The sequence below is a fragment of the Podarcis filfolensis genome (genome assembly GCF_964270895.1).
Source record: "Podarcis filfolensis genome assembly, chromosome: 3".
Lineage (NCBI taxonomy): Eukaryota > Metazoa > Chordata > Lepidosauria > Squamata > Lacertidae > Podarcis > Podarcis filfolensis.
Window position 1 is genome coordinate 4,068,258 of NC_139606.1, and position 144,179 is coordinate 4,212,436.

The following is a 144,179-nucleotide window of genomic DNA, read 5'->3' on the forward strand; positions in this document are numbered from 1 at the left end:
ACCCACCTTTCCAGGCTAAAAATACCCAGTTCCTTCAACCATTCCTTATAAGTCTTGGCTTCTAGACCTTTGATCATCTTCGTTGCCCTCCTCTGCACATGATCCAACTTCTCAACATCCTTCCTAATTTGTGATGCCCAGAACTGGACACAGTCTTCCAGGTGTGGTCTGACCAAGGCAAAATAGAGTGGTACTATTACTTCACTTGACCTGGACACGTGTTGATTCAGCCTAAAATATTGTTAGGGTTTTTTGATTCTGCAGCATGACCCTGTGGACTCATGTTCAGCTTGTGATCCACCAAGACCCCTAGATCCTTTTCACATGTACTGCAAGTAACCCAGATGTCCCCCATCCTATATTTTTGCATCTGGTTATTCCTGCCTTATATTTAGCTCTATTGAAATTCATGTTGTTACCTTCACCCAGTTTTCTAATCTGTTAAGGTCATTTTGAATTCTGATTCTGTCTTCTGCGGCATTAGCTACCCCTCCCAGTTTGGTGTCATCTGCAAATTTGATGAGCATCCCCTCAATTCCTTCGCCCAAATCATTTATAAAGACGCTGAACAACAACGGACCCAGGACAGAACCCTGCGGCATCCCTTTTTCCCAGGATGATGAGGAATCATGAATGAGCATAGCTGTCAACTTTTCCCTTTTCTTGTGAGGAATCCTATTTGGAATAAGGAAATTTCCCTTTAAAAAAGGGAAACATTGACAGCTATGTGAATGAGTACTCTTTGGGTTCGGTCAGTAAACCAGCTACAAATCCACCTACCAGTTACCTCATTCAATCCACATTTTACCAGCTTCCTCACAAGAATATCATGGGGGACTTTGTCAAAAAACCTTACTGAAATCAAGATACACTATGTCCACAGCATTCCCCTGATCCACCAGCCTTGTAACTCTATAAAAAAAAGAACAGAGATTTTCTGGTATGACTTACTTTTTAGAAATCTATGCTGTGTCTTAGTAATCACAACATCTTTTTCTAAATGCTCACAGACCGACTGTTGAATTATCTGCTCTAGGACTTTTCCTGGTATCGATGTCAAGCTCACTGGTTGGTAGTTATCTGGGTCTTCTTTTTCCCCTTTTTGAAGGTGGGGACAATATTTGCCCGCCTCCAGTCTGCAGGAACCTCACCTGTTCTCCAAGAATTCTCAAAGATCATAGATAAATGCTCTGAAATTACATCTGCAAGCTCCTTTAGTACCCTTGGATGCAGTTCATCAGGCCCTGGAGATTTGAATTCATTTAAAGTAGCTAGGTGTTCCCTTACTACCTCTTTTCCTATATTGGGCTGCAGCTCGTTCACATTATTTATTCTGTTATCACCAGGTTGGGCATCACTTTCCTTTTGGGTGAAGACAGAGGCAAAGTAGGTCTTGAGAAGTTCTGCCTTCTCTCTGACACACAATAGCTTTTCTCTGTCTTTTCCGTGCACAGGACCTACCACTTGCTTATCCTTCCTCTTACTTTGGACATTGCCAAAGAAACCTTTTTTATTTAAAGGTAGACTGACAACATGACTGGACTAATGAGCCATATTTTAGTTTGTAGGTTAGAGGTAAGTAGGCTTTTTTCTTGCAAATGCCACGATTTCCTCTATTTCCCTATTGCAGGTGGTCCATATAGTTGAATCTATGGTTTTCCCAGTAGTGATGTATGGAAGTGAGAGCTGGACCATAAAGAAGGCTGATCGCCGAAGAATTGATGCTTTTGAATTATGGTGCTGGAGGAGACTCTTGAGAGTCCCATGGACTGCAAGAAGATCAAACCTATCCATTCTTAAGGAAATCAGCCCTGAGTACTCACTGGAAGGACAGATCCTGAAGCTGAGGCTCCAATACTTTGGCCACCACATGAGAAGAGAAGACTCCCTGGAAAAGACCCTGATGTTGGAAAAGATGGAGGTTACAAGGAGAAGGGGACGACAGAGGACAAGATGGTTGGACAGTGTTCTTGAAGCTACCAGATGAGTTTGACCAAACTGTGGGAGGCAGTGGAAGGCAGGAGTGCCTGGCGTGCTCTGTACCATGGGTCACGAAGAGTCGGACACGACTAAACGACTAAACAACAACACACAACATGGTGTTTATAATTAGCCATAGCTGAGGTCGCTTACAGTGCAACTGAATTGATTTCTAAATCAACCGCATATGAAGGTCTCTGCTCTCCTATAGCACCAAAACACACATATACACACATTATCGGCCTCGTTTTCCAACACCTCATTATAATATAGCTATGACCATCTGCTGACTTTCTTCTCCACTTCACTATGCAGTCTTGAAGGAGAACACTGCATGTGCTACTGCCCTCTACTGGAATATATAAACCACAACAGTTCACCTATACAGTATTGTCTGCAAGAACATTGCAAGTACACAGGCTCAGAAATAAAAAGGCAAAGGATTGGAACTTTATTTAACTGCATTCAGTGATCTGAAACTGAAGAAGCACATTTAGTTTCTCACAGGGCAGGCAATCCCCTAGCTGAGGCTGCTGAGGTTGCATTTAAAGGCATAGTTTGGCTGTGGCTAGGATGAAATATAAACTGTATGATGAACTATACAGAAAATCTCCAAGCTGCCAGTGGATCCTGCATATATGCTTACCCACACATAAAGAGGAAAAGTGGCTTAAGCACTTCACCTTCTGTTAGTAATTGCAATACGTAACTCTTGTCTTTTTTGTTTTTTTTTGTTTTTGTGTTTCAGAGATAGTTGGATGAAAGTTCGCAAGCCTACTGGTAAAGAACTACCGGTTAACAACTTCTTTTGTTAAAGATCAAAGCAAGTTTGGTAGCTTGTCAAAAACAAAACAAGAAAGCAGGCTTTCCTGCCCCTGTTGCTTTAACACAGGAGTGGGGCACATTGTCCAGTCTGAGGAGCACACTCCCTCACTGGGAACTTTCCGTGGTCTGTGTGCCAGTGGCCAAAGGAAAACACTGGTGGAGAAATGGATGTGACTCTGACCTTTGTATTATATAGACTATATTGCAGGGCTGAGGTTTCTACACAACCATGGGCATAGCCAAGGGGCAGCTGCCCCCCTAAATTAAGCAAATCAATAAAAATACTTAACTGAGGTTCTGCTCCCCCCCCCCCAACATGAAGCCTGCCCCCTAACATAAATCCTGGCTACACCCATGTAAGCAATATAGGGAAGCACAGCACATTTCATTAGAGTGTGTACACAGGGATTTTTGTTTATTTGCTTATTTATTTCAATGTGAAGGAAGTCGGGAGGGGAGAAATCAACAAGACAAATAAATAAGGACAAAATAAAAAAAATTCCTTCCAGTAGCACCTTAGAGACCAACTTAGTTTATTATTGGTATGAGCTTTCGTGTGCCAATCTCCCATTCCCACCACCCTTCTGAGTAATACCCTTCCCCACCCTCTCACTATCTATAAGGGTCTGGTGACTTCTGTTTCTGTGTATCTGAAAAAGTCTGCATGCACACAAAAGCTCATACCAGTAACAAACTTAGTTGGTCTCTAAGGTGCTACTGGAAGGAATTTTTTAATTTTGTTTTGACTACAGCAGACCAACACGGCTACCTACCTGTAACTAGAAATAAGGACAAGGAAGAGGTAAAGAGGCAAAAAGCTAAGATACCAACTACAAGTGGTCAGGGATCCAAAGCAAGATATTCTTTCTTACCAATAAAAAGACCTGTGTCCATGGGCATAGCCAGGATTTATTTTAGGGAGGCAGAAATTATGTTGGGGGGGCAGAACCAAGTTATCTGTGACACAACTGGTCAGTTAGTTAATTATTTTTATTTATTGATGGGGCGGGGAGCTGGCTATGCCCATGCCTGTGCCAGTGTGCCAAGCTGATGAGACACATGGCACATCTGGAGGGTCAAGGGCAGGATGGCTCCTCGCTTGTGCTCCACAAAAGCAGCTCCTGACTGCCACAGATCTTTTCTGCAGAGGATGGCAAGCAGAGATTAGATGAAAACAGTGATGAGACAGAGACAGGTGCAGGCAGAATATAAAGACTGGAATAGATCTGCGGAGGAGGAAGTCTGCTGGAGCCAGTCACCCATTGTCACTTACAGGCACAGGCAGAAGCTACATATCTATTCCAGATCAATTCCAGCCTTTTTATTCTGCCTGCATTTCTCTCTGTCTGCTTCCCTCTATCCCCAGGTTTTTTAAACATTCAGGTTTGTCTGGGCACACCTGGCACACACCCTGCGCACACTTAGGCTATACACAACACACTCATACACACATGTTTCCATCCAGACAAAGAAGACACAATCCAAAGGCATATTCTGTCCAGAGAAAAGCACCCAAGAAATGTGAAGAGCAGGGCTAATGAGGGGTGGGGTCTGGGGAGAGTTCTGAGGACTCTAAGCTCGACTTGATCTGCAGAAGTCAGAAGTAAAGCTTTTGGATGAACAATATCAGTTGCTAATGTCTGCAAATCAAGCTAGTGCAAGCTAGGACATAGCCAAAGGGCAGCAGGGGGCAGCTGCCCCCCTAAATTAAGTAAATACATGACTATTATAGTAGTCTATTATTTAAAGGAAACAAAACAGAATGTGAAGAGTTCATTTGAGGGATATATTGGCAAAAAAAGGCCAAAGTGCAGAAAACATTCCTTTTTTTATCTCCTTTAAACACAAGTTCAAACAGACGTGGACTAGCTTCTTCCTCCATAGTTACAAGGTAACCTTTTAGAAAATGCTTTTCCTTTGTTTTCCCATGTATATATAATAATGTCCCTCATTTTAGGAATATACTAATGATGGAAATGAATCCAAATGAATCCAAAGCACCTTAAAATTTCATTTTGTTTGTTTGTTTGTCTATTGCATGTGCTGTACAGAACACCGCAGAACAAAACATGAGGTCCAAGGCTAACAAAGCAGTGACAACAGTTACTCTTTTTTTAAAAAAAGAATTCCTTTTGATAGTTTATGTTATTTTCCAAAATATTAATATTTTAATGTTTTTTCAGGTATACGAAATAAAGTGAAAAAAGTGCAACATATGCTATTATATATATGACTCTTACATATGCTAATACATATGATTATTAACCTACTATATTCTGTATAAACTCATTCCAAATATCAATATATCTACCCAAACAATGTCTAATCTCTAAGCAGTCTGTTCATATGCTGTGAGTGCTGCCATGTCTCCAGTCCATTGATTAAAGGGGAGTATATCTCTGTTCTTCCAGTTCATCAATCCCAGTCTTTTGACCATCATTAGGGCACATAGAATCCATTATCGCACTGCAGCATAGCTGTCAACTTACAGATTTGAAAATAAGGGACCAGCAGCCTTGAAAATAAGGGACCAGCAGCCAAAATAAGGGACCTGCAGCCTCACCTGTTCCAGGCACTCCAGTCTTCCTGTCCTCCTGCAGTCTGGTCAAACTCATGCTGGTAGCTTCGAGAACACTGTCCAACCAACTTTGTAACCAGAGGTTCAACTGAATAGAATCTGAATCACATGCACCACAAGGCCTATGCAGCATCAACTTAAGATGGCTCCCCGGCCTGGCTTTGCACTGCAAAGTTTGCAGCAGCACATGCAACAAAATGGCGTCCAGCATTCAAAAACCTCCTCAGCTTGCATTAACTAGCCACACACACACAGCCTCCCCCCCCCACGAGATCTCCTTTCCTTTTCCCCCACCATGTGCCCCCACTCCAGACAGACCTTTTCGCCAGCAAGGGTGAGTGGGCCGTCAATTACGTATCATCCGATTCCGATCCGAGCACTCAGCACAGGTATGTTCAACTTCTGAGCCCCTCAGAGCCAAAGGCAGAAAGCCCAGCCAGCAGCCAAACAAAGCCTCAAGGAAAACCACCATCACCTCTCCGCTGCGAAGCGCTGAGCAAAGGCGAGTCCCCAGGGAAGGCAGCCGATTTGATCAGCACAAGGCATGCAAGCTCCACCCCCCAGTCATTCTTAGACTTCTTATTGGGTGAGCAACGCAGCCATGCAACACAGTTGGAGCCTCCCTCCTCCCTGGCCGGCAGGGAGGGAGGGAGAGGAGCTGCTTTAAAATTTAAGGGACATCATTTAAGGGACATTTAAGGGACATCCATCAATAAGGGACAGCAGCAGGACATGGCACTGGAATAAGGGACTGTCCCTTCAAATAAGGGACACTTGACAGCTATGCACTGCAGTTGTCGACTTCCATAGATGATTCAAAAAATAGTTTCCTCTGAAATTTTTATATTTTCCTGTACAGTACAGTCAAGTTTATACAGTTCAACACTTTCTTCCAAAACTTAGTGAGAATAGGACACTGCAAGCATGGGTGTAGCCGGCCGGGGAGGAGGGCAGATGGGGGCAGCTGCCCCCATCAAGTAAATAAATACAAATACTTAAGTAACTGACCAATTGCGTCACAGATATCTCATCTGATGCATCAGAGAAATTATATTTATCTCCTAAAACACTATACGTATAAAATTCATCTTTCTCCCTATCAGTTGATCCAAAGTCAATATGCCGTCTTCCATCCAATTTTTCCAAATTACCATCTTTTTTACAGTTCATAAAATTGGGTTTCCCCACAAAGTCAATTTACCATGCGAAAATGGATCAAACTGGTTTTTATTAGACATTGTATTCCATATCTTTCTGGCTTGTCTCAACAGTCTCCCAAATTTTCAAATATCTTGATCCTAGTATTGTCCAACCAACTAAAGGTGCTGTATATGTATGTTCTAAAGTTGCTGAAGTTGCACAGTTAACACCAGATACAGTGAAACCTCAGCTGTCAAATGCAATCAGTTCGGGAAGACTGTTCGACTTCCAAAATGTTCAACAACCAAGGTGCGGCTTCCGATTGGTTGCAAGAGCTTATTGTACTCAATCAGAAGTTGTGTCGGACATTCAAGTTCTGAAAAACATTCAAAAACTGGATCATTTAATTCCAGGTTTTTTAGCATTCAGGAGCCTAAACGTACCATAACGAAGGCATTCAGGAACCGAGATTTGACTGTAGTAGGTTTCCAATATTTAGTATTTGACAATAAATAAGCAAGATGGTCTACTTCCAAATTCGGAATACCAAATCCACTCCATTAATTTGTACAGTAGTTTCATTTTTTTGCAGGGATATTCTTGGAGTCATGTAAAGCATCCTACTAAAAGAACATATACATTTTTCTCAAGTGTCCATCAAAATTTTTTCTGCTGTCAGGGACCATGCTGAGGAAGGGTGCACTGAGGAAGAATGGTGGGAGCCACCCCCTCCCCCTGATCCTGATCCTGAATTTCTCAGGAGCAGGCAGACAGTATAGATTTGGAACAGTGGTTTGCAGAGGGGCATAGTTCAGAAGGCAGAAGCTGGGAAATACTGGAGGGGGAACAGCTAGGAGAAGAAACACTGGGAGAGAGAGAGAGTTAACAGATTCACAGTCTCTGGACAGCATTCCTCCAGCACCCTCCCCAAGGTCAAGAAGAGCTCAGAAAGTCTCAGAACAGAAAGTGCTGAGATTACAAACTCAGATTGCAAAACGTAGGAGTGACGTAGATTAATAGGGACGGAGGGAGGATGCCTTAATTGGGAGCACCGCCATTCTAGGTAGACTGGTTCTTTGTCTCTCCCTGTGATTATTAAAGAATCTAACTGGTAAGACATTCCTTTTGTTTGATCTCTTCTTATTTACTGCCACAGGGGAGGAAGCCAATTCCCCAAAGCCTAACATCTGCCTAGATTATTTTCTAATACCATTTTTGCTATATCACCAGTATTGTAGCATTGATATTAGTTATGCATCAGATCTTAGTGCAATTATTATTATTTGTAATGCCTAATAAAGGTTTGGTGAAACAAGTAAGCAATTATCTTGAATTGTGTGTTTCATAAATTGGATAAGGCATTGAGAAATTAGTATTTTAATGTTTCCTTATTTAATGATAATGAATTTCTACAACAAATGCGGGCAGAGACCCTACAATATTTTGAATTTAATTTCAAAACATCATCTGCCTGGATATTTGAATGGGAAGCATATAAAACATATACTTGGGGCCAAATAATTGCACACTCATCATATAAAAATAGACTTTAAAATAAGAGGGAAAATATCTTGAGAGATGACTTGAAAGACCTATGGGCGCAAATGGTTAGGAATCCAACTGCTGCATTGTATAATGAAATACAAAAAGGAAATATGAATTAAATAATAGATTATCTCAGCAAATAGAATTTATCTCAGACAGAGATATTGGGAGAATAGTGAACAGCCAGGTAAAATTGTGGCTAATTGATTAAAACAAAAGAAAGATAAGGCAATGAACCGGGGGGTGGGGGGGAGATGAAGTCTATAAAAGCTCAAAAGATATTAATGATCTTTTTTATGTAAAAATGGAATTACCGGTATATACCATACCAAAAGGGGACACGGGTGGCGCTGTGGGTTAAACCACAGAGCCTAGGACTTGCCGATCAGAAGGTCAGCAGTTCAAATCCCTGCGACGGGGTGAGCTCCCATTGTTTGGTCCCAGCTCCTGCCCACCTAGCAGTTTGAAAGCACGTCAAAGTGCAAGTAGATAAATAGGTACTGCTCTGGCGAGAAGGTAAATGGCATTACCGTGCACTGCTCTGGTTCACCAGAAGCAGCTTGGTCATGCTGGCCACATGACCCAGAAGCTGCCTGCGGACAAACGGCAGCTCCCTCGGCCTATAGAGCAAGATGAGCGCCACAACCCCAGAGTCGGTCACGACTGGACCTAATGGTCAGGGGTCCCTTTACCTTTACTTTTTACCATACCAAAAAATGTAGTGGATGATGATATAGAAGCTTTCTAAATTAAATTAATCTACCACATCTTAATAATACACAAAAACAAATGTTAGTATCAGAAGCAGAGATTAAGCAAATAGTTTTTAAAATGACAAGTGGTTTTGAAATAAATAAAAGAATGTCATCAGCAAATAAAATCAATTTATAGTCAACTGAATTGTAAATTACTCTGTACATCTTGCTATGTTGTCTACTAGAACAAGCCAGGGGTTCTAAGCAAATATTTTTAAAAAAAAAAAAGGGTGACAAAGGAAGTTTTCTAAAGCAAGCCAAATTGCCAGAGCACTACACATTTCACACTGTTTCCAGCAAAAGTTTGCTTAAAATACCAGGATCAAGTGCATAAGTTCAAGGTCCCTGAAAATGCAGAAGCCTATCCATTTGTAATCAAATCTACAGAGGGCTAAGCATATGTACAGGTGGAAAGAAGAAACATGAAGGCTTTGAGGAACCTCCCCCACAGCAACCTCCCTCCTCTTTGCTGTTTTGTTTTGTTGATGTTTTTTTGTCAGCTTGCCTCTGTCACTAAAGCACACTAGCTATTTAGGCATTCGGGGAAGGATGCCAGAAAAACATTCCTTTGCTCCCTCTTGAAGACTCAGTCTGATAAGCTTCTTGATTTACTGTCAGCTAGAGAACTATTTGCTGTTAAACGGTCAGAAGAAGCGTTCTGAAAACTTTTACAGTGTAGAGAGGACCTTTTTCTGTGACGCTGACACATTCAGGAAGTCATATTTTTCCTTTTCTATGGTATTTTGCTTACTATTTTTATTAATTTTTGCACTTTCCTATTTTTTCTAATTTTAGGTATTTTCTATTTTTCTTTATTTTTCTTTGGTTTGCTTTTTATTCTTTTAAGGTTCTTTTTTATATTTCTACTTTCCTTTAGTATTTTTTAATATCACATATTCATGCCCCCCTTTTATTGTTGTGGATATAATAATATCCACAATATATATATATATTAGTACTGAATATATATATATTAGTACTGAATTTACACAATAGGCTAAACACCAATAGAAGCCTTATATCTATAAGCAGTGTTTTTTTCTGGGGGGATGCAGGGGTACACATACCCCTAAACATTTTGTGAATCTATGTTTGGCCTCATTGAGGGCAGTTTTTCAATATGAGTAGGAAAATGAGAGTACCCCTAAACATTTTTCTTAGAAAAAAGCACTGTCTGTAGGTGATATCATTAAATCTTTCCTTTTTTGGCCAAATCATTTTTATTAGTTTTCCCAATTTTACCAAATCAGCCACGAATTAAGACAAATTTAATACAATTTCTCCAAAAACTGGTTTCCTGCACTCCATTCTTGATGTGTCCAAACTTTCCTCTTGATGATGCTTTATTTTCCTAGTTGTTTCTAACTGACATTACATTCCTTACAGTTAACATCATATTCCAATAGTTTTTTGTTGTTTTAGATTTTAGTTATCCTTAACCATCCGTCATCTTTGTGCTCTGCTTCTGCCACCAAAGTAGGAGGTTGGATAGAGATGTTGGGTCTTGAACTCTCCGTCGCGGAGACAACAGCCAGCAATAATCCACTCTGTCCCACTGGTATGTCACAGAACTTCCCCAGCTGAAAAGAAAATGGCAAAGAGTGGGCTGTTTTCAAGCAAAGCACGCAGATGATTAAATACTCCTTTTCAGCTCACAAGAGCTCTGTGTTGCCTTTTTCCACACCCCAGAATTTCCTTTGATCTTTACATCTAAGATTTATTCAATTTAAATTACATTCCAAGTCCTCTCAGTCTTCTTCCTTTCCCTCTTGTTTTATAGAAAATGGAGAGTAGGGGATTGGCTCTATATTTCCAACATAGTCCATTCAAAAATCAGTGTTCCCCCCCCTCCCTTGTTGTTGTTGTTGTTTAGTCGTTTAGTCGTGTCCGACTCTTCGTGACCCCCTGGACCAGAGCACGCCAGACACTTCTGTCTTCCACTGCCTCCCGCAGTTTGGTCAAACTCATGCTGGTAGCTTCGAGAACACTATCCAACCATCTCGTCCTCTGTCGTCCCCTTCTCCTTGTGCCCTCCATCTTTCCCAACATCAGGGTCTTTTCCAAGGAGTCTTCTCTTCTCATGAGGTGGCCAAAGTATTGGAGCCTCAGCTTCACCATCTGTCCTTCCAGTGAGCACTCAGGGCTGATTTCCTTAAGAATGGATAGGTTTGATCTTCTTGCAGTCCATGGGACTCTCAAGAGTCTCCTCCAGCACCAGAATTCAAAAGCATCCCCCCCTCCCTACTTCATTTCAAATCACACACAGTCTCCACTGTTGTCATTTGTAATCTCATGTTACCCCCACTTCTTCCATCCTCACTCATATCCCTCTCTCTCTAACTTCCAATCTGCCAAATAATAAATGTAGAGAAGAAACTTGGTGGGCTTTCCTCTCCCCAACCGACTTTCCCACAGAATGAAATCTTATCTCAGTTCAAACCTTAGATCCATGCAGCTGAATGTCCCGCAGTTTGTAATCGCATCTCCTCCAGCACGTGCCTTTACTTTAATTGCCAAATAAAATCCAATTAGTAGGATAACCTCTGCTTCCAGAAACAGAGTCGGGGGGTTGCAGCAGACAAAGTGTTCCTGCACCCAGTGCCTTTGCCTGCTCTCACATTCCATAGGGAAGCAAGTGCCAAAGCACATGCAGGTGAAATTCCATTCCTACCGTGCCCCAAGAAGATTTCAGAGAATGGTTTAGCCCCCACCATTTTCTTTATCTGCGTCTCCCTGCAATGTTGAGGGAGTCATCCATTCCTGGCACAGACCGGAAATGGAAGCCCAAAGATAGTTAGTCGTAATGTGAAATGGCTGTGAGACCCCAAGAAGCAGAATGTAATCCTAGTATATTTAAAGTCATTGAGAGCAAATATTGATTTTCTCCAGGAAATTCAGCTAATGGATCAAGATAAAACAAGTATCAGAATGAGATAAGTATATGTGACAACTCAATAAATACTTAAAAAATAACACCTTTTTTTAGGGGGGGGGTGCTAATAGAGTGACTTTCTTGGTCAGACCATCACTGATTGTTGTTGTTGTTGTTGTTGTTTAGTCGTTTAGTCGTGTCCGACTCTTTGTGACCCCATGGAGCAGAGTACGCCAGGCACTCCTGTCTTCCACTGCCTCCCGCAGTTTGGTCAAACTCATGCTGGTAGCGTCAAGAACACTGTCCAGCCATCTTGTCCTCTGTCGTCCCCTTCTCCTAGTACCCTCAATCTTGCCCAACATCAGGTTCTTTTCCAGGGAGTCTTCTCTTCTCATGAAGTGGCCAACTATTTAATTGTATGTGCTAAAATAGCAGCAAATGTAATGGCTATGGTCAATATTTATGGACCTAATATGTTCTCCTGATATGTTCTATGAATGTTTTAGAAATTTGAATGAGTGCCTCCTTCCCTTCAAATTAAAAAATCTTAGAGCAATCCTGAAAATCACATTTTTGAGTCTCATATATCAGTTGTTGCTGGACCAGTATTAGTTTTGAGTTTTCCACACACACCACAAACTTGAGGGGCAAGGCAGAAACATTGTTAGTCCTCATTTTAAAGTAGGAAAGTGTAAGTAATTTTCCGGGGGGGGGGGTCCTGCGGTTCGGATCCCCTCGATGGGGTTAGCTCCCGTTGCTTGGTCCCAACTCCTGACAACCTAGCAGTTTTGAAAGCATGTCAAAGTGCAAGTAGATAAATAGGTACCACTCCGGCGGGAAGGTAAACGTGCTCTGGTTCGCCAGAAGCGGCTTAGTCATGCTGGCCACATGACCCAGAAAAACTGTCTGCAGACAAACGTCGGCTCCCTCAGCCAGTAAAGCAAGATGAGTGCCCCAACCCCAGAGTCGTTTGTGACTGAACATAACTGTCAGGGGTCCTTTACCTTTACCTTTTTAATGAGGACATATTACTTTCTGACCTCCTTTTTGGGAGTTCTCCAGTGCTCCCTAATGGTAACTTTGCACTGCTTTACAGTATCAACTTCTTTTTAATTAAATTCACAAACTCCTTCTTCTTCTTCTTCTTCTTCTTCTTCTTCTTCTTCTTCTTCTTCTTCTTCTTCTTCTTCTTCTTCTGTGATCACTATTAGCTGAGTAAGATTGTCTTCCATGAACATGGTCTTAACAGTGAGTCCATAAGTGACTGTGGAGGCCAATTCTGGATCCACACATCCTTTGACGGTGGGGACATAGGTTTCCAGGTGGGAGTTGATCACGGTGAGGGTTTGCTAAATGTGCCTTCCTCTTAAGCTCAACTATACTGTAGTCCACAAACTAGAGGTGTGTGGGTGCTATGACTGAGGCTGCTTTCTATTAACATCATCCATGCTCACTTTTTATTCATCACAGAAACTTGGCAGCTGCTGTCTGTTCATATCTGAGAAGCAACTGCTGTAGTAAACTCCCTGGAAATAGGACTTGGATTCTGTAGGCTATGGAAGAGAACCTGCTCCATTCTTCCTGCGCATCTTCAACTGCTGGCTTCCAAATTCGATTCAAGGGACTGCTTAGCATCTCTAAAGCCAAGTGCCTCTTGAGCCGGCACTTCTGACATGGGTTGACCCGAGTGGTAGAAGTTCCAAGTTTTGAAAGCAACCTGGTGTGCAGTGGAAGCTTATGCATGTCTACTCAAAGGTAACTATACTGAGTTCAATAGGACTTGCTCCCAGGTAAGTAGGTATAGAATTTTAGCCAAACAGCACAATCCAATCCATCTCTCCCTCTGCTGCAAAGAAATGGCATGTTTCTGCCTTGTTAAGGGAGGGAAGAGCCCAGTGGTTTTTACAAAAAAAAATTTTTATTTTTTAAAAATTCTTTTTAAAACATTCAGTTAAAAGCACTATCCTACGCATGTCTACCTGGAATGGGGCTTACTCCTAGCTAAGTGGGTATAGGATTTCAGCCTAAGTTCTACACGTTAATTTCTAAGAACATCATTTGAAGTTATCAGACAGGTTCTTTTTCAGAAAGTAGAAGTCTGAGAAAAAAAGAAAGGACAGCTTGTAATTTTTTTAATCATCGGCCATAATCATTTTTCTGCATAAGTTACTTCAAGATTATATGGACTGATTGATTTATTCCACTTACTCATCAGTCAGGCCACTTGCTGCTATTGGTAGGTGCAGATCTGTTGAATTCTGAGTAAATGAGCTCCTAAGAGAGAGGAATGTATGTATAATAGAATTATTTCATTTCCCCTCTTGGAGTTTCTGCTGGCTTTGTGTAAAATGTTTTGCTGTTAAGAATGGGTTTCTGATGTTTTCAGATGATATCAGTTAACTGAAATGACATAAGTCATGAGAAAATTTGACAGCTTGAGCTTGAAAATCAGATCTGCAGCTGAACTTTGTTTTTCATGTGGAAAATGTTAAATATTATTCAAGAATGGAAGCTATAAAGTACACCTTGGACAAAATGCAACAAGGTTGTATTTTAAACTATCAAACAAATAGATCACACAACTATGTGAGAGAGGCCAACTGCCTTATCCTATACATACTTAAACTAAGTCCCACTGCATTCAATGTTCTGAATGAACAGGCCCAGGACTAGATTGTAAACATACTTGCTTGAAAACAAGGCTCAATGACAGCCAGGCCCAGAATACCTTTTCTTAGTGCCAGAATTTAGCAAATCGCACCTATGTGTGAATAATTAAATGAGTGCTTTTGAACATGCACAGAGTGCATTCATTTATTTTTAATTAACAGGATTTACATACCAATTAATAACCAAAGATCTGTAAGTAGTTTACATAAAAAGATATAGGATAGCCAATAAAAATGCCAGGTAAAATCAAGTGTTAAAAACAAGTTAGTTGACCTAAAATTCATCAAAATATAAATAAAATCAGTTTGAAACAAATTTTCATAATACATAATAAAATAAAATTATATGTTGAAATCCCATATCTGGGTGGACTTGCCTAAACAAACAAGGTTGTCAGTTCGAATCCACATGAGGGGGTGAGCTCCTATTGCTCTGCCCCAGCTCCTGCCAACCTAGCAGTTCAAAAGCATACCAGCACAAGTAGATAAACAGGTACCGCTGCAGCGGGAAGGTAAACAGCGTTTCCGTGCTCTCTGACACTTGTCACAGTCCTCTGTGCACCGGAAGTGGTTTAGTCATGCTGATCACATGACCCTGAAAGCTGTCTGCAGACAAACTCCGCCTCCCTTAGCCTGAAAGCAGTGATGAGCACCACACCCCATAACTGAATTTGACTGGACTTAACCATCTGGGGTTCTTTACATTTACCTTGAACTATTAATGGGCAGGGAGTTCCAGAGAACAGGTGCTGCTGCCCCAATGAAGTATTGATTCCTTACAAGTGCAGAATGAAGATTCTTAAATTTCCCAGTTTTGCAGACTGAGGCAATAAAGTGGGCACCTATGGGGTTAGGCGATCCTTCAAGCATAGTAGCTGGGGCCTTATATACTAATGATAATATCTTCAACTGCACACCACTAACAAATCAGCAGCCAGTGCAGATCTCAGAGCAGGCATGTAACATGCTGACAGGACATCTCTCCTGTCAGCCGTCATCCTGTAGCATTCTGCACCAACTGCAGTTTCCAGATCAAGCAAAAGAGAAGCCCCACATAGAGAGCATTGCAGTAATCCAGTCAAAGTTGCCAGTGCCTAGACTACTCTAGTCAAACTCTCCAAGAACAGCTGCTGCTGTTGTGGCAGCTGAAGGTAATAAAAGATGCTTCTAGTCACTGAGGCCACCTGGGCCTCCAAGGACAAATCTGGATTCAGAAGCACCCCAGACTGCATACCTGCTCCTTCCAGAGGAGGCAATTGTCCAGGGCAGGCAATTGTTTGATTTCTCAGACATGGAAATGACTCATCTAAAGTGCTTCTGACTTGCCACGATTCCCTCATCCAGTTCAGCACTGTATCCAAGCCCTGACCCAGGGCTTGCACAGCCTCTTCTGATTCAGATGTTATAGAGAAATTGATCTGAGTCACCTCAGCATACTAATGACTCCTTGGCCCCGGATCTCCGAATGATCATTCCCAATGCCTTCATATAGATATGAAATAGCATTGGGGATAGACAGTGCCCTGTGGCAGCCCATACCCTACATTTCTGGGATGACATAGAAGTGAGGTCTTTTTTGATCCCCAACATCTCTCATTTTAGAAGATAAGGCTTCCTTTGGATGTAAGATGCATTGAAACAAGTGAGACACGGTTCTACAGTAGGAAGTTTGACCATTTTGACCAGTATTGTCTGTTTCTCTAAGGCAGAGTTTTTCAACCTTTTTGAGTCCATGGTTCCCTTATTCAAGTACATTCTTTCTGGAGCACCCCTGTGGGGCTCAGGAGCCCAGTTATGACACCCCTTGCCTGCAGAGCTGGCAGCTCCTCACCCCTTTTTGAAGACCCTCCCTTGTGGAGTGTACAGTGGTACCTCGGGTTAAGTACTTAATTTGTTCCGGAGGTCTGTTCTTAACCTGAAACTGTTCTTAACCTGAAGCACCACTTTAGCTAATGGGGCCTCCTGCTGCTGCCACGCCACCGGAGCACAATTTCTGTTCCCATCCTGAAGCAAAGTTCTTAACCTGAAGCACTATTTCTTGGTTAGCAGAGTCTGTAACCTGAAGCGTATGTAACCCGAAGTACCACTGTACCTTCAGCTTCCTCTCCTCTCCCCTCTCCTTGGGAGTCCTTTGGGCAGCTGCTGCTGCCATCCCTGGTCTCTGAGCTGCCCCCCACCCCAAAGAGAGGTACCTCCCAGAGACAACATTCACAATAAACAGCTGTGCAAGCCTTTGGGAAGCAGAGACAGGAGAAGGCATCAGAGGAGGGAGGGAAGGAAAGACAGACAATGCCAGTGTTGCCCTGACCATCATTCAAGGCATCCCAGGGTCTCAAGGCACACTGGTTGAAAACCATTGCTCTAAGGGTTAGGTTGTGGTTGCAAAATATATACAATCTGTGAGATGATGATAATGGTGATTATGTATTTCTAAGAATCACTAAAAAAATCTGAAAAATGTTGCTAAATAGGATTCAGTTGTAAAGGATTTGTCAGGTGTTGATTCTGAAAGTAATAAAAAACAAAAGAGAGAAATTCAAGGCATACACAAAATTACAGTGGGGAGGCACTAAGTCAGGCATCCCCAGCCTGCGGCCCTCCAGATGTTTTGGCCTACAACTCCCATGATCCCTAGCTAACAGAACCAGTGGTCAGGGATGATGGGAATTGTAGTACAAAACATATGGAGGTCTGAAGGTTGGGGATGCCTGCACAAAGTTTTAAAATTATGGTGCTAACGTTTTATGTGACTACCAGCAGAGGGCGCCGGAATAAATCGTTGAAAAAAGCCAAGAAGACAGCCTAATTCCAACACCTGCCATCCCTCGTTATATAGATACACTTTGGCTTTAGCAGCGCGCGCATGCACGCGCACACAAAGCGTGTGTGTGAGAGACCGAGACTGAGTGACTCAACACAACTGAATGGGTATGCAACATCTCAACGAGACCTTGCAAGAACAAAGTGTTCTACTGGAAACAATATATTTATTTTTTTATTTTTTTAAGGTTTTTTTTTAAAGCTGATGGAGCAGACGACGGTGAGGACGATGTCTGTAGTTGCACTGGCCCCATGAGTATTACGGCTGTGTGTGGACCTACCATCAGCTTTGAGTAAAGCCTTCTTTTAACACTTAATCAACATATAAATGAAAACAAGCTTAAATATCTGTATAATATTTGCAAAAGAAATATGTACGACTCCATAGTTGTTCACTTTATTTTCACTTTGGAATTTCTTTGAAGCGATGCGTGGGACAACTCTTTATAGCTTACTGCTTATTCATCACAAAGGTCCTCATTCTTTTTTTAATAAATTGAAAGGCTAATTTTAATTATACTTGTATCATCACTAAAGGGAAGAGCCGTTTCGCCGCGGCGACCGCAAAATATCAGTGTCCTACAGAGGGCGCTGTTACTCTGCTGAATGATCGTTTTCAGCCTTTCTCTTGCAAGCTTTCCATTAATAAGGGTTTTAGGGTCTCTATAAGCTGTCGGAAGGCAGCTCCCCTCGACTGCAGTTCTTCCAAAATGCTGAATGTTCCTGCTTGGGCAAGTCAGTTAAAATACGTACACGCGATACTAAAACAAAGCTCTCTTATGCGCTAGCCCTAAACACCATTCCTTAATCAGAAGTCTGCAATTTGCCTGGACTCGCTTGCCAAGGCATGGGCTTGAGGCGGGAACTCTTAGGCCTCAAATAACTTGTTCAAATATTTTCCCGTGATATCAAATTTGCGCAATTTGCGAATCAGTCTTGCCCATAAAAGCGCGGTTCTTTCAAAAGGAACCTGCTCATTTGCGGGGCTGCAAAATGTTCAGATCCCTCCACTCGCCAATTAAAGCCTCCATTTCCAAAGTCTCTATAGCTGTAAAGAGAAAAGATGATGGTGATGTTTTACCAGCAATTGCTCTTCTTGCGCTTCTTTAGCTAAAATAATAATAAGGCTTTACAGCTTTCAGCTTATTCAATTCAGCGCCACAAGAACTTCGCCAAGTTCACTTGGTGAGTTGTGCATGAAGAGGAAGACTGTTCCTTGGGTTTGATGAGTAACGCTTGCGGTGGGGCTTTATTTTGACATCGCTAAGCGGGCCAGAAGCTCAGGGTCTTTAGTCGCAAAGGGGGGTTCTTTCCTGCCGCTCAAGAGAACGTGGAAAGCCCTTAAGCTGCAGGCACAGAAGTGAGTGAGTTTGTGCAGATAGGCTTCCTTATATATGGTGAAGCCAACTCTACGGCCAACAAGGGTTTGTTGGTGAATCGACCACCGGCCCCTCTTCCCACGCGTGGCATTTCCATCACATCAGAGCCCAAAGTGGCAGCGCGCAAGAGCGCAGCCGAGAGAGGGCTAGGAGAGGCATCCAGTGGAGTGGAAGCCAGCGGCCAAGCTCCGAGACCCAGAAACGTGGGCGTCAGATCCATCCCAAGCCCGCCGCGGAACTCGCTTCCGAGTCAGAAGGGCCGGCAGTCTTCGGCCCACTTGACTCGGGAGGAGGAGACACCACTGGGCACACAGCGAAAGGGACCTCCGTCGGATTGAGCTGAGGCTCCATTTCTGTGAAAAGCCCCCCCCCCCTTGTCAGATTAAGGAGGAAAGGGTAGGTGGGTGGGTGGAGTGCGCGCGCACCCACACCAATGAATATGCACAGCTCCCAAGAATGCATCCCGTTCTGTTTTGATTTCCCTTCCCTGGGCTCATTCTGCATTCGCTGCTCTGCCTGTGTAGGAAGGCTCCTTCCTAATGCTCTAAGATGCGGCTGCCCTTTCTTCCTCCTCCTCCTCCTCCTCCTCCTTCTCCTCCTCCTCGTATGCCTCTCCCCCTTGTCCTCCTCCACACACACCCCGCCACCATCACCGCGCAGCAACGCATATAAGGCAACCTTTGCTGCGAATTCCTCTTACCAGCCATTCTAACTTCCAAGCAAACGCCAACTTGCCTGACTCCTCTCCTAAGACCAGCCTGCGTTCTGCGCCTTCCCAGGAGGAAGACCCCCGTCTCTCCAGCTCCTGCTGGAAACGGGGGTTAGCGAGGAATGAGGAAGAGGAAAAGTTGGTTGTTCCCCTTTATTTGGTGGCCAAGGAAGCCCAGGGGCAGTTCTCACCTCCCGCCCTGCCTCAGGTCCAAACGATCGATTTATTTCTCGATATTGCAAAGAAACTCTAGGGATATATATACATATTCTCCTACAAGGTCACATGGAGATGTAGACAAACATGCATTGGAGGGGCGGGGGTGCGCTTTTAAAGAGAGCCTGAGATTCTAAGGCAAAGGCCTCCACATCAGAGGTTTTTATAAAATCTTTCCAAGGGGGAGAAAAATCGGTCTTGCCTGTTTGATCAAACTTGCTTTGAAATCCTGATTGCAAAATAATATTGAGCAGGGAAGAGCGAAGTCTTAGCTCAAACGGACAGACCGGCGCAAAAAAAAAGAACCAAAACTATTCACAACCAGGGTATTTTAAAGTGTTTGTTGTATGGTTAATACATCCAAATCGAGATGTTCCTAAATCTTTGGATTGCTTCGGTTTTAGATCCGTGGGGGAGGGGGGCTCGTCTAAAATTGCCGAAATTAAACTCGTATGTTCTAAATGTACATGATCAGGTTTAATATTCTCTAACGTCCTGGTCGCCCTATCTCTGCGTTTATCAATGAATCGGTAGAGGATCTGTAAATCTCTACACGTCCCTCTTCGGGGTGGGAAAACATCTTCCCTCATCTCTCATTACAAATAATTAATACTCCTAAAGGGTAGGTTGGTTGGTGTATTTCCCCCACTTTTATTGAGCCTAGTCTTAAGGAACCTATTCATGCACAAATCTGTGTATATCTGCATATAGCAGCATATATTTCTACTAGTGTATCTATTTTAATAATAGCAGACATGTAAACAAATCAATACCTATTGCTATCTATTTTGCAATGCTTGCTCGTCATGATCAAAAAGTCCACATTAACATTGACTCTCTTATATGCATATACGGATGTGTGGCTGTGTATTTATATATTTATATATTTATATTTATCATGGGTGCGTGCGACTGTGTGTGCCAATATAGAGTTGTGTGTGCATCAGGGGTGTGTAATTATATGCATAATATATGTGTGTTCAATATGTCTATGTGTTCTATATAAACTGTGTAGATGGGAATGATTTTCCTATCCGGCTGAGGTTTACTTCTCCAGCCTATTGTTTCAGACAACAGATATAAGTTGCGATGGGAGAGGAACGTCGGGTTTGGTGTCTGTCCCCCATTTCCAATTATAGATGGATCATTACAGACAGAGAAGTACTGAGAATCCAGACATCTGCTCTTCACATGAATGCACTCACCTCCTAGAGAACAGCCCGCCATCATGCTCTGGAAACTGGTCGAAAATGTCAAGTATGAAGATATCTACGAGGTAAGTATAAAGATAAGAAGCATGTTTTTGGTGAAAAGAAGGAACCTTAGATTTAGAGAAGTGGGGAAGTGCCCGCTTATACGTTTGGATTTATTTCTGAGAGAGATTCTGATGCAGGCGGGCGCCCAGACGCAGACACATGAGCCGCGTTCAGGGGCGAAAGGACTTGGAGAGGCTTGTTTTACGCCCTGTTTGTTGTCAAAGGGAGCTGCCTTTTTTCAAAAGAAGAAGCCGAAAAAGAAGCCGAAGAAGAAGCCGAAGAAGAAGTAGACGAGATTTAGACATCAAAGCACGGAATGATCTGGGGGATGACAGAAAGCAACTTAAACGCTGCAGTTTGTTTAGATCTGGAAGTCGGTGTAATTCGATTAGATGCAGCCTAATGCCGTTCATTACATATATAATAGGATAGGCTTTCATTTTCTTCTTTAGTTTTCATCCCATCTTTTCCGTCCCTCAGTGGGGAGACCACCTAAACTGGCCCCTTCTGTAGGACTCTGCACAAGCCCAGATGCAGAAAGACTCTGGAGAAGAGCAGTGGTGGTGCTGGTGGAAGGTGTTCGCTCAGCTTTGGGGTTTTGTTTTTTTTCTCTCGTGAGAACGGTTCACGAGGAAAAAAAATTTCTTTCATTCTCTTTCTCTCTGTCTCTCCCTCTCCCTCCCTCTTGCGTCTAGAAACATCGGGGATCCCCTCAGCTTCTCTTAAAATCGATGCTTGGCTCTCTTTTCTAGTTATTGCTTTCCATGGGAAGGGGACTGCCCTCTTTCCGAAATATCCGGGCTCCCTCCTAGCTGAGTTCCAGAGCAGGTTAAGGGAGAATTTAGTGGCGCGCTGGTCTCTTTCGCCCCCCCCCCCGCCCCCCGCCAGTGGAAGGAGACGAGGGAAAGAAACCGTCTTTCCCTTTCCGCCGTGGAAGTTTGGGCTGCAAGCGGGGGTTGTGGAGCAGCGTGTCCCCCCTTTCCCGACCCGGGCAGGGTTGCTGGAGTGTGGGCCAGGAGGGCGGGCGAGCAGAGCCGCCGGCCGGTCTGCCGAGTTTCCAACTCGATTAAGAAAGCCAAGAACCGCGTTTTGCCGGCGATGAGTTAATATTTAAAAGTGCAGCCGTCTGCGGAGGAGAAGGGTGGAGGGGAGACGCCAGGGCAGGCGAGGCGGGGGGCTCCTGCCAGATAGGGCGCCGGGGGGATCCCGGTGGGTAGCCTGCGTCCGACGACGAGCAACGTCTTCGGGGCTGTGTAAAGCTCCTGTCGGGGTAATTATCTACTGAGCGACGGCAAAATCCAGCCCGGTGTGGGGATTTGCAGCGCCCTCCTCCTCGGGTCCCGTTTCTCCCTTACAGCTCGCAGAGCTCGGACCTCTCTTGCGCGCCCTACTCTCCCCTTCTCCCCAAAAGCGTTTCCAGTGATTCCCTTCAGGGCGAGCTCAGGGCGCCTGGGGGAACCGAGACCTGCCTCGGAATCTGGCCCCTCTCGAGTGAAAGGGCGGCAGGGTCTCCTCTGTGAAATGGTAACGCCGAGCCTAAGTTGTGGTTCGCAAAGTGGGTACTCGGCTTCTCACTGCGCTTTGACCGCTAGACTCCGGGCAGAAATACACGCCTTGGGAAATTCGTGGCTAGGAATCGAGATCCCAGGATTTGTCTCCGAATCCTGCGGGAAATATGCGATAGACCCGCTCCCAAGGCAGCTATATAGATCTGCGTGGATTTAGACACATATATATATATATCATTTTCTTTCTTAAAATAAAAATAAAAAGCCTAAAAGGTGAAGGAACACACGTCCACCCATTAGATCGGATCGCTTTTGATAACTGTAATATATATATAAAGCGACTTTTCCCCCTCAAAGAGACGCCGCTGCGGAGAAGGCACGGAGCGCAGCGCAGCGCGGCCAAGGGAGAGTGGATTTAGGCAGGAACGTTAAGTTGAACTTTAACTGAAATGGCAGTCAGGCCAGTCGAACGGGTTCTGGGAACATCAAAAAGGTTCTTAATCGCCTCTGGCTTCGCCTAAGAACTATAAATCTAGTATCCTTGCAAATTCATTGCGTAGATTTTACATCTAGGTGGAAATAGAACGCTTTTTTGGCACAGCCAGAGGAAAGCTGTCTATACGTTTGAGATGTGTGTGTGCCTGTGTGTCACACACACAAATAATGACAGGCTAAATAGAAGCCAAGTGCTCTGCACCCTCTCTGTATAGCTTTTCAAAACGAGGGCAGTCTGTAATAACTGGTAGTATTTTAAGTGCTTTAATTACTTCTGTAAACAAACAAATCTCACTGGCTGACTTAAAAAAAAACACTGCAGGATTAGAGAAGCCCTTATATTATTTGCTTTAAAAATTAGAACAAAAGCACCAAGGGCAATCGATTTTCTTTCGTATTTGGAATGTATAATTAAATGTAAAAGAAGGAAATATGATTTCCCCCTCCCCTCTTTAGCCCCTGGCGCGGCTCCAGATCACTTCCTAGCTCCAAATCAGCAGTGCCTCGTTTACACGTCTTCCTCTGCTCGAGTTAATTGAAGTTCTGCCTCTTCCTCGCTCAACTTTTTTTTTCTGTCCCTTCCCTCTCCCCCAACTCTGCCTCCGCCAGCCCCCTCGTCTGATTACATCTAGTAATTCTCCACTGAATGAACGTCATTTACAATACTAGGGGAGCTCTCGAGCTGCCTGCAAAGCCTTCACGCTCCATTTGGTCCTGCATTCTCCCTTTAAAGTAGTCGTGTAATATTAATAGTCATGAATATCAATTATTATGAGGCGTTGTAGGGAAGGAAAAGGAGAAAGGGGCGCCGGAGCAGTCTGAACCTCGCCTTGGGTTGAAGAGGATTGCATTTGGAAGCTCAAAGGGCCGGGAGGGGGGGACAAGAGAGCGGAGCCTTTTAAATACATACACACACACACGCACCCACACGCACGCACACACATACACACACACAGCTTTTGGGGCACTGGCTTTTTTTCCTTCTTCGAATTTTTGTTTTGATGGATAGACTCGGAAATACCTCCAGCGGCTCTCCTGGGTGCTCCGCGTTCCCTTGCAGATCTCCTTGATACGTCCCCTCCCGTTGATACTGTTATTCTATCGCTATTTTGTTTTTAGCTGTTTCCAGACTTTTTCCCCCCTCCAGATGTTAGTCCACACCTATTCCGCCATGGTGAGTTGGCTCTGTGTTGTGATTTAAAATTGCCCTGTTCTCTCTCCCTCTCCCTCTCTCTCTCAGTCCCTCTCGCCCTCTCTCTCTTTCTTCCTCTCTCTCTTTGAACGCCTTTGGCTTGGTAATTTAGCACAATAATCGGAGGAAGCTCGCAGCTGCTTCTTCGGTTTTGCATTGTGTTCTCGGTCTGAGCTAGGGGGGTGAGGAGGGGGGCAGAGTGAGGGGAAACTTTTTATAAAACAAAATTGCTGTCGGGGATTTGAACGACTTTTTTCTGGAATAGATTTTGTGCGTGTATGTGTGTGTGTAAAATCGCCGCTTCACTTCGAATATAGAATCCACGATTCAGAAGAATATTGATTTGGATTGTGACTCTTTTTTAAAAAAAATAATAATGTAAATAATGTCTTGTTTTGTTTTTTACAAAAACTTTTATTCATTATAACGCCAAAACCTTTTTTGTTAATTTTCTTTTTACAGGCGTGAATCAAATATTAGAAAAATATTAATAAATTATATTCTGAAGGCCCCCGCTGCACTGGCTTAATCCTAACTTTTTTCCTCCGATTTTGAGATCGATTTTAATAGGAGAAATGTTGTTTCATATTATTTTCCATACAATCTTCCAGAACGAACCTAGAATCGCATCTTTCCAGTTCTGCCACGGGCAAACGAGCGGGTGGCTTGTTTATTTGTTTTCATCAAAAGCTCTTCCTAAAGCGATACAGTGTTGAATAAATGTATATTTGTTCGTGCTCTTGCGAGATTATTCGTGGGGAAGAACCATGGAATGGGTGGAGAAATTCACCCCAGTCCTTCGTGGTAGAGTTAAGGGGTTTTTAATTCCTCCACTCTCTTTTAAAACCAGACTTTTTATTTCATATTTTTTTTTGCCATTGTCGCTTGCAGTCGAGAAGTTCATGGGAAGTTTTGGAACTTAAGGAAAGGAGACAGGAGTTATTCTTCCGTTTTCCTAATTTGTTGATTTTTCATTCTGCTTTCAATTATACACAAACCATGGGAGAAGCTTTAAGAAACGCCGGGCAGTCTCTTCGCCGCTGAAAACGAGCGGTGCCGAGGGGTGATTAATCTGAACAGGAGCCGTTTTGATAGGCACCTTTTAAACTGTATTTTTTTGAGAATAATAAATTGGGTGTTAAAATCCCTTTCCCAATCTCTCTCTCTCTCTCTCCTCTCTCTTTTCTCCTTCCTCTCCCCTCCCTCCGGTTGTCCACCTTCCAGGACCGCCACGATGGCGTGCCCAGTCACAGCTCTCGGCTGTCCCAGCTGGGCTCGGTCTCGCAGGGACCCTACTCGAGCGCCCCTCCGCTGTCTCACACCCCGTCCTCGGACTTCCAGCCGCCCTACTTCCCGCCGCCCTACCAGCCGCTTCCTTATCACCAGAGCCAGGACCCTTACTCCCATGTCAATGACCCCTACTCCCTGAACCCTCTGCACCAGCCCCAGCAGCACCCTTGGGGGCAGAGACAGAGGCAGGAGGTGGGCTCGGAGACCGGCTCGCTGCTGCCCCAGCCGCGGGCGTCGCTGCCTCAGCTCTCGGGACTGGACCCCAGGCGGGACTACCACTCGGTCAGGCGGCCAGACGTCCTGCTCCACTCGGCTCACCACGGCCTGGACTCCGGCATGGGCGACGCGCTTTCTCTCCACGGCATCGGGCACCCGGGGATGGAGGACGTCCAGGTAATGCGCTCGGGAAGGAGCATGCAGCTCCCACGCACACATGCGGGGGTCGCGGGGGGGGGGGCGTGCGCGGATGCCTTCCAGCGCTGGAGGTTTTGCTGTGCTATAGAACCTTTCCCAGGATCATTGCGAATGTGATCGACCTCTACTCAAGGTCTGTTTTGGAATAGTGCGCCCCCCCCAACCCCAGGAGGCTTGCATGTTTAGCAATCTCTGGGGCTTTTGTTTTCTGGAAGACAGAACACACCCAGACTTTATTCCACTCTTTTCTGTCTCTGGTAACACGTTCCCGGCTGCTTCAAAGGACTTGAATCAAACTCTGTCTTGCAACTTCCCTGTGTTGCTTGGAAGTCAGTGAGTTGTGAGGTGCAGCCATCAATGATCAGCTGAAGGTTGCAGCCCCAAGCTGCCAGACAGCCAGGGGCAGCGAGAGGCAGACTTCTCTGGGATGAAAGTCCCACCGAAATCAATGGAATTTATTTCCGTGTAGACAGCAAGGGGAGCCCCAAGAACTTCGATGGAAGTCATGTGAGTTCCCAGGATACGCACCCCGCCCTTCTCTTTGCAAAAGTTGAAGTGCTAGGCAGAAAGTTGGAAATAAATCCACGCACACAATGCACTGCTCTAGATTTTATTTTATTTTATTTTATTTTATTAATAATACTAAATACTAAACTAAAATACTAAACATGTGTTTCAGAGAACTGGATGACGCGCTAAATTTCTTTTCTCCTCCAGTTGGACAGTCAAACGATCAAGGGCTACTTTTTTGTTTAAGACAAAAGCCTCGCACAGTGTCTTGAAAAGAGGTGGCAGTGGCCTATAGGATTAGTTGTTTGGGGGGCTACATTCTCTTCCGGCGGGTGGGCGTTCTTTTCTGCAGATGTCATCGTTTCTGCTAGTGCATTTATTTTATTTTGCACTGAAGACAAATACTCTGAACGCAGAGTTATCTCTGTCGTGAACCTACGTGATTTCTGAATTTATTCCAAGAGAACGTAACTCCATTTTCCATTATAGTAAATAATGACAGTACAGAAATTGCTCCAGAACGAAGTAATTGTTGGTATATAGATTGAACGACATCCGTTGGGTGTTTCGTTAGGAACTCCCCAATTGCACGAAGGCATGTTGGAACAGAGAGGGTTAAAACGCATCTGATTATTTTGGGCGGTTTGCGTTTATTGCCAGCCTTTATGAACTAAGGCAGAGGGGGCGTCAGATTCCGCGCGCATCAAGCGTTTATGTGCATGACGCAAACGATCCGGAGGAGGAGAGGGACTTGGCAGGCCCGATCCTGCGCTTTTCACTTAAGCGACTCTCCCTCCAAATACGGTCACTGAGGGGGCAGAATGTATTAGTTTGTGTCCAGTGACCAATGGAGAGCGAATTAGAGGATCTGGGCTGAATGGAGAAATTTCATGGCGTGATCCGTATTTAGCTTTGAAAATGGGGTGATGATGGGGGCCAAACATTTGTTTGAAAATGGCTCCTCTGAATTCGAATGCAAAGGAATGGGAACTCGGGGCATATCGCTCAGCTATGTGAAAACAAAGGAAAAATGCAGAGCATCAGTCATAGGAAAGGTTATGGCCCAGGTTTTAGCTGAAGAAAATGTGCTAGGTGTGCGGATTGTTTTGTTCCAAAACAAACCTATTCTAGGCTAGGAACCAGCTCCCTTGAAACCGCCTAAAAGGCAATAGCTATTCTGAGTTATGCATCTTGTGAGTAATGTGCAGTTTTTGGGAGACAGAAAAAGGCAGGTGGAGCAGGAGCAAGCGACCCTGATGGGGAGGAACTTTGTTTTATTTGAAATGCATTTGCTTCTAAGGGAGAGAGAGGGAGGAATTGTCCAGTCTCCTTCCATTATAACTTACTCTTATTTGGGATGGGGGACACACCATAGAATTCATTCTAAACTTTTTAAGAATAATCCAGTTTAACTTGTACACAAATCCAGAAGTTTACAAAAAAATCACGCGCATCGGTTTTATTCAGTTTCTCGAATAACAAGAAAAGGGTTGTGCAGAGGGGAAACGGTGCCTGGTCCCCGCCTCCCAGTTTCTTAAGCTGTCTGGACAGAAATGTGGTTGACTGTAACAGGGGGGAAATAAGGCAAGTAGAGACAGAAAGAAATTAGGGAGAAAATATATAATTATAGAAATACAAACCGAAGCCATGTGTAATCCACTGTTCATGGACAGAATGAAGCGTTTCTTGTAACTGGAGAGTTTTCTGCTGCAGCGCTGTAAACATGTTGCTGTCCTTGGGAGCGTTAAATTCTGCACTTGGTCACGTGCGGCCCGATTCTATGGGTGTTTGCTCTGAAGCAAGTAAATGGTCCTCAAGCGAGGAGCCACGCAAAGGGTAGAGCATGTGGGCGGGCAATTGATGTAGTCCACAACTTTTACATGAACACCTCTCTAGTAAAGGGAGGGAGCGTGCCACCGCCGTCATAAGGAATGACTAACTATATGGGAAGATTTCCAGACTGTCCTTAAAAGTTCAGCCTGCTCATATATTCTGGGAAGTTCTGCTGAAATCAGTAGGGGTTGACTTCCAAGGGGAAGTGTTTAGGATCCAGGGACCAGTGACTGAAGGCAGGGGTGCCAGGGTAGCTGAATAGTGAGTGGATGCTGGTAACCTTTGTCTACTGCAAAGATTTATTTAGGAAGATGGGGGATCCATCAAACTGCGTGGGCGTTCTTCCAAATCCTGGCACAGTTAGGCAGTTTTAAGTCCCTTTGACTTCAGTGCGAGGGGTGAGAGTACATCTTTGCATCAATCCCACTGGAATCAGCAGAAGTTCTGCTTAATTGTAGCTGGATCGTAGGTGTATATATTGTTAAAGGGCGTGCAAGAGTGCTCAATAAATCCATTTCCTCTTAAGTAATCCTATTAGATGTGAATGTTATGGAATAAGTGAAGAATGTTCTGCAAGGTATATTCTTAATGGCATGTTTGGAAAGCTTGCACATCTTAGCGTGCGAGTCTACATGAAATTGATATCTGGCTTATTTGAATTAATGGAATCTACTAGAGCTAGATAGATACGTCTACGAAATTTTGATTCTCCGTTTCCTTGGTGATGCATTTCCTTGATAAATGGCACCATTGAGAAACTATTTCCTCAGGAAAACTTTATGAATTATTAGCAGTCATTATCTATTATTAGAGTGAGGATACTTTCATTTGGTACGTTCTGTGTACATGTGCAATTAATGTGTACCGCAATGTAACTAAGGTATCAGGTGGATGATAAGAAATTTGTTTCTTCTTAATGTCCTTAATAAATTAAGATTAGACAGAGAGATCGATGAATAAATAGTTATGATATATTCACGGCTGTATGCCATTAATATGTCTGCAGTTGCTCCCTATCTTTAATTGAAACTCGAGTATTCGTGATACCAAGTATGATATATTGCAGCGCTTTATTTTTCATCCCCAGTAATATATTACGGGTTAATATTTGATGTAATGTTTTCTTGAAATACCTTATTGTTCTCTCATTAAGCACATCAGTTCAGGTGTTCGCAGGCGAGCAAACTCACAGTCCAGGGAATCCAAAGTATTCGGATTTATGCAGTTTAAACGCTGCTATCGTAAATAAAACAGAAATCAACCAGAATTGCTTACAAAGTCGTGTTAATCAGAACTGGGGGGCTTCGCTTGGAATTGGTGGCTCTAAAGCCTTTTCAGTAAGATTGCTTCGGCTTAACTGGTTTCTATATCAGATTTGCTTCAGGGTTTAAGATTCAAAATTACTCTTCCTCGCAGCAATCCTGAAGGCAATCCTGTATCCTTCTTACGCATCTGTGCGCAGAAGCCAGCCCCTTGAGTTTAGTGGGACTTTTCCAGTAGGCAGAGTTACATGGAAACCGGTCCTATTGTTAATGGACGAGACTGACTTCCGAGGCACGTATTAAAGGCAGATCACGGTCTCGCTGAAATCAATGCGCATTCGTTCCCCGTAAATCCCTTTCGAACTGAAGTGAGACCTGCACTGCTAGGCTTTTCTTCCTTCCCACCCCCTCCATTTATTGCTCTCGGAATGTCAGGCGGCGATTGGAAAGTGTTAGCTTTTTTTTTTATTTAAAATAAATAAATAAATGTGCGCACTTTATAGCGGGGAATGTCCAAGACTGAATTCCACCCCCACCGTCTTTTCTGAGAGGCGCTGGGGATCCAAAGTTAACTTTGCACCCATGCAAAGTAACCCCTGGTATCACTTTTAACTAAAGAAGTCTAGTAATTAAAAGTCTGAGTTGTGTGTGAGTGTGCGTGTGCGTGTTTCCGCATGCAGTCCTAATTAAATCTTTACGATCCTCTCTGTGACTATTAACTGCCAGCATGCTGCGCGAATATCCTGTACAAAAACCCAGCAGGCGGCCGTAATTAGATCGAAAATCAGACAAGACTCTTCTCATTAACTACAACAGCTCAGGCGCGCTGCTGATGAGGAGGCGAGCAGCGGAGGGTGCGCGGAACAGGTTTCCAGGAGGCGCCCCGCCACCGCCATCACCACCGCCACCACCCACCGCGCCTCCCAGGAACTGCGCCCCTAGAGCACAGGCACGCCCTTCGGGGGCACTTAATCCGGATCAACGCCAAGCCCGCCCCTTTACCTGAGCGAAAGAGGATTAGAATCCCCATCCCTTGCAAGAGCTGCAGATGAGCACCGGGGGGTGGGCGCTGCCTCCAATGTTCTGCTCGCGAGCTTCCCAGCGAGACACAAGCATGGCCACTTTTGGGGGGGCGGGGGCGGGTGTGTGTTCTTAGACGTCCAGCCGGGGTTGTTCAGGTGGGGAAGAACCGTTCCAAGATAATTATTTTTTGTTTAGGGATTAGGGGCTTGTGACACCCTTCCCTTGCCCCCAATAAGGACGGAGAACATGCCCCGGCAGGTATTTATTCCCTCTGGTTGCGTCTGTAAGGTGAGAGACGCGGTCCAGCCGCCCGCTCTTTTACTGAGCCATCCTCGACGCGTTTTACTTTGAAGTAAAGGCACTGAACACGAAGCGAGATTTATGCCCGAGTAAGCGTGCGTAGGCTTGCCGCTTGGAAAGGGGGCGAAAGGAAGAAGCAGGACAGGACCCTCTCTCTCCTTTTGTCTAGTGCTCTGCCCTGCGGCTACTTTTGAAGCTGAGGGCTAGCGGACGCTTCTCTGGCAAGCTCTCGGTGCCATGACCATTCGCGAGGACCCTAATTCCAAGCAAACGCGCTTAGCACTAGAGTCAGAGTGGCTGGCAAGAGACCGCTTGACCCAGATACGCAGAAGCCCTTGAATGAAATCCTTCGCTGAGGCCAGAAGAGTCGGAAATGTTTGTTTGTTAGGTCGGTCACTGTTGCTTAGGGATAGAGAGCCCTAGGTTCTGTTCGCTCTAGACACCCTGGCCCAGACTCAACAAGGCCTCATTGGGAGAGCAAGGGAAATCATCGAGTTAGGCAGCTTCAGCTCCGTTGAATTCAATAGGTCATACCTCCGAGTAGACCTTGGCAGGACCACGCTGGTAAAACCTATGGGGAAACACCGACATTTAAAACCAGGCTCTGTGAAGTGGGAGGGTATGCAGGGAGGCAACCTCAGCCCAGTTTTGCTATACATTTTATATGAAATGATGCAAATTTATTTTCTTTCATTTGTCTTGGAAACCTAATGGTTTTTGTTCGTCTGAGTAACGGTGAAGGAGGGGAGGAATCCTCTTCCTTCATAAGGAATTTGAAACGCCTTATAGGACTCCCTTTATTCCACGGACTGACTTGTAGGTGCGCATCGCGGTAGCTGTGATGAGGAGGAACTCCTCTGCTGCTTTGAAGATTATGACAATATTTCCACTTACTAAGACTTACTAAGGTTGGGCAACAGGTGAAATTATCTTCAGTGGGGTGGGGGAATAAAGGCTGCACCTCCATACATGCTAACTGGGAAGGAAATCCCATTAAACTGAGGCCCATCTTTCATAATACAGAGGACCAAGTCGGAGGCCTGGTCGTGTCTTGGACCATACCACTTCAGGCTGCCGGGGGGGGGGTGTGGGGGTGTTCCTATGCTGAAGAGCAATTCCCGCAGATAAATCTGTGCAGTGGAGAAGGATTCCAAGGTAGTCGTCTCCCCTCTGTGCTAGTTTTCTACGTCCGGGGACTTTTTCTAATGAAGGGACATTAACCATGCGGCACACCGCTACCACCTGTTGCCTTAAAGAGGTATGGTCCAAACACGGATTTGGCACTCTTATTCCAGAGAACTAGGCTTCCGAGCAAGCAGTAAGCAAAACCCAACCTTTTCTGCCCTTTGAGCCCTAATCGGATCATGCAGCCACACAATACAAGAGCCTTCTGCAGTACCTCCTTCGTGTCCAACCATGCTCGCTCCTGGGCCAAAATATTGTTTTTTTAGTTGAAGAAAGACGTGTCATGATTACAGGTGTGGCTCCTAGATCATAGCGGGAAGGAGAAGGCTAGAGGGCCATAAAAAAAATTGGCTTCGGTAGACCATCTATTTTAATCGCCTATCAGAGTATCAGTAAGTTGTTCCCCGCCCCATCTTCGTTTCCTGCGAATTGCCCTTCTCCTCCTGCACAGGTAAGGAAGTTGTTCCAACAGAAGAACGACTGAAAGCGAAGATCTTGACAGCGTGGGCTTTAAATTAAACTTACTATGTGCTTTACTGATGGCGCTCATCTCATCCTTTACTTAAACTGGCAACCTAAAGCACGCTTACTCGGAAGTAAGCCCGATTGGGTTCAATAACATTTACTTATAAGTAAACCTCTAAGATCGGGTTGTTTCGAGATCGTCGACTTGGCTAAAATGGACCCACCAAGAGTGTTACAGATAGGTAGCCGTGTTGGTCTGCCATAGTCAAAACAAAAAAAAAAATTTTCCTTCCAGTAGCACCTTAAAGACCAACTAAGTTAGTTCTTGGTATGAGCTTTCGTGTGCATGCACGAAAAGAAGTATCTGAAGATATATCTGAAAGATGTATCTGAAGAAGATGTATCTGAAGAAGTGTGCATGCACACGAAAGCTCATACCAAGAACTAACTTAGTTGGTCTTTAAGGTGCTACTAGAAGGAAAAAAATTTTTTTTTGTTTCCACCAAGAGTGTGTATTCCTAAATTCCAAGCAAACTCGCACAGAATTATTATATTGTGAATGTGCCCTATTTCAAATGGTCTTATTGTCTAACTAGGGCAAATAAAGGATTTTTTAAAAGCTTGAAGGAATAAAGTCGGTGTATTATTTAGCTCTCTTTTTTCAAGCAATAAAGAAGAAAAAGAAGCTCAGGTGTTTTGCACCTCTTTCTATTAGATCCTCTAATCTGGGAGCGCTTCATTGCCCTGTCGATTTAATAAGGAACGCCTCTCTTTCCCTAGTGAATTAATATAAATGGTAATAACAGGAATTCCAGATCCTGGGCTGACGTGATGTCGTGCGCGCGCGTGAGTGCTTATGTTTATACCTACGTGTACGTTGTACTCTGCCGGCCAGTCAATTTGAATAGTGATACCCCCTCCCCTTCTTTTTTGTATTCATAGTCAGTAGAAGATGCCAATAACAGCGGCATGAACTTGTTGGACCAGTCTGTCATCAAAAAAGGTATGGAAAACATTTCAATACTGTGTGTACGCGCGCGTATGTGTGGCATTTGTTTCACCGTTTGGGGACAATCGATAGTCCTTCCAAGTAATGAATATCCTTTTTCTATGTACTTGGAAGTACTTATTCCACTGGGGCTTACTCCCGAGTAAACGTGGATAGGAGTGAATTGCACGTTTCACGTGGAAGAGACAAGACTACGTCAGTAGAAACAAAGAGAACGGAGGGATTAATAAAGGCAGATTTTTATAAGGAGGGAGGGTAACGGAAGCAAAGCTCCCTACTGATCATGTGGACCACACTTGTAATCAATGAAATTTGCTTCCTGGGAACCACAGCTGTGATCCTAAGAACACGTCATGAGCCTAGGAATGTGTCTGGGAAGCAACCAGTTTAATTGCGCAATGGGGCTTGTTCTCCAGTATGTCTACGAAGAATCCTAGCCTCGAGCTCTGTGCACATTAAGTTGGGAGTGAGCCCCATTGTAGCCATCGAAACTTCCGTCCCGGTAAGCATTCATAAGACCTGACTGTTGGTTGGCTGTATCTCTGAAATTTCATGGAACCATTTTGTAGGCAAACGTTTTGAGGATTGTGATGTAAAAGCGGAATGAACGGATCTTGCATCTAAGTGAGGTTACTTCCCTTGGTGTGGGAATGAAAGGTTTCCTAATTCTGGAATGTATCCCCCCTCCTCCACTCAGAAAGGGAAAGTCCAGTTGTGAAACGGCCGCAAATCATTTCATAGCTTCCACCCCCCCACGTCAATTCTCGTTTTGCGTAGCACAATGGCTCTGGCTAAATAACAAAATTCCCATGATCCTTGGCGGTTGCGATTCGGGCCCCTTGTTTATGTTGCCTCCATGCTGCTTGCCCAATGGCAGTCTTGATTTTAAGGCTGAGCCTTCTGCACAATTCACTTGGGAGTAAGTCTCACTGAACCCAGCGGACAACTCCTGAGTAAACGTGCACGGGTGTGGCAAGAGCTTGGTTGTAAGGGGTTTTCCCAGCCTGTGGACACGCACACACAAACACACACGCACGCCTGTCCTTCGGGAAAACATGGGATGGGGAGGGTTACGAATCGCACATGCTCCATTAAAAAACAAATCTACACATGCATACATGATTTAATGTAAGTGTAGCTTCGCCCCATACTGTTAGAGGGAATGTGATATTAACAAATGTTTGCAATCTCTTGTACAGCTGTAAGCAAAATAATTAACTAATTAAACTAATTAAATGTAATTACAATAACTCATTTTGGGCGTATTGCAGCTGCTTCACCCTTTCCCCAGCTTCCCCCGCCCCCCGTTTGAATTTCCCTGACAGACTCTTGAAAACGTGGGACGATTACGGCGATAAGGCAATAGACATTGAGCAGACCCTACTCAACGAAGAGAGGGGTGCTAGATTTAACGATCTCCGGAATTACTATTGCTAGACCCAGTTCTGAACTGCGCAGGATGGGCGTGGTAGCACTGGCTCTTCGGTGTCCTAAACGGCAGCCCCAATTGCCGGGGCTCGCCTTACCGTTAAGAACCACTCCGGCGAGCTCCCTAACAAAGCTCCCCCAGCCCTGAGCGGAAAGGGAAACAAAAAGCTGTCTTTAGACCCCGATTTTGAGAGTTCCTCTGAAACTCAAGGCTCCCGTCCCAAAATCTGCTTCTATAATCAAGGGAAAGGGGGCTTAAGGAACTAAGTTTAGGAGGAAGCATTTACATGTGCTGAACGTGGTATCCCACTGAAGAAAGCTGAATGGAAAGGACGTGATTTGTTTCCTTAAAATCAAATCTATGTGGCTCCAAGGTAGAGGTGGATTAGCGGCGGAGAGAAGAGCTTCGGGCCCTGTAATTTCTGCTGCTTTCATCGTGATGCAAGGCTGCGTGTGGGCGCAGTCTCCCCGGCATAGGAACCAACTCTGAGGGGCCTTGGCCCCCACAATATTTGAGGGGGCCCGGCCCCCACAAAGTTGATGGGCATTCCCATTCAAATGGTGTGTGTGCACTGCATTGCATAGTCGATTACGGTATGTATTGCGGGGCTTAGCTGGGCCCCCACAATATTTTATTCAAGTTGGCACCCCTGCTCCCCAGTAAGTCAAAATCCCGATGGGACCGGATCCTACTGGTTTTAGTGCAGGTGACATAGAACTCGGCCCCACAGATGCGGGCGGGACCTGCTCCCGAGTAAAGGTCCATAGAATTACTGCTGCCTTTATGGGAAATCCTAAACTGGAATGAAGCGAAATGATTTCAGGTGGCACTTGGGAGCAGAGCAGGCAGCCCTCTTCAGCTGACTGGCTTGGGCAGGAAAGGTAGATTGCAGGTAGATTGGCCTGCCAGCATGGAGCTCATAAGCGCGTCGCTTTTTCTCGGGTCCTCTTCTTTAACTGATAGCCCAGCTTCGAAAACGTGGCCTCCGCCTTGGCGCACTTTGCTTGCGGGAGCAGGGTACTTGCTTCCATCAGCCCGTGCGCTCTTCCATTGCCTTGAATGGCAGTAGGATCTCTCCTGGGTTGCACCGTTACAGCCCAGTCTTATAGCATAAGTCTCCTCCGAAGTCAGAGTACTTATTAATAACTTGCTCGGGAGGGAAGTAACTGCATATTTTATAGAACGGCGTCGTATAAATTTCGATAATGAGCAAGCCAATCAATTTAAGGCCGCGGCGCTAAACCGAAGCCAATGAAACAACTAAGTAAATGTGATTGAGGTTGAGGGATGAGGGTGAGACTATATATCCTCCAAATGTTGTTGGGCTCCCTCTCGCATCGGCCCCAGCCAGCATGGCCAATGTCTAGAGATGATCATCATCATTTATGACTTGTACCGCTGCGAATTGGAGTCGGACAGCATCCGCGGACACCACGTTGACAACCCCGGCTATTGTCGCCTTTTGCTAGCGAAGTCAGTCCAGTCGAACTTAGTCCTAAAGAGTCCTTCCCTCCTGCCCCGGTGTTTGTGTGTGCGCGCGCACGCGTTGCTGCATAATATTGTCTAACAAATCTCTCTACATAGGAGCCAACTCCTAGAGGTCAAGGAGTATTTGCTCCCTGCCCCCCCCCCCAAGTTGATTGGCATTGCTTTTCAAATGGTGTGCGTGCACCGCGTCATGTGATCGATTATGCAGGGCGGGGTTTACCTGCCCCCCCCCCCCAATATATTTTATTCAAGTTGATTACTGGTAGCACGATCTTAAGCATTTTCGGTTATATTGCCTTTCTTGTCACCTCTACTGAGAAGTGAGCTTCTTGAGTTCAGTGGGGCTTACTTATTGGAAGCCATAGTAACTGCGTTAGAATCACTGCCCAGAATCCCATTCACTACTCTTAGAAGAGCGTCCTGTTTTTAAAATCAGATGTGTGGACGACTCCCCACACTTTCTGCACACACAATTCAAAAGTCTTGGGAATTCAGTGTTTTCCTTCCAGTGAGCCTTGTCTGAAATCCATTCCCAGAAATATGGCTGGACAGGTTTCTAGTAGCAAATCAGCGAAAGGCCTAGGGGCATTTGTCCTTAAGCAGATCGTGGGAAGAGGGAAGCTGCAGGGCCCGCGAGGTGTTTGCGCAGATAGCTGCAGTATCTGTGGCAGGGAGAAGCCGCTCTCTTTCTTCTGGTTGGAACCTAATGCCGAAGGGATCGTTGCAGCTGCAACCCTCTCTGCTACGTGTGAACGGATAGAAAAGTGGAGTGACGCTTCCTATTTCACACAGAGCGGTGCCCATTTTTCTAGGCAAAAATATCCCAGTGACAAAGGAGATGCGATATGGAGATAAATTATTAACACACTCAGCTCATCCCTTAGCGCCCATGTCTTACGATCTTTGAGGCCTATGAAAGTAATGGCGATATCTGTCATCTTTTATTGCCACGCTGGTCCCAGTGTGTGACACTCCCCCCTTTTTTTTTCTTAGCGTGAGAAGGGAGGAGAGGAAAGACGACACGGTAACCCTCTTCATTCCCTCTAGCCGTCTGTTTAAAACCTTGGTACCAACCAGAATAAAATTCAGTTCACATCTCCACCTTGCACACATCCGGCTGGTGGCAACCTCCACTGGAACTGGGTGGCTGAGAGAGGAGGTTCGCATGTGCGTGCTTGATTCTGAACTGCTGGGAGGCCTGGTGAGAAGCCCCTGTGGACAAATGGCGCATCTCTCCCGCAAACACGCAGTTCCGTTTCAATTCAGACAGTTCACACGTGCAGCTGCAATAATAATAATTTATTATTTCTATGCCGCCCATCTAACTGGGTTGCCTCAGCCACTCTGGGCAGCTCCCAACAACGAACAGTAAAAGCTCAATACAACACACACTAGAAACTTCCCTGAACTTTCTGCAAGGCAGAAAGCGTGGCGTGAATAATCAAGCAATGTATTTGAGCGAATGAATCAGTCCTCAATACCCAATAAACCTGCTTTCGGATCTGGGTTCGAAACTCTCCCTGCTTGTCTAGTTTCTTTTGAAGCAGTAGCAGCGGCAGCAAAAACCAAACCTGACCTGCGTGTGCTGCCCAGCCTCTGTTGTATTACTTACTTCAGAGTCCGATGGCTGGTTCTGCTGAAGGCCCCATGAATTTAATTTAATTTGCAATCCTAACCCCGTTTGCCCGGCTGTATTCAGTAGGAAGTAGTAGACATCGTCGCTTCCATAGGGACTTCAGCCTTAAGCAAACTTACTAGAGCGCGAATCCCACTGAGTTTAGTAGGAGCTTACTTTGTAGTAAAAGTGCGTTGGGTCGAATTGTTAATTTAATCTAGGACTACTTTTCATAGTCAAGTTCTGTCTTCCTCGCGTGTCGTCTTTTAATTGTTTATTTTTATTTCGTCCTTCCTTCCTTCTCCATCTACTAATCTCGAACTGAAGTAAACAGATGGGTTGTCTATACTCCTCTCTCTCCCCCCGACCTCGCTGTTTCCTGGCTGAGGCGCTTGACTCCGTCGCAGAAACACAATATGTTGTGAGCTGCACACTGTCTCCCTCCCTCCCTCCCTCCTCTCTCGTTATGTTTGCGATCTGGGCTTCCTTGACATTTCTGAGGTAATTTAGTTAAGAGGAAATGAGTTGTTCCCAGTAGAGAGAGCAAACGAGTGGAGTGGAGGTAGCCAGCGTGATAAATGGCTCTTTCATTTGGAGATCTCCAGAGCTCGTTTAAGGCTAATTTTCTGTATTAGCCCCCTTTGAGCTATTAATGCAATAGGCAGGGACCGTGGCCCCTTGTCTCTGAGCTGCCCCATTAGAGCCAGCATTAAGCTGCCAAGCCGGATCTCCGTTGCTGGGGTGCTGGTGAGGCTATAATGAAAGGTGCTTTTTGGGAAAAAAAGGAAAAGAAAAGAAAGACAAAAATGAAGAAAACGGGGGGAGGGAGAAGCAGTTCCTAATCTAAAGTGGCAGAGGGTGGTTAATACGATTTGAAGGGGGCTGGTCAATGAGCAATCAATAAAGTAATAATGAGAGGGATGCGCTACATTAACAGGCTAAAAATCCAACGAGACATTAAAAAATCATTCGTAACTCTTATTTCCATTAAGGCAGGCGGCGGCGGCGGCGGCGGCAGTCCCAGCTTTAGAGAGCAGTAAGCGCAAAGGGTGACAACGCCGAATCCCCTCCGCGAAAGTGGAGTTTGGGATTCCGTCGCGCCCTGCGATGTTCTAAAGTCAAATCCTCAGCAGAAAACCCTGCTGCTAAGGAAGGGAGGCCCTCCCAAGTCACACACTTCGGGACTGCAGCTTTTGCGACAGGAGCGTTTGCACATTGAGCGAATCCATGGCAGCCCCTCCCACCCCCACCCTCAGAACACCCCTGAGCAAACTTCACCACGTCTTTTAACTGGTTTTACTTTATAGCGAACCTAATGGTTTCTCAGTCTAGCTTACTTCTGATTTGGAGACTACTTACTTCCATAAGGTTAAGCGTAACAAAGCATTGCAGAGGGTTGGACTAGATGACCCTTGGTCGCCCCTTCCAAACGCTTATGATTCGATAATCCGGGTTACCTGAGTTGCCAGACGCACGCTTTGCTGGGGCGGGGAGATGTATGAACCCTTCGCCCAGGCAGACATTAAATATTAGCAACGGCCAACGCGGAGCAGGATCCCCCAGCCGCTCGAATGGCTTTTCAAACACCGGCATTGAGGGTGGGGCACGTTGGCTAAAAGGCTGGATGAAACGACGTTTTGATTATGCACGGAGCGGTAAAGCGGGGGCGAGGAGACTCCCTGTCCGCGTCGCCTCTGGGTGGAGTTCTGTCGGAAGTGCGGAGCCGCGTTGAGGGAGACTCGCTGCAAGGCTTTCCTAAAGGATCGCGTCGCGTGACATGGATTCTCTCCCATCTCTGCAGATTTCATGGCTGGTGGCTGGTCCACCCTCATGACTTTGCTGAACCCGAGGGCTTGGTAGTTTATTAGGCTGTTTTGGATGTGGCTGGTAGGAAGCCCTCTCGCACTTGAAATTGTCACTGGCAGTTACTTCGGGATCAATATGTAGATAATTGGACCTCAAAGCGGCAAACGCATCCCAGCAGCAAATGCGTGGGATCGTATCCTGACTCCCCACGGTGGGCAAACCCCTGGGAATCCAACGGGGAACCGTCCGCCACCCGTCTCGCATTTACTTCCTCTGCGTGGCGAGCGCAATTGTAGTTTTAGAACACACAGACACATATAATCAACGTACATTCAATGCACGCAAGAATCCTGGCAACCTTAGACTTACAATTCCCGGTACCGATAGCAAACCATAGTTCCCGGGATTCTTTGAGGAAAGCCGTGCCCTTTAAATGTGCGTTGGCTGTGCTTGATTTATGGTGTAAAGCGCAGGAAGTGGCCAATAAGAGGGACCTGAGCAGTTGGAAGCCATTCTAAGAAGTAGTGTGCAGGGATGGACCCTGTGGTTGGTTCAGCAGTGGTCAAGACTCTCACGAAAGAAGTCCACACATTATATGTATAGATAAGATTAGATACCATTTTGCAAGGAACGGTGAAGGAAAAATCCCGTTCTGGGCCATCGGCTAGTATTAATTCTCCTTCGAGAAAAATCGCTTTTGAATGCAGCGGGGCAGGTACGGCGGGTCAAAGCTTAACTCTTTTTGCCCCGGAGACATTCCAAGGCTGCCTTTTGGGATCCAGTTGAATGCAGCGCTTTATGTTGACGCCCTTGTCCAACCCGTGTGAAGAGGGCAAGGGGCGTCTTGAACTTGCCGATTGTAGCGATTTATGACTTGATATCCCCCCCCCCCCATGAGCGGGGAGGCGGGTTTGTAGGCCTGCCTGAAACCTGTTTGCAGGAGTAGCACCACGCCTGCCCAAAGCCCAGAGCTGCCAACTAAAGAGAAGGGAGAGTACAGTAGAGAGAGAGAGAGGGACAGAGAGAGCTGACCGCATCGGGCAAATATTTGCTAAAATCGCTTGAGCTTTTTGCCAGTCATTTCAACCAAACTCAGAACATGCAAAAACTGAGCTGAGTCGAGAAGGAACTTCCTCCTTTTTCTTCCAGCTGTTGAGTAGTGCGGTTTAAGGCTGCGTGAGATCCTCGGCAGGTCATTACAGGGGGCTAAATCCCATTGCGATATTCTAGGCAAGTCTTTTAGGATGGCACTATAAACTGCTTAAATCGAAATAACTGGACAGATGAATTCGAGAGCGTGTAGGATTCCATTCAGTGAAGATGGGTTTAACATTAAAGTTTCCCGGAGCAGAAGCTTTGTAGCCTCCCACGACTGGACACATACTTTGTTTGGTCCTAGAAGAGACACAATAATATAAAATAGGGAAATAAAGCTCTCTGTGTCGTTAGCGGTTGATGTGAGGAAACCTGCCAGCAGATTTACAAAGCGAAGCAGGGTCTTCGGGTATGGTTTCAGATTGGATGGGGAACCGTCTGTAGATGTTCCTGCACCACAGGGGTTGCGCCAGATGACCTCTGGAGTCCCGTCCAACGCTGTGATTCTATATTTATGTGTTGTTGCAGCTTGGCTTGGAAGTAAATGTTTATTTACACCGAAGAAATGCTTTCCATCAGGGCTGTTTAGCACGTGCCCTCCAGAGCCTCCCAGCACCCTCAGCCGTGGTGGCCCACGGTCGGGTCTGCTGGGAGTTGAAGCCCACAGCCTTTGGAGGGCACAGCCTTGGTTTCCTTGGGCCTTGCTGGAATATTTTCTTCCGAGAAATGTGTGCGCCACGTGGCATTGAAGGCCAAGCCGTTGCTGCACCTTTGAACACTTACCGTAACTGGCCGTTGAAACCCGCGGGACTCACTTCTCAGCAAGTATCCAAAGGACCGACCTCCAAGTACACTTGTCTATTCAAAAGAGGGAAACTTTCGAATTATTGCGCGCTCATTACTCGACACAAACAGATTTTAAAGAGACTTCCAGATAAATTAGCACAATCCGCTTGCTGGTTACTGGCCGGATTTATTTTAAGAGGATTCCTTGGGAGCAAATGGGTCGTGGCTCTGGGTGTTGCTCCAGAAAACACCCACATTACATAAGAACAATTCCACGATTCCAAACCCTAATTAAGTGCGGTTGTGGGTTTTTTTTTTACGTATGATTAATATAGAAAACGAAAATAAACAGAAACTCAGAAGCGCCATAAATCTAGGCTTGTGATCCTATCACAAGGTATTTGGGAGCCCCATTGCTCCGGAATCGCCCCCTTTTAGTTTGTTTGTTTGCTCTCTGTTCTGTGGGAGCAACCCAAAGCAGAACCGATTTTCTTTTCTCCCTGCCCGCCCAGCCTTAATATATGCGTGGAAAATGGTAAACATGTAAAGAAGCGAAAGTTTCACGCTGGGTTGCTGCACGCTCCATTTCCTTGCCGTTTCCTGCTGTCGTTTCAAAGCGATCTTGCTCGACTAAGAGCTCCCGTTTTCGGGAACAGGATTGTCGTTCATAATTACTAGCAAACCAAGCGGCTACTGCGGCTCCCTCGCTCCTATTGATAAGCTCAAGAGAAAGGGAGGAGGGGAGGGAGGAAGAGGGGGAGCGAAGCGGGGAGGGCAGTCCCTTCCTTCTGTTAGAAATTAAAACAAAAGCACCCACCTCGGTTATAATATTACCCCGGAGTGGCAGCGGGTGCGGGATGAAGCGCTCTTAAGGAGACGAGAGAGGAAAAGGCTCTTGGGTTTGAGAGAGGAGCTGAGGGTGTGTGTGTGTCCCTTGCCCTATACAGCAGCCCAAGCAAAGGATGTAGTGGCTCAAGGACGGGGGGCAGGTCGCTGTAAATCGCCTTGAGACCTTGTCAGGGAAAAAGGCGGGGTATAAATAAATATGTGATAATGATAATACGTGGCAGAAAAGCTGCAGTTACTTAACTCCCCCCCCCCCGCTCCCCAATCCTAGTGACTTTTACTTGGGAGTAAATTCCATTGACTTATAAAGAAAGTAGATGACTAGCCAGGAACATGGATTTGCTCGGACGGAAAAACAACCCCGCTGAGTTCTGTGGGGGCTGTTGCAAAGTGTGTCTTGGTTGATGGCCTTACGGAATGGGTGGCGGATTCAACTGGGGAGTTGCAGGTTAGGGTCACGTTTCCGGACACTGCTCTGGAGGCCGGCACAGTTCCCTGCCGCTAATAATGTTGGCGCTGAGGAAAGAGGCTGTGCAAAACCTTCTCTCTCTCTCTCGTGTGCTCGTTTACCCAATGCAGAGCGATGGGGTTACTTTGGGGAGCATTCAGAAACGGCACACCCAGCCACACTTCGGCAACTGAAATGATACCAGTCCGGAATTCCAGTTCTTCCCTCCGTATAAAGTGAAGAACGATCCTTAATATTTTATGGGAAGTAAATTCTATTGCATTCAATGGCTACAGAGAAGTAAAACAGATGTTAATAGTACTTCAGACCCAGCGAGGAGCCAACTGAGCTCTGTCCGTGCTCAGAGTCACTCTGCCTCTGAAAAGTTTCGGGGCTGAGCGCTAGCATCAGAAAGTCAGTAGTTTGAGCTAACAGAAGAGCCCTGCTGGATCGGGCCCAAGGCCCGTCTAGTTCGTTATCCTGTTTTCATACTAGCCAACCAGATGCCAATGGGAAGCCGTCAAGGAGGACCAGAGCACAACAGGTCCCTCCCCATTTGTGGTTCCCTGCAGCTGGTGTTCAGGGATAGTGGAGGTACCATGGCTGGGAGAGTAAAATCGTTGCTACGCTGAACTCAAGAACAAAATAAAGCTCCTCTGGATCATCGTAATCATCATCAACAACAACAAGTGGAGGAGGCATTTAGGTTAAAATTCATCATGAGCTGTGTGCTTTCGCTGTTCGTTGTGCCGCGTAGGCCCCCGCTCTTGTGCACCTAATGGGTATATCTTGAGTAACTGAAATCTTCAAATTGCATTACATTTTGCAATAGCTTTAATAGAAAAGTAATTATACAGATCTGGATAACTCGATCCCTATAGTTTCTTCCATGGGAGGCTCACTTTTTCCTTCCCTTTCCTTTTTCCCCTTCAAAAAGAGAGAGGAGAATTAGGTAATTTACAAAAGATGGACTGGAGATTAGAGCGCACATCTCCGGAGCTATGAAATTGCAATGGATACGGTTATGTAGAGGTTTGCAGGAGCTCTCCGTGTATTTGGAAACGTTTGCCCAAGTCATCTCGCCCTTTACTAAAGGGCTGCTTCTTTCAAAGGGACTGTAGCAGCAACAAGAAGAAGAAGCAGGCAGGCCCATAATACCTGTTAGACGGTACCTACATGGGAAAATGCTATGAAATGCATTCACTTCAGTTATATAAGCGGGCAAAGCGACAAGTGCTATATCTGCTTAAACTCCCCTTGCACTCCAGTCCCGATCAGATCTACTTAGAGGCAAGTTCCGTTCATTTTAATGAAGGTCCCTCTTGTGACTTAGGATCGCAGCCTCTGACTCAGATGAATATTTTCTTTACATCAAGTAGAGTGTGTGTGTTCTTGTTTTGTTTTTTCCCCCTCATGTCCAGCCCGATCCTATGTATGTTTACTCGGAAGTAAGTCCCAGTGTGTTCAACGGCGCTTACTCCCAGGTAAGTATGCACAGGGTTGCAGCCTGAATGGTCTACTTACTTGGAGGATGGGTTTGATGAGACACTGGCATCCAGATCCACCGCCCAGTTGGCTGCAGGACTCGCGCTCCGACCTCAACACATTTAATTGGAAGCACATCCCCACGTAAGGAAAGGGTGAAAAGGATCCTGGACGTGAGAATGGTCCCAACCAAATTAAGCAACTGGGGAGAAAGTGCGGTTGGGGTTAGGGTGGGGTTAGGGCGCTTTTGGAGCCCTTGCTCCTCGGAGACAACTTTAGGATGCAGGCTGCTGGACCCTTGGATCTGGTCTTCTAGTCACTTATTTTAATTTAACCGCCCCCACCGCGCAAAGTAAGTCCCATTGTCTTGGACTGACTTCCAGGTAAGGCTGCAATCCTGTGCATGCTGCTCTGGTAGCAAGTCCTATCGAACGTGGTGGGACTTGCTTCCGAGTAAATATGTATAGGGATCAGGCTTCGTAAGAGTACTCAGTTCCAACGCAAGTCCTCTTAAAGCTGAAAAATAACTGTTACCTGAATGTATTCCTTCAGCCACAACCCAAGAAATGTAGGATACCTGCTGCTAACAATTATGGCAAGATACTTCCAGATTCCACAATGCAGGAAAGATGAGCAGCGTTAGGAATAGGGCATCTTTCTAGTTTTGCTATGGTCTTATTGTAAACCGCCCTGTGATCCTCGGATGAAGGGCGGCATAGAAATTTAACAAACCAACGAACCCCACCAGCAGCGTCCTCGTAGTAGCGGCAGTCCTGGAGACAGGCAGCTTCTTTCGGCTGAAGACAAGGGGGCAGAACTGCATCTCAGGCTCTTTCATTTACATCTCTGTCCTTCTAAAACTCTTCGGGGCAGGAGAATGGTTTGTTGGCAAGCGCGTCTGAGAACATTGCGGCCCGAAATGACTCAGACCTATAGAGTTGGCTGAGATTCCAGCTGTAAATATTTTTCAGCGCCTATTAAAAATGCTTCTCGATCGATACAAGGGAGGGGGCGCTGCCACTTGTAGAATAAGGTTGAGACCCCCCGCCGCCGTAGTAAACTAGTGAGGCTTGCTTCGGAGTAAATCTGTGTAGACCTGCCCTGTAAGGGTGCGGTTTCCTCGTGTGAGGATGCAACTAAAAAGCAAGTGGTGTGTAAGAGGGTCGCCTTCGTTTTAAAAATGGAACCCCTTTCTGTTGGCGTGACCATGTTGTTGCGTTGCCAGTGAGAGCTGCTCTGACTTCCTCGCTAAGCCAGTTAAGCGGCCGGGGGGCGACAGAGGCTGAAGGCGGTTAGGATGGGGGTCTTTTCAGAGGAAGGCCAGCAAAACTCACCCCCAGACTTGTTTTAGGCCTGGTCAGCCGAGATCCCAAGGCTGCTGCTCCCACTCTATTTGACGAGATTGGACCTTTTTCGTTTCTTTCTAATTAAATGCCTTCTGTGATCTGATATTTTATTTTCTGGTCATGGAAGGCGTTCAGGAGCCTTGATAGACTGAGGAGCTAATATAAAAATTTCTAAAATGCAGAGTAGGGGTGGTAAAAAGGAGGGAAGGGAGATTCATTCTAAATACATCTCTCGGAAGGAAGTTCTAGTGAGAACTTAAAGAATGCTAGTAAAAATCAAGTTTAGGATCCAGCTGAAAGATTTATGAGACCCCTAGAACTTGTTTTACAAAGCCGATAATAAGGTCTAGAAGATGCAGATTAATAATGACGATAGTCCCTTTGAGCATGTGCAGAGTACATTCCCCTTATCCGCAGGGCGCAGTTAAGCCACAGCTGAGTCACTCAGTTGGGACTAATTTCACAGATAAGCCCCTGCAACACCTTGCCCTAGACAAGTCATAGATCGATTAGATAGATAAATAAATAAATAAATAAATCTCTTTTAAATGGGGGCGGGGCGGTTTACTGTTTTAGTTTGTTACTATGTTATGTATTTTTGTGTTTTTATATTGTAAACCGCCCTGTGAATCTCGGAAGAAGGGCGATATAGATATATATATATATTTAAAATAATATAAATAATAAATCGAACTGCGTGAAATAAGGAAGATAAAATATATGAGCGAGAAGAGCGAACGGAAGCCGAGCCAGCTTTCGCTTCCCATGAGGCAAAACCACTCAGTCGTTTACTTTGAAACCTCCGTCCAATCCACACCAAGCAGCACGGATCTATGAAATCTAACACGGGCTTGGGACTTCTGTAGTTGTTACAGCGCTTTAGTGTGGGATTCTGGTGTGGTGGAAGGAAATATTTTGTAATAAAACCTGGACGAAAGCTTGTTCTGTCTACTCCTTCCCTTGAGGTTATTGACTTGCCAATTTCCTTGGTAAGCCTAGCCTGTTAAGACACTCGATCTTACACGTTTGGGAAGCTCGGGAGATGATGTGTATATAATCAATATATATGCAACGCGCGCAGACCATACTCCCGCCCCTTTTGCCACTAAGAGTATTTTCATGAATGGGATAACGATCCTTTTCCTAGGGATACAAAGCTGGGAATAAAGAGTCCCGTTGACATAGCTCAGATTGTACTTCACACCTGGCTGAAACTCTAGCGCCAGTATATGATGATATTAAGAATCCTTAGGGAGTTCTTAAAAGTTTGCTTTCCTCTCTCCTAACCAATTATAGATGCGATTCATTTTGAGGCATGAAAGTGTCATAGAAAGCTGCGACCTTGTTCTCACAAATAATAGTTGTGGTAGCCTCCTTACAGGAGTGTACCACTTCAGATTGCAGGCGGGCGGCTCAAGCGGTGCAGTGTTTTGCCTTTGGATAACATTCCTAAGTGTAAGAAATCTAGCATATCAGGAAAATGGCTAGGTTATAACCCTTTCCTCTGACATTTAGTTTTCTATATCCATAAATCCCCCCCCCCAAAAAAAGAAAGCATTCACCAACAGTCTGAAGTGGGACAGTCCGGACACAGGTTTACCATTTCATCTGCTCTATATAAGAACGAGTGTAAGGTACAGAATCTGGACTTCCCATATATTTGGCTTCCTGCAGAGCATGTTTGTAGAATCCAAATGTCTCCTTCTCTCCCTTTTGGAACTTGAGACCTCGCTTTGTCTATTAAGGTAACACCAGCCAGCAGTGATCTCAAGGAAGCAGCAATAGCAGCAGCTGTCAGCCCTTATTAACTCTTGCATGAAGCGTACCTTAAGTATGGTTTGTTCTCAATTACAGGCAGCAAATGAAACAACTGGGGGAGGGATGCAGTAAGTCTCTGTATAAATTACAGTGATTGGTTGATTGATCAGCGCACCTGCTGCAAATCAGAGGGATCTTTTAAAAGTTCAGTAGCAAGCAAAATACATCATTAATAATTTCCTTCTATTTGTTTTTTTTGGGTGTGTGTGTGTGTGCCCTGTTTAATAACTTTATACCCAGGTTTACTTGTAGTTGGTGAATTTGCTCTAATTCTCTTAAAACAGCACTCATTCTTGAAATAAATGGATTGAGCAACTTGGAATCTTAGGGAAAAGCAGCTTTTCAGTAGTGAGCTCCATTTTCATTTGGAATTAGAATGATTTGCTTTTTTTTACACACCCAGCCCTCCCAGTCTGTCTGTTAAATAAAAAATAATGCTTTCATCAATTCCAAGCCAGGATAAAGGGTTAAAAACTCCCAAATATACAAGTTTTTATCAAACCAGTGCAAAAATGATCCAGCTGCTAAGCTTACCAGTTTAGCAATTCATTGGATTCCTTTCCTTTTTCTATTTGTGAATCGCTACTAAAAAAATGATGAAACAAATATTTACGAGTAATAACTGTTTATTTATACAGTGCACAAAGTGTCTTACAGTTTATACGTAGAGAGAGAAGTTACTGACCAATCTAAACTCTGAGTGCCCATTCTAGCAAACAGGAAATGCTGGATTTGACTGTTCTTTCTGGATATCCCACAAATATTAAGAACACTGATATTTTTTTTCTTTGGCTTGTCCATTATAATCTACAGAGCTACACTGAACAGCTCAAAAGCTTACTTCCCTCTTTTTAAAAACTGTATTTATAGATGTGATCCAGGAACAAGTTAAACCAAAATGTGTTTTTTGAATGTGGTGTCCCAATCACTTCATGGTGCCTAAATGAGCTTTCCATACAAGTTTCTCTGGCTCAATGGGTTAGTGGGTCAGGCTGTAGATCTCTAATTGCCCTTGTTACATATTCTGTTTTACCATGTGGTTGTAGTAAAGGCTGCCTGCTGTCTCCAACTTCTACATAATTACAAATATACTTAGAAACACCAGGGCAACTTCCCTAGAGATAAGGAAGAATCTATGAAGGGTTAATTGGAGTATTGTTGCAACTACCCTGGGGTTAAACTAATAGATTCATGGGTTGGTGTTCTAAATATCTAATCTGTGAAAAAGCTTGAAACAGTCACTGGCCCAGAGAAAGATATACAATTGTTGGTTTGAGATTTGGAGAGACAACTGGGTGACTAAATACAACAGGGATAGTCTTCCCCACCCTAAATATCGCGCAGAAAATTAGCTTCAGCAGGTGTGGCCTAACATGCTATTTAGCTCGGAAAAGACAATTAAGAAGTGGTGATATGACAAGCATCTTAAAACATGGAGCTAATTTATTTTCTGATGCTTTAGGAAAGGACCTGAAGCAGTGGGTTGAAATTACAATATTGGTGATTTTGACAAGGTGTTAGGGAAACTCCCTTGGAAGATGGAGGCCTCTCCTTCACTGGAGGTTTTCAAAGCTTAATTGCCACCTATCTAAGATGCTGTAGCAACAGCAGCAAAACAGATGACCTTTCAGGTCCCTCCAGCTCTATAAATCTTGTGAAATGCCCTTCCCACTCCATGTAAGGGTTTAGGGCATAGGCTCCATGTCACCCTAAAAGAGAGAGTGGAAACTCAGAGTTCATGAACTAATTAAGATGAACACAGATTTAAAAATTAATGAAATTGGGACACAACAGCTGTACTCTGCTGAACTCAAGTTGACCAATAGAAGCTGGCTCTCTTCATAGACATCCACCTGTTAAACCTGGCTTCTCAGTGATGAGAGGGGTTCCTCATCCCCCTCCACCACTGCCATTCCTGTGCCTATTGTGTTTTTATGTTGTGCACACACACATAGTGGATTATGAATAATTAAACAAACAAGTAAGTAAAACTAGCACCCAATAGGTAGATATAAAATGATCGAAATCTTGTCCTGGCATGGGGCAGCGTGGGGGGGGCTCCCTTAATCTATTGCATTTCTGACTATTATGTAGGTATTTACTAGGAGTTGTACAAGAAAACTAGTTGGCAGCTTCTGCTGGTGGATAAGGCTTTCCAGCCCAACCCCATGGCAGCCGAATTTTTTCTGATAGACATATAAAGGCAGTATGCCAACTTTCAGTGCACCCCTTTCTTCTGAGTTTTTAGGTGATCCCTTTTGGAGAGCTTAGAATGACCCATCTTTGCATTATACTGGAGACTTAATATCCAGGAGCACAAAATATGTGAGCTATTGCATAGAAAACAGTGATGTTAGGTCTGGTAGTATTGTAGATATTGACTTATTCCATATGGGTTGTGTTCCCTTCTCTTCCAAGTTCACCTTGTTGTCCTGGGACCATTGCAGCATGTCTCCTTTCACTACTTCCATGGAAAGAATTTGGTCCTTTTCCATGGAGCCTGAGGCAATATGGGACTCTTGCCAACATCACCTTCAGCAATGTGGCTTCTTTCTGTGTTGTAGGAAATGCCTAATGTCCGAGACTGACTCCTCATTATTATGCCACAGTTGCTCCTTCCTGAAAGAAGAGTCTCACTGTCCTGGAAAGGAGCTCCTCTGCCCACAGCTTAGTCTTAGGGTGACTTCCAAGCATTACTGTGAGCCGTAAATGATGGAGTCAGGCTGCATGGCAGCTGCTCCCACTCTGTTCACTGTCATTCTGGATGGGGTCCTTTGGCCCCTCTCAGTTTAGCAGCTATCATGTTCTGAGGATAATGCCCAAAGGGTCTTTCTATGTGAAACACTGCTAATGTGGCATTGGGGTCTGTCATGGCAGCTCTATAAGAACCATCCCTGTGATGGGATCCCCCATATGACTCTGAGCAGTAAGCCATCCAAACAAAAGGTGCTGAATCAATGGGACTGACTTCTGGTTGAGCAAATGTGGTCTTATGACTGAGCTGGTCCCTGAAGTGTGCTGTTTCCCACACCTACTTTTCTGTCTCCCCAGTTCCAGTTCCTCCAAAATCTGTAACTTCTCTGATGATGAACAAAGACGGCTTCCTTGGTGGCATGTCTGTGAACACAGGCGAAGTATTTTGTTCAGTACCTGGGCGGCTCTCCTTGCTCAGCTCAACTTCCAAGTACAAAGTAACTGTTGGAGAAGTTCAAAGGCGCCTCTCACCCCCAGAATGTTTGAATGCCTCGCTTCTTGGAGGAGTACTTAGAAGGTAAGGCCTTGGGATAGGTATATGTATGCTTATGTGTGAGATTTATTACGTGTTGTTACAGGGATCAGCTATGGTAGTATCTGTTGACGTTGATGCATGTAGAAGACCTCATAGGACATATAGTTAACAGTCTGGCTACCACTATGCATGCAGGGGCCTCTGAGGACTTCTTGGAAAAAAACAGTTGGCTGCAAGGCTTTTGACTGGGACTGGTCATGTGCAACACATCTCACCAGTTCTTAAAAGACTATATCGGCACTCCTTTTCAGAGCACAATTCAAAGTTCAGGAGCATATCCTTTAAAGCAATATACAGCTTGAGACTCAGGTACTTAAAATGCTCCCAAATGAATCTACCCAAATGTTAACATCATCTTCTGGGCCTGGGTGGCTGTGCCTTTGGAGAGGAGGTACGTAGCAACTGAAAAAACTCTTTTCAGCTGTGGCACCCCATCTTTGGTGTTCCCCCAGTGAGGCTTGCCTACGGCCGAGTCTCTCATGTCCTTTTGGGACCTTGTCCTGCTCAGGTGCCCTTTGATTTTTGTTTCCTGTGATATGTTAATTTGTTGTTGTTGTTGTTGTTGTTGTTGTTGTTGTTGTTGTTATCATTGTCGTCAATAACCATGAATCATAGAATCATTGGGTTGGAAAGGGTACCAAGGGTCATGTAGCCAATTCCCCTGCAATGCTGAAAACTCAAATGCCCTATTTTTGCTTTGATCTATTTTTTAAACATTGTTTTAAGTAAGTTTTACTTGAAGGGTAGGGATGATATGATAATGTATGCATATTCAGCACTTTTGCTGTTGTATTGTAATAGCCTGGAGTTAAGTTCTAGTTACAGGTAGGTAGCCGTGGTGGTCTGCCATAGTCAAAACAAAATTTAAAAAAATCCTTCCAGTAGCCCCTTAGAGACCAACTAAGTTTGTTATTGGTATGATCTTTCATGTGCATGCACACTTCTTCAGATACACTGAAAAAGAAGTCACCAGACCCTTATATATAGTGAGAAGGTGTGTGTGGGTGGGTGTCTGTTGACTTCTGTTTCAGTGTATCTGAAGAAGTGTGCATGTACACGAAAGACCATACCAATAACAAACTTAGTTGGTCTCTAAGGTGCTACTGGAAGAAATTTTTTATGGAGTTAAGTTGTGAGCCAGGCATTCTAGGGGTCAAAATACATTAGGTGGCTTTAGGCCAGGAGTGGTTAGCCTGGGCTCTTCCAGATGTTGCTCAGCTATGAGCATAGCTGTCAATGTTTCCCCTTTTTAAGGGAAATTCCCTTATTCCGAATAGGATTCCTCGCAAGAAAAGGGAAAATTTGACAGCTATGGCTTTGAGTTCTATCATCCTTGAACATTGGCTATGTTGGCAAGGGCTGATGGGAGTTGGAGTACAACAACATGTTGCGTGCTGTAGGTTAGCCATCTCTTTTAGGCAAAGCACTCACTTTCAACCTTAACTTCCCCCTCCATGAATTCATAATGCTGGCTTATTTAAAAAGGTTGTTGTAAGAATTGCTAATGCACATGGCTGGCCCAAGACATTTTGTCACACGAGGCAACCACAAAATGCTGCTTCCTCCCTCCTGCCAGGGAAGAAGGTATGAGTGATGATCTACCAGTGGTGAAGGGTGCTCCCACTGCTCCTGGGGCGGACACATGTCCCCTTGGGGGGGGGGATACGGAGTGTGAAGGAGCCCACTGCGCCTGGCCATCCCTCACACCCAAAGCAACACCAGCCATTGGAATGACACACTGCTCGGGGCTGGTATCACTTCAGTGGTGAGGGCTGGCCTGCCACAGCTGGCTCTGTTCACCCTCCAAGCCCCTCCATGGAAATACACCAAAGCTGCTTGAAGAGTGTTTCCATGGTGGGGTGTGTTGCTCCAGTGGCAAGGGCTGGCCTGGTGCAGGGGCTCTGTTTGCTGTTCACACCCCACCATGGAAACACTCCTTACTTTCAGTTAATGTGGTACATCTCTTCAGGAAGGGCTTCATTTGAGCCTGAACTCTGGTTCTTTGAGAATGCCATTGAGAATGCCACAGTGGTGACCTGGTAAATATTGCGTAACTCTAGCAGTCATGGAATCGGAGGATGGGTCTTCTGGTCAGAGAACAGGAAGCAGAGAGTAAGAATAAATAGACAGTCCTCATAGCGGATGTGCCAGGTGTATAAGACCTCACAGGTATCTGCATAGGGACTGGATTACTTTTTTTTAATGGTTCATAAATGATTTGGAGTTAGAAGTGAGCAGTGAGGTGACCATGTTTGCTGATGGCAATGAGATTGCAAGGAAAGAGCAACCCAAATGATCACTGGGTCACAGCAACCCACCTGGGAGGAAATGATACCGTGTTTGGGGCTTTTTAGTTTAGAAAAGGGTGAGTAATGAGGAATATGAGAGAGGTGTTCACAAATATTTATGATATGGAGATAGTGGATAGAGAGATGTGTTTCCCCCTCTCCCATGGTACTCAAACAAAATGAAGCAAGGTTCAGGCAGACAAAAGGAAGTCATTCTTCACACAGGGCATACTGAAGCTATGGAATTCACTGCCACAATATGTGGTGATGATTCTAAAAGGGGATGAGACCAATTCATGGAGGGCAGGCCTATCAGTGGCTACAATACATGATGCCTCTAAAGAACAGTTATGGGGAAATAACCAGAGGGAGAGGGCTATTGGCCTTGTCTGCTGCTTATGTACTTTCGATTGGCATATGGTTCACCATTTTGTGAAATGGGGTGTCTAAGTATATAGGCATAGGGTCAGCAAAGTTTTTGTGGCTTGGGGCAGTTCACGGTCCCGCAGATGCCGCGGTGGGCCATAGTGTGCATGCGTGTGTGCATGCACGCATGCGCAAACACTATTTCAGGTGCTCCTTCTGGCACGGAGGAGGTGTGTGCAGCTTCCCATTGGCTGCAGGAGCTTCCAGCAGCCAATGGGAAGCTGGCCAGTGTTGCAGAAGGCTGTCCCCGCTCTGCTCCGCGCCGATTTAGCGCAGTGCATGGGAGCCGACCAAGTGGGCGTCCATGGGCCAGTTAAACAACCCCCATGGGCCATTTGTGGCCCATGGACCTTAAGTTGCCGACCCCTGATATAGGCCTTTGGCCAGACTCCATAGTGCTGCTTTTGCAACTGAAGCCTAACATGGTGCCATCTGGATGTTGCTAGACTACAACACCCATCATCCTTGACCCATCATGCTGGCTGGGACTGATGAAAGTTATAGTCCAACATCTGGAGGGCACCACACCAGCTAATATTAAAACCTAATTTGACTTCAGGAAAAGGAATAAGTACCCATGAGTTGAGTATGCAGACAACCTTCTAGCTTTTCTGATAGATCTTCTCAAGCTGGCCTAGGATCCTAACATCTCTTTCTTTACATGTAAAGAAAGGGTGTGAAGCTCTATTCTACAGGGTGGCTGGTATGTCTTTCAGAAGAGAGGGTGGGAAACAGTGCAGAAATCACATTTCTAATGTAAGATATTCACAGTTGCAGAGCAAGCCCTTTCCTTCTTATCCCCCCCTCCGACTTTCCCCCCTGTAGTATGAGACAATGTGTCATTTCTAGGTTGGTTAATAGCCATGGATATTAAAGGTAAAACTGGGGCCTCCTCAGCCTGTGTGAAGCTTGGGCACGTGGTCTTCAGCATGCATCCATCTATGTTCATATGCACACATGCATCCTGGCCAATTGTTGCCATTTGCTTGATGAAGAAGTGAAGTCCAGAAGTAGAGGTGGGGTCTTCCTCTGTCATTGCAAGGCGAGTATGTTGCTATTGTCAAATGAATGGAAAGCAGCAATCTTTTAATTGCTAGATCAACTGGTGAAAGCTTCCATTTGTTCAGTGGGGCCCACTTTTAATTGGAGAGGACTCGTTTTTAAAAAGCAGGGCTGCCAGTTCTGTGGGCTTTTTTGATTTGTGGTATGTTGTGGAAATGGATAAGAGGTCTTTTTCTAAAAGGAATGTTAGATATTGTTAAAATGTGCCTGCAATACCGAGATTTCAATAATAGGCAAATATATTTAAATTGGTCATAAGGTTGCCAGCTGCATTTAAAAGACACACACTCAGAACCAATACTAAACTCTTCACGTTGCTGAGGGCACTTGTACAAGCGGTCACTCCCCTCTCCACAGCTACCTGTATCCTGGAAGTCTTGATCTCCTACTTCTCTGACCTTTCCACCTTTCCAGTTTTATGGCCACGGAGGTCTTTCTCAAGGCTAGACATTTGCTTTTCCTCAAAACTAATAATCTATCCCACGGGCGTAGCCAGGATTTTTGTTAAGGGGGGAGGCAGGCCTTTTGCTGGGGTGGAGCAGAACCGCAATTAGCTATGTATTTTTATTGATTTTTATTGATTGGGGGGCAGCTGCCCACCAGCCGCCTGCCTCCCTTGGCTATGCACATGATCTAGCCATTTACTAGGAGCAAGCCACAATGAAACCAGTGCTCAAATAAAAACTCCTGGAATCGGGCTGCTGCTGCCTTGGTTGGGCGCTACCAGCCCATCTCCTTTTGCTTTCCTGGTGCAGGGTCCACCCAGTACCAGTGAGTCATGTGTTTCGGGGGGTTGGACTAGATGACCCTTTGGGACACCTTCCTACTCTACAATTCTGTGATCCCTCAGCTTAAGTCTTCCTCGAGAATCATTATTTCTCCCTCCCCTCTCCTCTCCTTTCTCCCCCTCCCCAATGCCCATCTCTCGGTCTGTCTGTCTCATTGCTTCTCTCCCTCCCCCACTCTCCCCTCCTTCTCTCTCTCCCCTTCCTCATTACCTGTCTGTCTCTCATTACTTCTCTCTCTCTCTCTCCCTCCCCCCTCCCCGTTTCTCAATTTTGTCTGCTAGAACTTCCTCAGTCAGCTGCAATTCAGACACAGTCACGCGCGCTAAAACCCCTTCCAGCTCCGGGGATCTGCCTCATAGTCGCTTCCCTCCCCCCTCCAAAAGTTTCTTTCCTGGGAACATTCCTTCAGCTTCGAATCAGCACCTTCTTTATCCCCCCATTTTGCCATTGCAGAGCCAAATCGAAAAACGGGGGCAGATCGTTGCGAGAGAGACTAGAAAAAATCGGCTTGAATTTGCCAGCCGGCCGGCGCAAAGCGGCAAATGTCACCTTACTCACCTCCCTGGTGGAAGGTAAGCAGACGCGGCCCGCGCGGATCCCCCCCGCGGCGCCCCCGGGCGGCTCTCGAGGGAGGGGGAGCGGGGACATTTCGCACGAGGCTCGTGCATTGAGTGGAAATCGTTGCCGGGGTAGCACCGAAGCTCCGGCACGCAGGAAGCAGGTGTGTTTAATAAAGAACAAAGACCTCAAGCATCATGAAGCTCGGCCCATATCTCCACTCTGGGGCGCGTGTAGATCTCGCCATCCGAAATGGCTTGACTTCAGCCTGTGCTTCCGAGTGAGTCCCACTGAGGGCAGCGAGATGTGCTTTGGAATCAGCAGGCCTCTGATGGACCAGCCTAGGGGTCACAACCGAATTCATCCTAAGAGGTGTTGGGAACTGTCATTGAGATGCTTCTGAAAAGCAACTGCACAGACACAAGAACAGTAAATTAATATACCAAGAGGTGCTGAGTGAGCGTTTGAGTTAAGCAGCAACTCTTCCTCGGGATGGAGGAGAATATAAAAACAGAAATTTTAAACATGGGTGGATTTTTTTTGGAGGGGAGGGTGGGGGAAGGTTGGCTGCTTGCATTGTCTTATTATGAAGGTAATACCAATGGAACTCCATTGATGCTAGTGGGAGCTTTCTATTGCAATTGCGCTCTCTCTCTGTGTGTGTGTGTGTTTGTAGGGGTATTTTTTCAGGGTTGCAGAGGAGAAAGGGGAGTTGCTGCTAGATCCCAATCCTATGCATATTTACTTGCAAGTAATCCCTTCAGTGTTCAGCGGCTGGGCCCCAGTCAATATGGATAGAACTGTGCTTTGTGGCAAATTTAGTTCTGGGTTATAGAGAGGCATGCTGGCTCAGAGAAGAATTGGAGGCTTCTCCTTGACAAATACTTGAATATGACACTAATAAGAATTCACAGGATTCTTTCAAAAGCAGAATTAAAAAAACACCACTGGGTATCATTAGTATACTATATGTAATTATTGACTTGAGGGTTCCAAAATCTGGTTATTTGAATGTGATTAAGATATAAACCTGAATGAAGCCATTAGAAAAGTCAGCATACCTACTTCAGGAATAAAGGTATTGGTACCAGAGGCCTTTGCTAGTTACTTGACAAAATTCTGCTTCTGTTTGGATCTGCAAGATATCACTCAATTTCCTGGTTCCTAAGTTATTGTTAAAATGATGATGATGATGAAGGTCCATTTCAGGAGAGGCATTTAATGAGAAGTGAAGATATTCCAAAGTTTATAAAGTAAATAGGAAATGATCACAGAAAATGGAGAGGAGAGGGATGAGCTGCTTGCTGAGGAAAGCAGCCCAAAGGTCCCTTAAGACTGAGATGGACAGCAAACTTGCACATAATAAACTGCTGATAGTGTATGATTACAGTCCATCATGCATTACTCAGGTGTCATTTCTGTGTTGGACAACGATGTAAGAGTATAACTCCACCCAAACCCTATTCAAGTGCTTCAGGAATTCTCAAAGTTAACCGGGAACTAGAATTGTGGACGCAACTATTAGAGTGAGATGCATTTGTGTTTGTGAATATTGGAGTGAGATGCATTACAAAATATACAAAATTGTTGCTGAGCAAGCCAAACAGTTTCCCTTAAAGAACTATATCTTGGCCTATCCTTCTGAATTAGCAGCTGCTTCAGCAATATCCCACTCCCTTCCACGGCTCTTCCATTTTATTGCCTGTGGCAAAAATGTTTCATTCATCACTGTTCAGGATTCACAAGGGGCAGGGAGTCTGGTCTTTATCTTGTAAGTTTCATAAGGAGAATTAAACATCCATGGTGAATGGAGATTTGATGAAGGTCATCTTTCTCTCCCACTTCCTTTCCTTTTCAAAATTATGTGTCATTAGGATTATTAGACATATTTGTTTTTATAGGTAACAGTCTCTGGGGTTGCCTTGATCCTCCTTCTCCTCCACTAGGTTTAAACTACAGTGTGGTATCAGTAATCAGAAAAGGGGCAGGTATTTAAATTTTACAATAACTTATTTTATAATATTATAATTACCCCCAGTACCATAGCTATAATCCACACTGACTGTGGTTGGTCTTAAGGATTGTTTGTAAAACAGAACATTCCCAATTAAATGATGGTATTTTGATTAGGACAGCATTGTGCAGATGTTGTAAAGCTTGTGTCCACGAGTAGCAACAAATCCACTATAAATTCCCATTTCAACAAGCCCTTACTGTTCCTGAAAACATGTACACAGAATTTTATCCTACATGCTACATTTTGAGGGAGATGTAGTGAGGGAAGGTATCAATTTTTTATTTTTCAGTGGCAAAGGGATAAATTTCATAGAATCATAGAATCATAGAGTTGGAAGAGACCACAAGGGCCATCGAGTCCAACCCCCTACCAAGCAGGAAACACCATCAGAGCACTCCTGACATATGGTTGTCAAGCCTCTGCTTAAAGACCTCCAAAGAAGGAGACTCCACCACACTCCTTGGCAGCAAATTCCACGGTCGAACAGCTCTTACTGTCAGGAAGTTCTTCCTAATGTTTAGGTGGAATCTTCTTTCTTGTAGTTTGGATCCATTGCTCCGTGTCCGCTTCTCTGGAGCAGCAGAAAACAACCTTTCTCCCTCCTCTATGTGACATCCTTTTATATATTTGAACATGGCTATCATATCACCCCTTAACCTCCTCTTCTCCAGGCTAAACATGCCCAGCTCCCTTAGCTGTTCCTCATAAGGCATCGTTTCCAGGCCTTTGACCATTCTGGTTGCCCTCCTCTGGACACGTTCCAGTTTGTCAGTGTCCTTCTTGAACTGTGGTGCCCAGAACTGGACACAGTACTCCAGGTGAGGTCTGACCAGAGCAGAATACAGTGGCACTATTACTTCCCTTGATCTAGCTGCTATACTCCTATTGATGCAGCCCAGAACTGCATTGGCTTTTTTAGCTGCCGCGTCACACTGTTGGCTCATGTCAAGTTTGTGGTCGACCAAGACTCCTAGATCCTTTTCACATGTAGTGCTCTCAAATTTCAGCGGGATGCAAGCACCAATTGATGAAGTACATGATGTTTTACACTGGAACACAGTCAAAAATATCAAAATACAAAATGAGAACACAAAATACATAACAAGTAACAACAACAGAATGTATACATGTGTTGACTGACTGCTGTTGTATTTTTTGGTAGCCTGTTTAGGGGTTCGGTTCTGTTTAGGAACCCAGCCTGAGACTTGCACTCTCCTTCCTTAGGGTGGTGCTCACTCATGTTAACGGGGTGCTTTTGGACTTCTGTTGTGCATGAGAAGAATTGATGGTCCTCCACAGCCACATTGGGATGGAAATCCAGCCTTCACATCTCCCTCACCTAGGAGATATGGAGACTCTTGATGGACAGTTTTGGCATCCAGTTGAGCAAGGGAGTTGTGCAGGGAAAATTTCTAATATAACACTAGAGGAACAGGAGGTTTGGAGAACTTTGCACTATCCATTCCTGCATATCAACAGAATCCCCAAGTTCACTTGCAACAAGGGAGGAAAAACGCGTGCTACAAATGCCAGAGGTACAGTCTTGTCCATTTTTCATGTAGTTCAGGACTGAGCATTTGTGCTTGGAGGCTAGACAAGACTTAGCTCAACTTGGAGCCTTAATATAATGCTAGCATCCAATGATCTAAAGCTCCTGAGTCCTTATTCTTCCTAACTGCAACTCAGTCTGTAACTTCTTACAATAGCATTACATTGCTTTGTATTTATGACAGGCTGGATGTCTTGAATGTTCTCCAAGTTGTGAATGTTAAGTGAGGCTTTGCTCAATCAGTATCCAGGCCTTCTACCACAGGGGAAGAAGGAACTCCTTTCTTTGCTTGAATTTCTCTTCCAGCTCTACTTATTAGAGAACCTACAATGCTATGAGAGTCTAGAACACTGTTTTTTTGCTTCCTGGACTCTGGCCTATTGAAAGAAGGTGTTATAACAAGTGTGCAAGCCTGTTTGTTTTTAATTGTTTGCCAATTAATTTTATGGGAAGGAGGGCAATGAAGGTAGAGAAAGCAGTCTGAAGAAAGTGTACATGAAGAGCTCAAAAATAACTCTTGGGAAAGAGAATAATAAAACCCAACTGTATTTTTTTCCAGCGTTGCACTCCAAAGGTACAATTCAGTCAAAAGTAAGCGCTATAAAATTGGACCGATCTCAATAGAAGAAATAAGTGTGCATGTCAATCTCTCCCATTGAAATAAATGGGGCTTCAAAGTGCTTAGCTGAACAGCTCTTTCCACAATATTGCCAGCACAACCTTGGGGAGTAAAACTACTTCTTATCTTAGTCTTAGTGTAAGGCTGACCCCACTACTAAGTGATATCATTATTATGGCACTTAACAGTCACCGCTTCCTTCAAAGAATTCTGGGAACTGTAGATTTATTAGGAATCTTTAGATTCCCATCATAGAACACCTTTCAGGGGATGGAATTGTCGGGTCGGCCGGGGGCATGGACAACCCCCAGGCAAACGACAGGAATGTTTCCAGCCTGTCCCCCCCATCAGCATGCAGCTCTAGGGAGTTCCGACAGCCTTCCCCGACGATTTATAGTGACTCAAGTCTTGGAGACATTGAGCACACATCCAGAGTCCAGCAGAGATAAAACCCAGTCAGAGCTAGGCTGAGGTTGTGAGCACGAAGCTGCTTTATTAAGCATAAGGCAGAACAAAATTAAACATGTCTACTCTCTCTGGTCTTCCTCCGAGAGAAGTCAGAAGTGAAAGCGAAAACAAACAGAAATAGAGTACAATACAGTAAAACATCCGCTCCCGTGATTCCAACAGTCGGTGCTGGAATGCATAACACAGACATGTGATGAACCAATCCTACACAATATCTGCACAGTGAGAGGAATAGAAACCCAACAGGAACAACTAATTCAGGTTTGCTGTGTAGACATACACAATGTGCATTTCCCTGTTTGTGTGATTCAACCTGCTTGCTAACAGCTTCAGCCAGCATCTAGTTGAGCTGATGTGATTATACTGGTTACCCTTTCATGGCCCAGGTCACAGACATTTAATGCTCTAGAACTCTACTACTTTCAGTATGACCAATGGCTTAATGCAATGCTAAGGATGAAGGTGCAGGACATCTGCAAATGGCTGAAGAAGATCATGATAACTGAAAACTTAGTTTTTGGTCTGACAGATCTAAGGATCTGACTGTATGCCAGTCTCACTCAGTTAGTATTCACTTGGCTAAGAAGGATTTTGTCAATGTGGTCGACCTGTGATGATCAAAGCTGCTCATCTTTCCCCAGGAGAAGCTGTACATTTAGCTCGGGATTTTGGATACATCTGTGAAACTGAGTTCCCAGCCAAAGCTGTTTCTGAGTACCTGAACAGACAGCACACAGACCCTACTGATCTCCACTCCAGGAAGAATATGCTGCTTGCCACAAAGTGAGTAGGAATAACCCTATAATATACTTTGCTTTCAACATTCTGACCCTGAAACTGATAGTTTCATGTTGATACTTTAGCAGGTTGTTTTTGTGGGATCAGCAGATCTTAAATTACAAAACAGATCACACTGTCACAACTTTTGCTCCCTGTGGATTTTATCCCCTTGGTATAATTTTCAGATTAACAGATACGTTGTGGTAGTGTTCACATATCAAGCTCAGATCAGATTTGTCTACTGCTGGGTTATTTATTACATTTGATATATTGCTTTCACTCCAAAGAGCTCCAAGTGGCTTATATATGGTATCCAGGAGGTCTCTCATTCAGGAAGCACCCAAGGTGGAACAATATTTTATGTTACAGCAAACTAGTAGCGGAGTATCAGCATGAAGGCATGCCCTCCGAAACATGAAAGGTGGTGTGGCCAGGACTCTGGGAACATGGTCTCCCTTTCATTATTAGAATCCTACTGGGGTTGAAGGCCTGAGTAGGAAGGCTCTTGTGACTTAATGAGAATGTGTATTGTGTACAGTACCATGTGGGCTCATGAAGACATCTGAAGTCAGCCCAGTATTGGGAAGCTTTTAAAGTCTGCTGTTTTTTTGTGCTTGTTTATATTCTGTTGGAAGTCACTCAGAGTGGCTGGGGCAACCCGGTCAGATGAGCGGGATACAATCAACAAGCAAGCAAGCAAGCAAACAAACAATTTTCTGTAATACAATCCAAATGTATTGTAGGGTTTTGTTTGCTTAGACATTCTTTTCCATTCTAAAGTGGTTGGCTAAGGTGCTCTAATGTTGGCCGGGGGTGGAGATGGAAGGAAGGCACAAAGCCAGTCAGAAGGGTCTCTATGGTAGCAATTGACTGACTTTCTCCGGTTCTAGATAGAAGCAGGGTTTTCACAAACCAGAGGAATTGAGGGAGAGTCAGAATGAACAAAAAGGTAAAACCAGAAAAGCAAAAAGCTGCAGAAGAGAGGTTCCTAAGACCGGGAGTACCCTATTAATGTGAAATAACTAGCAACATCTGTGCCTTCAGGTTTATAGTATATTTGCGTTACGGAAGCTATCAACATTCCAAACAGTTGGCCACAGGCTCATTGCAGTGCATCAGACAACTTTTTCTGTGTGTGTTTTGTTTAAGAAGGTTGTGTGGATTGATTAAGGTACCGTGGATAAAACTGTACATAGTGAGTTGCTGCATGCAGATGTGTCTCTCTTGAAGGCAGCTTCTGTGATTTGAAAAGATGTTTTCATGTGGAAGCCATATTTTGGTTTTGGTTAGTGTTGTCTGAGGCTGTTAGAACTGACATTAAATCCAGCGTGATTTTCCTTGACCCCCCCGCTCTCCCCAATTCTGATCTTTAGCGTATTTACTTAGAAACAAGCCCCTTTGATTTCAGGGGAGATAATATATGATATATCCAAAACTTGAAAGGTCCAGATGTGAAGCCCTTTCAACTGGATAGCTCAGTTGGTTAGATGGTGGTGCTGATAACACCAAGGTTGCAGGTTCAATCCCCATATGGGACAGCTGCATATTCCTGCATTGCAGGGGGTTGGACTAGATGATCCTCAGGGTCCCCCAACACTACAATTCTATGATTCTACCCCAAAGTGCTGTATAAATGTTTACCTTCTGAGGAGCTGACTTTGTGAATCGACACAGCTGGTCTTCCATAATTAACAATCAGTTTCAGGCAACACAACATTTTGACAGATGGGATCATTTCCCATTCATCCCACCCCCAGAAATACATGGAAAACCAATTCCAGTGGGCCTTCCCCACACATGCTTATGAAATCACTTCCAAAAGTCATACTATTTACCCCCAAATTCTCAATGGGTGTTAAATACAGTATTCTCTGTGCTTAATTTGCAATTTCTTTAACAACCCACCTGTACTTCCGTATTCCTTGGGCTCTAATAATTTGAATCTTCAATTCTGTGAGTGGATGTATCTCTACAATGATTGTGTAGCTGTTGCTTTGCTTAATTTCCCCCTCCTGATGTGGTCCAAAATAACAACAACAACAACAAAAAATTAATATTTTTGCAATAGCTTCAATGAGATTTGATTCCTGTGCTTCCAAATTTCTTCCGAGTGACTCTGCTGTTATCTGCATGTGTACATTTTCCCATTTCATCTGTGTTCAGATATAGTTAATTCAGGATGGTGTTGCACATTCTTGATGTTTCATCCTGTTCTGTTTGGTTGCGCAGATCTGTCCACCTGGAGATGTGTGTCACTTGCTTCTTTGGAATTGTGATACTGTTAACTGGGTGGGCCTAGTAGTTGTGTGTTGTTGTTTAGTCGTTTAGTCGTGTCCGACTCTTTGTGGCCCCATGGACCAGAGCACGCCAGGCACTTCTGTCTTCCACTGCCTCCCGCAGTGGAAGACAGTAGTTGTGTAGCCATGGTGAAAGCGATTGTGTGAGGGCTAGACACAGTCCTTTTCCTGTGGTGAAAAAACTAAGGACTGACTGTTTCTGTATCAATGCATTAGTCACTTGCTAGTGGCCTCTTCTCTTGCTGTTCTAGAAATATGTGTGGGCAAGACGAAAGATGCCAAAATGTTGCTTTCTTGTCTGATTGATATTTGGGTTAGAAGGAAACAAATAATTGGCCAGACACAGTTCCTGCATCCACGCATTGTCAGATCCATGTGGATGGGGGATAAAAGTTGAAGATGGCGCCAGCCATGAGTTTTGTGTATAGGGTTCCTACAGTGGTTACTTCCTACAATGGTGGGGAAGCTGTGGCCCTCCAAATGTTGGGCTCAAGTTTCCATGAGTCCCTGCTAGCATGTCCAATGGTTGGGGATCATGGGAGACATAGTCCAGCAACATCTAGAGGGTTACAAGTTCCCCAGCTGTGCTCTAGACACTATGCTGCTCTCAGAGCAACTTCTCTAGAAAACCCACTGCAATGCGTATACCAGGGACGTCCCTTCTTGTCACTGTAAGAGGCTGAGCCGATGACATTAAGGTCCAGGTGCAGTATAGTGTGGACAAGGATGTGTCCTAAGCTTGCCTTCTGGGGTTTTGGCCTTGATGAAGGAGCTGGCATTGGATTGTGCCGTCACTTCAACCTGAGTGAAATACACCATTCAGCTCACACTTATTGCATGGCTGCAAGGTTGCTTAATGGTGTGGGAGGAAATGTCAGTTTAGAAATGTCAGTTGTGATGGATCAAATGGTAAAACTGCATTACCATTCTCATGCCAATAGATGAAATGCACTCGTTGCATTAATTTTTGCAAAATTGGTTTGCCAAAATGGGCATAACATGACTCCCTTCTTTGCCAGCCCATCTTTCCCTATGAAGGGTGACCTTGGGCCTAACCCCCTGTCAGCAGAAAATTCTTAAGTTGATTTCCATAGGATTCTTGGCTATCCATCCAAGATGACAAAAAATAAATTTCACCCCACGCCTTCCAATGTTTACTGTTAATCATCCATATATCTGACGCTTTTACAGCAGCAGCTTGGGGGGCAGCAGGGGGGTGGAATATTAAATCTGCTGCTATATTTAGATGTCTCTCTCTAGCTCATTGAAACTTTTACAATAGCTTTTCTATTTGTTTGATTTATGCCTCCCTTTGGCTCCTGTGCCATATTGTTTGGTGTTTTATGGCAGGCTTAGGCCTTTGGTAGTGTAGGGCTGCCTGTTTTCCCCCCACACGTTCTTTCTTGCAGGCAGGCCTCAAACAGATCTCATTTATTTCGTGCCCTAGGATGTGGCTTTCTCCGTTGACAGCGTAATTTAAAGAAATATATGGATGGCTGAAAAATCATTTGCTCAAATTTGTCCAGATGTTTTTTAGACGTGATTGGAATTTGATTGCCCTTTTCCGCAGGGTCAAAAGATATTAATGTCCCAGAACTTTAATTGCTCACAGAGCCTTTGCTCTTTGAAGATGGAAAAATATTTGGCCTGCAAATTTGACATTTCTACTTTTTCCTCCTTTTGTTTCCTAATGGATAAGACGCACATACAAGAACTTTCTCCATCATCTGAAACATTTGATCTGCTTTCAGTTTCAGGACTGCACAGCTGGACCATCCTATTATAATATGGCTTTGTGCCTAACATAACTACCTGACTACTTCACACCATTTATGTCTCATTGTGAACTCTTATCTCATTTGTCATGAATTGAGGCAAATGTTTTTTGTTTAATCATACAACATTTCTTGGCTTAGCAACGCTAAGAAATTTGTGTTATCAACAGCCTTTTCTGTGAATGGCTGCTGTCAATTATCACAATCTGCATTTTCTGCATTTCCCCCGTTTTGACATGAATGTTTACAATTCCACCCCACTACTCCATTTGTGTATCTATACTTCAGGGTAACCCTTCGTGCATCTGGTGAAGTGGCCCATAAAACCTTTTCCCATGATGAATTTATTGGTTTTAAAGTGGCACAAGACCTGCTGTTCATCTTGTTCTGTTTAGAAGGTGCAATATGTATTCAGCACTCCTGCACCTTATTTCTAACCATTTGTATGATAAATAGATTTGGGTGAAATCCATGGGCTTTAAAGGATCATGGTGTGGGAATGTTAAGGAAGGTAGGAGAGGATATATTGTTTTGATATTATCCCTCCTCACTCACACTAGTGAGTAAACAGTTTGCAACTTTGCAACTTTGCAACTTATTGGAAGCAAGTTGATGATTCGTTAGAATCCTTTAATTAAGCAATCCAGTCTGGTTTGTCCAGTCTGGATTGTTCCTGGTAAGTTTCTCCTCTTAAAATAATAATAACACATCACAGCCTTCTTTAAAAGTAAGAATAAAGTGTTACTCACATTCAGTTCACAGCAGTAATCCAAAGGCAGACTTTATCATGTGGTTACAGTGAAAAGAAGTCTGAGCTGCATATCAGACTTTCTGCTTGTGGGTTCCATCCTATGTGAAGGTTGAGCCATGCACTGGCTAAGAGCCAGAAGAGCGAAAGTCCAAGAGTAAGAGAAAGAGAGTACAAGTCCAAGAGAGAGATGGTTGCGTAGCCAGCCCTTTTATCTGGTCAGCTAGGGCCCTGCCCACCTGCCTGGTCACACACAGGGGAGGAGAATCCAGAGCAGGTATGACAGGAAGTCCTTCTTGTCTGGAGCCACATTCCTCTGTGTGTCCATTCTAGGCAACAGGAAAATATGGAACTTGACTGCTCTAGCAATAATACATCCCACACATGGTACCCGACCTCAGTAAATAAGTTAGATGGGCTTTCACTCCAGATTGTAGATTGCATCCATTTGTCTGCTTTAATCAAACATGTGTCATATATTCGCGAGCCGCATTGCATTTAGAAAAAGGGTTTAACTTTACTTGTCACACACTTTGCTACTGTACCTGAAGTGGAGCTTCGTCAGTGGAATGTTAATGAGCAAAAAGGGCTGGTATTCATCCTCCAGGCCCCAATGTGGCCAAATAGTGGTGTATAGAAAGGCAAGGTTGTAAACATCTGTGTGCCTACCTATCTGCTAGTGGAGCCTTAGAAACAGGGGATGGAAACTAGGATTGCAATTTCCGCAGAGGTGAGGATTTTTTCTCTCCTATATGACAAATATATTAATAAATATAATCTGCCCACCTTTCCATTAAAGGTATGGAAACGTAGCACTATAAATAATGTTTTTCCTTGAATGTTCTTTGGTATTTTTGGCTTTGGAACAGCAAAATGATGACGGTATTCAGAACATGTATTACTACGGCAAATGCAGCAGACACTCCAATTTGATGAGGGATTTATACTCTTGGCCCCCCCCCGCCCCGTCACCCCACGTTTGCCATATTTTTGTGGGGCTGCTTCCTATTATACCATAGAAGTCTTAGACAACAGAAGAGCTTACCGTTCTGAACATGTTTAATTATCTTCCCATCATCTTGCCCATAACTGAACAGTGAATAAAATATCCCCATGGTTTTAAAACCTTTTTTCATCATGTGCTAAAGCATTCTTCCTGGTTTATCCTGGTGTGGTTTTTGCTTTCATGCTCTATAGTGGTCTGTGTTGTAGCACATAATGTTCACCACACTGGACTTCAACATTGTCCTGAGCTGTGTTGGGCATTGAACCACATCAGAGTTAGCACTGCTGTTTTACTTATTTCTGTGTGTTTAGTTTCTCAGAGACAGAAGAAAAATAGTTGGAGGAGGGAAGAGAGGAAAAGTAATGAAAGATAGATGTGTAGTGGTACAAATGTAAAAGCAAAATGTAAATGTAAAAAGGAAATGCAAAAGTGTTTCCTGTCAACAGACTGTAACTGAAGCTCACCAGGGATCTCAGTTTGATGTACAATGATGTTGGATATAAAACACCTGTCCCAAGACTCGGGGTCCTGGGACGGACCCTTAAAATAAAGTCTGAGCAAAGTTGGTGAAGCAGCAAAGGTTCATTAATTGCTTGCAAGGATGGGTGTCCAAAGCAGGCACACCCAAATTCAGCAAAACACAAGTTTATATCACCTTTCTTTGAGCGAAAAGTTCCATCCCCTGTCCTCCCCTGGGTTACAGCCTATCACAACCTCCTAATTTAAATACTAAAATCTCCTCCCCTGTTGACATCTCCCATTCCCCTGAATTCAGGGACCATTACCCTTAATTACTTTTGCTGAAATGAGGAAGCGTGTTCCTGTGCTCTCACACATCTACCCAAGCAATAAAGCCACATCCCGACCACGCCTTAGGCATACACGAGTCCTACTCTGCTGAAGTGTCTAGATAAACCACATTCTAGCAGCAAGCCACCCTGTTTTCTGGCGTTCTAACCCCAAGCACCCAAGCGAGTCTGCGGTTTTTTAGCTGTTGCAACCTTATACCCAGGTGTTGCAACTGTTTGAGGCCTTCTGACCTTTTATGAAAAAGTGACATTTTCCTTTTCTTACAATTGACAATCTTATTTTCCTCTTCCGACAACCCTATGAGGTAGATTATTAGGCTGAGAAGTAGTGAATTGTTCAGAAGAATTCATGGCTGAGCAACATTTTGAATGAGGGTTCTTCACATGGCAAATCAATACTCCAGCAGCGGCAGTGCCACATTGTCTCTCCTAGCAAGACATCCTAGAGTACACAACTTGCATCACATCCCTCAAGAATACTTGTACCACTTGGGCTGCTTATTCATAAAACGTGGTCACGGGCCCACTGTGAAGTGTGGGCTTGACGGAATGGGTACTGGTTATTTCTGCATTTGTCAAGGCCTTTGAAGATGTGCCCCCAAAGGCTAGGGCTCTTAATGTATTTATTTTTATGTGTTCATTTAGACTCTAGACTGTAGGTTGTAACAACGATGGTGAAGAATGACTGCAATTGTAAAACTAAACAAAATTTTCAGATTTCTACTGTGTGTGTGCACGCACAGAAGACCTTTGGGGCTTGCTCTGGCAGGTGGCTTATCTGGCAGGTGGCTTATTCAGACCCAGAGACCTCGCCCCTAAATAAAGTCACACTTGACTCAAATTTTAGTTTTGGTTTTTGGCAGAATTTAGGCCACAACTTTATTGATTACAGAAGGTGAGTGGTTGCATAGGCTCTGGTTCGACTAGCTCCCTGCACCCTTGCAGGCAGTGCTGACCCAGGGCACCAGCATAGGTCAGCCAAGGGTGAACACCTGAGGTAGGTGAAAAGCCCAGGAACAGACTCTGTCCACTCCCCAGATGCCCCCCTGGACTCCGGCATGGGCACAACCCCCTCTCGGGGGTTGACTAAACCTGTTGAGTTCCTGGATTCCTTTAACGGAATACCCTTCACATAGGGATGGCGAGACCGTTCTCCCATCCCTATCACCTGAACCAGAGCCTATCTGCAACCTTACAAGTTGTGATGATTTGCTACCCCGCAGACAAAACCCAAATGGCAACAGCCAATCAGCTAAGTGGGAAAAATTTCTGACGTGCCCCTGTCCCAACGACAGATGACACACAACAGCATAGCAAGGTCAATCGCAAAATTGCCCTAAAAGTAGGGAGAGGTGGGCAGGTGTTCCGAATGCACGAGCCGAAAGAGGAAGTTCTGGGTCACGTGCATAGGTATATAGAGGTCGCTCAATCTGTTTGGACTGTGCCCCATTGGCCAGATTGAACCCAACATCGAGGGACCTACCAATCGGGTGTTGTGGCTGTCCAATCTCACCCACCCACAACACAGGAGTTTGGTCTCCAGGTCTCACAGCAACACGTGCCCTCTTTTAGGAAGGACATGATTTATTGATTTTATACCACTTAATATATAAGAATATCTCTATGTGGTGTACAGAAAATCAAAGCAACAACATACAACTTAAGCATCAACAAATTTTACAATATTAAAATGTTACCTTGATACAAAATTACTAACACTATAAACTGTATAGCATAAAATTACTAATACTATAAATACTGTCATCTCCTCTCTCAGATTCCTGGCTCTCACCCAGGGCCCAAACAAACTCACATCTCTCCCACAAAAATCTCATAAAGAGGAAGGTTCCTAGAAACTGCTGCTGACACTGCCTAGTCTTTTAGGCTTGTGTTTTATGGGCAGACCCAAGGTGGATGAAGCATCCGCAGGCTGCCCACAACCATATCCTTTTCAGCAGCCAGCTGTCCTCTCCACACCCAGTTCCAAGTACAGTGGTACCTTGGATTAAGAACTGGAGGTCCGTTCTTAACCTGAAACTGTTCTTAACTTTAGCTAATGGGGCCTCCCGCTTCTGCAGCGCCGCCGCTGCATGATTTCTGATCTCATCCTGAAGCAAAGTTCTTAACCCAAGGTACTATTTCTGTGTTAGTGGAGTCTGTAACCTGAAGCGTCTGTAACCTGAGGTACCACTGTACAGCAGCTTGATGAGTTTCCAAGGGTGGGGAAAGGATGCTTTCCCACTCACCGTTCTTTTTCCAGCCTTTCCCCTCTTCTCCTTCAGCTGATTTTTAAACTAAGCTTATAAACTATGCAAATTACAATGCTTCTGAGTTCAATGGGAGATGAATAGCAACCTATGATTGCAGTTCTGAGGTTACAGGGAACCAGGCCTTCTTGGTAGTGGCAGCCGCCCTGTGGAACACCCTCCCACCAGATGTCAAAGAGAACAACTACCAGACTTTTAGAAGACATCTGAAGGCAGCCTTGTTTAGGGAAGCTTTTAATGTTTGATGCATTACTGTATTTTAATATTTGGAAGCCACCCAGAGTGGCTGGGGAAGCCCAGCCAGATGGGCGGGGTATAAATAATAAATTATTATTATTATTATTTATTACTATGTGTGGCAGTGTGAGTCAGGGTATGGCGTCAAAAGAGAGTGTCAAAAGAGGTACATTTATTTAAATATACCTGAGTGTACTGAAAGCTCCTTAGACTTTGAAGCTTCAGTTCTAAAAATGAGAGAGGGTGCACACACACTCCAAGTGTATATCTGTTTACTATTTGCCTCCTTTTTTCCCCCTGGCATCACAGCAGATAATCATAAAGGGCCAACCAAAAAACAGAACCACGTAAAGGTCTGGTGAGACAGAATGGATCCCTGTGGGTTAGACCTGCTAGTGTTCAGCTTCTGTAACCTGTCACCCTCATGTGCTTCCTTGACTGTATGCCCAGAATATCACACCTGGAGGCATGTCTGTGACAATTATCCCCTCCCCTTTGAATTCTGTCTACCCCTAGAAGATATTTCATGTTAGGTCTTGCGCTACTGGGTTGCTATGGAAATAATTATAAATTACTACCTCCAATTATATTAGATCAGGCATGTCCAAAGTCCGTTTTGGGGGCCTAATCCAGCCCACTGGTCAGTTTAATCTGGCTCCCACAGGCAGTTCCTTTCCGGGGCTCTAAAAAAAGAAAGTCAACAACTTTGGAGTAACATCCTAAAAAGGTCAACAACTTCAATCCTACTTCTTTGGTCGGCCCTCATGCATGTTCACTTCATCAAATCTGGCCCTCTTTGAAAAAAGTTTGGGCACCCCTGTGTTAGATTAACACTAGTGAGAGATCAACAAATTCCAAGCTCAGTGTGTGGATAAGCCCTGTTGTCCCACACAACAAACGTGGTAATGAGCCCATGTTTGGGTTTTACCACTTCTGACTGCAGGCCTAGGCTTCCTTCACCTTGGGCGTTTCTGCTCACAAAGGGTTAGCTTGTCAGAAAGAAGGCTAAGTAGAATGGTTTGCTCCCTAGTTTCCGCACCACCAACAAATGCACAGAAGACAGTGCGATTCTGTAACTTGTTGCACTTAATGTGTAGTCCATGACCCTTGTGCTAATTTGATAATGCATTTTTGAAAAGAATGGGTTGGGAACAGCAATTAAAACAATTTGACTTGCTAAGACTCCTCTGTTGGCATGGCAACTCCAGCTGAGCAGAATGGATCAGGTATGTGAGGTCATGTGAAGGAAGCATTGTGAGCTACTGCTCTGCTTCCCTAAGGTTGGTGTTTATTTCAGAGATATGTGGTTAGCTGCTTGGGTTCATTCCCTGGTCCTTCCCAGCTCAGCTGTGTGTGTGATATTTTGACTGGGACAGATTTGACCAGGAGACAGACTCCTTGCTTACTCCATTCTATGAGTCAGTTGATCTATAATGCCTATGTGGCAACCATTATACTTTTTTTTTTTTGCAGACTTTGAATTTATTTGGGGCACCTCACCTCCTACCATGTGGTAGGTTAGCCTTCTTTTGCTCTGACTGCCCTGAAATTTGAATGAGAGATACCACTCAAGCAGTTTAGGAATGTTTTTATTGAATTAGGAAGGTTCACCATTGCAGACTTTGAGAATCCATTGCATTTTATGTTGTGAACCACCCTGAGATCTATGGAGGAAGGGAGGTATACAAAATTAAATAATAATCATTGTAATAGATAAGAGTAGCTGCTGTATTCAAACTACTGCTCAGCCATGGGCATCTTGGGTAAGCTTGCACAAATCTGTGTTCCTGATCTGTAAAATAAAAACTATAGTGACTTCCCTCCCTGAGGGTTTGTTTCGATGATCAATCACCCTGAAAATTCTTCTTCTTCTTCTTCTTCTTCTTCTTCTTCTTCTTCTTCTTCTTCTTCGTCTTCTTCGTCTTCTTCGTCTTCTTCGTCTTCTTCCTTTTCATGTGTTAAATCCATTGTAGCTTAGTACCATAACCACTGCTCAGCATGTATGTGCATGGCTTGCTTTCTCAATAAGTTTAAGAATTTTGAGGAGGGGAGGGATTATGTGTAAGGAACATATCAGTTCCAGTGCATGGCTTGATTTTTCTCACTAATGTTATCTTCAGATGCCTTTCCCTGCAGTGCACTGCTGTTCTGCTGGTGGCACACTGGAGATCAGATTGAACAGGCTGTTTGAGGAGGGGAGGACTGGTGTGTGAGTGGTGTTGCCTTGAGGAAACTATTTGACGAAGTTTATTTCATTTAAACCATTTCATCCCACACCCACACATTCAGTCTTTTGCTCTGGGGGCTTTTGGCCCCTTCTAGCAATGGATTCCCCTTCTAGCAGAAGCTCTGTGAAATGTACTGGAGTTGACACAGAGCTCTGGATCAAATGGTATAACCTGCTAGAAAATGCAGCACATTTGCAAGTTCAGGTGAAATATTGGCAATGACACTTGTAATGATCATGTACAACGCAAAAATGGAAAAAAAGAACAAGTCAATGTTTTGAAATGACTATAAAATGCAGGTGTGTAAATCCTTCAGGATATGTCAGACAGAGGATAACTGCTGCAAGCAGAAAGCCAGCAGGCAATAGCTCTTTCCCCTTAGAACAAACAAGCCCCCTGAGGACTGGTGTAGCAGAGTGGACTGCGTGTGGGCATGGAGAGGGCCTGGTTCAGATCCCACAAGGAATCTTGGGCTTAGCAATTTCACTTGTTTATTTGTTGATATTATTGTATGGTTGGATGTAAGGCACCTTGGCAGAGTATCACTTGGAAGGGCAGCTTATACATGTTTCTTTAAACCCAATCAGTTCCCTGGTATGCATGAGGCTCACTGTGGGTGGTGGGCAGTCCTGGATCTCTTGCATTTTAATCTGCCTATAGAGCCATTGAGTCTCCCACAATCTTAATTTCCCCAAAGAACCTTGGTTTAATATAAGCAGCAGTTTTTGCTAACAAACTGCAGGTGGGGTGTACCAGGCCCAGGACATTCTGTCTTCACCCCACAGTTTACAGTAAGCCCTGACAGCAAGTTTTTATTGTACTTTTATTTAATCTTTATTTGTATTAATAAGCTGTTTGCTTCTTTGGTGGACTTTGGACCAAAATGTTTCCCTCTGCATGTCTGCCTATATGTACCTCTATAGTATACATATAAATACATACGTAGGTGTTATGTCTATGCCACTGAATGCCAGTAGCCAGAAAACACAGGTGGAGGTCCTGCTTTTAGTCTTCCCAGGGGCATCTGGCTGACCATGGTAAGAACAGGATGCTGGGCTAGATGGACTTTTGCCTGGTCCAGGAGGGCTTTTTCTTGCATATTCTATGGCAGGGGTGTCCAACAGGAAGGCTGTGATCTACCTGTCAATGGTATGATGTACCTGGTTGATACTGGTCCATCGCAGGACCCTGATTGTCCCCCAAAGAAAGCTCAACAACTCCAGTCAATCGAATGGGTAGATCACTGCCAGTTTATTTATAGTGGGAGTAGATCACAGTCTCTTGGAAGTTGGACACTCCTGTTCTATGGAGTCTAAATATATAAATTATATTGCATCATGGGCCTCTGCCCAGAGCCATATTTTAAGCAGCTAACAATGCCCCTGTCAGTCTCTCAACCTGGATTGTTTGAGGTTAAAATAGCACTCTCCAGCTCCTGAGCTGCTTGGTGGAAGAACATTTCCCTTACATGCTGAGAATTATTTTTATAATTGTAAGGTTGGGATAAACATGTCTTATACAAAGTGTTGAAAATGAAATGGTCTGATCCTGATCAACCTTGGCTCTTGCCATCTGCTCTTTGTCTTCCTCCTCTGCAGGCAACTTTGTAAAGAATTTACGGATCTCTTGGCCCAGGACAGGACACCCATTGGCAATAGCAGGCCCAGCCCCATTTTGGAACCTGGGATTCAGAGCTGCTTGACTCACTTCAGCCTCATCACTCACGGTTTTGGGTCCCCAGCCATATGCGCTGCCCTGACTGCTCTCCAGAACTACCTGACTGAAGCTCTCAAAGGCATGGACAAGATGTTCTTGAACAACAACTCTGCTAACAGGCACACTTCTGGGGAAGGACCAGGTAGTAAAACTGGAGACAAGGAAGAGAAGCACAGAAAATGAAAAACAAAAACAAAAAACAAGGAAGCTAATGAAATTAGGGGAAAAATAAATAAAAGGAAAAGCAGAGAGAGAAATCTTTTTAAACAAACATTTTAATTTTAGCTTTAAAATATTGGATTGGGCTTTGGAAGAATTATACTAGGTAGGTCACACCCACATTTTATTTTATTTTAAAGGAAGTAAGGTCAGAGACGCACAATGGAAACAGGAACACAGAGGCTCAGTGGCTTTTGCAAAGGAACTTTTGAAGACAACTTCAAGGAATTTCCACTTCTGTTCTCCTGCAATCTTTTTGTGATAATTGGGGAGGGTGTGTGTGAAAAATGTCAATAATAGGTAAAAACAATCAATAACTTATTGGAAGAATCTTTTTGATAATGTTGATATGTTGGCCGAGATACATAGTCTGTTTCTGTATAATTGTTATTTTTCAAAAAAAAAAGTCTATCTAAAGTAGAAAAATCAAAAAAACTAAGGGATAGATTTATTTTATATGGGACTGTCCCATTCAGAGCAAAGTGTCCTGTTTTCAGCTCAGACCAACTGTAGCCCCCTGACTTGGGTGATGTCTTGCCATTGCCACTCTGTGTCGTCAGAATACCCAGGCCTAAGCGCTACCAATAGTCTCTGGCTTGCAGATTTCTTCACAGTGGGTTGAGGTAGCAAGAAATGAGAGCTCTGGATCTGTTTAGACTAGAAACCATTATGGGGAAACCTAAAGCAGTGCATTTGCCTCTAACAAGTTCACATTCTGATGAAGTTAAAACTATTCTTACTTGGAAGAGTATTTCAAATAATGTTAGCTAAAAAGACAGTTATCGAGTGTCCCCATTTTCAATACAGACTACCTAAATTTATGGGTTTACTGAAAACTAGATACTTTACATATTTATTCCTAAAATTCTGAAGCTGCAACTTTGCAAGTTTCACTGGCTGTTAGGATGTGTAAAGTTTGCATACAGGATCCAATGAGATTTTGATAACAAGGCAGTGAACTAACTTGGAATTAGGTGGTAACCTCCAGCATAACATTTTTTTAAAAATGGAGATGTACATGTGAAAAAACGTTACACAGGAATGCAAAAGCTCTGAACACAAGAGGGGAAGCATACTACATTCTCCTGCTTCTGGATGATTCTTTTTAAAACCAATATGCACATTTTGCATTCATATATAACTTTTTTATGTATTTCTTCTCCATGAAGGTCAAATGCTACATCAGAACTGGTCCTATGTTTCAAATCAATATGACCTATTTCCAAGTCCAGTTGTTGCAGTCTGACAATCCCTTGTAGATGCAGGACTTCGGATGTACACACAAATCTCTCCTGTTTGCAAGAGTTTCCTTTGCATTGCAATGAAACCACCTATCTCATTTGAGCAGATAGCTCAGTGGGCCCCACGAGAATTGTACATGGAGGTGCGCCACTGAGGTGAACAAGAGCTTCTTGTGTGCATTCAAGTGCAGAGAACTGGCTGTTCTAAGACTGGGAACAATATGCTTAAGACAGAGGTGCCAGTCTGCTAATTGCTACTCTGAATGGATATTGGCTAATTCTCAACAATTCAGTTTGCTTTTTTTAATATGTCTCAGACTGCTCTCTCTCGCTCTCTCTCTTTTTAAAGAAGTATTAGTAACAGGAATGTCTTGATGAGTATGTGATTTCCTTCTCAGGAGTATGTACCCTTTTTATTTTCTTCTGTTTCCCAAAGCTTTGCCCGCTTGGCTTATGAGCTTCTTCAAAGAGGACTAGAACTCCCTACACATTTCATCAGGTACAGAGATGAAAATCCACAATTCTGACACTTTTCTTTTCAAATCAAAGCCAGTTGTTTTGGAATTCTGCGGGTGTACTTCTTTAAAGAAGCTCAAAGGGAATAGATTAAGCAAGGCAAAGGCAGCTGAATGGGCAATGTCATATTGATAGGCAAATGCTAATTTATCCAATATATAGAAAAGATTTGGGGAGGGCCAATAATATTTGATGCACAGAATAACACAGGTTTGCTAAGTGTCTTTAGAGGAGAAGGAGGGGACTGAAGGTAAAGAGGATTCTAGAGCATTTCCAGTAGCTTTGTTTAAGGAAATCTCTTTTCCCCAGGTTATTAAATGAGTTTTGCAGTTCTTGGTTTAGAAAAAAAACATGTCTTGGGATGAGGGAAATCAACCAAATTCCAAGCATTTGCAGAAATTTAAGTGCATTACAGTATATTTTATAAATGAGATTTTAAAAAGCGTTTTCCCCCTTGTTTGGAATACCTGCTAAAGTTATACTTCAGTGAAAGAAGATGAATTTCACCTTGCATGTTATCAGCTTGGAAATACCTTGTTGACTTGATAATGGCTATGGTGTTTCATGCATTTTGAAAAATCATTTCCCTTTTGTCACAACAGCTTATGTCTATACATCATTTTGACTTAACATACTGAATTCATGCTAGGAGATGAGAATAGGATAAACACATTACCATGGCTGTGACTTCCATTATTTTTGGTAGAACTTTGTTCTCCTTAAGCGAACACTTATGGATGGGGTCCATCTGTTTCACAGGGTAGTGTTTTGCATTTGGAATTCAGTTTTCAAAAGCAATTTGGGTCCATGCAGTTTCTAATTTTAAAAATATGAAGGGTTATTTCTCACAGTGTAAACTTCAAGAGTACAAGAAGTGACCAGTGCCCCAATTAAAATGGCTGCACATGTCTGTTTCACCATGTGTATAACTATTCAACACATATTCAGCATATAGCAGAATGATGCAGCCAACTGGAGTTCTGTACGGCATATACACACAGTGAAATATGCATGTGTATTTGCTTGAAACATGAAGACATACATTCTGAATTCATCACCTACTGTGTTCCAAACAGTATCATGCACAATGCAACTGCTGAATTACGTACACAGTGTTTTAGAACTGGTCCCTAAGATCTCATTTCCAACCTTTATAAACCATAAAGTACTTGAAATTAAGCCAATATTTTCCCATTGGATATTTCTGCCTGCACCGTGAAGTAAACTGTGTGTTGTTATTTGTAATCAGACATATTCAGAAGGTGATTAACTTGGAGTACCTGTATATTGGATGTGATCAATTATCTAGGAAGCAAGTTTAATCAAAATGAGTAGAACTTCCAAAGGGCCTTGGTCTAAATCTAAGTATTTCAGTTCAGCTGTGAGTGGACTGATCCTAAATGCACACCTGTATGCATGTGAATTTGCAGTATTGCCAAGTTATGGTACTGGTCCTCAAGTTGCTAATTTTAGAATGTCACTAGAACAAATTATGCAGGAGAGACTGGGCATAGTACTCTACAGCAGTACTGGAACCCAGACTGTCATACAATTCATGAAATGAGTTGATTAATCATATGAGTTTTAGTTGGTTCATTGATTAAATGTTGGCCAAAACAATTGCTATGAAGCAAGAAGCATAGGTTTGCTTTTAGACAGTGGACACCATCTTATCTGATGGATGCATTTCCTCTTATTTGAGAGAAAAGCAAGAATTAAGATAGTGTTTAACATGGTGTATTGTTTTAATACTTTCCAAAGAATCAGGAAATGTTTAAAATATTCATTGATTAAATTCAGGCCCCCTAGTTGGAACTACTATCAGTGGGGTTCAGTAACTTCAGGCACATCCAACCAAAGTTGGTCCCATTTAGTTTTGGGGAGAATCAAGCATATGTTTAACTTGTTCCTATTGAAATCAATGGGACTGTAATGTGCTTAACGTTGACTAAACCTCATCCCATACTTCTTTGCTTCCTATATTTCTGAAATCTACATTCTGTCTGTGTATTTTGTACACTGTACCATCTCAAAAGAGGGAGGAATAAAGTAAATGCACCTTTATTTGCAGTTGTTACCCTAAAGGGCACTTTTGAGGAGCTGAAGACAGCTGCGATAGTAATTAATGCTTTCCTGTTCTCATATTTGTTAGCTCTGACTCCATATACTATCTTGGACAATTTATAAATTTAACAAAATCACCTTTATGCATCACAAGAATAATTTACTATGTTTCAGTCCACTGATCTGAACATGCCTTGCACAAGAAAGAACCCAAACTTAATATCTTTAAAAAGGCCACCTGAAGAAATATTTCAGTGACTAAAAATAAAATAAAATCTAGGATAACTATTAACACTGAACTGAGGGAAACATTGTGGCACAAAAAGCAGAAAATCTACAAAGTTAAATGAGATGTTTTGTCCTAATTGTAAATAGGGAGCAAAATCTTTCTAGTTTATACCGCAGACATGTTCACCCTCCAAACTTAAACTTGCAAACTTTGTGGACAACAATGCAAGGAACCCTAAGAGAGATGTTATACAGAAGTCTTAGCTCTCTTCAAAACCGTATCAACCAAGTAAATTTTTTTTTCTTTTTCTTAATCAGCAGCCACTTGTAGTCAAACTGTCCTTAGGATGTAGGTACTGAGGCGGCTCCTGTGGTGTCCCGTCCAGATGCTGTTGGACTGCAACTCCCATCAGTCCTGATCATTGGTCATGTGGAGTAGGGCTGGTTGGTTTAGTAGTCTAGCCACACCTGGGAGGTACCATGTTGGCTGCTCATTGGTTACAACACATCACAAGATCTCAGGGTTCTCCTGCCTCCTTTCATTTGTCATTTTCCCCCCAGTTAAAGCGTCTGTGTTTACAAATTCTTCCTTGGCACTGACACTAGAATGGAGCTTAGAATCCTAAAATCATGGAGCAGTGTGCACATGCTGACTGAAAACCATAGGGCTGGGGTTGCCAACATGCCCCAAAGTGCCCTTAAGAATAGCCAGTGGCAGTCGCAAAGACTCTGAGACCCCTCCCCCACTGACTGTCCTCTTTGTCATGAGGCGGCATAGCTTATTACCTCCCCCCCACACCACTTGAAAAGCATACAGAGGAAGGAGGATGTTGGAAGAGCCTTAGCTCTTTCCTATTTCTGTTTCAGCTCCATGTGCTTCTTAAGGCTCAGGTCAACATGTGAACAAAAAGCCGAGCAACCAAGAAGGCAGGAGGGAAAGGAGAGCCATCTAGGAGACGGGGGCAGGAAAAGAGAATAGCCAGAGGGGATAAAGTGGTGCACCACAGGAGCTGGGAGAGAAAAGGCCACAGCATGAAAGCATGGACCCTAGGCATGGATACTCATATTTTTACACCTTTCAGAATGTGTCCACAGCTGTGTTCTGTGATTTGGGTGTGTTTGTTGGCATCCTGTGTAAAAACCGTGAAGATCTGTGCCTTCGATGTTTTTGTAGTGATGGAAAGTACCGGATCTGTATTTTTTTTTACTGTGTCATCTACCACTGTAAGCTTTCACTTCTTGACTGTGCTTTTTGTTGGGAAGGGGGTACACAGGGTAAATTCATGGAAATTCAAAAGGCCCTTTAAAAATTCTGCTGGAACCAACTTTAACTCTGACCTGGAGAGACTGAGCCAGGGAGGGAAGGAGAGAAGCAGCCACAGAGGATGTTGCCCACAGAACTCTCTCAAAATCCCCAATGTGCCTGTGGACCCAAAAAGCTTGGTCATGCCTGCCCATAGGGACATATACCAATTCTGAGCAGAGCTCCATTTAGCTCACTACTGTCTACAGCAGCTTTCCCAAAACTGGTGCCCTCCAGCTGTTGTTGAACTATAATTCACATCAGTCCTCATTGTCAGCCATACTGGCTGGGGCTGATGGAGAGTGGAGTCCCACAACATTTGAAGGACGCTAGGTGAGGCAATACTGAACTGTACGGACTGGCATCTCCAGGGCTTCAGACAGGATTCTTTCCCAGCCTTCCTGAAGATGACTGGGATGGAACCTGGGACCTTTTGCGTGCACCCAGCATGCACTACCAGTGAACTACATCTCTTCCCTATACTTTATGATAGTTTTATTCCTGATTTCCCAGTGTGCACTCAGTTGTCTCTGCTGCTAAAAGCTGATAATCTGACTCCTCTTTCTCTAAAAGTTATGTATGTTGTTTTTACTCAAAGAAACCATATTTATCCAGTTTCATAGATACCTTGAGTATGTGGAGAGTCTATATAGTACCACAAATTTAAAGGGTCACATTATATATACCCTGGCCTGGCTTGCTGCAACAGCAGCATTTTAAAATAATGATTATCTACATACCTGGGGTAAATGGCTGCCATCTTAAAGTCATTCATGAATAAATTCCATTGGTCTAAATGAGATTTATTCATTGATAAATGATAACTCTTGGTACTTTTTTATTAAAAAAACAAGCAAAAAAACCAACAACCCATGAAGTGAATTAAGCATCTCCAGTCTCTGCAAATAACATGGCACCTAAGCACAGCCTTTACAGTTCTGTTGACCACCTAAAAGGATTTGCATAGCATCACCAATTCTTGGGTCTTGCTTCCTACATTTCAAGGGATGTTGCTAAACCATTCATTTGGGTACCTCCATAAATTGCATTTATGGCAACTAGTGGTGGTGAAGGAGGAACATAAGAAGTTACCGCTTCCACTATCGTCCAAGCAGCTGGAAAAACTTGAACATTTTCATTTTAGAGTGGAGAACCTAACTTTGATTGCCAGCAACGTCCACCAAAACATTAAGTTCTAGACAGGGATGCCAACTGAGCAGAACCCCCCCCAAAAAAAACTACTCTGGCCTGCTTGTGAACCCGTAACAGTCACCTGGTGTGCAGGAATGAGTAGAAGTGTGAGAAGATGAAACATATCGCTTATTAATTCTCACATATTAAGTTGCTACTAAAGGCACAAGTACTAGGGCTGGTACAAAAGCTGGCAACCCTAATCCCAGATAATGATTTCTACTTAAAAGTAATGGAATTAAAAGCTATGATTTACACACACACACTCTGTGGGGATGGCTGGTAGTAGCAGATAGCAACTGAAAACCTTGCTGAATTTGTATACAACTTTTTTAATGGCAGAGCTCCTGTGCCTGTTGATTAATGGAAATCCAGAATGGGAAGTTTCCCCTATGCTGCAGCTCCCTGCTGGGCATACTTCACCTGCTCAGTTTCTATCTGCCTCTATCATTAATGGGGCTATTAAAGGAAGGGGTGGGGAGAGCTGACCAGGTAAGCTTCTTACAAATTTTCACATTTATTCAGGGCCTGTAGACACCTACGTTTCTCATGAAGTGTACACCTAAGAGCCAGAGTTAATCTCAGTGGCAAAATTGGTTTTATTGTTGAGTAACAGGTAAAATGGCTCCTAGTTTCCAAAACTTGAAAGTGCTGCATAACTATTAGTAGTGCAATCTTACACATGTCTGCTAAGAAGTAAGTTGCACTGAGCTCAATGGGACTTGATCCCAGTTACACATGTATAGGATTGTAGCCGAAATTACCATGCATTTCCAATGTCCTTTTTACACTCCCTCCCCCGCAGCTCCTGGTACACAATTTCCACTGTCCCTTCTTCATTTCATTATCCTCTGACTTCCCTATTCATTCCATCTCCTCCGAAACGTGCGCATATATATATATATATATATATATATATATATATATATATATGCATGCCATTTTTAGGCTTATGCTCCATGCATTTGACAAAGTGAAATTTAGCTCATGAAAGCTCATGCCATTAAAAGACAGTTGGCCTTTAGGATGCCGCAAGATCCTTCATTGTTTTCGCAACTCAGTAGAGGACACTTTTGCTATCACTGCTGGGAAAAGCTGTGCTGGTTAGGTTTTTGCCAGTTATACCACTGTCAAATGTACAAAGACTCCATACTATGGGAAAAACCCTAGTGATCAAGATTGCCCTGCTGTCATATTGGAAGCAAATGGATAAATTGTGCCTTTTTAAACAATGAGAAGTAAGGTTGTACTGTTACTTTTGCATCCAGTCCTAAACACCTTTCACCTGGGAGGGATTTGGTTTAAATAAAAATTCATTTCAAGGCTATGCATTTAGGATCGTGATGTGCTCATGGACAATAGTGCAATGATCCTGATCTTAGTAACCTATTATATGCAGGCAGTGTGATTTCTTACCCCCCACCCCAAACTTTAAAAAGAGAGAAAGAAAAGGGAAATCAGTAATCTTATGGGGAGGAGGTGAATAGAAAAGGGACTATTTAACCCTTTGCTCTCATGACAATTTTCCATTCAAAATTGCCCCACTCAAGTGTCTCTCCAGCATTAATTAGGTAGTCTCCATTCTTCACTAGGGAAAGAAGTCAGAGAGGTAATTGCTTGCCCCAAGGCCAGAATGAAGGAAGTTGAACTTGCACCTCTCACCTTTTCTGCTTTCCTGCTCAGCCCTTTTCTCCTGCTCCTCTTGGCACCTTCCATTAATAGATCTCTCTAGTGCCATCTTTGCCAATCTGGTGTTCTCCAGATGTTTTGAACTACAGATCTGGGCCACCACAGCCTGGGGCAGATGGAAGATGGAAGCCGAAGCCTGAATTATCTGGAGAGCACCAGGTTGGGGAAGGCTGCTCTAGGAGGAGAGGCCTTGGAAATAGTTGGAGAAACAAAGAACCCTTGAAGGAGAAGTCCATGTGCCCTTGGCAATGCCGTTTGCCCCTTTAGGAACAGAAACAAGAACAGCCAAGCACCAGTGTCCATTCAACTTTCCTTTTTGCTAGATTATCAGTTAGGCTGCAGTTTTATGCCTGCTTTCCCTGGGAGTGATCTACTTGCATTTAACTGAGTAGGATTTACTTCTGGCTAGGCATGTATACACTTAGATTGTTAGTTCACAGAGCACCAGTTCAGGGCTGAGCATTACCAATCCTGTGTCTGGTTGCTGAGTGACTTGCTCTCTTAGGAGTGTGCAGGATTGCAGCTAAACATCTGAATAAACACACTTTTAGTTGATGCCTAAGGTGCTTTCTTGACTGTTTGGACAACGTCCACCACCAGCCTCCCTCTGAGAACAATCTAGGCCTCCCTATGTCTCTAATCAAATGCAATTTTTCTCTTCTGAGTCATGATGAAAATAATTTCTATTCCTCTTTTTTGGAGGGGGGGGGTGTTCTTAAAACCCGTCTTGTTGAATCAATGCATGCACATAGTTTGTTTTGGGGGTTTTTATTTTTATTTTGAGGCCATCAGCACTGAATACCCTTTTCTGAAGGACAGCTCTGATTAAAATCAATCTTCTACTCTTAACATTTCAATATATGCAATTAATGAATTAATGTTTTAATTGCACTGATGAATGTTCTTGGCCATGTTTATAAAATATTCTTTCTCCTGGTTGACGTTTATTCCAATATTATATCATGCTCATGTGTTGTTGTTTTTTTAAAAAAAGTTTAAAACAATCATGTGACTTAGAGAACTGCAGATGGCTAAAGTCAACCTTCATAGTGTAACCCTTTGTGTGCCAGCGTGTCTATCACCACTCTATTAAGCTCATTTATGTGACAGTAAATCACGTTGCATTCAGTGGGTTGCACATCCCAGCAATGAGTTTTAGGAAGCAAGGTTTGAAGCTGAAATTATAAGACAAATAGATATACCGAATATAGGAGTGTGAAATCTACAGTCTCTCCTTTCTATGCCAAAATTGAGTCCTTTATTTAAATCAAAGCAAAACCAACATCTACTCTTCTTGAATAGTCTTTCCATAAAAATGAAAAAATGTCATCGGTTTTAGCGACTCTCAGAAAAGAAGGGGGGGCAAACGCGGAGAGGCATTCAATGATGAGTTTGTATATATTTATTTATGCTTAATTTAACGGGATTGTGTAAATATGGCGAGCAAGTAGTTTTGGGGTTATTTATCTGTGACTATACCTCTGTGAATGGGTGGGGAATTTAAACCAAGAAGAAGAAAAACGATCAAAAAGACAAAAAAAATTACAAACGCTTGACTCTAGATAGTACCCAATCTGATCTTTTTTTCTGTTCTTTATAGACAAGCTGTTATGGTAATGGGTAGAAATTGGTTTCTTGTCCAGTGATGACCTGATTTACATAAATAATAATAATACGAATTTAAAAAAAAAAAGATTGTTGTGTTTTGTTGTATTTTCCTCTTCAGATATTTTTTTCCCTTTTTTAAAAACTATGTTGGTGCTGCTTCATTTCTGAAGATGGATTTATTTCCGCAGCCAAGACAAAATCTTTTCTTTCCCAATCTGGACTTTGGGAAATTCAGGACCCGGTTCTACAGTGGAAAGAAATAAACGTTGCTTCTCAGAAGTGCTGCCCCGTTGACTGTGTCTGATTCCTCTCCCAATTCGCCTGCGACCCTGGGCCGCTGCCGCCCCCCGGCTGCCCTCCTCCCGCCTCGCCCCACACCTCGGCTTTCCTGTCGCCTCCGCAGCGCAGACTTGCCTGGAAGGCGGCTCTTGGCGAGCGCGTTGCCTTCCAGGGATCCCGGGGAATTCCGGTCCTCGCTCGCTCCAGGCTCGGGGCGCTGCGGACGCCAGCTGCGCTTTGGACGCGCGCTGGGCAGAAGCCGGCGGCGCCCGCGAACTCCTTTGGCAAAGGAGCAGGCCGGCTCTCTCCCGCCCAGAGAGCGCTTCCAGTCTAATGGACACATGGCCGGCCTCTTCATCCTCACCAGCCAACGAAAGCACCGCAGATTAGGAAGGCAAGCCTTCAAACACACACAGCCGGCCCACCCCGAGGCAAGGTGAGGCAACCGCCTTAGGCGGCAGCAGATTGGGCTTCCAATGAATGCTTGGCCTGCTACCACTGCCCTTAGGGCAGCAACAGCTGAGGGGGGCTTCCTGGAGGCCGGATTCCTTCGCAGCCCCTCATCCCCCTGCTGCCTATACAGCGCCTCTTGGCGAAGAGGAGCCACTGCCGGTCTCCTCCCACCCTGGTTCCAGATGTGGATCTTTACTCCTTCTTCCCTGGTAGGGGAGAAGCGCACCATTTTGCGGTTTGCCACACGACCACGCCCCCTCCCTCCCCCCTCCCCACACAGAAGCAAGCCTACTCCGAAGCAAGTACCATTGAGTTCAATGGAATTTACCCCAAGTCAGAGTTTCTGCATTGCCGCATTAGTTTCCTAAACGCTCCATTCTTCACCATGCCTAAAAGAACAAACTGTAAACACAAACACACAAAGATACCTATAACCATACAAACAGCACCCCCCACTCCCAGTCCAGTGTGAAAGGATTTGTCAATCGAAACAGAAATATCCTCGGAACTCCACTCCAGACCCTAAAAATTACGAAATAGAGGTCCAATAGTCTTATATTGTTTCAAAGTACGCTACTCGGTTCTGTTTGTTGGCCTGATGGCACAATCGACTGAGCAGTTGATCCCTCTTTTTTCCCATTGAAGTAGCTTGAATATACTGCAGCCTCGTCCGCGTTCTGGAAAAGGTTCACGCGGTCGGTCTGGATTCAGCGAAGCCTGCTCATCCCTCATTCGGTCCCGTTCAGTTTTAGAGCCAGACAAGTGAAGGGAAGGTTAGAGAATTGATTGAAAGCGTTACCATTTTCCAGCCCACGAAGAAACTCTCCCCCTTCCTCCCCTTAATACTCTCCATTATTCTGTAGGATGACTTTATTGCTCAATATTCAAAATATCACGCAGAGAGAGGGGGGTCTGGGGGATTCTCTCCAGTTTTATGAGCCTGAATCCGAGCAACGGTTTTCTGTTGTTGTTTTGTCCCCGCCAAACATCCCCGCGGCTGGTGTCACGATGTGACCTACTTTGAAGCCTCTGGAAAGGGCCACGTTTGCATTTTGCAGCTGCAATGAAAAAAGACATATATTGGGAAGAATTCTGTATAGTAGACAGTGGAAGGGAGCGATTGCTAGGCGAAGGTAACCAGGTGAACCCAAATATTTGGACTTAAATCCATGTGCATCCCGATTCTAAACACATTTGCCAGGAAATGCGATCGATTTCCATGTCAATGCTTAGAATCAGAGAGAGGGAAAGGCGTCTAGTCTAACCGATGCAGGAAATCCGCTCTGAAAGATGTTGACCACCCAACCCCCGAAGCAGAGTTCTTCACCGTCCGAGGCAGTTTGGCCCACAAACACAAAAACCCGCCTAGGAAAGGCTAACGCAGGTTCCTGAATCTTTCTGATTTCTGTTACACTGTAAACGCGTTTCCTCTTTGCTAGTCTCCGCAGAGCGTCCTTCCAAATGTGGTTGGTTTCCTAGGCAGCGGCCTGGAAAGGCTGAGATGGATCCTAACCCTGCCGTGCCCGCCTCTACTATCGGCGCGAGACTTGCTGCCAAGGGGTTCAGGCGCCCCAATTTAGGTGCAAGGGATGCGCTCGCCGTTTTAGGCTGAGCTGTAAGGGCTGGGTACACACGACCTTCAGAACACATTCCAAGCACACTGGAAGAGTTCTGGGCACTGTAGTTTAGCTTGCACAGAGTTCCAATTCGCAGCAACCCTTAAGAGGCTACAGTGCGCAGAATTCTCTGATGGGCTCCGAATGCGCTTTAAAGGCACCGTGTGTCCGCAGCAAGGAAAACAGCCGATAGCGTCGCCCGCGAAAGCCGGAGACCCAGGCGTCCTTTCTCATTCCTGTTTCCCGCCTTGCAGCAGGAATGGTTCTGAAGGGAACTTTCTGAATGGAACGCCCCCAAAGCCCCCAAAGGACGCCGCGCTCCGATTGGCTGGCAAGCACGAAGGGAAGTTTGGTTTGTGAGCGAAGGAAGGGGTAAAAAGCGAAAGCAATGGATGAGCTGCCCAGTCCACTGTCGTCCCTCCACGTCTGAAAGAAAAAGGGCGCAGCCGATTCAGAGAGTAGACCCATAGAAACCCATAGGCTTAAGTTGGTCCCGATAAAACGACTCTCCTTAGATTGCATCGCAATAACAATTTAATAGCGTCGGCACGGAGAGGGGAATATTCTTCCTCGGGGTTTTGTCCCCCAGACTGCCCCATGGTTACACTAAAGTTGGTGGGTACCTGAGCCTCGGCACCACCATCAGAAGCAGCTCATAAATGCGCATATCTGCGCACCAGTAAACGCCTCTCATTTTAGAGTGACTAGCCCAGCCGCCTAGACGGGTGGGCGGGTAATAAGTCTGAAATAATAATTGAATCAATAAAAAAATAGTGTCATGACTAATTTTGAGGGATCTGGGCCACCAGTGTTTGAGAGTTAGGAGAACTGGTTTTTCAGCTCTTTCTTTCTTTCTTTCTTTCTTTCTTTCTTTCTTTCTTTCTTTCTTTCCTTCTTTCCTTCTTTCCTTCTTTCCTTCTTTCCTTCTTCTTTTATTTTTTAAAAAAAGTTCTTGAAAAAGTATGAAGGTATTTTCTTATTTTAACCTGGCAGTACGTTCCACTGAAATAAAACAAAAGGCCCCGATCTAGCCATTATTTGTGACCCGAGTCCTATCGGAAGCAATGGAGAGCAGCAAGTTCCTGGCAGCCAACTTTGCCGCATTGTTTTCTATGGGACGGTCACGACTAACTTAAGTGGACTGGAGCTACGTGTTTAGGATCCGGATGTAGGATCAACATTGGAATGAAACGTAGAGGTGAGCCGCCCTTCTCTTAATAGGAAATCCAATCTTCCGTTTCATCCTTACGGCTCTGGCCCGTTCGTTTTATGTTATGTTGATAGAACCCCAACAATAACTTACCTTTGTCCGGAATTGTTTTCGGGACTGTACTAAATTTCTAATCTATTTTCCACACTGTCCCCATAAAAGATCATTTACTTTCTCTGTTCTGAATTAGCAACTGGCAGCGCAGGCCTAACCACGTCTACTCAGAGGTAAGTCCTACTGAATTCAACGGGGCTTACTCCCAGGGTAAATGGGCTTAAGACTGCCGCCTCAGACGTTTTCCTATAGCGAGCCTTCATCTTGATTCCTGCGGTATGAACAACGTATTGTGTCGCCGGTTTGAAATACACCTGGCGTTCTGCTTCTCTCTGAATTTCTGACTCTGTCTATTTGCATACTCTTTGACTGAGTGAGTGGCCCATCCTCGGGACCTGGGAAGCCAGCCCAGTAGAAGTGAAATCGACTGCAATGTTGATGCGTTTGGGACGCGGGTGAGAGATCCCAAGCCTGACTTCATAGTCATTTTATTAAAGAATTCTCCGAAGAGCCAACGCCTCATTATTGATTAAACTGGCTTTTAAAACCGATGAATAGGTTCAATTGAAATGCACCTGCCTATCAGGAAAACCAAAATTTATGTTTTCTTCATTCTCCCCCAAAGGTATGAAAGTAACACCTTTTTGAGAGAATTAAGAAAATGTACTCCTAGGAGTAAAAAGGGTCGGGATAGTGTTTATCCTCACTCATTAAAATTGCCCTCCACGGATTAATCAGCCAAAATGTATCCATAATTTCGAACATATAACTGTCCCTTCCTCCCCAAGAGGAGCCCATGGCGGTTCACAATAGACACAATAAAACAATTTACAACGACACTATGACGTAATGATTACAGACAGCAGTGAAAACCAGCAGTGTAAAAACAACACTAGTTGCCTGTTACCCTCCCAAATGAAAGGACTCAAGCTTGCACCTGTAAAACAACAACAGCAACATCCCCCCTTCAGGTGTAAATCAGCCGTGAGCCTCACACTCGAATGTCCTCGTGGCCACTAAGTCACTTCTAAAAGGTAGATTGGCCCCATTAATGCTTTTCAGATGCAACTACCCCACAGCCCCGGAACGCATTGGCTTCATTCAGGCAGCGATAGGTGCAAGAAGGGGCTGGTGGTTCTCGGGGCGCCATCCCAGCCCACGATAGACCGTGGGCGGACACCTCTGATCCGTCTCCGAGCTCTGTGGTAGACGCAGTATGCTTCAAGGCACACTTCATAGCACATTCTTTCCCTAGAATTCTGGTCGCTGTAGTCTACCCTCCACAGAGTTACCCTTCCCAGAAGCCCTCAACAAACTGCAGTGCCCAGAATTCTTTGGGGGAGAGAAAGCGCGTCGAATGTGCCTTATAAAGGCATAGTGTGTACGCAGCCTTCATTACTGGATCTGGGTGACTATTTAAAACTAGCTGAAAACAAAGAGACCTTCAGGATCCCATGCGAGGTGCCTGGGAAGCTAGAACCATCACTTCCACTTCCGTGTGGAACAAAGCCAAACAATGAGAACAGAAATCAGCTATAAACAAGCTTGCTAGTAGCTGGCTGGCCCCTTTGGAGCAAGGCTGGGGAGGCTGTAGCTCCCCAAATGGGGCCCTACTGGCCGTGTTGGTTGGGGTGGTAGTTCTGTCCTCCTGCAACGACCGATGCATGTTTCCTGCATTGCAGAGGGTTGGACTAGATGACCCTCAGGGTATCTTCTAACTTTATGATTCTATGATCGAGCTGCCCGCTCCAGGTTTAGCTCCTGGTCTGTAGGGACAGCCTGGAAAGTGTCTCACTTCCGGGTAATGCTTCCTGCGTGCCAGTTCAGCAACTCTCATAATTGCGAGCGAGAGATATTAATCTGTCTGGAAATTCTATTTGATTTCCACGGAGAGAGAGAGAGAGAGACGTAACACCCTTTAGAGATCTAGCATCCCAGGTAAAATCTGTTTTTTGGGGGAACTCGCAGACGATTCTTTTAACGAATGCAAGCGAACGTCGAGAACTGCGGAGTAATTACTGTTGAGGTTTCTAATTGCAGCGGATAATACACTCTTTAAATGCTTCAGGCACTAATAAAACGGCCTGCAAGACAATTAAGCCGGTCCTTGGATTTTTTAAACCTAAATCCCATTTGATTTCCCGAAAAGCCTGCTTCACGCTAAGCAGCTGGGTATACTTCACGTCAGCGCGTTTAGGGTCTAGGTGCAAATCCAGTTAAAATAATCTCCACATCCGAAACTCACAAGGTAGTGGGATTTGCTTCTAACTAATGCGATAAGGAGGAGGAGGCGCGTATTAGTTGAAATCGAGATGAAGAAGCTTAAGTGGCTGGAGGATCCATGCAGATTTCAACTCCCCGCCCCCCTTCAGCTAAGATCTGCTTTGGATGAAACCGAATTTAGGATCCAAACTTTTAAGTGGCGGCAGCAGCATCCATGGATATGATCGTTATTATATTCGCGCGTTCTATCCAGGTCAGCAATAAAGTGGCCTGGATAAGAGGGAGTCCCACTTACGCCTTGATCCTGAATATGCCACACCGATCCTAAACTCACAGAGTTCGCCACTTCGCGCTGGCAATAGATCTGCCGTTTCCACTGAATGGAAAACTATAGCAAATTACGAATGTAGGTGCTAATGGTAAATAGCAATAATGACGCAACCAATAAATCTCTATAAATTGCTAACGTTACCAGTAGAAAGAACATTTAGGAATCCGGTAAGAGATCTCCACCTGAGCAAAAGATGGAAGAATACTACTCCTGCTCCAGTGACACAACAGCAACATTCAACTAAGTCAGACTCCGAGGAAGCCCACTGAAATGAGTGTACTTAAGCCTACTGGTTTCAATGGGTCTGCTCCGAGTGTGACTTGGTTGGACTTCGCCCAATAGTCTAGGCGAGAGTGATCGGCTTTGTAGAGCTTACCTCTGGCGAATGAGGCACTGCCGTAAGAATACTATACGCTTGGTCATTGTGTTGACTAAAGGTATGAGGCGAGAAGTCCCTGGTTCGAATCTCACTGAGCGACCGCCTCTAAATTGCAGACCACCCTGCTCCGCTCCTCCATTTCCAGTTTGGGGAGGATGCTAAATTAACCACACCACAGAAGCCCTTCTAAAGTTCCCTAGATACTATACAAACACTCTTGCATTTGTAGCCCTGGTGAATGTAGAGGAAGTGCCGGCCCTTGCCTCCCGCATGACTAGACTTGCAGGAGTGTGAAACTGAGGCGCTTTTGCTGTTATTTCGGGTCATGAAGAGTTGCCTGTACTCAGCTTATCAGCTGACTTCTAAATCCAACCGCCCGCCCCCCTTGAAGAAGAAAAAACACATCACCGAGTGAACGTGAACACTAGATCGCTGCCGCCTTTTCGTGTAGGCGTTTGTGTTTACAACAAATTCGTTTTTCTTTAGCTCCCGGAACTTCGTCTTTTTCTTACGTTTTGTTCCCATGAAATGCTTCCCCCGCCCCCATCTGCGGCCAAGCGGTTCCAACCTTTTCTTCTTGAAGGAATCCCCTTGAAAGAATGAGGTGGAACAAGGTGGATTTCCCTGGAAACCCACACAGGACACAGTTATTACTCCACGGCGGGTGGGAGGAGATGATGCAGGAAGACTGCAGCCTAAGCCTTCAGGCTAAATCTATCCCGAGCCGGGACGGCTATTGCTTTGCCGGCGCCAGTTAGGTGTGAGCGCTACCTGCCTGCCTGCAGACATTCTTCTGACTTTTGGGCAGCTCATGCGTTCCAACCTGCGCGCGCCTGCTTGCAAGTCAGTTGTGATCAGTGGACGCGGTTGGGTGCTTTAAGTAAAATCTCTCAGGGGGTGACGAGGGGCGCACACACTCTGTGTATATCTTCCCCAATCGATGCCCCTCTGCTGACTTTCCACGGGCAGGGTTTGTGGGTGAAGGAATGTGCGCACGCGCCACATAACCTCGCCATATCAAAGCGCACCCAAGCCAAATAATTCTGTGCGTAATAGTTGCAGCTCCCCGCTTTTTATTAAATGGAGTCAGGATCAAGCCCCAACGAGAAGCGTTGCTTTGTATCTAGGCACTCATTCGTGCATTCAGCAGCCACATATAGCCCATAGCATTTTCGCATATAACCCAAGCCGGATTTACGGGAAGTGAGCGTCAAAAGTCGTTTGGAGTCCCAGAGAGAGCGAAAGTCCGGAACGGATTCCTCCCCCCCCCCCGCGACCTCCGCTTCCCTGCACCAAGGCTGGCGGTTTAGGCACGATCTGGCCAAAAGTGAAGCCCCGCGGAGTCTCCTTGATCTGAGAGCGAGGGGCGAAGCGCGCGTCCTCCCAACCCAGCGAAGAGCGCCGAAAGGCTGTCTCTTTTGCGCAGGCTCTCGGGTGGAGGGTCCAGCCTGAAGACTTCCAGAACGGATTTGGGGGGGGGGGAATGCAGGGCGTAAAGCACGGAACTTTGCGGTTGGTTGGCTTTTAAAAAAATTGCTCCTCGCCTCTCTGTATCTTTTTAACGCTAACTTGCAAAAAAAGAGGAGAAATGGGGTGTGAGAATAAAACATTAAAAAAGAAAGAAAAAGTGGGGAAGGGAAGAGAAAAGAAGCTCTGCGGATATGCATTTTGGGCTCTGGTTCCTTTTCTTTTCCTGCTTTCACAGCCTTCCAACTCTTTGCACTTTCCATCCTTAATGTTTGCATTCCGTCCCCCTGTCTATTATTCAGCAGCCCACAAGGTGATAACTAGATTGTCCTGCCGACTCCCCCTCCCCCTCCCTCCCTTGCCAGCTTTCTTGGGCTCCCCCCGTCCCTCCCCCCAAGTCCATTCTGTCAGGCAATAGGCTGTATAATAGTTATCCAGCCCAGCAGACAGGCAAGCGGCGTTTGAGAGTAATATTTGCCCCCAGCGTTCCGCCCGGGGCAAAGCAAGCGTGCTCTCTAACTGATCAACCTGGATATTTCATTATTCATTAATTTACTGTTTAACCAAATCCCACTCATTATCAGAGGCAACGCTTGGCAGAGCCCAGCGAACAGTAGCAGTTGGTGTCAGGCGTGGAGAATTGGCCCATTTGATCCTGGGCTGTTTTATTATTCAACACCACCGACTGAGAAAAAGGCCCATGAATAATAAAGAGCCCGAGCGTGTTTGAACTGAGAAGCATGACACAGCCTTACAAAACAGCACTTAGGAAACGAAAGGCGAGGTGGCCCAGGCTTTTGCATATTGTGATCTGGCTGTGGGCACATTCAGGGCCCAGGCAGGGTGAGGGGGGTGGCCAGGAGCACGAGACTTTTGAGAAGAACTGAGAGCAAAAGGACCACCACTGATCCTAAAATTGATAAGTCCAAAGCTAATATCAGTCTAATGGAATGACTGCATCATCCTAGCTACGGCTTTTTCCTTCTCCAGTTATACTGAATTCAACTTTACAACACAAACTACTATTACATTCTCATCTCACTCCTCCCCTGACTACTTCTGTTACTACTGTATCAGCCCAAGTTTTGATTCTGCTTGTTTTACCTCCACCTCTTTGACTACTGCTATAATGACTCCTGGGACTACAACTACAATACATCCGGCTATTGCTTTTACTATGATCATATCCTCCCCCTATGACAGCTACTGCTCCATATCCAATTACTGCACAAGCTACAACTGCAACAAACTATCATCCTGTTCTTAATGCCACACTGCTCTTTGGGCTCCTACTATAACAGCTACATGCTGCAACAATGGTTACTCTAACAAATCACCACCATCTCTCTGCTGCTAGTATTTGTCACGATCAGTGTGCTTGGTGCTGTATATAACATGGAACAGTCTCTCTACCCAGAGGACCTACAGCCTAAGTGAGTCAGGGGGAAATGTCAAAATTGCCTAGTCTCAGTACTGGTTTTCTAGAGAAAGAGGTGCCATGAACGCCTCCCTCGTTCTCTTATAAGGGCAATGGCGCCCACCTGAGAGGTGCCTGTGAGTTACTGATGAAAAAAGGCTCACCTGTTCTTAAAAAACAAACAAACAAATCCACTACTTCTCTCTAATTGATAATCTCAGTAATCCTTACAATAATTTTGTAAAACAAGTCTCCAGCTTTTCATAAAAGTCACCCATAACCTAGTGTGTGTGTACATACATACATGCAAATCTAATATAGCAAATAAAATATAAGAGAAAGGGTATTGATGCTAAGTGTACTGAAGCAGTCACGAAGTGTCAGGAAAGGACTGAGGAGTTTAAATCACCACTCAGCATATGAAGTTCGCTGGATAACCTTGGTCCAGCCATGATTTATCAGCCTAACCTACCTTTACAGAGTTGGTGTGAGGACAAAATGAGGGTGTGTGTATGTAAGTGCTACGTTATACCAGAACTTGAGAGGGTTTGGAGGTGAGGGAGGGATTGATCAAAAGCCAATGGGGAATGGATTAGGAGGGAAATCAGGTGGCAGTGAAAAAGGCGGTTCTTAACCTGAGGTACCACTGTACTAGTTTTCTAGAGAAAGAGGTTGGGGTTGGCCTAGGGTGCGGTTGCTTGTTTGTGATTGGCTGTGGTGAACTTTGCTTTCATGTGTGAGTGGGGTGGGCGGGTGTTTGGATCAGGTTAGCCATATTGATTCATCTGATGTTGGTGGATTTTTGTTGTTTTCTTGTTGGGCTGTGTATGTGATAAAGGGGAGCCATACCAGGGTGAAGGCGTCTTCTTCTATTTGTCCCCATGTCAGTTTCAGTTTATTGGTTAGTTTCTCTAGTAGGGCTGTTTCCCATACTATTTGGTACCATTGGCCCATGCTTACTCCTGACAGGTCTCTCCAGCGTCTGGTTATGATGTTTCTGGCTGCTGAGAGTAGGTGGGTTATGAGTTCTTTGTGATGTAAATGGGCGTTATTGTCTTGGAAGATGTTTAGTAGGGCCAATTCTGGGGTGATTTCTAGTACTTGCTTAGTTATTTTACATATTTCTTGTATGGCTGTTGTCCAGAATAGTGTTCAGGGATTGATCTGAAGACTTCTAGCTCCAACAGCAGTTAACAGACTGCCACAGATTACAACACTGAGATCAGCCTACCAATATCCAATATACCACTAAATCTCAAAATAACACATGACCCTAGTGAGAGGTGCACATTCATAATGCACCATAACAGCAGAACAAGAACATAAAATATCCAAGATGTCCATCACTATATAATAACATATAGCCAGAAAACAAAGGAAAAACAGACTCTGGAGAAATAGACTGGACAACCAGCATGCATCAAAATCAGAACGACTACCATCCAATAAGTTTAAAGTTAAGCTAAATGGGAACCTGACCAATGGGAAAAAAAAGAAAGAATAAACATACGTAGCATGTACTGGTACTTGTCATTTTTTTACAGGTGGCATTATTTATTTCCCCCATGATTTATGAAGAAAGCATGGAATGCAGCCATAAAAACAAAGCAGCCGCCATCAAAACCTCACCATTCTCATGTCTAGGAATGTGACAAGCAACCCAATATATGCTGACTGTGTGTGTATGTGAGCATGAGAGATGGACAGTTCTGGAGGTGTAGTGTTACTGTTTTTTGAATTGAATGTGAATAGGAGTGAGTGATTGTAATTGTGTGTGGGTTGCTAATGCAGCATTAACGGGAGTGTGACAGTGCAGTTGTTATTAAAGGTGGGTGTTGCATTGTGAGCATAACAAGATGTGAGTGCTGCAGAGAGTATATGTAACTGAATGTGAAATTGTCCGAGAGAGTATATGTTAGTGATGGTGAGAGGGGGTGATGTTAACTGAATGGGAATGTAATATTTATTGGGAGTGTGCTTGACTTATATGTGACTCCCAATGGGCTTGTGATAGAACACCAGCAATGAATGGAGGTATGGAACTGTAGTTGTGAGAGAGCATCTGGAGCTGATTATGTGTGCAAAACATGTACTTATGTAACATAATCTAAACATTAGTGTGATTACTGGGACTGAGGATTTGTCTGTGTATACTACCACTAAGTTAGCTAGTTAGTGAAATTTATCCAGCAAAAGCTTCTATTGCAGCGTAAAATCCCCCCACTCTTCTTTTATGTAAACAACTCTGAGATCTTTTGCGATGGAGAGTAGCACATAAATTTTGGAGAGAAAGTCTAAAGGTAAGTAAGTGATGGGGCTAACAAGCAAACTAAAATGTTCTTGAAGGGCTCAAAGCAGGCCTTATGGAAATTTATAGACCTAACTTATGTCCATTAGTTTCAGTGAGTCTCCTCTGAGCAAAACTTAGCTGAATACCACTCATACAATCAAAGATGACAGTGGTCACTTGGAATTACTGTCTCTGATATCTTGTGTACTGAAGTTATTTTGACTCCTAAATATCCTTAACAGTTAATTGCTGTAAGATTGCATAGGAAAAGAAAGGAAATGCTTAAATAGCTTTTTCCTTCTGACATGGACTGGTAATTTGAAATTTAAATTATTTTTACACTTACACTGTCTTCTGGAACCTCAAAAGGAGGTTTTTGCAATATGTGCATTCATTTGAACATATTAGTTAAAAAAGCACTTCACAAATCTTCCTCTGATTCATACTCTATCACTTTCTATTAGGGTCTTAACATGCTGGATTTATGTTAGGTTCAGAATTTAGCTGCAAATAAGGGGTGATATCCCCCGTTAGTTATACTCAGAGTAAAGACATTAAATAAACTGACATAGTAACTTAAGCTCATCAGAAGTTAGTCCCATTGCTATCCATAAGACTTACTTCCAATGCTCAGGATTGCAGGCTTCGGTCAGGATCCAAAGAGGTCAATGTACATATTCAAAGTACATCTAGTCTGCATTCTGAACTAGCCCATTTGTGCATTTGGCATCCATAGGTACTGCATTATCAAACAGAGCTAATGTTCATACCCATCACACTTTGCTTCTTGATGTCTGTATGTCAAAGGCACAAGAGCAGGTCAGACACCTTCTCCCCACCCCCCACCCCCATCAGTTGGCAATCTAAACAGCAGCCCTTTGTTGGTTAAACCAACCAAACACCTTTGTATCTCCACAGTACTTGAGGGGAGAAGCTTTCTGGGGTGGGCAGACAAACAGCTTTATTCTCCAACAGTAGTAAAATGGGCCTGGATTCTGGAGGAATAGCAACAGGGGCACCAACTTAAATAAAATGGGGAGACACAGGCAAGCCCCACCCTGCATAATCGATCACGCGACACAGTGTATGCACACCATTTGAATGGTAATGCCCATCAACTTTGGGGCCCCCTGACCCACTCAAATATTTTATGGGGGGCCTGAAGCCCCCTCGGCCCCTATGGGGCAGGAAGGTGGGTGGGAGTTGCTGCTGTTTCCCCTCACACCTTCCAGCATCTGCCACCTGTGGCAGCTGCCTCATTCTACCTAATGCTGGGGCACTTTGGAGCCCAGGCTTAGAGCATATATATAATGAAGCACTGCCTGCATCCCTTCAGTACTTTCCTGGGAGAAAATCCCATTCAGCTCATTGGGACTATCTTACTTCCGAGTAAGTATGCACTTGATCTGACTGTCAACCTAATAAGCCATGGTTTGAGTGCGGGTTCATTTGTGGCCTGCATAAAATAGATTTGGGAAAATACATTACTGCATGAAGCAGTAATCCTGGTTGTGGCCAACGTGATGAGAGGTTTATATTTCCTGACCATGAAGGCCATTCCACAAAATGAAAAGGATATCCCAAAGTTTTGCCAGCTGGTGGTTCCAAGTGTTTATTTAAAGGTTTTTTAAAAGGCCCGGGGAGCCTTTTCCTTCCCTCCTAGTGGTAAGGTTAATAAATAAATAAATACAACTCTTCTCTGATTTTAGTTTTCTGATATAGTATGAGAATGGACATACGTATTGTTTGTAAAACAATGCATTTTGAGACCAAATTATTTATTCAAAACATTTATACCCCCTTCCTAGTGCTTGCGGCAGATTACAAAACTACTTTAAAATATCAACAGCAGAAAATGAGAAAAACCACATAAAAACAAACACAAATAATAAACTGATAATCAACAGCAGCAGCAGCAGCAGCAAAACCCAACAAATTCCACTCCCAAGCACCTGGGAGAGCCCTCAGGTTGAAATAAGTCCCCCCCACCCCCCCGCATGTTAAAGTGTGCCCCTGACTATTTTCCATGTCTTGCCATCCATACAGTTTTCTGCAGCAGAGTGGCATTAGGTGCTGCGATTCCTCCTTCTAAGCCTGATACAATTCATGGAATATCACTTGTTCATCCCAAAGCATTCTTTCTCGTTGAAGCCATATAAGCCTTTTTAAAAATCCTGATTAAGAACTTCAGAAAAGCAAAGCTTGTGTGGTCCATTTTATGGTGAAAGTAATTTAGAAAAGCAGGGTGGGGTGGGCTGGGGGGTGGCTGAAGCAAATTTTACCCTTAGCGAACATTACGCCAGAGGTGAATCCTAAATTTAGTGGTACGCTAATAACTGCCACACTGACATCAGTTTCCTTTTTCTTTAGGTGTCAGCCTGACTGCATCTGTTTATTTGAAACATAAATGAAAGAGAAAGGATGTTGTTAAAATAGTAAACCTTTAAATACCCCTGTTACCAGAAGCACACTGTTAGCTGTTAACAATAATCCAAGCTGTTACAGCATCTGATCCTGCTGTTGTTATTATCTGCAGGAAAACTTAAATTATTTCAGTGGGAGTCAGATCAGTCCATAAATTCATTTAGTGCCATGCCCCATCAAAGAGTGATTTGTTTCCTGTTCTCCTGCAGCACTGCAATGCTTCAGATTCCTGTGACTTCACTGGTAGGACTTCGTTTCACTAAGACACTCTTCTCCTCCCTCCCTGAATTAAAATGGAAGGCATACTTCACTGTTACACCCCAAAAGCAGGGTTTCTGGACTTTTCATAGGCATTGGTTTTCTCACAGCTGGGTTCTGGAAGGGATGGGCCTTTGGTCTGTTTCAACAGAGCTTTTCTTGTGTTCTCATGGTCACACACCTACAGTGTAAGAACACAGCATGAATTCAGAGATACCCACTCCTGTGTTTCTGAGTCCTGAAAGGAGGCAAATCACTCAATCATTCCCAGCAAAGAGACACATAGGAGCTGAGGTCCCTTCAACCCCACCCCCCCATAAAATATTTGAGGGGGCTTCCCCCAAAGTTGGTGGGCATGCACCATGTCATGTGATGTGATCAATTATGAGGGTTGGAGTTTATTTGGGCACCTCTGACCTAGACTGAAGGGAAGAAGACACTGGCAGAACAGTGAGGCCAGGGCACAAACATTCAGAGACAAAACATGTAGCCTCTAATGTGGGTAGTGAGCTGGGAGCTTTTAATTACATAATGAATTTATTTCCATAGCAATTATGCTATGGGGTCTCAAAGAGTTCTGTTCTTTCCCCCATGTTGCTTAAGATTTAACATTGCTGGGAGAGGTCATCCAGGGATATGAACTCTCTGTTTTCCATCAGATTAGGAGGGTTGGTGGCCACAGTAATGAACCGGATGAGGGTAAATAAATGACTAAAGCTCACCCCAGACATGACACAGGTACATGAATTGGGTGGTTTGTCTGCTCAGGTGTTCTACTGGTACTGGGGAGGGGGAAGGGTTGCACTCCCCTTAAATAATCAGGTTTTGCAGTTTGGGGGTGTTGATTGATCCACCACTGTCATTAAAGGCACAAGTGACCTCAAGGGGCGTGGGGTACATTTTATAGCTTTTGCTACCGCAGAGAGTTCTGATGGTGGTTCTGGGAGGTTAGGGAATGCCCTCTGCTTAATTTTAGATCTGCTCTTAGTGATGCTGTATTTCTTTCTGATGCTCCTATTTTTTTCCTTTTCCTTTTTTGCTTTATTGGTAGTGGCTGTATTTTAATGTTTTACTGTTGCAAGCTGCCAGAGATGCTGTTGCTGGGTGGCATATTACACATATTGTAACTAAAATAAAGAAATGGAAATGGATCCTTGTGGATTTCTACTTGACTCTTTGACAGGTGTGCTCTGGGTTCACTTTTTAAATATGTATATGAACCCACTGGGGGAGTTCACTCAGGGATTTGAGTGGGGTGTCATCAGTATTCTCTTTCCCAATCTCATTCTTTTTGCCATCTAAATCAGGTGGCATGGTAGAAGTGCCAAATCAGTGCCTGCACTTGGTAATGGGCTAGAACAGGGGTCACCAACCTAAGGTCCATGGGCCAGAAGTGGCCTGTGGAGGTTGTTTGACCGGTCCACAAGCCGCCCCCAAACTGAGCCGCTGCTCGCGTGCTGCGCTAAACCTGCACAGCGCAGTGCAGCACGGGGACTTGCTTCCGTGGCGCCAGAAATTGTGTCCCCTGGAAATCCATGGGACCAATCTGGCCCAGGCAAGATAAACCTTGCTGACCCCTGGGCTAGAAGATGGCTAATAATTATGAACTGAAGCTCAGTTCTGAAAAGACAGATGTTCAGTGGGCAGATGCTTCCTGTGATTAAAGAGATGGTGTTCAACCTGCTGTAGAAGGAAGAATCAGGCTCGCTGTGGGGGTTGTTCCTTGATCCAGCTTTGTAACTGGAGGTTCAGTAGTTTTCAGTGACATGATGAGCCTTATCAGCTGAGACTGGTACACCAACTCTGGCATTGCCTGGGGAGGGGTAGCCAGCCTATAGTCATCATGCTCCGGCAACTTCTCAGTTAGGCTACTGCAATTTGTTGCGTGGAAAGATGGTTTGGAACCTGCAGCTAGTACAGAATATGGACACAAAACTTTTAACCTTTATTAAAGGTTTCACACCATTCATATGAAAGGTTATAGTGACAATCTTTATAACTGTAGTTACAGTTTGTAATTGCAAAGGTTCTAATATACGATTAATATTGTATTGCATGACAAGCTATCCTGCTGATAGTCTCGCTTCTGCACAACTATCAGTGGTACATGAGCTGCTCTCCTCTTCCACATCTGGCTACCTTATGGACAAATATCAGAATGGCAATTGTGTTTCTGTCACATTCACACTTCATGGTTTCAGGCATATACCTGCAACAATGTTGTGTGCGAAGAGACCCACAGGTTCAAACTTTATTCCAGGGGCAGTAGTCAAAATTGCTCTCTTAGAAAAAGACATATTAACTGGATGGAGCTCTTTCACATGTTGTGACTGTTTTGGTCCAGTAGGCTGAAACTCAGCACTGAGTCTTAGGCTGCTTCATACCAGTCCTGGTATGAAAACACAATAGTAATTTACCAGTTATGACTAATCTTTTTCAGGGCAGTTGACACACACAGCCTGGTTTCGTGTCTACTCAGAAGTAAAATTTGCTGTGTTCAGTATGACTTATTTCCCAATAATTCTGTTTAGACAGAATTGCAATCTTAATCACAACATGAACGTCCCACTTTCTTGAGTTCTTTGGAGAATGCTGTCATAGACGAGAAGTTAGAAGGAATGCTTGTTGGTTCTGCTGTTAGCACAGAAAATCAGCCATGGGGGACATGCTGTCTTTCAGGGAAGCTTGCCCAGTATCACTGAACTTTGTATTTCACCAGCACCACTGCTTGGAAGCCACTAACTTAAGGAAAAAATGGATGCTTCTGAGGAGGCTGCCCCAAATGGGACCTTCCAGTATTTGGGCAATACTGATTTAAATGTTTATACCTCTTGCCATTCTCGCTACTAACCAAGTTTGATAATACCACATTATTCAGCCTATCTCTTACTATGCTCATGGGGTCAGCTCTGTAATTGCCAGGAGAAATGCTCCATGAAAAATATCTGAATCTGGATTTGAAATATAGTTTTGCCTCCTTTTGCCCAAGGGGCTTATGCTAAATGGTTTAAAAGGTACCATAAGTTAGAAGACTCTCTGGTCTTATCCACCTTGCATAGGACTTTATGAGCAGGAAGGAAGGTTAGGGCAGCTTTTCATTTCCTACGAGAATGTCTGAGCATGGAACATAATAGAGTCTGGAATTGCTCTTCATAAAAAAATGTTGAAATTATCAGCAGAATAGAAGGGGAGAAAACAGCAAGTGAGATCAGAGATATAAAAATAATTTTCCTATTACAAAATAGTTTTCTTTCTTTAAATGGCTGGAGAGAGCTAATCCAGTGAATAGCCGAGCAATGTATTTTTCTAGTAATATATTTCTTGCAAATAATTGCATCCTATATTATTCTGGTGATGCATTTAGGGAGGTTACCCAGCCTCAGTATGGTTTACAATGCTAAGGAAAATGGTTTGTTCCATGCATGTGTCTGACAGTGCATTGAACTTAGAGGGCAGAGGTCACTGACTAAAGGAGGGCATTTTGAATTTGGGGATATTCCCAGGGCTAATTAGAACTGGAAACTTTTTGCACCTCTTTTGAGAGGGGAAAAAGGACAGGTTAAAGGGAAAATGCAATTCTAGCATTCCTGGATGACTCAGCCCCACTGCCCACAAAGACTTGGCTCTAAAATAAGAATCATCTGGTAGATTTTAAAGTCTCAGCAGATGCCTAAGGTCAATGGTTAATTCACACTATACCAAAAAAGCAGTCTATTTTGCTTAAAACACTGTCAGAGGAACACACAGACTTCTCAAGTCTGACAAAATCTTTCTTTGAGGGGAAATTTATTCTATTAGAAACATGTCTGATCATCATATACACACACACTGGGGGAAGGGCAGTTATTTTTAAAAAATGAAAACTACTATGAAGCTGCCTTCTACTGAGTCCAGATTATGAGCCTTCTTACTCAATATTATCAATTTAGATAGGCAGTGGCACAGTGGCAAGTTTTTCCCTGAGCTTTTTACTGCCTGGGACTCTGAGCATACAAGGCATGTGCTTTGCCCTGAGCTATGGTTCTTCCCAAATAAAACTGCAGCTCCAACCCAAGCCAGTCAAAACAGAGACCTCGGAATGAAGTCAGTGCATTTTTTACAAATGAATTCAAATGCAGGCATGGTTTGTCATCAGGTTTTCTAGGGAGCTTGAGGAATGTGTGGAATTTTGCAAAGAAGGGGTGGATAAGGGTATCAGAGATGTTTTGTTCGGCACTGAAATTAGAAATATGTCTTCAGCAATGCTGAAGGTTTCTACGATCAGGAATATTCAGAATTCCAGCTCACTAGTCCATATGTCTTCATTAATGGCTGATTCATGTTTAAAACACACACATGTGCCACAAAACCACACTCAGAGCATCATACACATTTTGCTGGATATGAGAGAAATTGAGAAATTTATTACGGCCATAGGCCCATACAGGTAAAAACAACACCTAAATAACAGCTTGTGCCATAGGGAAATAAAAAAACAATCGCTAAAACACCACTATAACAATAAAATACTATAAAATGGAAAGGCATACTACGCCTTAATTTGCTTGTAGTGCTCCTTGGCGTCGCTTTTGGGAAAGGACAGCAACTAGGAACCTAGCCACCTTCAGGGTCGTGTGGGTATCCTTGTCCTGCAAGATTTGGGCAAGGTGGAATTTTGGTGGGGTACCCTCTAGTTTCTGTATGATTGATCCCAACAAATTTGCCCGTGGCACATTGAACAAGGGGCAAGTGAACATAATGTGCTGGAGCGACTCCGGCGTCACCTTATCACATTCGCACACGGCGGGGGCTTGGCCCTTTGAGAACCTATGTCTCAGGACATTGGAGGGAAAAACGTTAAACCTCGCTTTGGTGAAGGCCAGTCTATGGGCAACAGTCGAAAGGGAGGAAAGGTATGATGGAACGCAGTAAGTTAAAGTGATACCAATGTTCTGGGGTGAACAAACACCTCCCCCCAGCGTATAATTTCGCTGTAAATCGATGTCATCCAGTCTTTGGCGGATCAGTCTTTGAGCAGTGATTTGGTCTAATTTTAGGGAATCTGAGGGAGAGATTCCATAACTCAGGAGTTTGGCATGAATTCTACTAGTCCAAAGGCTAGAGAATTCATCTCGCCATAAGCATTGGACAAGGTAATGGTTTGGTAATCTATGCCACAATGATAACCAGTAATTGAAGACTTGCTTCCACAGGCAAGTTTCTAAGGATGCGACCTTCAATTCTAGTTGCATGGCTGCGTTGCTTACGCACAGGGGGAGCATTAGGAGCCGACGTAGGAATTGGCTTTGCAGAGTCTCAAGGGGAGCAAGATCTGTCATCACGGCCCAGAGCGGGGCAGCATAAGCAAGCACGGCAACCACTTTTGCCTTGAACACCTTTAGGGCCGAGGGAACATGCAAAGCTCCGTCCGAAAAGAAGAATCGGAGGAGCGCATATGACAAGGTTTTGGCCTTATTAAGTAGGTGTTGAATTTGAGCTTTCCACCCCAAATTGTATTGAAAAATAACTCCTAGGTATTGAAATTTTAGGACTTGCTCTATTTTTGCTCCACCAAGCTTCCATTTGTATAATCTCTGGCTTCTGGAGAAGATCAGAATCTTGGACTTGGCATGGTTGATGGTTAATTGATTGAGTTGACAATACATGGCAAAGATCTTCAGAGCTCTGGTTAGTCCAACACGTGTATAAGATAGAATTACCGCGTCGTCCGCATATAAAAGGAGTGGGCAGCGGTAATCTGCTAGTCTAGGCGCGTGTGTACTTGGAGATGAGTTGACTAGGGGTGCTCGCATGTCGCTGATGAATAGGTTGAATAGGCAGGGAGCCAATATACATCCTTGGCGCACTCCCTTGTTTATTGGTATCGAATTTGTAAGGTCGCCCGCTGGAGTGAATCTCACTCTGGCAAGGGTACCTTCGTGGAGCTGGCTTATGAGCCATAAGAGTCTTCTATCAATGCCCTGTTTCGCAAGTTTCTCCCAAAGAATATTTCTAGGAACGCTGTCAAAGGCTGCCTTTAGATCTAAGAAGGCAGCACAGAGGTAGCCCCGGGGGGGGGGGAGGAGTACTTCCGTGCCAGATGATAAAGAACTATCGCATGATCGGTTGTAGAGCGTTTAGTTCTGGATATATATTTTCTCTGCTGGATATAGCATGATCATTGTGACTCTCCAATACAACCTACAGTTTGTAGATAGTGCGTAATTAAACTCAGTTGGTAGAGCAAGAGACTCTTAATTGCAGGGTTGTAGGTTTGAACTCCACGTTGGGCAAAAAGATTCCTGCATTGCATGGGGTTGGACTAGATGACCCTTGTGGTCCCTTCTAGCTCTACAGTTCTATGATTCTAATATGTTATGACAGGGCTGGTTCAAGACATTTTGGTGCCTGAGGCCAGGGAAGAAGAGGTGAGTGAAGATCTATATCAGGAACAAGTGGTAAGGTAAGGAGCCATGCTGGAACCCAGCCTGCCCCCAGCATTTGGAAATCTTATTTATCAGCTCCTCTGGCTGCTGGCCATATGGCCACACTCCTCTGCAAGCATATCTTCTCAGTCACAAAGATGGACTTAGAAGCGGGATCTTCTTAAAATGAAAGCTGAGATTCTCAGTGAACTGAATTACTATAAGACTCACTTTTTTCCCTCCTAAAAAGTAAGGGGAAATGTGTGTGCGTCTTATGGAGCGAATGCAGGCTGCGCAGGTATCCCAGAAGCCAGAACAGCAAGAGGGATCGCTGCTTTCGCTGCGCAGTGGTTCTTGATGTTCTGGCTTCTGGGATTCAGAATATTTTTTTTCTTGTTTTCCTCCTCCAAAAACTAGGTGCGTCTTGTGGTCTGGTGCGTCTTATAGAGCGAAAAATACGTTATATTCCCCGTATTATCTTTTGTCCAGCATGCACATCCCTCTGCTCACAGGATCCCTTCTGGCTCGGAGTCACTGCACATTTTTTGTGATCTTAGGATCCAGGCCTCAAAGTGATTTGTCAGTGGAAGCTACAATAGTATCAATAAAGTACTCATTGAAATCAGTGTACTTGAGTATCTCTAGCCTTTCTCTCAAGTGTATACCCATGCAAATTCCTTCCCAGCCTCATCAAGTACTTCTGGAACAAAGTAAATATGGCAAAGATTTCAGACACTGTCCTCAATGTATTTAAAACAGCCTTGAAAACGCTGGTAATAAAGAGCACAAAAAGCTATTTATTTAATAGAAAAGGCTATATAGAAGGAAGTGGCAATAAAATATAACAATAAAATAAAATATAACAACAACTTCACTGATAAGTCTAATCAACATGCCCTTTCTGCACGGCAAAATATAAATGCAGAATAAACTTGGTTAAAATGCATGGCCTGGGATGCTGGAACATCTGGAACATCTTATATATTCATGAAGATTGTGCTTTAGATTTGAAATGCTGTTCAAACAAGTGTGTTGAGACACAGAAGATCTACTGTATAGATATATCTATTTAAAAAAGCATCATTGTTAACAAGGGTTTCTGAATGGCTGCCAACATTTTGCCAGCTGGGGACACAGTGCACATTGTTGCCATGTCTTACGAAAGCTCTCTTTGAAATGGGAACTTCCCCCATGCTGGTTCAAAGGTTAGATTTGGGTCTGGTTCCTGTAATAATATGTAATTTGACATAGCATTGAAAACATGGGCTTTCTTTGATTCCTAAAAAGGGGCTTTGCATGGGAAATTCTCACATGAGATGTTATGTTGATCTTAACAGAAGTGATTAGGTGTTGATCCACAACATTTCAGAAAGTTTTTCAAAGAAAAACCCAATTGGCCAACTGTGACAGACAGCTGAGCTAAGACCAGAGTCTGGTGGTGCAGTGCCTTGGAATTCCACCAGAGGGCCAGAGCCTCTCCCTGATTGGCTACCAAGACAGTCAGCCAGAAGGGGTGATACCATCATTTTTTTTTGGGGGGGGGAGAATAAAAAGAGCTTTTTCTAAGAGAGGGCTCAGATGGGGAGATGGTTGAAGAGAGAGCAGGAGGGAGAGAAGGTGAGCTAAAGAATTAGAGAGTTGATTCTGATCTGTATGGAACACCCATGCTGAGGAAATATATATAGCTGGAGAAAGCAAGCTTTGAGCTTAATGTGAAGTACAGTGTTTAGTGTCTTGTGAGTGTATTCAGACAGCAGATAACTGGAAGGCTGAGTTTGAGCAAGCAGAGGTAGAAGCTGTGAGGACACTGTCTCCTTGAGTCTCATATCAGTCAGGAGGGGAGAAATCTTCTAGAAAGAGAAGACACCCATATCAGTTCAGAATGGTGTGGGGATCCTTTAGGTCTGTTGTACTATTTGGAGTGCATCAGGAGTGTGATTGTCAAAAGCTTGGGTAACTGACTATCACATTGTTTAAGAACCAAAGTATTAAGCTGTAACACTGTTGTAAATAAGTTTAAGAAACTGAAGTGAAATAACCGGAAATAAGCTAAGCATTTACTATCTAGTCTAGAAACCTGTAACATATAACTGAGGAGTAATAACTGAAGTAATCAACTGACATTTAAAAGAAGCTGTGTGTTTGCTACCTTTAACATCCGCTTAGTATAATTATTAATAAGTTAACTGTTTCCTGAAAGAACATGATCTCACATCTCTTACGGTCAGAAAGTTCATCCTGATGTTTAGTCAGAATCTCCTTTCTTGTACCTTGAAGCCATTGGGTCAAGTCCTACCCTCCAGAGCAGGAGAAAACAAGTTTGTTTTATCTTCCACGTGAAAGCCCTTGAGATATTTGAAGATGGCTCTCATATCTCTTCTCAGTCTCCTCTTTTCTGGGCTAAACATATCCAACTCCCTCAACCATTCTTCGTAAAACTTGGTTCCCAGACCCTTGATCATCTTGGTCCCTTCCTCTGTGCACATTCCAGTTTATCAAAATCCTTCTTCTAGCAATTTAGCTCTTACCTGGTGGTGGATATCTTATAGGGGGCAAGGGGCAGGGTGGGGCACAAAAGCAGAGGGGTACACTTTGTTGTGGCCAAATCTCCCTTCTGCAAGTGGCATGGGACCCTGGCAGTTGAGATGTGGCTGTGACAGCAACCTTGCTAGAAAAAGAAAAAGAAATATACCGAGCATGTGCAGCTTCAACACTTTAAACTCATGACTACAAGAATAAAACAGGGGATGCTTCTGCTGCCCTGATGCCGAACACATTTACTTAGGAACAAGCACTGTATTATTGTGGGGAAGGGTAATATATGTGTTAAAGTAAAAAATAATAAACTGAGCATCTTGTACAGTACACAGTACAGTACACTGTACACATTTTGTACAGTGGAACCTTGGGTTGTGAACGTGATCCGTGCGGGAGGCACGTTCGCAACCCGCAGCATTCACAACCTACAGCACCGCATCTGCACGCGTGCATGATGCGATTTGGCGCTTCTGCGCATGTGCGAGTGCCGAACCTGGAAGTAGCCCGTTCCGGTACTTCTGGGTTCAGCGCATCCGTAACCCAAAAACGCGCAACCCGCAGCAATCACAATCCGAGGTATGACTGTATATGCATGGCTAGCCAACCCTGGACTATAAAAAAGTTTTTAAAATAAGAAAGGATGTTGTGGCAAGCAGGGCCAATCCATGCCCATGCCCAAGCAGTTTATGGAAAGAAAAAGTTATTGAGATACCCAGCCCCCCCATTCCCCACATCTAATCTAGTTTGGCCCTAAATTGGCCTGTGTACACGATTTCAGTGTGTTAAAATACTTTGAGAACTTCAGAGAGCTTTGTAGAATTTCGGACTTTCCTGAGTAATTCCTGTTTGTTTGAATGGGCCTTAACACAACCAGAATAAAAGATTGCATTGGTAAGTCCATACATTTATGCTGGAAGAATCTCTTGTGAGAAAAGCCTCTCCTTTATTTTTATTTTTTTAACCACATCTGCTTCCTATCCAACCATGAGAACTGTAGGCTTTCTGCTAACTTTGGCATTTCCGTTTCCTCTCCTGGTTTTCCATAAGAAGGAAAAGAACATTTCAGAATCACAACACAAATCTGGTTTGAGTTTGTGTGTGCAAAATGGACAAATGTTCATCTGTTTTGTATCTTATCTGAACTGGTTGCCTTCTCTAACGTTTTCAAGAGTATATGGGTAGGAATGTTTGCAAGCGCATTGAAAAGGTAGGTGTTAAACGGAACAATAAGATAAACAGTACTATCCAGGAATCCACCCTCTCTGAAAGTTCATGTCAGATGGGCAAATCTGAAGGAACATCAAGTAAAAGATTTGCTTGTGTGTGTGATAATTTGTACAACCACATTTTTTTTTTTGCATGCAGAAATCTCCAGATTAATTTGGGGATTGGTTATTTATTTATTTATGACATTTATACATGTTTCTATTAAAATGCCATTTAAAAGTCAGCAAATGGTATAAACAACTGTAGGTCAGACTAACACAGAAAATTAAAACCGATGATCAGTCAGCCATTTTCAATGAGAGGAGCCTAGTGCCGTATTATAAGAATCAGCTCCTTCTGAAGCAGCCTGCTGAAAAAGGTATGTCTCAGCTGCCTGCCAAAAGGTGAACAGAGAAGGAGTCAAGCAGGCCTCCCATGGAATGGGGTCCCATAGTCTTGGTGACACACCACAACCCCCCAAAAAAAACTGTTGTGTCTCATGCCCACAAACCAGCCTTCTGTTTAGACAGCAGAGAGACATGAAGTGCAGCTTTAGAGTTCTGCTGCAGTGCTCAGGCAGTAAAGCCAGTTATGGATTCTCACTGTAACTTTAATCTATTTCAGAAACTCCAAGGCAACTGACTTTTGAGTTAGTGGCTTCTTGTAATATGGACTGGTACAAGAATATACCACAGAAAACCAATGACTCTGGACCTATTTACACTAACTCCAGTAGCCCACATCACATCCAGCCCTAGGCATTCTAGAATGTCACTTAAAACTTGGGAATGGGAGGGACTGATGCTAGTATTTGATTAAAACTTAATCATGTCTGAAAAGTTTCCTGTGTACTGTAATAGCAAAGCCAGTCCAGGTCCAGTGTTTTAACAGAAAATAACTCCTTTGTGCTTTTATTTTTTTTATGGGCACACAGAGTTGTTATAGTTAGTATGATCATACGCAAAGACAAAGCTCTTGTACATTTAAAAGATGTGTAGAAGAGGGAATTATAGTATGCACATGAGAGAGAGAGAAAGGGAGAAAGAGAGGAGGCTTGTTCTACTTTACATGTGCAAAAATCCTTGACTTTAAGACTCAGTTGCACAACTAGGTCTCTAACCTCAGAAGAAGCAATTTCCCATTGTAAATAATAACTATTATGAAATCCAACTGGAAATAAGGAAAGACATTCCAATAACCGGAGCAAAAAAGCTACAGAAATAATGACCTGCTCCCCCCTCCTATTTCATTGGCACTGGACCTCATAACTTACTAACAAGAAAATTCCATTCTAAGGGAAATGACTAAAGCGGGTGGGGGGGGGGGGAAGAAAGAATCAAAAGTGAGTGATTTTACAAGAGGGAACATTATAAAAGAATAATGAGATAATTCACAATAATCTTTGGAATCACAGAAGATAATCTGTTAAGATAATGTCTAACAAAGTCTCAGACAGTCACAGGAAATTTTTGGCATGATTTTTGATGTATGTTTGGAGAGTTCAGCTACAAGGCACTTTTGACTGCAGCTAAACTAGCTCATATTCTTTAGATCCCAAGGGATACTCTAAAGGAACCAGAGACAAAGGTCACTTGAGGAAAGCCATGATGTTGTCCCCCACCCCCATTCAAACCAAGAGAAAATTCTTATTCTCAAGTTAACCCTAGTGGGTAGGATAGGATCACTTTTAGGTCATCCTGCAGAGACATCATTGCACCAGCAGGAAGCTATTATGGCATAGCAAAAGGAGCACAAGGTGGGCAGAGCAGTGGCATGAGGAGAGAGGAGCACAGCTACCATGGGAATCCTCACTCCTCCCCTTGACAAGGGCTCCTTTCTGCAAAGACTTGGCAGAAGTTAAATCGCTATACAGTGGTACCTCGGGTTAAGTACTTAATTGGTTCTGGAGGTCCGTACTTAACCTGAAACTTTTCTTAACCTGAAGCACCACTTTAGCTAATGGGGCCTCTTGCTGCCGCCGCTCCGCCGGAGCCCAATTTCTGTTCTTATCCTGAAGCAAAGTTCTTAACCTGAAACACTATTTCTGGGTTAGCGGAGTGTGTAACCTGAAGTGTATGTAACCTGAAGCATATGTAACCCGAGGTACCACTGTATTTAAAAGTCAATTGACAGGCTCTGATGATTGCACCTCTTCTCACTACACAGTCACAGCACAGCTGTGGATGGGATTCTGACTGTACTATCCTTCACACATTGAATGTGTGGAGATGAGGGGTCCATGTTGAAAACAAATAGCTGGACTTGCTGGTCCTTCCTCAAAGTTTTACTTCTGGACTAGTGTGACCCCCACCTGCACATTGACCATGGACATCTGAAGAGGAACCCCACCATGTGAGCAAGTCACAGATCTTCTGTCATAATGTCCAGTTTGACCACAGCTCCTGTGCAGAACAGTGTTGTAGCTGGCTAATTTTGCCACTAGAGGCCTTTGTGCAGGTAAGCACCCTTGTAAACAGATTTTCTGCAGAAATCTGCTAGAAATCTGCAGTTGAGGCTGACAGTACAAATCTGCCCATGGAATGTCTAGTGCATGCTCATTTAAATAAACTGAAGGTGGAACTAGGGCTGTTATTAGCCCTTTGGCCTTCTCCAGATTTTGAGGGGAATTTTATGCTCCAAACCTTTCTTATTCCTCTGTGTGCAGTTCCCTGCAAGCCCAAATCCAAATACGTGCAACTCTGACAATTGTGTTGCTGTTGCTGTTGCATTAATTAAATTTGTATACTGCCCTTCATCTCAAGATCCCAGGGTGGTTTACAGCACAACAATACAATTGCCTGAGAAATCTGGAAATACAATATAGATAAAGCCTATGGACTTTGGATTCCAGAGTCTAATACTTTAGCAACACAATTCAACAGTGCCATGAGAATCCGAGACTTCGCTCTCTGATGATATCACAAATGAGATCAGAATGTGTCCTATCAGCTTCAGTGACAAGGAATGCTGATAAAATACTTTAAAGTTTAGGGTTTCCTCCCTTAAAAAGTAAAGAGATGCCCTTCTACTCAGTGGGGTTGGGGAGACTGTAGAAAGACTGTTATCTGAAAGCTTCCTTGTGCTACACACATGCTTCCAAAGCTGTGTCTAAATGAGGCAAAAGGCATCATGGCATGATGGTATCCATGACACGTTGGCAACTTTTATTCCCCTGACTTCAGCTGAATTTCTCATTCACGTACATTTTTATAATTGGCTCATGTTTTGGGTTTGTTTGGTTTTGGTGGTGGTTTTCTTTTTTCTCTGCCCCAGCTACTGAGCTCACAGAAGTAGAAGAAAGGCTGTTCTGAATCTGAACTTAACGCTGGAGGTCATTTGAAGGCTTATGTAAGATAACTCACCAAAAGACAGAGGGAGAGGTGGCGGGGGGAGTCTTTACATAGTACTGAAATAGCAGAGCTTTTCTAGTACAGTGCAGGAATATAAAAGTGAAACCGCAGACCCAAGTCATTTGACAATTACTGACAGAATTGTTCACTGGCAGAAAATATGAGAGAATAATTGGAGCAGAGGGCTCTCCTTTCTCCCTTTCTTTCTCAATTTGCTTTGGTTGCAAATAAAGTGAATACATCTTGAGACAACTGAATACACGCGCCGTTCTCTCCTTTGAATGCCTTCCCTTGCATTTATGAAGTTGGTCTAAAGAGAAAGAGGGTGCCATTGCGCCAGTGTGAATTAACTGATGGATGTTACAGTTGCCATTTCACGATCAAACTCTTTAGAATTTGGTATAGAGGCTTAAATGCAGAATGAGGGGCTGGGCTCTGCTTCTCCCTGCTGGGTTCATTTAGGATAAAGCCCAGGCTGTCCTGCATTTTGAGCTGGAGACTCACACAGTGGGGGTGATTGGACTTTCTCTGCCCTAGGCACAACATATGCTACTTCCCATCACTTTAATAGGCATTAGTTCCACAGACAGCACTGGTCAAATGTACATTATTCACAATCACTTTAATGCAAATATGCAAGGCTGAGAGAAAAAATATGTCACAAGGAGACAACCAACCATTTCGCTTCTTCTCCTTCTCCTTCTTCTTTTTCGGCATGGTGGGGGGTGGGGTGGAGAAAGATTTCTTCCGTGATTTCTGACTCTCAGATATTTATTTTTAGATATTTATTTTCTGAAGAGCTTGAAGTCCTAATAACCTCATATCTTTATAATTGTCACTACAGCCCTGTGCACAATTAGACTCCTTAAATCCCACACCACCTGATCCTATCTGTGTTTACTCAGAAGTAAATCTCATTCAGTCTGACCCACATGTGCATATTACCTGTGCAGTCTGCTCCTGTCTTGAGTTAGGTGCACCTCCATGACACCAGAGCCTTATAGGCAACAATCCTATGGGCAGAGCTTTTTTTAAGCCGGAAGTCAATGGAACTCAGTGGGCGCCATTGCCATTATGAGAGTACAAGGGTGATATTCATGGTGAGTTCTGGCACCTCTTTGTCTAGGAAAATAGCACTTTGTATGGGATACTTTTTTGGAGGAATCAAACTGAAATGTATGGGACTTACTTCTGACTAAATGCACTTAGCATCTTAGTCTTTTCAAGTGCAGTCCAAACTAGCTTTTGGCAACACTGGTCTCGTTTAAGTCTTTTTGTTAGTTTCATGAGGTTTCAAAATAACCATTGTGTCCTACCATGCTTACTCATCCTTATTTTCTGTATGTGCATTATAAAAAGGGCAACATTACAATTAAAAAGCAGGGGTCTGCAATAGTGTACCCCCAGCCATGCCCTTTGCCCTCCGTGTTCTATCATGCTCACCTCTAGGATAGTACAAACAGGGCTTTCTGGCTTCCATTGGCCTTTTTAATTGATTCCTTCAGCATTCTTTGTTTCAGTTGCCCTCAACCAGACCTAACGACTAGACTTGGATCCATTACTTGGATCCATTCCAGTCTGGCTTCAGGCCTCGTCATGACACTGAAACTGCCTTGGTCACCCTTGTTATTGGGAGACAGATGAGGGGAGTGTGAGCCTGTTCTCCTTCATCTTGGTGGCTTTCAATACTGTTGACCATCACATCCCTCTGAGGTGGGGTTTGGTGGAAGGTTTGCTCCCTACCACAATGCTTTCCCCTTTCTGGAGCACTGAAGGTCACACCATCTAGCCCAGCCTTTGCCAACCTAGTGCCCTCTAGCCCTGTGCTGGTTGGGGCTGATGGGAGTTGTAGTCCAAAACAGCTGGAAGGCAATTCTAGCTGCTCTGGACCACTTAGCCAGCAGTCTTTGTAACAAAAAGCTGTGACCAGTATAGTCTTCAAGTAGACCTTCTCCCCTGTTAATCTGCAAATTTACAACAATATATCTTCAAATGATGTTGCTTTTTTAAAATCATGCTATGATGATATGTTATTATTTTTTGCATGCTTCATCAAGTTTTAAAATTTAAGGGTAATACTGCTTGTTGTTGTTGTCGCTGTTGTGGAAGAGCCGACTTGTTGCAGAACAAGGAAGTATATGCTGCCTAGACTTTACTGTTACAGACCATGGAGTTTCAAGGCAGCTTCATCTTGGATAATTGCATTTCTTTTTTCCAAAAAATGATCTTCCAATTGAGAAAGTCATTTATCTTCTGGACTCAGAGAGGGCTTGATCTTCCCATTCTGGTGCTGAGTGATTTATATAGGCAACTCCTATTAATGCTAATGGAAGGTAAGTGCATAAATCTCTCCTCCCTGGATGGATAACAGCCTCTTAAAAGTGGCTGTTTTGGTAACAAATCTAAGTAATGATTAAGTTAAAAGATGGGACATCAAACATAATTGAATACTTGCAGGGATCTGTACATGTGATGCACATAAATTAATGAATCAAACTAGTCCCTGGTGTAAGGTCCCCTGGAGCCAATTTACCAACTCATTCTACAAGTGTGCATTGCATCATAAAAATAACCAGTGGACATAAAAGCATGGGTGGGTCCACAATGAAAATACAGTGCAATCCAGGTGCATTCCAATCTGAAAGCTTTCCCCATTAAAGCCAGTTGTGGACAGAGTGCAGGAGTGAGACTAAAGCCTTACCCACATCAGGGTTTACTGTGTATTCAAAGCTGTTTGCCTCACTTTTCTGGGCATCATTCACATGATGCTGTCCTCAAACAGCACCCACTTTACTTTTTTAAAAACAACAACAACAACAACAACAGGGAATTTGGATTTCCTAGACTGGGTCAAACTGAGCATGGAACACACACAGTCTGGTGGTAAGCAATAATTTTTAAGTGAGTAAAAGGTGGAAAAGGAAAAAAACACACACCCTGTCCTATGTACATACTTCTTTCTTTGTTCTACAGTCAGCTCTGATCAAAAAGGGTTTATAGAGTGTTTATACACACTATAAAAACCTGCAAAATCTGGCATCCAGGGGCGTCAGGTATAGGGGGCGCAAGGGGCTTCAGTCCCCTCAATATTTTGAAGCCGGGGGCCTCCATGCGCTCCAGCCCCCGCCCAGCAGCCTGGGAGTCAGGAGGGGCCTGGGATGAGTGAGGGCAAAGATCACTCTCCACAAGTCCTGACCCCACCCAGTGTATTCCATGGGGAGAAGGAGGCTGTGTGAGAGCACCAGCATCGCGGCGGTGGGGGCCGGACACCCATGTGGCCTGGCGTGGCACACGAATGCTTGTGTGCTGGGCAGGACGCATCATGTGATGGGGCAAGTTGGCACCCCTGCTGGCACCTCTGTGTCAGGTTCCATCCTTTCACTTTCCCCTTGTGCGGTGTGATGCACTGTGCACTTCCCAGCTCCCCCAAGAGGCTTGCCATGATGTGAGGCTGAGACACACACAAGCACTATGTCATGGCAGAAGTGCCATGAGGCAACAAAATGGGAGAGAAGAAATCCAGACAGGGATAGCATTTTGGACAGCAATACTGTGCCAACCAAGGATATCTGGATGGTATATCACACAAGAGGATAGTGGAAGGGTGAAGACATTTATGCTGCAAGAGCTTCAGCTCCATGAAAAGAAAACAACAACAACAATAACAACAACAGCAACGTAATTTGTGTTATAATCTCTTAAAATTCTTTACTATATCTGTCATCACTCATCAATCAAGCTTAAGCAGTGGTACAGTGGTACCTCGGTTTACGAACTTAATCCGTTTCTCAAGTCCTTTCTTAAACCAAACCCATTCTTAAACTGAGGCGTGCTTTCCCTGCTGAGGCCTCCCACCGCCACTGCCCTTCCACCATTCGGCTTCTGTTCACAGACAGGTAAAGTTCGCAAACTACTTCCAGTTTGGCAGAGTTTGTAAACCGAATAGTTCGTAAACAGGACTGTTTGCAAACTGAGGTACCACTGTAGTTAAGATGAGAGGTTTAAAAAGATTTGGAGCAGTGTTCAAAAAATTGAGAGTTACCAGTGCATCACCTTCTCCCACATTAAGTGTATAACTGGCTTTCAAATTCGATCCATCTTGTTTAGTCAAACCTGATGGTTGAGAACTCACATTCTTTCTGCCAGAGCAATGGCGAACATTTTCTTTCTTTCTTTCTTTCTTTCTTTCTTTCTTTCTTTCTTTCTTTCTTTTTCTTTTTTAGTGCTGTTTGCATCTTTCTTTTCCTCACCCACAAGAGTCCTTTGAATAACAATGTCACTATAGATAGAAGTAGACAGAGCTTGTTCTTGTGCACATTACAATCTACGCTCAATAATGTTGCCCAGAGGGGATGGCGCTTCATAGGATTGTGAATTGCCTGCAGCATTTGGACGGAGGCAATATGCACAATCAAAAATAATAATAATCAAGGGCTTTCCCCACCCCCTTGAGGGTGACTTCTTGAACAGCTCTAGGGACAGCCACTATTTGCTTTACTGGATCCCCATGAAGTATTCTAATAGGCTTAGGTCCTTAAGGACTGGAGCACAGGGAAACTTCTGAAAAGAAAATCTTTACCCATGGAAGTCTTTGTCCCTGCACAGGCTTGGAGTGTAGTGATTATGCACTAAAATTTCTATGGGAATAAATACACCAGTTCATATTTATTTATGCAGATGAGTAGCAACACACAGGACAATTAAATAAACCCCTACTAAGAGGTACTTGGAAGCCTACTGAAATCATGACGAATGCATTTAACGGCATATCTATGGGATATTTGAGATGAAAGATGTAAAACTTACAATTTATATAGGACTCAAAGTGTTGCACACACATTATGTGAATACAATGCACCAGCAAGATGGGAAAGCAGAAACTATTATTAACCCCATATTGAAGATGGGGAAGGTGGCTGAAACTGAGGGATACTGACTTACTAAAGTCCCTTAGCAAACTCATAGCTAAGGCAAGAATTAAACCACAGAATTACAAGCACATACTGCACATTATTTAAACTACTGTACACACCATTTCAGGGCCAAGTACACATTATTTTGGATCATGTGTCTCATATGAGTTCCTTCCAGGGCAATGCTTTGTTCACAAAATAAATCTGTTTCAGACAGATCTGCATACTTGCCTCTCCTGCATTCCCCCCCCAACAGTTCAACCCCCTCCCCAAACCACATCTCCTTTTCTAGATTGGCAAAAAGTATGGGTGCCCAGGAGGGAACCTGCCCTTTTGGAGTTGGCTATTTGCCATCAGAAGGGCTAAAAAGCCTCTTCCCCTCTCCATAGTGTAATGTTTACAAGACCACCCTATGTTTCTTTGCTGTTTCAAGTATGCCAAAATCTGGAGCAGTTGCAACCCAGGTTTTATCTAGGACTTAAGCATGTCCTACACAAGCGTTACCTGATCAGGTGTATTAGGAAGATTTGTGGTAGGCTCCATTTAATCACTTATTTGATACTAACTTGGTAATAAAACCATAGGGCCACTTCCCTGAATTTCCCTGGTCCCTGGAGAGTCTTAGTTGTATGTTGTGTCTTAAGAAAACCCTTCAGGGGCATGAAACCACAGAGTCTTAGAACATTAAATTTTTTTATAGCCAATGTGGTGCCGACATGGCCTGTGGAGCAGGTTGAAAGAAGTCTTAGTCCAACAACAACTGGAGGGAACCATATTTGCAGCCCCTTCATTACAACCACCTTGCAACAAACTCCTTTTCAACCCTTTGGGACTTCCGTCTATCCTCCCAAAAACTTAGGAATCTTGAAGCTGCCTTTCTGTCCCTCTGGACCTGTGTTACTTACCATTCCTGCAGCATCTGTATGGCATCTTTCACATCACTTGCCATACTCTTTTGGCTGGAGTGCCCAGTGGTTAGACCTGGGATCTTCTATATGAAAAACAAATGATCTAACACTAAGCTGTTGGCTGGAGAAGATGGGTATTGACCCCATCGCCTCGCTGATGCAAAGGGAGCATTCTGTCGCTTGAGATAATTTTGCCACTGCTTTTGCAGCAGATGGGTCTCTGTTCAATACCACTGTGATTTAAAGGGAAATTAAAACAATGCACTCTAAAAATATCAAAGAAAAAATATTGTAGCTAGCTACTATCTTTTTGCTGTATCTTGTAAACAGCTTTTGCATCTACATGGTTGGAATGCATTTATGTGCTCTTTGTGATTATTTTCACTACTTCTACTGCTGGCACTATTAAAAATGTCTAAATTAATTTACTTAAAACACTAAAAAGTCATTGGTCTTAAAATTTTAACAGGAGTCTGGGCTTACTCCATTAAAAAAAAAATTAATGTACTAGGATGTCTTTCATCAGTGGAACTGTGAGGCTGGCCTCACAAATCTCTGCTGTAACTTTAGGATTCCTTTCACTTGGAGCGCTTTTATGAGCCTGGAAGGGAGGAAGGGAGAATCAAAAGCAGTAAAAGAACTTATATGATTTCTATCAGTAGCCCCCTTTTTCATAAAACGTTGCAAAAACAATCTCAGTACAGAAGAGCAACATACTGAGCAATAAGCTCCCATTGCAGGAAGTTCATTCCCCCGCCTTCTTGGCACGTAGCCCAGGACCATCAGAACTAATTAAAAACAGAACCATGCTGGTAGGATCTCAGCATTTGGGTTTTTACAATAACAGAGTAGCTAACCAGGGGGATGCCTAATGAGAATAGTTCCCGAGTTTGTTTTCTAGCATTGGGCAACTATGTCAATTACTCAACACTGCAGCTAAGGGCCAGCGTTCCCCGCCCCCCCCCACTGAGCTGGGAAAGTATGTTATTTCAGTACAGACTGAGCCGCTGCATTGAAGCACGTGCCACTTCTTGAACAGGGGGGCCACTCCTTGGCTCTTGACTGAAGCAGAAAGGGGCTGGGGCCGCCCCACTCTTCAGGCAGGGGAACATCATTAGATTAGACTTTCTTCCACCTGCGTTATTAGGATAAATGACAGCAACAAATGCAAGCAACCCACAAAGCAAATGTGCTTATTTTGTAATGTGCTTGTGACAGGAAAAGGATAATGCAAGGGAATTATCTCCTTTGTCGTTGGAGAAGGGCTCTGCCACCATCGCATGGGTGCCACTGAAGTTCCAGTCAGGGTTCAATCATCCGTAAGTACTCTTAGCACCTGAAGTTCTTCCTGTTTTACTTGCAGCACCACCTAAAGCTACTGAATCAGAGCCCACAAGGAAAACCATAGGGAGGAAAGCACAACCTCTCCCAATCAGTTTTACAGATTTTCACACTATGCCATAATAAATGTCTTTTTGTAAACATTGTTTGGCCAGCAAAGTGCACAGAAAAATGAGGATAAGAGCAAATTTTGAAGCATAGCTGTGTTTGCATATTGTTTCATAAAGTGCGAATTTGTTAGATTCTGTTTCAGGTGAGACCTGAATCTAATTTGTTGCCTTCCTTCAGAGAGAGAGAGAGAGAGAGAGAGAGAGAGAGAGAGACAGACAGACAGAGAGACTGACCCTACTAAAGACTCCTGGAGGAAAGAGAAACTAGCTCTTGCAGTCTTGCCCACAGCTATACATCTCCATCACACAGAGTAAATTTATTTAGGATATTTATCCATCTAGGGTAATTGAATATGTCAATTTTGGTTTCTTTCACTTTCCTGTTTTCACATCATTTTCCAGTTTAAAAAAAAAACAATTTGCATGAATTCACATGCATTTATCCTAATATGCATTTTTATATAAAATTTTGCCAAATATATGCATTTTTGCAAGGAATCTCCTCAGTTCTTCTTCCAGATCTATATTAAGCACCTTTGCTGAGGACCAAGTCTTACAGTGTTCAGTGGAACTTAACTCCTAGTCAATGTCCTCAGCATTGCAGCCTCTATCTTCCCTTCTCCTCCCCTCCCCTCCCCTCCCCTCCCCTCCCCTCATAAAACAGCTTTTAGTCTTGCTTTGTGTAATAATAATAATAATAAAATCTCAGGCCAAACTATTTTTCCAGACCGTTCAAAATTGGTCCCCTGTCTATTCTGCTAAATGACATTTTATGTCAACAACGTATTAGGGAAAATGCTCTATTAAAAGCAATAGGATGCTGCTCTGCTAAGGTCAGGAACAAATAGCAGATGAGTGTTTAGGGGACCATAATGTTGTCAAATAAAGGCAATGGCCATATCTTTCTGAGCGATATTAAAAGTACAGTGTCACAGGGCATCCATTTGGAGAAATGGCTGGGTTCATTCCAGTGGGTTATGAAAAAATGAGGAAGGAATAACATTTTCACCACGGAACAGTCACACTGGCTGCTAGCACAGTGGCAAGAGAAGAGGCAGGAGGGAGCTCAGCTCACTTTCTTTTTGTGAGCAAAATGTTCTGCTACCATTGAAGCCACATTGTAATGATTCTCAGATTGCCTCACTAAATGAGCATGGGGAGGTGGGGTTTTTTGTTTGTTTGTTTTTTAACCCCAAATAAATTGGGTCCGTGGTGTTTCTTTGGTTCACCAACCTGGGCTCAAGTCACTACTAGTGGTCTTAGCAACAAGGGATGGATCACAGTCCCTCACCATCTCTGACTGGTGCCCAGAACTTCACTGAACTGCTGCTGAGTGACCATAAGCTGCCTCACATCATCTGGGCTCCTGCAGGCATGGCTTAACCAACGCCTCCTTCCCTATCTGACAGCAATGGCTCAAGCAACTCCATCCACAGCCATAGTCCCTGAGCATTGGGGGCTGCTTGAACAAAGCGTGAGGCATAGCCTGGTGACTGTGCTGCCCAAGGTTCAGAGCCTTCTTCAGTGCAGAAAGGAGCAGGGTGTTGTCACAGAGGGCCCTGCACTTGGCCGGTGGTTTGAGCCTCTGCTCTGGCATTCTGCTTTTGTACTTTCTGTTTGCTGCACTGAGTTCAGGAAGCTAGCCTAGGGCACCCATGTAAGCAGTGCCACGAGAGAAGAGAGAAAGGGAATGTATCACACCCCCACCCCCACCTCCACAAAATGCGGCACAGATTTGCATACAATGCACACACGCTGATTCATATGTACAGGTGCAAATTTACAAACAATTGCTGTAATTTAAATTGGGCTGGGCATACTTTTCAGATCGAGGGCCACGTTCTCCTTTAGCCAACTTTTCAAGGGCGACACGCCAGAGGCGCCAGAGGCAAATGTGGGTGGAGTATTGGATGTAAATATTGCCTCTGTACAGTAAGCGAGTTTCTATATCCACTCACATGCCATCCAGGCAAGCAAAAGGCAATTCTGATGTTCAAGGACACATTCCACCCCAGGGGTGTGTGAAGCAGAGCCAGAGGAAGTGTGGCTGGAGAGGGTGTGTGGCTTGGAAAGAGTCCTGAGGGCCAGATGTACCAGCCTGGAGGTCCACATTCAGCCCCCAAGGCCTGAGATTCCCCACTCCTGATTTAAATAGAAATACAGTTCATTCTCGCCATACCATAGTGAGGAAAGTCTGTGACTGGGTGACTTGAGGGCCAGCTCAGTCTGCTGTCTAGGTGCTAACTATTGACGGGCAGCTTCAAGGCCCTGACACGCTCTACTTATGGTTCTTTATCTTTAAAATGAACTGGCTTGGGCAATCCTTCCAGCACTCCTCTGACAGATCCTCAAATAGAGAACTCTAAAGTTGGATACATGACCACTCTTCGCTGAGATTAAATCATGTTTCCTTTAGCCTATTGTTGATTTATATTATATTTTGAATGTTAATACTGTACCTGTTCTCAACAGCTTTGGACTGACAATTAGAATTAAGCGGTATATAAATGTTGTGATAGCCATAAAATATATTGACCTCCAGGAGGATGGATGGACTTGGGTGCAACCTTCCATGGAATCAGCCAGACTGGTTCGGATACAAAGCCCCTTTTGGGGGCCCACCCCAGGCTGATAAATGTAACATTATTTAGATATATATTGATGCAGCGATACATTGTCCCACTCCCAAGCCTTTGATTGGTGCTACAGGAAGAAGTAAGACTAGACTTAGGAATCTTGATTCTGCAGATATGTACAGAATCAGTGCCACAAACAGGTCACAGCACACCTATTTCTGCGCCCTGTTCCTCAGACAGAAAGATTAGTTCTTCCCTGGCCTTTTTCTCAGGGAAGATAGGTGCAAGTTCTTAAATATCTACATAAAGTCTCCTCCCGTCTTCTTCCCATTCAAGTCAGTTCATTTCAAGGGTCCTTGTGTGGGGTGTGACTATGCAAAGACCAATTTCTATTTTGCTGTAATTTCACCCTAGGACCTTATGGTGAAAGCTGTGTAAGAAATCCAGTCATTAATTTTACTTCTCCAGCAATGATACAGCAGTAAAACCTATGAACTCCATATGCACCTCTTAGGTGCCTCTATGACTGACAGGGTGGCCAGAGGAGGAGAGGGCTCTTGCACTTTTGACACAGAAGATGGCATTTGATCAGGTTATCTTCAGACTTCTTCTGAAGTCAACTGTTAAATGTACTGGGGCCCTGTCATGTTTTGCATCTAGCCACCCAAAGTAGAGATGCAGATGGAACTTCCATTCAGTCAGGTGCCTTGGAGTGTACCTGCTATACTGTGTGTCTGTTGAGGATCAGAGGGAGTGGGGGATAGGAGAGAAGGGTCTGTGGGAATCCCCTACAGGTAAAGGTAAAGGTTAAGTCCAGTCAAATTTGACTATGGGGTGCAGCATTCATCTTACTTTCAGGCCGAGGGAGCTGGCGTTTGTCTGCAGACAGCCTTCTGGGTCATGTGGTCAGCAGGACTAAACCGCTTCTGGTGCACGGGAAACCACTGAGAGTGCCAGAGCACATGGAAATGCTGTTTACATTCCTCCTCTACAAAATACACAGAGCTGAACATGCTGAAGGAAATGGATTAAGCACATAAATTTGAAGAAACTCAGCTTACTTTTAGTTTAGATAATCACATTTCCTGAAGAGTTTAAATGGACTTTTAAAAAAGATTCTATTAAAAATGGTTTTTTTCAGTAGAAATACGTTTTTCAAATTGTACATATATACATTGTTTTAAAAGAATGTTGCATTGTGCTTTGAAAATATACTCGTTTTAAGTTTGGAGAGCTGTGTTCCCTGTTGTGAGTTTTAGGGATGTTATGTAGCCAGAAGCATTCTTGGCCACTGTTCAGAAGTATCTATCTGATTTTTATTGAACCCATTCATCCTATCTCCTACAAAAAGCTGGCTTGCTTCTGCTTGTGATTTTATTCATTTGCCTCAGGTAGAAATCACTGTGCTATTGCTTGCACACTCTATACAACTTTTACAGAGGAAATCCATGTAATAATCCAAGGAGTCCTAGATTAGTGCGACAGTCAGCTTCTTACTTCTCAGCACTACTAATCCTGCCATTTAACTCTATACCATTATGATCTACAGCAAGATATTTGCTGGTAGGGAGAGAGATGTACCTCAAGTGCTGATACTGAGTTAATCTTAGGGTGCTACCAGACAGAGGGCTTTTCAAGTGTTCAGCACATAGATTCACATGCCTGGGACCCCCAGAACACTCAGCGACTTTGCCACTGTGCACCTGTCCCCTTGCTGAGAAGCCAAATGGCAGAATGAGTATTCACAAAACCAGCCACAGTGGCCATAGTCCAAAATCATAACTGTCCCATAAAACCCTGATCTAGTTGGCAACACTTTCTTGAATAGGAGATTATATTTAATGAGTCAAAAGTTTGGTTCACCTACTCTGAGTGATGATGAATTTATAAGTTATTAGGTAAGAACTTCTCCCAGCCTATTCTGCCTGAAAACCTTTTAAATGAAATCACTAAGGATGGAATTTGGGATTTGTAAAATGCAGAGTACATGCTCTACTACTAAGCTATTGCCTCTTCCCTTCATGTGGTATTGCAGCAGAACACAGGTGGTGGTCACCATCTACCTTGGAGCAGAATGGAAGCATTTTAAAATAATTTCAACAACAACAACAATAATATAGTACGTATTGTAATTTTTATATTGGTTCTTTTTGTTGCAATATGTACACAAAACAGATATTTCTGTTGAACTATGAAACTGTACATAAGTTAACTGAATCAATAAGATACATGAATAGAATACAATGATGCTTTTCCTTTCCTTTTTTAAAAGGACAGTTGTGGTGAATTAGAGACTGCTTCTTGTAGGAATCAGACCTCACAGGAATGGTATTCATAAACTGTGATCAAAACTGAGGCATCTTTAACAGGAGCTAAAGTAATGACCTTGGGTACAGCATGCCATGAGATCTGCTGATCATTGGGCTTGTGATAACTCTTGAAATTCCTGAGCATATATTGGCTCTTCATTTTTCACCAGCTGGCCGTGCAGCCTTCATATGCAGGATTAAGCATTCTGAATGCCATTGCAAATCTACCATGCGACTGATAGTCTTGTGAATTGGCTCTCGACCAATGATACAATGAAATTTGAAAAGAAGATCCCAGATCTGCAAGACGAAGGAAATTGCTACCAATCGCTAAGGGAACAGCAACATGTTAGACACTGCCAGCCTCTAAGAAGGAAACAGCGTCTTTTGGCTATGATATGAGAATGGGCACAGCCACATATGCATTGCAGATACAAACATGCAGTGTTGCTGTTTCAGCCACAACAGGAAGAAAAGACCCCGTCTATTGGATTCATGCTGGACACAGGCTCAGCACACTCTGCACAACCAAAATCAATGCACTCGTAATGCTTTGGAAATGTGCTGCTTACTGAACCTTGCTACTTGTAGAGCCAAATCCCTTTATGCAGCTGTCTGGGTGTAAATGTGCTTTTTGGCACACATTGTGTGCTGGCAGAATTCCATATGTTACACTAAACCTGCTGACAGTTAATGGGTATGCTATTTTCCCTGCATCAAGCACCGCTACCATTCTAATTTAGGATTGTTTCACATGTTGCTGTGCAACATGTGCCTCGAACGAATCCTTATTCAAGATGGCCACTCTCTTGTCAGCTTGCTGGTTAAACACATTGTGCTCATTGAGAAGAATAGCAAAACAAAACATGGGACAAAGTGATGGCACACATACATAGGAGCCAAATCCTAGGAGCCAAGGGGTCTTCAGCCCCCCAATAAAACATTTGAGGGGGCCAGGCCCCCTAAAGTTGATGGGCATTGCATTTCAAATGGTGTACATACATTGCATCACGTGATGAATTATGCAGGGCAGAGCTTACCTCCCCCCCCCCCCACTATTTCATTCAAGTTAGCACCTCTGGTTCTGGGGCTTCTCCTGGCCCCCCAGATCCAGTTTCAGAGGGTGCTGGGAAAGCATAGAAGGGAAAGCTCCTTTGCACAAATGGAAGCTGTTGTACAGAGCATCTACTGATGGGACACATTGGTTGAATCCCACCCAGGAGTTTGTGGCCGTCATGAGCAGTTTGGGCCTGAGCAGTTGTTTAGCAGAACCTAGCAAGGCATCTTAGTTTTCTCTTCTTAACAACCTGAAAATGGATTTTTCCTCCCCTTTACACAAACCCCTGTAATGTTCAAGCTTCTGTAGTACTACCTTTGGGCTGATAAATATTTTGGCTTGGAAGTTGCCTGCCCAGTCCCTCTTGCTGAACAATAAGGGAGCTGGCTGTGCTTCCCTTGTACTACTTGTGGTACCAGTGGAGAATTGAGTTTGTACAGGGTATGCCATGTGAGAAAGAAAAAAAAACTTCCCTAACGAAAAGGAGCATGCAGTACAGTCATCATAATCTAAATATATATTTAGGAAAGGGGCCTATGTTCTTTTGAGAAAAGTGAAAGAATGCCTGGAGCAAAATGTAAAAGTTGTTGCTCTAATTTTTATCCTCTGTTGGCTTTAATTAAGTGCCGAATTAAAATTGTAAAGCAAACACAAATTGAGGGATTTTCTTTCTAAATGAAAAGGAGCTTGCTCACCAGGTGAGTTTTTTTCCTCAGGTGCACATTGCTCTAAAATATGCAATCCAGACTGGCAACTCTTTAGGCAGCCATAGAAAAGCTCAGGCTGTTACAAGGTCCACTTTCTCCCCCCTGAATATGCTGCAAGGAGATAATTCATTGCTCAGCAAGGATGTGAGCTGCAAGGAATAAGGAAAAAAGTTTGGCAGTTCAAGCATTATTACTTGGTGAGGTGGAATTTAGGAGGATAGCAAAACAAATTTTAGAAGGTGTACAGTGGTACCTCGGGTTACAGACACTTCAGGTTACAGACTCCGCTAACGCAGAAATAGTACCTCGGGTTAAGAACTTTGCTTCAGGAGGAGAACAGAAATCACACGGTGGCGGTGCAGCAGCAGCGGGAGGCCCCATTAGCTAAAGTGGTACCTCAGGTTAAGAACAGTTTCAGGTTAAGAACGGACCTCCGGAACGAATTAAGTTCTTAACCCGAGGTACCACTGTACAAAAATGAAATAGCATACTCTTAAAAAGAGTGTGTGGGGGGGTTTTCTGTGGTGGGGCCACAGGGGTGGTTGCCTTGGGCACAAACTAGTTAAGGGACGCTTAATTTCAACACCCAGTGCTGCCTCAATACAGCTGCATGCTTTCCTCATTGGGATCTGCTGAGAATGGCTTCTCCATGCAAACCAGGAAGTGACGTCTCCAGACAATGAAACTATTCTTTTTTACTTATCTCTGCAGCTGTGATCTCCTAGGTGATGCAGATGCTGTTTGTTGGCAGTTGAATGCGCATGCGTGCTCAGTCCATTTCCCTCCCTCCCACCCAACACCCCCCCTCCCGCATGGCCCTGGGTGCTGTCAACCCATGCTACGCCACCGGGCTTTTTTCCAGGCGTACGGATGCTTTTCCAGAGGCCAATTCTTACTTCACTGTTTAGACTTAGGTAAAACACATGCATTTTAAAGTGGGCTGCACCAAAAAAATACATAGTATGCGTTTATTCTTTCCAGAAGCTTGAGGCAGATATGGACAACAATCTAAATCCATATTAAGGGACTACTTTTTTAGGCCAACCACAATAACAGAAAATTGTATGTAAGCTTTGGAGATTTGGAGAGCTCTTCATCATAGGAAGCAAAGGAGGGCGCAGGTGAGGGAAGGAGGACATTTGGCTCAGGTTGAAGCTAGGGAGTCTGCATCTGGTCACAGTCTTAAGGAGGAGCTATTTAGGTGCTCTGCAGGTGCTTTGCAGCAAGTCCTGTTGGATGAAGAAACCGCAATGACTGATTCCCGCATCTCTAGACCAAATACTTGTTGTTACCAAGATGCACCTGTCCTTAGACAAAACGGGCAGGTTCCTTGATAGATGGAAAACAGGAAGCAAGGGAAACTCTTCTTCTTCTTCCTCCTCCTCCTCTTCGGTTATCAGACCTCCAGGTATGACCTGAAGACTCCAGGAGCTTTGGTAGACTGAAGGGGTGGCATATCTTTGAAGTGTCTTTCTAGGCCTGATAAAACCATGAAAATGGCAAATGAATAGGAACAATCAATCCCTCAGGAAGCTTCCTTACACATCACATCAGACCATTGGTCCAAAAATAGCTCAGCATTGTCTGTGCCCACTGGCAGTGGCTTTCCAGGGTGTTAAGACAAGATTCTTCCCCAGCCCTACCTGGAAATGCCAAGGATTGAACCTGGGACCTGCTGAATACAAAGCAGGTGCTCCGACACTGAGGGCTCATCCACATACTGTATACCTTTTGCCCTAGGCATAGGTCAGAGCTTCAAAGCACTAGGTCAGAATGCTCTCTTCTTCTTCTTTTTGGAACAAACTGGGTCCTCCCTTAAAGAGGGCACGTATTGCGATGAGACCTGGCAACGAAACCCTGTGTTGTGGGTGGGTCAATTGATTAGCCACAACACCCAGTTGGTAGGTCCCTTGATACTGGGTTTAATCAGGCCGATGGGACGCAAGCTAAATGGATCAAGGGGGCTATATATACCTATGCACGTGACCCAGAGCTTCCTCTTTCAGTGCGTGCATTGGAACACCCACCCACCTCTCCCTATATTTAGGGCTTTGTGCTTGACCTTGCTATGCCATTGTGTGTCGTCTGTCGTTGGGACAGGGGCACGGCAGGAATTTTCCCCACTTGGCTGATTGGCTGTTGCCATTTGGGTTTGCCTGCCGCATAGCAAATCGTCACAACTTGTAAGGTTGCGGATAGGCTCTGGTTCAGGTGATAGGGATGGGAGAGTGGTCTCACCATCCCTATGTGAAGGGTATTCCGTTAAAGGAATCCAGGAACTCAACTGGTTTAGTCAACCCCCGAGAGGGGGTTGTGCCCATGCCTGAGTCCAGGGGGGCATCTGGGTAGTGAACAGAGTCTGTTCCCGGGCTTTTCACCTACCTCAGGTGTTCACCCTTGGTTGACCTATGCTGGTGCCCTGGATCAGCGCTGCCTGCAAGGGTGCAGGGAGCTAGACGAACCAGAGCCTATGCAACCACTCACCTTCTGTAATCAATAAAGTTGTGGCCTAAATTCTGCCAAAAAACAAACCAAAATTTGAGTCTTGTCTGAATTTATTTAAGGGGGAGGTTTAAAGGTCTGAACGCGCAAATGTTAATTTGGGTTTTCTGCGGTTTGCTCCCATTCAACGGTAAGAGCAGGTTTTCATGGTGGGGTGAAAAGGAAGTCTGGTTGAGCCCTGAATCCATCCCCTAATCTCAAAGGCATTCTGAACATGTGTGCAAGTCTGGTCCTAGCTTGTCAACAACCATAAAAGGCAGCCGTTAGAAGTCTGCAAAAGAGCCGTACGAAAGGTGTGCTGTCAACGAGCATCACCTGGTGTGTCTTCTTGTTCCAAGGGCAACATTTCAAGAACAAAGTATTATAATTATGATGTAATCCTGTTAACTCTGCTCACACTATTCCCTCTGCCTTTAGAGAGAAAAGGTTTGCTGTTATACTTGTTAGGCACATGCATGGAGCAGTGGGAAAAGTGCATTCCAGTTCACATATAAGATGCACAGTTTATGTTGCTTGTTACAAAAGCATCGCTGTCCCATTTTGGCTTCATTGTGGCAGAAATGAATACTATAACAAATAATAGTTTTTTATTTACCCAGCTAGTGCTGATGAGACTTCACAGCCCTTTCCTGTGACACTGGGTTTTGGTTATCATTGGACTCACATTGTAAATAATTGGAATCAATATGGTTTGCTCTGAGTTTATATCTTGTCTGGTTTCTAGGTCGCCACTATCCAAATATCTTTATCTCAGCAGGCCTGTGGCTTCCAGTTAAGGTGCACCTGCAGCTTCTCCTGCCCTGCTCTCCTACCAACATCTTGTCTTTCTTCACACCTGCAGTGGGGCAACACAAAAGCTCTGTTCACTACACAAACATTTGGCTACAAAATGCTTAACAGTTATTTTTAAAGGTTTTCTTAAATAATCAAAATTGGTGAAAATGGATTTCTTTAGAAAATATTACTTCCTTTTGAAGGAATTGCTTGGACTGGATATTTTATTCCATGTGAGTATTGCTGGTAAATAAAGATGCAATTTCCTACCAGTCATGAATAGCATTGCTTTCTCTTTTAATGTATGGGTTTTCCCTTTCCATCTCTTAATGATAGTAATCTGTAACAATATTGACCAGACTTCTCTGAATGGAAGGAATGCTGATTGTTCACTGCACAAGAACCTGATGCTCTCAGATGTTGTGTGACAGCCCACTAAACCCCATTTCTCCAGATGATTTGTTTGTTCTCTGGTGAACTCAGCAGCAGAGGGCCTGATGAAATAAATTCCAGTCACACAGAACACATGCCTAAAAAAACCCAATCATAAAAATCCACCCTAGGATCAGCAAGGGAAGGGCTTTTTAATTCATTACTCAACTTTCTGAGCAAAAACCATTCACATATTCATATCATTATAGAATTATAGAGCCGAGAGGGATTCAAATGTTGTCATTCAGACTTCTCCACTGAGACATGTTGATGTGGCTGAAGAAAGTACTTGCGATTTGAATGAGCATTTGCAGCTCATGTAGGTTTTATATTTGCAACACATCTGTCATTTATTTATTTTAAAAAACCAGCTTTAAACCCAACAGGTGGAAGGGGGGGACACACCCTAAAAGTGATGCAGCAGTATAGGACCTAGTGGGACATTTTTAAAAAGTTTATATTGAAATGTCAAAGTTTTAAAGATAAATCTTGGACTTTATGTTTCAATATTGACTTTGAAAGAAGCCATGTGTTAATCTCTGCAGTATGGCCAGTTGTTTGGCCAAACAGACACATTGGCTTGGATCCAAAGTGGAGTTGTGCTTGTTTATTGAGTCTCTCCTGTCCTCCTTTCTACTTCGGCCGCTTTCACCTGCTGGAAAGCAATTCCTGAGGGTGGGGGCTCTTTGGAATGGCATGCGGTGCTAGGAGCTCTTTGGATACCAACCCCTGACCAGCTGCAGTTGCACATCACTTGTCATGTGTAAAAACTAGTCACTCCAAACTAACATCCGCCTTCTTCCTCAAATGATGCATCCAGTTAGATCAATGGGAATTCAAGTTCTTCTTAAAAAAAATGAAAATTCCACTTAACCAGCCTCATCAGCGTCTCAAAGCAACTTGCAACAAATAATAACCATTGCTACAATAAAAAAGAATAAAATCATTCTAAAATGATATATCTTAAACACAACAAATTTAACTAAACATGCAGTGTGATAAACCTATTCCTTTTCCCTTTTCAGAGAACCAAATATCATCCTGAACATTCTTTTTTAAGAATATGTTTCTTAAAGATTTTGCAGTACTTGAAAGAGAAAAGAATAACATACACCAACTTTGCATGCAAAATAAAATATTTCAGTAAACAAGTTACAGGAAAAAAATGAAGAACAAGAAAAATGAACTAGTGGAGTAGGCTAAGACAAACATTTTTGAATATGAAAGGTATTTTGTTCTGTTATAATTACCAATGCTCACTCATTAGTAAATACTGCATCACATCACGATTGTCCAGTAATATCCAGGCTGTGTAGTTGAGGTTATTATAGGTCTGAAATTATGTTGAGCTGCATCTTCCCCACAAACAGAGGCATGGTCAGAGGAGGATTGGAATCATGTTTCTTTGTCAGATATTTTCTTCTTCACCATTGTTTGGTCAATTTCTCCATCTAAGCTATTGTCCAGGTTGTACCACTTTACAATCTTAGACAAATAAACACTGGGAAAGAGTCAAGCAGACCTCCCTAGGCAAGGAGTGCCAAATTTCAAATAATAGCTCCATTCACTTCAGATACTGGTTCAGGAAGTGCAAATTTGGTTGGCTCTCACTAGAATGCAGATTTGTTTCCCATTCCTAGTTGTCACATATCCTAGATTATTTGCTTAACATGGATGTTTTGTTGTGTGCCTCATGTGCCTGCTTCCTCACACCTGTGCAATTCTGCCAAATTGGTGGTAAATGTTTTAGTATGCTGTATGTCTTTTGTGATGGCTCAGATCCATTAGCAATAATCCAGTACATGGTTAGGTATATTTTAGACTGAAGGAAATCAATAGGGATTAAGCATGCCTAACTCTGTTTTGGATAGTGGCCATACTACGTAATTTCACTGCAAGATTGTGTTGCAGTATCTTTTCAGTAGGCAGAATCACAAGATCTTTGCTCTCCATCAGTGTCTGCCAGTCACCTAGGATGCAGGAGGTTTTAGAAATGGCCAGAATGATCAGTTCTTGTCAGTTTGCTGGAGGGTGAAATGTTGCCTTTTCTGCCAGCTAAATAAAATAAAATCTCCCCACAAGTCAATGAAAAGCACAGCCAGTTCTACAAAAACAGCCATAAACAGTGAAAGCAGGACTATTAATTTATATCAGATGAAATTAGTCTCCACCCTGCTAGCATGAAATACTTTGGGCATGATCCAGCCAAAATGAAGCACATTTGAGTCTCCATGGTTCCAATATGAAAGTGAAACATGTTTAATTCTTCTCAAAATTTAATTAAATGGGAACATAAGGCTACAGCCCTATATGTGCTTAATTTGAAGTTACCCCCACTGAAAACAATGAGACTTTCTTCTGAATAGACATGTACAGGATTACGGTAAACTGTGATTTTAAAGTTCTGAAAATTCACTAGAAGCTGAAAATTCACAGAATGCTGCCCAGTGCTTCATAAAAGGAAAAGTTCACCACTGAAAATGAAAACAATGACTCCTGAGTTTCTTAAGGTCCTCTTGCAGCTTATTAAATCTTTTCATGCTTCCATTTAATCCCTTTTTATGTGGGCTTAAGTTTTCGGCGTGGATCAAATAATAAATTTCTGTGTTTAGGTAATGAACGAAGATCATTGTATACTGTGCTTTTAATAGGTGAATTAAAAAGCAAATTCATATTGTTTATGAAACCACTGCACAAAATTTGAGCACGTGCCTTATTTTCCCATTGCTAACAACGTAATGTTAAAGATCCCAAGGATTAAAAGCAGCATTGTCATCGATGGGCTTTCAAATTCTGGCCTGTGCTTGACTTCTATAGTTTGGAATGCCCCGGTGATAGTTTGTGTTTTATAGCTTTTTATGCTCTATTGTACACTATTTTATGCGCTTTGAGTAGAAATGTTTGATATTTTAGATAAATAAATTTATCCAGTGTTTCACTTGCTCAATCAAAGTAAATAAATTGCACTTGCTCAATCAAGATAAATAAGTATTATAAAATGGGAAACTTTCCTTCTCACCCCCAAACTTTTTTTTTAAAGTATCAGAACTTCAGAGCCTTTAATAATATGAAGTTCTAAGAATAAATAGCCCATATTGGGTGAGCTTCTGTATGCCACTCTGAGGAACCATATTTGTTAATTTATGTATGTTTATATAATTGTTGTTACAAATCATATATATATATTAGCTTACTGCACAGTTATGACTATGTTTCCATAATCCTGTTAATTCTGTGAAAACATATGCCCTCCAGAAAAAAAGATAAAAGGTACCCTTTCACTTTAAGTTCCCCTCCTGTTGAATTACCTTTCCGACTTTGTTACATGGGTCACATTAGAGGCTGCTGTCAAAGGCAGGACATGGTGTAATTCAACATGACACATGGCAAGCAGAGATGTGTTGAAATACCTGAGACTATTAGATCCAGGCAGCCTCCTGTTAAAGTTTTTTACAGCCACATAAATATTCTCCCAGCTATCGTCTCAGAGGGATAAATACCCCATTAGAGCAATACAAGAGCACAGGTGGGGAAAGTGGAGTTGTATGCAGAGTACTGAGTAATGGCCAACCTCCTAGAGATGCCTCCTTTTCTCCTTCATGCACCTCAAGCTAAATGGGGAGAATTGCTTTTACATTACTAATGCTCTTGGAAATAATAGAAATAGCCCATATTGATAACATGGGGTTGGAGCAGGGGCTGACTAAGGCATTCTGGGTAAATACTGCTGTGAGCTCTGACTCTGCATGCTATTCTCCTACAGATTACTTGTATATCCTTAGGCCCCTGAATCCTAGTGTTTGTTGGGGCGATATTCAATATGAAATACACTTTTAGAGACTCAGAGATGTTCTGTCCCTATGCAGACCAATGTCACACAGGATTCTGGACTGTACCACTTCAGACTACAAATAGTGAATTATAAATGTGTGTGTGTGTGTGTGTGTGTGTGTTTCCTCATGTAAAAAACTCCCTTAGTAAATTAGGACATCAAAGGGAAAAGCTTTGAGTGGTCCTCTCTCACTTTGAAGTAGCCCTGTTCAAATGAACACTTTGCATTCAATTTCTGTGGAGGCAGAAAAAAAGCAAAATTGGACTTGTGGTCCCAGCCTCAACTTCGGCACATTCAGCCATACCCTCTGAATACATCTGATGCCATAGAATCACAGAGTTGGAAGTGATCCCAAGCGCCATCTAGTCCAACCCCTGCAATGCAGGAATGACAGTTAAAGTATTTCTGAAAGATGGCTATCCAAGCTCCGGCTAGAAGCCTCCAATGAAGAAGAGTCTGCTACGTTCCGAGGCAGTCTGTTCCACTGACAAACAGCTCTTGCCCTCAGAATGTTCTTCCTAATGCTTAGTCGGAATCTTATTTCTTGTGATTTGAATCCATTGGTTAGAGTTCTTCCCTCCAGAGCAGGAGAAAACGAGTTTCAAATGTGCCCAGAAACAGGAGGTTCTACCTTGTAGACACAAATACTTCTGCTATTCCTAGCTTCCAGAATTAGACTGTCCAAATATATCAATTTCAAGATGTTTTGTGTTTCTCTGTCCTCCTGCTATTCTGTGTGAAAACTTCCACAAGTCAAAATGTTTGCATATCAAAAGCTTGCATAGAATGCTAAGAATGATTTTTTATACACCGTATTTTCCCATGTATAAGACAATGTTTTTTGTTTTTAAAAAATAGGCAAAAATTGGGTGTTGTCTCATACACAGATAGCGAATGTAGAGGGGGGACGTGCAATTAATGGTAGCAGCAAGCAGGAGATTGGCAGTGGCAATTGGGCGGGTGATTGGTGGCTGCGGCAAGGCCTGCTGGCGATTGGCTGTGGCTGCGGCAATTGGGCAGGTGATTGGCGGCTGTGGCGAGGCAGGCAGGTGATTGGTGGCTGTGGCAAGTGGGCGGGTGGGTTGTTGGTGGCAGCGAGTGGGCAGACAATTGGCGGCTATGGTGAGGTGTGCGGCCAGCAGTGGCTGATTGTGATTGGCAGTGGCGGGCAGGCAGGTGAGCGATTGGCGGAAGTGACCTCCCCCCCCCAAAGCTAAACAACTTAATTTCTTAATTTCGGGTTTTTAAAAAATAGGGGTCGTCTTATACATGGGGGCGTCTTATACACGGAAAAATACGGTATATAGAAAAGATCTGGTATATGTCAGTTGATAATACAGAACAGGTGGCCAAGCTCTGGGTCTTCAGATGCTGCAGGGCTGCAACTCCCCTCAGCCTCAGCCATAATGGCCAGTCATCAGGTGAGCTGTAGACCAGCAACATCTGGGGGGGAGCTATTACTCCACTTCATGTGGTCACTAAGCATGAATTCATCATCCATCTGAATGGAGCTTATATGCTAGTGCCAGTTAAATCTTAGCATGTTTTACAACTTCTACACCATGTTAGATGCAGGTGGCACTGTGGGTTAGCGGTTCAAATCCCCGCGATGGGGTGAGCTCCCGTTGCTCAGTCCCTGCTCCTGCCAACCTAGCATTCCAAAGCACATCAAAGTGCAAGTAGATAAATAGGTACCACTCCGGTGGGAAGGTAAACGGCGTTTCCATGCGCTGCTCTGGTTCGCAGCGCACATGACCCCGAAGCTGTACGCCGGCTCCCTCGGCCAATAAAGCGAGATGAGCGCTGCAACCCCAGAGTCGGTCATGACTGGGCCTAATGGTCAGGGGTCCCTTTACACCATGTTAGAACCAGGCCACATACAATGGCTCTGAGACTGCAGTTTCACTAGGCAGGAAATAAGTCCACTGAAATCACTGGGACTTACTTTTAGCAAATGTGCTTAGAAATGAGAAGCTGAACGGGAACTCAGCTTGGACATTCTTTTTGTGGAAATAATGCAGCTTCATGCTGACTCACTACTTTTATTGCTATATCTACTGCCAGATACAGCCACACAGAACCTTTTAGTAAGAAGAAAAGGACAAGGGTGAATAAAGAAGTTGTGAGACGGGGTTAAGGAATGATGAACTAATATGGAATGGGGGAGGATTCAAACGGATTGATTTGATTTATTATATTTCTCTGATGCTTTTCATTTAAATGAATCCCAAAGTGGCTTACAAACAATAAATAAAAATAACATGATAGAACATAATAGAACAAATAGAACAAATACAACATAAATCATATAGAATAATTAACAAATTATCAGTGAAACAATTACAATCTGTAAAACACTGTTAACAAAGCAACAACTAAAAAATAAGCTAAACATCACAATGAAAGCAAATGTCATATTATACATATTATACAAATCAATACTTTATTTATAATATATAAAGGTAAAGGGACCCCTGACCGTTAAGTCCAGTCACTTTTCTGGCTGAGGGAGCCGACGTTTGTCCGCAGACAGCTTTTGGGTCATGTGGCCAGCATGAATAAGCCGCTTCTGGCGACACCAGAGCAGTGCACAGAAATGCCATTTACCTTCCCGCCGGAGTGGTACCTATTTATCTACTTGCACTTGGACATGCTTTCAAACTGCTAGGTGGGCAGGAGCTGGGACAGGGCAACAGGAGCTCAACCCGTCATGGGGATTCAAACTGCCGGCAAGCCCAAGGCTCAGTGGTTTGCACCACAGCGCCACCAGCGCCCCTTTATAATCTATAGAACAACATTAGCAACATTGACAAAATAGCAGCCAAAAAATAAACTAAGCACTGTTAAGTTCAAATGCACACTCTTCCCACCCCCATAATCTTTCACGTGATTCAGCACATTAAAAGCCACATAGACCTCATGCCCTTGGCAACAACTCCCTTCTGAAGGGTCCTCAGGCTGGAGGTGGAGCAGCACAGGTGAAACCAACCACTCCCTGATGGCAAACAGAGTCTGTCTCATCTCACAGTTCTTCCTCTGGAAACAGCATCCTTATGGAGGCTCCTAGGGGACATACTTTAAGAAAGAGAGATGATAGGTAGATAGATAGATAGATAGATAGATAGATAGAGAGAGAGAGAGAGAGAGAGAAGTAGTTTGAGAGAGACTTAACTACTGATAGTGTACTCAACGATTCATTTACTTATTGCCCCACTGTTGCCTCTAGCTAAACTGATATGTCACATTTTTCAAAACAATACAAAATCAATTTACCAGAAGTGAAAGCAGGAATGTACATACCATAAGCACTAAACCCACTTTAAAATGGCACAATTCAACTTTTTTAAAACACATAGAGACACAACACCCCCATTGTCTGTATAGAAGTCTAAAACCTTTGTGGTGACCAGAAACCAGGATCCTTTTTTGAGTTAGCACCTAGCCCCATATGGCTGACACACACCCTCTCCAGGGTTTTCAAGCAGCCTTTTCCAGACATACCTGGTGACACTGGGTTTGAAATTGGGATCACCTGTATGCAAAGCAGCTGTTCCACCACTGAACTATGGCCCTTCCCAGACTCCAGGTGGTGCTGGTGCTGGATTGTTGTGGTGCCAAAATATAAAAAAAATATATTTTTAAAAATCTCAGGGGAAAGCCCAGCTGGAATCCCCTTTCTCATTTTCTTGTATTCTGTGTGCCTCCAGTATTTGTTTAGTTTGTTTAATTCAGAGGAACACCCAGTCACATGTGATCTGGCACCAGCACATGACAGCCCAAGAACATTTTCCCCACGCGATCTACTCTTTGTGTAAGTCCTAAGTCTGGCAAGGATCCGGATACCTTGCATCAAGATGTGTTGACAGGTTCCCAATAACTGCTACCTGCATATAACCCTGAAGGGGTTCCTTCTTCCCACCTATTTTGCAATCAGAAAACCTGGCCAAAACAAACTGCTCAACAATCATATCAATTTGTATTGCTGTGGAACTAGTCCAAAGCATTTCTAGTACATCTGCACATTAGTGTAAACTGTTCTACCAGCAGGAAGAAGTCAGGTTATCTTATTAGTGACTTTTTAAATTATTATTATCATCACCCAACCCAGCTCATTATAACATAAAACCGAAAAGACTACAAAACTGTTGATCAGTTTATAAATGGCAAAATGATGTGCATTTATAATTTTACTTGTTGTTTTTAACATAACTCTCAGAAAGGAATACTAAGGCAAATACAGCTCTCTCTCCCAAGAGGATGAGAAGGGTGCCAGCATTCCTTTTTAAAAAAATAAATACATTTTTATTGAGGTTTTATAATTGTAAATTCCATATATCACATACCAATATCCAGTCCTACCTTACTGCATAGCTGTCAATGTTTTCCTTTTTTTAACGGAAATTCCCTTAATCCGAATAGGATTCCTTGCAAGAAAAGGGAAAAGTTGACAGCTATGCCTTACCGTTACATTTACAATCTTCTTCCTTCCCATCTGATTTCCCTCAATGTCCCCTTCTGGTTTGTTACATTGTTTGTTATATTCTGCATTATTAGGTGTTGTTGCAATATTGTCCTCCATGTTTAAACTCAATAAACTCAGCATTCCTAAAGCAAGCAGCCCTCCCTCTTTTGGAATTTCAAGTGCTGACAGGTACCGTATATTGTCAAGAATCAATGTGCTTACTTGGCCTCTATTGTAGAACAGACTATAGGTGTCTGTGTGTCCTTGTTAACATCATTCAAATGGACAGAGTAATTGGCTGGTTTGGTGTGCCTGAGCCTAAGTTCTGACCATTGCATTATTTCAGCATGTCAGTAACATGTTAACATACTCTTTTTACAGGTCAGCTGACATTAACCTCACCGTCTCAAAATTGGGGTGGCCACAGCAAAGTATATGTGGGCTGGGATGCAACTGGATGTAGGATGGACAGTAATTTGTGCCAAACTCTGATCAGTTCAGTTCCACTCAAGCTGCATACTCTCCATGCCATGTCTGATAGCGCAAATCAGCTCTGGTTTTCTGTGCCATTAAATATATACAGTATTGTATTCCACATTACTGGCTGTTGCTAGTAGGAATCAGCAAATGTGATGAAAAACTATGTGTTAGGGCAGGGATGGGAATATTGTTGTCCTCCAGATGTTGTTGGATTCCAATTCCCATTATGTGGTTCAGGACATCTGGGAATAGTCTGTTGCCTCAATTGCTCACTTAGATGAGCATTAGCAAAAGAAAGAATAGGTCTGGTGGGGTGCCTTACCAAATACCAAAAAAACAACAATTCTGAGAACTGGAAGAGGGCTGCTGGTGGGTTGAGAGACATCATTACCTTCAATGATGAATGCTGAATAAAAATAATTTTGCTCTCTTCTAATGCTCATTCACAGAAACATATTGAAAAGTGTTTGTCAAAAGATGGTAAGGGGAAAATGGCCTACTAAGTACTTTTACATTTCCCACATGAAGATCTAGGCATGCAATGTACAGCAAGACTCCAGCAAAATTCAGATAACTCCCCCTCCCTACACAAAACCCCTAACATGTTATAGCTCCACCAAGCAAAAATGGCACCTTCCCAAACTAGTTCACTTTGTAACATATTTTTTTCCCATTTTTGTTTTAACAGATCTACCCCAGTCTCGTGAACTCTGTTGCGTTCATTCGGTCATTTTAATATCCTGGGCACTAAAGAGAACAGAAGCAGGAATCAGGATTGCACTGTTAGATTGATAAACAGATGCTAAACCAATGTGACGCAGCTGCCACTGCTGAGCCAGGAAAAGCAGGTCAAGGTTATTAGGAGAGAGTGCAGAACTGTCTCATAGCTGTAAGCTAAAAGTCCCCACGTGGTTCCCTCTCTTTCCCTTCCCCCACCTTTTGATTGTTCTAATGGCAAAGAATACCAGCGACTGTCTTGGAGACTTCTAAAATTAACCACTGAAAAAGAAGAAATGGTATTCATTTCATATTTGACATGTAATTTTACTCCTCTCCCCCCCCCCACTCACTGAAATATCAACTCATAATTTTTAACAGAGTTTGTAGAATGGATTTTAATGTTAATTTTAAGTCTCTGCAAACTATCTACACCTCATAGGCTCGGATTTTCTTCTGTGCAATAAAGAAAGTATCTAGGCAAAAAAAATAAAAAAATCATTGCCTTCAATTACTGCAAAGCAAGGGAGTATAAAGCGTGTCCTTTAATCCTATCAAACCTGTGCAAATTTTTGCAGAAACTCTACAGCTTGTGTTATGCAGGAGGTGAGATTAGATTATTCTAATGGTTCCTTCTGACCTTAAATTCTGTGAAATTTGCAATATGATCAACCAGTGGGAGTGCTTTTCGTAAAGGCAGTTTTCCTGTAAAAAAGGATGAGGCAATATTTAACTAGTGATATAAAACAGTTCTATATATATTCAGCACTATCTATATTCTGCACATCCACGTTAGAACCACACAAGCATAGAATCAAATACATGGGACAGAATTTAGCTTTCAAAATCCCTAAGCTATTTATTTTCTTCTTCTATTTTTCCTGGGTATAGAGAAAATGTGGAACCAGGCTTCACACTCTGGATTCAAAACCCCACCCAACGTTTTCAAATCATTGATAAAGCAGAGCAGCTGCATCAATGTAAAAGTGACCATGTTCTGGGCTGGGCATGACTGGGATCTGTCTTTTGTTGGCGTCTTGAAATTTGATTAGCCACCTCTGTGAAACCTGCTAGAAGAGTTGAATTCAAATTACATTTCCTAGGCCCATGGAGCAGAGATGGACTGCCTATGATGACTCATTCTCCCACAAAAGTCATATTTTTTTGCTACAGTTGAGGGCTGAATAATAATATGTGAACTGGACCTAAGGTGCACTGGCACACGAGAGAGAGAGAGAGAGAGAGAGAGAGAGAGAGAGAGAGAGAGAGATGCATGAAAAAGGAAGAAAACATAGAACAAAGATGTGTGGAGCAACCCATTTCTTTCAGCCCTAGACAATAGAACATGAATCAATTTAAATTTCCAGAAGGATAAACATCCTAACCACAGAGCCATTTAGCACCTTAAAGGCTAACAACATTTATTACATATGCATGTATGTGTGATAAATAGTAGGGTCAAATATGAATAGAATGCAAAAAAACTATGTTATGATCTAAGGCAATTCAATTAAAGTTTGCAGTGACCATGCAAACACCAGTGCGATTTCACTGATTATAGCTGTTGAGAATATTCAATCCTGGCACTGAGAATAACTCTTCACACATCTGATAAAGTGAACTCTAATCTTTTTGCCATAATAAATGCCTTGATGGTACTTACAGGACTCTGTTAGTTTTAAACTGCTTATTTATTTATTATATTTCTAGCAGCTTTTCTCACAGAGGGACATTAAAACCATTTAGGAATATCCAAAAAAATCTGAAAACTCAGCCAAACATATTGGGACTTACCGATTGCACCCCAATAAAGAAGTCACAATGCCACCCTTCAAATTAAGGGTCAAAAGCCTGGGTTACAGAGAAAGGTACTTGCCTGGCATCTACAAATAGATGAAGACAGTGCCAGGCAGACCTCCGGGGGGGGGGGGGTGGATTCCAGTGGGGCCCACCACTGAAAAGACCCGATCCCATGTTGCCACCTTCCAAACCTCCCCATGGAAGGAAATCACATTTTTAAAAAGCAGAATAAATTCTTTGCCCATAAGAAATTTGGCTGTGCAGACCTGATGGCTGGTGCTGATTCCACATCTCTTCTGTAGCCAGGCAAAGGACAATGTGTGAGTATGTCAGTGTATTTTGCAGAAATAAAAAATACATACTGTTAATACATACTGTTATTATCCAATAGCAACTATGTGTTGTTCACTTTGTTACAAAGTGGAATGGAAAGCCTTTTTGTTTTCATTCCGTGCAATGTTAAGATTCCTTTTTCATCAAGGCTGATACCTCTCCATCTCCTGCCTTGCACAAGAGACCCGAGCAGCAACCACTGTTGTTTGCTTTAATTCCCACCTATTAGAGTCAATCTATATGTGGATGTCATGTGGATGTTTTCTCAGAGGTTTCCCACCAGTCTCTCTTTTACTCAGAGCAGCTGTGGGAAATTGCAATCTGGATAAGACGTTCACTGGGCAAGACTGTTCTTATCAAAAACTGTGCTTGCTGAGCTGTTTTTTGCTCTGCATGAGAAAAGGTACAGGTACTCATATCTTTTCTCCATGAGACAAAAAATAGCTCAGGGAGAGAGGGAGAGGGAGAGAAAGTGTGCTCTATAAAGTAAAAAAAATGGCCCAGGAGGCAAGAGAGAAGCCCCTCTCTCTTACTCTGCTCCTTCTGATCCATATTGCAGCTTTCTAACGGTGCTTTGGATAGTGAAAAACCTTTAGTAGTAAACTTTTGCACAACTTAGTTCTCTTTTAAAGTGGAACAATATATGATTAAAGATCTAATTAACCACCAAAGCAATTAAAGGTTGTAGCCCTAAAATGCAAGTTGGCTTCTTTCAGTCATATCTGCAGTCATATTTGGTACGCGTTGAAGTTGACATGCATGAGTTGTCCCCACCCCCTCCTCTCAGCAGACCTTCTTGTGTGCTGAATTAGTTATTTGAGTCATTCAAGGACATAAATTTCAAAGCGTGATAGAAAAAGCCTTATGAGGAACGGTTGAAAGAGTTGGAAAAGAGGAGACTGAGAGGAGATATGATAGTCACCTTCAGCTATCTTAAGAGTTGTCACATGGAAGATGGAGCAAGCTTGTTTTCTCATGGTTGTTTTCTCATGGCCTAGAGAATAGGACTCAAACCAATGGCTTCAAGTTACAAGAAAGGAGATTCCGACTAAACATCAGGAAGAACTTTCTGACAGTAAGAGCTGTTTGACGGTGGAATGGATTCCCTTGGGAGGTTGTGGATTCTCCTACCTTGGAGATTTGTAAGCAGAGGTTGGATAAGGGTTGGACTAGATGATCCATGGGATCCCTTCCAGCGATTCAATTCTATGATTCTATAAAAAACTTCTTTTTTATAAAAATGGGGCTAATTTGTGCTATTATATAAAAGAGAGTAGAAATCTTGTCTGGACACCCATGTCCTCTGTTTCTAGAATACCTGATAGGGTATATTATTTTTTATGAAAAACTTGTGTGATGTCATAGCTGTTTATGAGGTTACACCAGTTTAATGGAGATAGTGGTTTGTTGGCAATGCTGAAAATCCTGGAGCGCCATTCCGTTCTCTCATAGTGGGGATGACCATGTGCAGTGGCGAAGCTGCATGCTCTGGAACCGGGGGTGGTGAGCAGGCGGGGGCATGGCCGGGGTGAATCCCGGGGGCGTGACGCGCTGCCCACTGGGGCGTGGTGCCCGGTGCGGTGGGGGGTGCGCAACACCTGTCCGCGGGGGCTGTGATGGTACCCCTCTCCCTGATGGTGCCGGGGGCGGTGTGCTACCCCGCCCCCCGTTCCTCCACCAGTGACCATGGGGTGTAGGCCTGCCAAACTGAAACACATCTAAAGAGAAATGCTGAATATGTAACCACATAGTAGGGCAGCTCTGAGCTCTAGGTTTAACATCCTCCTTTTGAAAGACAAGATAAAAGGCAAACTTTTAGTCACCTTTTCAGAATGAATGACCCAGTAAACATCACAAATATTTATGGGATAATAAAGGCCTATGGCAAAGTCTGATGCAGCTTATGGTTTGCTCACAGATATGACTTGCAGTGACTTGAAAGTCTATTGGACCTTTGGGTGTAATTGCCTACAAGGGAGGAGCCATTTCCAGAGCCGCTGGCTAATTAACGTTGTGCCATCACAACAGGGCTCTTTTTAGAGGTTCTGATATTTCCTGTGCCTCAGACACTTCAAGGCATCAAATCTTCCTAAAACATTGTTGCGTGGCACAGGAGGGTGATGCTCCTGTGGGAAAATAAAATTGCCATACTTTTTTCACACCATCATTCCTATTCTTTCTGAAAAGAGCCCAGGTATGTAAGAAAGTCAGTGATTTCCTCTGGATGGAGAATATATATATATATATATATATATATATATATATGGCATGCAATTTTCCAAACTGCTATTTTCAGGGGCCAGTTCAATTATATCGCTGCTGCTCTAATGTGATAGTTCAGCCATTTCAAGTTAATTGTTAAGCGAGCCTAGAAATAATCTCTCTTACAGTGAGCTGTGAAATGAGGTTGGAAGCGAAAAGGGAGACAAAACAGCAACTCTTTTATTACTTTTGTCATCCAAACAATCTGGAAAAGGTCTTGATAATAACAACTGGTACAGCATTAAAGTTGTTATAAGAACAAAACAATCTTAGCAGCTTGCCTGAGATCCATTTATATATCATCCACCTATTAGAAGAAAAGGTGTTGGGGAGAGAGAAACACATCATGGTTCTGCAACATTAAAAACCCTCAACCTGCAGCACAAC

The 144,179-nt window shown here is 43.7% G+C and overlaps 1 protein-coding gene and 1 long non-coding RNA gene across 11 annotated transcripts; one reads left to right on the plus strand and one right to left on the minus strand.

Moving 5' to 3' along the window:
- Nucleotides 1-10,078: 10,078 nt before the first annotated feature.
- LOC310759545 lies at nucleotides 10,079-23,908 on the minus strand. The gene is made up of 3 exons (XR_014546397.1): nucleotides 23,769-23,908; nucleotides 20,694-20,757; nucleotides 10,079-10,403 (listed from the first exon to the last, which is right to left on the minus strand). It is a non-coding gene; the product is annotated as an uncharacterized lncRNA (long non-coding RNA).
- TFAP2B (transcription factor AP-2 beta) lies at nucleotides 19,292-84,657 on the plus strand. 10 transcript variants are annotated; one of them, XM_083606602.1, is made up of 10 exons: nucleotides 19,506-20,764; nucleotides 25,164-25,622; nucleotides 33,164-33,224; nucleotides 44,165-44,227; nucleotides 50,444-50,663; nucleotides 55,699-55,817; nucleotides 61,098-61,239; nucleotides 74,202-74,461; nucleotides 76,216-76,278; nucleotides 84,497-84,657. In XM_083606602.1, exons 1-9 carry the CDS (start codon nucleotides 20,684-20,686, stop codon nucleotides 76,254-76,256), a joined length of 1,446 nt encoding a protein of 481 aa, XP_083462728.1. In that variant the 5' UTR covers nucleotides 19,506-20,683; the 3' UTR covers nucleotides 76,257-76,278; nucleotides 84,497-84,657. The 10 variants fall into 10 exon arrangements, with proteins under 10 accessions (XP_083462724.1, XP_083462725.1, XP_083462726.1 ...); XM_083606598.1 differs by lacking the exon at nucleotides 84,497-84,657 and adding an exon at nucleotides 19,292-19,480 and having other exon boundaries at nucleotides 20,559-20,764; nucleotides 74,202-78,635; XM_083606599.1 differs by lacking the exon at nucleotides 84,497-84,657 and adding an exon at nucleotides 19,292-19,480 and having other exon boundaries at nucleotides 20,628-20,764; nucleotides 74,202-78,635.
- Nucleotides 84,658-144,179: the final 59,522 nt, after the last annotated feature.

What these genes read in the sequence shown, in the direction of transcription:
- TFAP2B (XM_083606598.1), top strand. Translation starts at nt 20,684, where the DNA reads ATGCACTCACCTCCTAGAGAACAGCCCGCCATCATGCTCTGGAAACTG. An exon ending in CGGGGATGGAGGACGTCCAG is followed by an intron (nt 25,623 to 33,163) that starts GTAATGCGCTCG and finishes TTGTATTCATAG; the next exon opens with TCAGTAGAAGATGCCAATAA. An exon ending in AATATGCTGCTTGCCACAAA is followed by an intron (nt 61,240 to 74,201) that starts GTGAGTAGGAAT and finishes CCTCCTCTGCAG; the next exon opens with GCAACTTTGTAAAGAATTTA.